Below are 133,442 nucleotides of genomic sequence, written 5' to 3' on the forward strand. Positions count from 1 at the left end.
TTGTCACAAATGGCAAAACTTCATTCTTTTCTACGGCTGAATAATAGTCCATGACATATATGTCACATTTTCTTTATCCAGTTATTTGTCAGCGAGCACTTCCATTGTTTTCACATCCTGGCCATTGTAGAGAATGCGGCGGCAAACACGGGGTGCACAGATCTGTTTGAGTTAGTGTTTTTTGTTTTCTTCGGCAGAGTTGAGTAGTTGTTTCAGAAACTGTGTGGCCTGCAAGCTCAAAATGTTTACTAGCTGGCCCTTTAAGGAAAAGTTTGCCAACCACTGCTTTGTATGGTTGGTTGCTTCTCAATGATTAAGAGAAGAAAAAAAAAGTGAGTACTTTATATTGAAATACATATTACTGTTTCCAGAGCTTTTTATTTTTTCCTAAAGATCTGAATTTTCATCTGATATCTTTTCCTTTAATCTATAGAACTCCCTTTAGAATTTCTCATAGTTTAGGCCTGCTAGTAAGAATTCTCTCTTTTACTGATCTGAAAATCGCTTTTCCCCCCACATTTTCATTTTTGAAGAGTGTTTTTACTGGATATGGAATTCATGTAAATCCATTGTCTTTTGGCTTCTGTTGTTTCTCAGGAGAAGTCCATCATAATTTGAATTGCTACCTCCTTACATGTAATGCATATTTATTTTCTGGTTGCTTTGAGATTTTTCTTTTTATCTATGGTTTTCAACAGTCGGATAGGGGTGTGTGCGGTTCTCTTTTCTTTACCGTGTATCCCTGAGTTTCCTGGGTCTGAACATAAATGTTTAACATCAAATTTGAGGGATTGGGGCCATGATTTCTTTGACAGTTTTTATGCCATTTTCTTTATCTTTTCCCACTGACATCCTAATTACCTTTATTTTAAACTGCTTGACATTGCCCTGCAGATCACCAAGTCTCTTTATTCTTCCAATTTGATCATTTTTATTGGTTTGGTTTCAGATTTTCACTAACCCTTTCTTCTGCAGTCTCTTTTAAGTAGTGGAAGTTTCATTTTCTATATTGTACCTTTCGGTCCTAAGATTTCCATTTGGTTCTTTTTTTATATAGTCCCATTTCTCTGCTAAGATTCCTTTATTTTATTTTATTTTATTTTTTAAAATGAATTTATTGGGGTGACGTTAATAAAATTATAGCGGTTTCGTGTGTACAATTCTATATGAGATTCCTTTTATGTTTACTGATTATGTTTTAAATCTTTTGATATTTTTATATTAGCTGCTCAAAATTCTTGTCTGAAATATCAAAGGTCAACATCTAATGTCAATATCTGCATCAGTTAGGAGTCTGTTTTTATTGATTTTTTAAAAATCATGAGTCATGGTTTTCTGTTTCTTTGCGATGTCTATACATACTTTATTGTGTGATGGTGGTTGAAAATAATTATGTTGTAGGCACACGTCCCCAACTACAGCCCTGCCCGTGGGCTGCATGCGGCCCCCTGAGGCATTTATCGGCCCCCCCCCCCGCACTTCCGGAAGGGGCACCTCTTTCACTGGTGGTCAGTGAGAGGAGCACTGTATGTGGCGGTCCTCCAACAATCTGAGGGACAGTGAACTGGCCCCCTGTGTAAAAAGTTTGGGGACCCCTGCAGTGTAGAGTTTAGATGATGTCATCTTCCTTTATAAGATACTGGGTTTTGTTCTGCCAGGCATTTCAATTACCATTGTACGTTTTTAATCAGGATAAGCTAGTATTACTTTTTGTTAGGGAGTGATCTGTTTGGATTTTGAACTGAGCCCTGAGGTATGATCCTTACTCTTACTTCTTACATAGTCCTTACTTCCTGGGCTTAGCCTTGCCAGGTCTCACCCGAATGGCCAAGATGTTTGCAGAGGTTGCTCTATTCAGTCCAGATCAGAACTCCAACACTTCCTGTCCTGTACAACTCCTAGATGACCGTTGTCTCAGCTCCACACAGCTGTCTCCCTAGACCTTGTGGAGTCTTGTCTTGGACAAGCACAACCTAGTCCTCAGTTAAGGACTCACAGTTAATCCCCACACAAATTTCTGTCTCAGGATCCTGCACGGGCCCCCTTGTCTTGTTCCCTCTTCTGTAAACTTCGGCTGCTTCAGCAACCCAGAACCCCGTCTCTGCCGCCTCATCTCAGTGTGGTCACTGCTCAGCTTGAGTTCTCCCGCCCTCCGCAGCAGCAGGCAGAAAGCTGGGGTCACTGTGATTCATCCTGCAAGTTTCCCATATCTCGGGGTCACGGTCCTGCACTGCCTGTCTCCAATGCCTCGAAATCGTTGACTCACATATGCTGTCCACTTTTCTAGTTTTCAGCAGAAGGACAAGTCTAATGCCAGTTTCTGTATAATGGCCACAAGTAGACGTCAAGCAGATGCAAAGGCGATTATGGTTTTAAACAGTGGTCCTCAACCAGGCTGCACACTGGAGTGCCCTGAGGATTTTATTTTCAGCAGTGGTGCCCCAGAGGATATTTTACAAGCTCCCCAGGTAATCTGGAGCTATAACCAAGGATGAGAAACACATCATAGCGGTTCTACCCTGGCTTCTCGCTTTCCTAAATTATAGGCTTCTTGTTCTTATTTGAGGCAAAGTAGTACCCTTAATCTCCCTGGCCTCCTTGAATCGGCCTCGGAAGAGGTTCGGATAGCTTTGTTTATGGCATAAGGACAGCGAGGGTACTCTCCTCTGTGATAAGACTTGCTGGGTCAGCGGCTTCTGGAACCTGTGTTTCCCAGTCCTCGCTGGCTCGTTTAATAATTTACAGTCAGCATGAGGGTTACTATGTTGAAAGGTCATTTTGTTAAACTAGACCATAATCACGTGCCCTAACACAGCGTCAGCATGTAGCCACCGAGTGCTTTGGGGATTCTGTAGACCTGGGGCTGCTCCAGTAGGACCGAGACAGCCACTGAAGGTGCGTATCAGAAAGCCTGTCACTATGTTTAGAACAAAACTGTGCTCAATCAATAAGCCAGGCCCCTTTCCACAGCCCGAGTCACTGACTGTGGGACGAGGGTAGGACCATGGGATTCGGAAACACCCCTGGAGGAGAGGTTACCCCTTTTTTACCTTGATCCCTTTTAGTGGGTTTCTAAAATAATATTCTGTTTTTATTTGTTTTTTGTTTTGTTTTTTGTGTTTTTTTTTGTTTTTTTTTCATTTTTCTGAAGCTGGAAACAGGGAGAGACAGTCAGACAGACTCCCGCATGCGCCCGACCGGGATCCACCCGGCACGCCCACCAGGGGGCGACGCTCTGCCCCTCTGGGGCGTCACCATGTTGCGACCAGAGCCACTCTAGCGCCTGAGGCAGAGGCCACAGAGCCATCCCCAGCGCCCGGGCCATCTTTGCTCCAATGGAGCCCTAGCTGCGGGAGGGGAAGAGAGAGACAGAGAGGAAAGCGCGGCGGAGGGGTGGAGAAGCAGACGGGCGCTTCTCCTGTGTGCCCTGGCCGGGAATCGAACCCGGGTCCTCCGTGTTTTTATTTGTTAATGCTACCAAAGATATTCTGTCCTCATTAAGAATTATAAATTAGTCTGGCCAGATAGCTCAGTTGGTTAGACCAATGTCCTGATGTACAGAGGTTGCTGATTCGATCCCCTATGGTGGCACATACAGGAATAGATTGATGTTCCTGTCTTTCTCTCTCTCTCTATTCCTCTTTCTCTAAATTCAATAAATAAAATTAAAAATTAAGAAACATTATTAGAATTAATATTATCCATATATATTAAAATATATAACACTAATATTTAGAGAAAGCTATATGATTTAAAATGAATAATTTAAAAAAATACTGGTTGGCCCTGGCTGGTTGGCCCAGTGGTAGAGTGTCGACCTGGCGTGTGGAAGTCCCAGGTTCGATTCCTGGCCAGGGCACACAAGAGAAACGCCCATCTGCTTCTACACCCCTCCCCCTCTCCTTTCTCTTTGTCTCTCTCTTCCCCTCCTGCAGCCAAGGCTCCATTGGAGAAAAGGTGGCCCAGGCACTGAGGACGGCTCCAAGGCCTCCACCTCAGGTGCTAGAATGGCTCCGGTTGCAACAGAGCATCGGCCCAGATGGGCAGAGCATCGCCCCCTAGTGAGCAGGCTGGGTGGATCCCAGTTGGGCGCATGCAGGAGTCTCTCTTTGCCTTCTTGCTTCCTAACTTCAGAAATATACATAAAATAAAATAAAAAATACTGGTTTATTACTTTATGATATAACAAGTTGAAAGTCTGGTGTTAAATTCCTTTTATTTCATTACTGGTTTTGATGGATGCCTTTAGCTTAAAAAGCTAGCTCGGCCCTGGCCGGTTGGCTCAGTGGTAGAGCGTCGGCCTGGCGTGCGGGAGTCCCGGGTTCGATTCCCGGCCAGGGCACACAGAAGCGCCCATCTGCTTCTCCACCCCCCCTCCTTCCTCTCTGTCTCTCTCTTCCCCTCCCGCAGCTGAGGCTCCATTGGAGCAAAAAGATGGCCCGGGCGCTGGGGATGGCTCCTTGGCCTCTGCCCCAGGCGCTAGAGTGGCTCTGGTCGCGACAGAGCGATGCCCCAGATGGGCAGAATATCGCCCCCTGGTGGGCGTGCCGGGTGGAGCCCAGTCGGGTGCATGTGGGAGTCTGTCTGACTGCCTCCCCGTTTCCAGCTTCAGAAAAATTAAAAAAAAAAAAAAAAAAAAAAAAAAAGCTAGCTCTGTGGATACTAACATCTGAGGATGCTCAAGTCCCTTGTATAAAATGACATCATTTTGTTCTATAACCTACATTTGCTTCTAGGCTGCAGCTAGGTATGCTTACACATCACTTTATTCTAATGGATTCAGCATAGTGCTGGGTGTTGGCAAATTCAAGTTTTGCTTTTTGGAACTTTTTAAGATTCTTACTTATTTTTCCCTAAATTTTTTTTCCTTAAGTTAGAAGCAGGGAGGCAGAGAGACAGACTCCTACATGCACCCTGACCAGGATCCACCTGGCAAGCCCCCTATGGGGCAATGATCTGCCCATCTGAGGCCATTGCTTTGTTCCTCAGCAACAGAGCTATTTTAGCACCTGAGGCAGAGACCATGGAGCCATCCTCAGCGCCCAGGGCCAACTTGCTCCAACTAAGCCATGGCTGCAGGAGGGGAAGAAAGAGATAGAGGGAGAATGGAGGAGGGGGTGGAGAAGCAGATAGTCACTTCTTCTGTGTGCCCTGATCAGGAATCAAACCCAAGACATCCACGCACTGGGCTGAGCCAACCAGCCAAGGCCCCTAAATATTTTTGATCCTGCAGATACAGCTATCTGACTGTATACTGTATGCTCTTTTTCTTTTCTTTTCTTTTCTTTTTTTTTTTTTTTTTTTCTTTTTTTTTTTGTCTGGCTTCTTTTACTCAGCGTAATTATTTTGGGATACATCATGTTGTTGCATTACAATAGTTAATTCTTTATTGTTGAGGATTGTTCCCCTACATGGCTGCTCCTCAGTTTGTGTCTCTGTTCTCCAGGGGACAGACCATGGCCTCACGGTCCAGTCCTTCCCTGAGACCTGCTCTTCTTATTCCTGGTAAACGAGTCAGTCGGGATAGGAAGGATAGCTCATTTCCTCTAAGGTGTGGGGGAATGTCCGCACGTGCAATGGGAGACCCGACACTCCCACAGACTCTCTACTTCAGCAAGAACAGGACCAAGCAGCCTGGAGGTTCCTGCATGGAGAAGAACATTTCCTGAGAGGAGAGGAACCATTATAGTGTTTATTACCGATCCCCAAGCTCAGCTGTGAAGCTAAGCTGTTATTTCTTCTAAAACATCTTTATACTCTGAAGGGGGGGGAGGAGTGTGTGTATATGTATGTGTGTGATTGTCTCACAAAAATGCAAGACCTTAATGAGATTCTTATAAAATGACCAGCAAAGTTCACATGAAGATACTCTTACCCAATTTTGTGTGACCTAGCACACGACCACTGGACCCACACAATGAGCCTGGGACCAATTCATAATTCAGATGGGTAATTTGATGCAGCTGGGTAATGGTCTCCCACAATAAAAGCGTCATCCTACCAGCTCTAAAGCTGCTCTGGCACTGATCCTTCCCCTTGCCAGCCTGGTTGCACGCCTACCATTCTCCCGCATGAAAGCCATGGGGTGGGGTGGAGGACAGTCAGAGGGAAGGCACAGCCCACCCACTCCACGCATTGATTTGAACAATGACAGCAACGTCTTCCGCTTTTGTGCAAAGATCGCATCTAGGAAACATCGAAGGAGAGGTTCTCCATCTGAGACCCTCCTCAGGTTTCTGTGAAACAACCAGGAGGTGGGTGGGACGGCCTCGCAAATCTTCCATCCCGACGTTCTGTGCTCGGGGAAGAACTAGGAGAAACCGGAAACAATTCTGCAAGGACGTTCTCTCCAAAGGTGTTTCTCAACAGTTGTTCAATTTCTATCTTTAAATCCAAATAGAGAACATGTCATCTCACGTTCTTCACGGCTTCATAAACGCACTGTCACCATCAGAAGGGCCCGCGGGAGGCTTGCCGGGGGCCGGGGGCTGTCTTGTTCACCTGTGTCTCTAGAACCCGGTGCGGCACCTGGCAGCAAGTAGGCGCTCAAAGGTTATCAAATGAGCAATTGAAGTTCACTGGCTGGGTGGAAGGGTGGATGGGTGGGTGGACGGACAGACGGACGGGCAGTGTCTGCTACCAGGACCAGGAGATAGAGTAGCTCTGGAAGAGAGCCTGGCCAAATGAAAAAGAGAGCTTGGCAGAGGGACTGAAGTGCAACCTCTCCATGGTGTTACGCAGGGGTCTGCCCGGGGTAGGGCACCCTCTAGCACCCTCTAGCGCCCTTGGTTTCTCTAGCAGCTGCTCGTCTCCATGAGTTCCTCTGTGCTTCTACCCTTCAGTTCCCAGGTCAATAGTCCCGCAGGAGGGAAGCTCCGGGAGAGTGGGAGTCCTTGTCCTGAGTAGCTACAATGGGTTGTCTGTCTGTTATGAATACCAACTTAGTTCAAGTGTCTAGAACAGTGTCTGGCACGTAATTGATACTGTATATTTTTAATTCCGAATGAGAAGGTTTACTCTGAGTCTGAGGTGAGAGCCACGACTTTCTGACCAACCCCGTATTTTTGTTTGTAACACATGGACTGGTGTCCTACCTCTTCAAGAATGTTCAGCATCTTCTAACAGAAAAATTCGGGCAGTAGAAAAAGATTGAGATGTATTTATATATCTTATATAACACTTATAGACGGCTATGTGAAAAGACATTCCCCCAAGCATAAAGCCTGGGACTCTCTCTATGCAACCTCTTTATTTTAATACATTTTAATAGACCCATATAAGATTATATAAGTTGATATTTATTGAAAAGGAAAAGTGTTCACTACTTGATAAATCTTTAAGAGTAGTGAAGATGTGTGTATTGTATACCATTTTTTAAAAGTGAATAAAAGAATAAATTTCTCTAAATACAGAGGTAGGCAAAAGTAGGTTTACAGTTGTAATACAAATAATAATAATACAAAATTAAACTGTGTTTCACGTGCTCACAAGAATAGACTGTTTCACAAAAGTAAACCTACTTTTGCCCCACCCTGCATATACATAGAGGCAGAGAGACCTCAGGGAGAATTATACAAATATGAATTCCATAGGTAATACCTTATTATTTTAGTGGTTCATTGACTCCATGAATTCTTACAATTTTTTGCAATAAATATGTAACCCTTTTAAAGAAAAAAAATTGTTACATGCACACACACACACACACACACACACACACACACCTGCCAAAGAGAGAAAGTCCAACCTAAGGAACCTGTTTCCAGTAGAGAAATTTTAAAACAGAGCCTCTTTATTTGGGGGAGCACTGCCTTCTCCCAGTCCCCCCCCTTTGTGTTATACTTCTCTCCCATGCCCACTCCCACTCCCACGGTCAGGTCAGAGCCCCAAGTGGCATCTTGGTGAGACTCCGCCCTGCCGTGTCCCAGCCTCGAGTCCTAGGGCCTCCCCGCGGTCCGTGCCAGGGAGCTGGGACCATCACCTCTGCCTGCAGCAGCCAGACTGACAACTGGGCTGCTGAGAGGTGACACCCTATAAAAATAAACACGAAGGAGAAAGAAGCGATTCGCTTGGACAAGGCTCGGTACAGACGTGAGAAGAGGACAGGCTGTTCCCAGAAGGCACGTGAGGGTGCCTGGAAACGCAGCCTCCCCCTCCCCCAGACCCGCCCCCACTCCCACCCCGTGTACCAGGCCGACCGGGACCCGCAGCATCATTAAAGGAAGGGGCCCCGAGGACACGGGCTAGCTTTAATTAATAGCTAACTGTTCCATGTTGAGATGGATTTTTCTCTCTTAGTGGAACTTTCCATTAGACTCGCTGACAATATTTTATGTCATGTAAGTAACACTTGAGCTGTAAAGTCAAGACAGCACAAGGCGCCCAGAAAAGAAGAGCAAATGGCAATGCGGAGGGCGCGGTGTGCTCTATACTATCACGGCCCCAGCACAGTCCATTCTGAAAACGCAGCAGCAAACCTAAGGACGCTAAGGCAAACCTTGACACTCAGAATTCCAGAAAAGCAGGGCGTCCCTGACCCTTGTTTAATCGCTACACCTGAGAGGAAACCCAGGTGCGGAGAGGCCCCGCCCTGCACGCTCCCTTTCAATGAGTCTTTCCAGGCCCCTAAATGCAAACAGCTGTAAGGATCCTTTAAGAACCATCCAGGCAGCCTTGGAAATGAGAGGTCTGCCTCCTGACGAGAAAAGGTAAGCATTTCGTTTCGCAGACAGGACACAGTGTTCTGGGCCTTGTTTAGTCTCCGTACAAACAGCCTTCTTGGAGAATCATTTATTAGCATTTACTAGAGACACGGGTGACCATCGTGAAAGGTTCCGAGAGTGCAGAGGCGCTTAAGAAGAACGAAAACCTTAGAGCAAAACAACACTCAGCTTCCATGGTCCTGAGTTTCAAGTAATGAAAAGGGCAGTGTGAAAACATCACTAGATTCCTTTCTAAACATCCGAATCCCATAAGGAGAGACTCCGGGCAAGGGAAGAGGAAGTATTAAAATAAACGACAGAGCAATAAAAACGTAGTGGCTCAGATATAGAGGGTAAGTCAGGTCGCAACACATTTGTTCAAGGAAATGAGGCCTCTGCACAGTTTCCTAAATTTTGCCTCAAGTGGAGAAAGTGACACGAAACTCAAACCCCTAGAATTTATAACTGGGCAGCTGGAGGGCAGGAGGGAAATTTTGCCTAGTAAACCCCTGACTTTTGCACATCCGCATCTTTAGAACTGTCTGGCAGATCCCAACCAGGAGATATTTTTAAGCACAGAGAGTGACATACAAGTACCCAGAATATATTTCATCTCTTTTTTTGAGAGAGACAGACAGACAGACAGACAGGAGGAGAGAGATATGCTCTGTTGCAGCACCTTAGTTGTTCATTGATTGCTTTCTTATATGTGCCTTGATCGGGAACTGCAGTAGAGCAAGTGATCCCTTGCTCAATCTGGCAACCTTGGAGTCAAGCCAGCGACCTTGGGCTTCAAGATGGTGACCTTTGGGCTCAAGTCAGCAACTATGGTGTCATGTCTATGATCCCACAGTCAAGGTGGTGAGCCCACCCTCAAGCCCGTGACTTTGGGGTTTCAAACCTGGGTCCATAGCGTCCCCCCCTGATGCTCTCTCCACTGCGCCATCACCTGGTCAGGCTATTTGCATCTCTTTATTTTTTAAATCACTTCAATGTGGCGTGGCCCTCACAGAAGATCCAGCCTGAGCTGTGCGCTGTAGGATTCCCCCTCTAAGCACCCCGGGCTCAGGCGGGAGCTCGGGGCCTAAGCAGCCAGGGAGCCAGAGGGAGGGCCTGGGGTCTTGCCCCAGGTGGTCCTGAAGGTGGGTGTGCCTCTTTCTCCCTGCTGAGTCTCAGCATGAGGATTCGAGCCGGGTTTTCTGGACTGGCTCCTCTGTGAAGGCGTGCAACTCGATGCCCCACCCAAAATACTGCAGGTACACACACAGGGCACGGTCCTGGCCCCCAGCCGCCGCCACCCAGCAGTGGAGACCCCCAAAGTCCTAAACTCAACCCAACCATTCCGCTGTTGCTGTCTCAGCAGCAGCCCCCTTCCTCCCCACGGTGGGGGAGGGCGCGTGGGGGTGACGACAGCCTCATTCACTGCCCTCCCCTAACTAGAACGTAACAAGACTGTAGCCCAGATATTACAAACCGGATGCCTGAAAGCAACATTCTAAGTCATTTGGACCCTATTCCATTTGTTTGCTTTTTAATACTAGCCAACGCTTTTTTTAAAAATCCAGAATTGGCCTGACCTGTGGTGGCGCAGTGGATAAAGCGTTGACCTGGAAATGCTGAGGTCGCCAGTTCGAAACCCTGGGCTTGCCTGGTCAAGGCACATATGGGAGTTGATGCTTCTTGCTCCTCCCCCCTTCTCTCTCTCTGTCTCTCTCTCCTCTCCCTCTTTCTCTCCTTTCTAAAAAAAATGAATAAATTAAAAAAAAAATCCAAAAGTAAAAATCCAGAATTTTCACATAAAAACCACACATTTTTGTCTTCTATTTAAAGAGCAGGTGCTCTGACTATACCAGGCCCACAGTCCCATGTGCCCCGACTGCTTGGAGCTGACTACAGAGGGACACCTGGTGTCTGCTTTGCCACCATCTCCACTGTTACCTGTCAGGCTGGGGCCACCTCACAAATTCACACTCCCCGCTTGAGAACTGAATTGTGCAATCCTTGATCGAGGCTTTAGGGCATCCAGGTTTGGCTGCCTTTCTGGGAATAGGAGCAAGAACAATTACCTTTTCATTCTTTCAGATTCCCCAGAGAACAAGACAAAACACAATGTGTCAATGGCGCTTCCTGTCACTGACCTACAGCTGTAACTGCTCTGACGGCGGGCGCCGGAGACACTGCCCACCAGCAGCGGCAGACTTCCTAACACACCTGGCTGGCAGGCGGCAACCAAGCCATCCCCAAGGTGAGGCAGAGTTGTTCTGAAACCTGTACAGACAGCAGGGCCGACTTCATGCAGGGCTGCTGCGACAGGTGCCCAGACCAGGGTGCTGGGGTTTTGCAGCTGGGAAAAGAGATTGAATTCACTCCCAAAACAACAAAGAAAAGTGGGACTTTATAGCCAAGTTGCAGAGTGAGGGTCAGTGGGCAGGAAATTACTAAGAGGAAATATCAGGGTCCAGGATTCTGGCTGAAGTGACCTAACAGAATAGCTGCTGAAGGCAGGTCAGTATCAGTCACCGGGGGGAGGGTTGGTAGGGGGGAGGAGGAATCTGGTCAGATAGGAGGTAACCGGATATTGAGGGGGTAGGATTCTGGGCTAAGCTGACTTAAGGTCCCGCACAGGGACGGGGCCTCGTTGGAAAAGTTTCAGAGGACCCAGACGAGTCCATGGAGAGAACCCTGTCCCACATCTCCCTCCTCACAGACACCCTCTCCCTGAAAGACCAGAAGCATGTCACTGGTGGGCGACGTCTACCAGACACCTGCCTTTGCTTCCACAATTCACAGAGCCGTGACTGAAGGGAAGGAGAATGCAGGGCCCGTCCCAAGAACAGCAAGAGTGGCATTTGTAAAGGGTGGCACTAGAAGTGACCGAGGACATTAACAATCTATCCCATCTGGGGTCAGGAGATCAGCACCACCACTGTCCACCAAGGGTCACCACCTGCACAGGAGTTATATCACAACACAACAATTGAAGGTAGGGTCATATCGCACATTACAGAAAAATATTAGAATGCATAAGATTTAAAGTTTTGGGGGAAACCACCTAATGTCCATCACTCTCCCTTAACCAGATCAGTGCAGCCCTAGCCGGCACCCCGATGTAGCTGAGTCTCGGGAAAGGTCGCCTTTCCCAGGCACCTGTGCACACCCAGCGAGAGAGCTCACCCCAGTGCCTTTGCACAGTGAGCAGTGTGTGAGTAGAACCAGTGTTGTTCCTTTGATTGAACAGTGTGCACTCTCTCTTGCTGGCCACTCACTTGCTCTGGTACATTCGTGGTGCTGAGGCTGGGTCAGGAGGAAGGGTGGAGCTGGCGGTCAACCTTCAGGGCCAGAAGCAGGTGAAGGCTTTGATTGTAGTGGATGAGGAGCAGATGGGGGAAAACATCACTAGCGCATGTGAGGGATTTACTACATAAATGACTGTGCAAGGCACTGATAAATATGGACTTAGTGAACCTTCTTGCAAATGTGGTGGTGCGGGATTATCCCGCATCACAGGAAGGCACCCGCGGTGTCAGCGGGTTCTATGACTTGTCACAGGCTCCAGTGACAGTGATGGGGCGCAGGGAGGGGAGCCATGTCACGTGACTCCAAAGCCAGGGGTCTGGGAATGCCAACCCAGGAGAAAGCAACAAAGACACAGAGAAAATGGAAGCGAGAGAGAGAGAGAGAGAGAGAGAGAGAGAGAGAGATCAAAGGAAAGCTCAGAGGCGTCGAGTTGAAAGAAGGGAATGAGCCAAGGGCATCCACAGAGCGGCTGAGGGCTCGGGTTGGAGGGGCCTTGGACCAGCCCCCGGGGACCAGCGGAGGGAGACACTTCGGTGGAGCGGCGGGCAGACTGGCTGGTGTAGACCCGGAGCAAACGCCTCCTCCAAGGCGCCAGCAGGATGTGGAATAAAGCAGCTCTTCCACGTGTGATGTCATCGTTATGCCAAAGTAGAAGAGGGTCAAAGCCTCTGGGCGTCCGGTCCAAAGGTCACCTTTCCACCACGCACAGCAAGGCTTCCTGTGGCTGGGACCCCCATCCCACATCGTCCCTGGGCCGCACCTGGGGCCAGAACAAGCCCCTGCCTGCTCACACGTTTGAGGTCCCTTTCCTGCCTGCAGGTGCCGGAGGTCCCGTGGAGAACAATGTCCTGTGACCACCACTCAGGTGCGCAGAGCCGCCCTGCCTGCGGTAACCGACCTGGATTGCTAAGGGTAGGGACAGGCTCACGTTTTTTCCTGAGGAGTTCAAGATACAAGAAACTCAAAAATCATAAATCATGATCCTGACAAATGATAGGAGAAGAGATTCTTTCTTCAAGTCTCATAGCCCTCTCCTCCTCCTCCTTCTCCTCCTCCTCCTCCTCCTTCTCCTCCTCCTCCTCCTCCAGGAAGTCCACTGAGCTAGAAAGGTAGGAGACAAAAGAGGTCCAGGAAAATCTGGGCAACAATAACAACAATAAAGCAGAGAAACCTCGCGGCTGTGCTCCTGAACGCTAAACTGAGCCCGGGTAGTTCGACGCTTTGAACGTGAATCCCAAAGTCAACCCTTCCTTTTCATCAAAAAGAAAAATGTTGACAGTCTAACATTGTGTAGAACAAATGTGAAATAGAATTGAAAATGGAGATTCAAATATATTTTACTTAATTGAAGTATTCAAAAATTCAGAGAAGTGACAGTAACTAAAATAGGCTTCCCTCATTCTTTAAAAAAGTAAAAATAAAAATAATTTGCTGGCTCTGGCAGGGTTGGCTCCGTGGTAGATAGAGCATTAGCCTGGCGTGTGGAAGTCCTGATTTCGGTTCCTGGCCAGGGCACACAGGAGAGACGCCCATCTGCTTCTCCACCCTTCCCCCTCTCCTTCCTCTCTGTCTCTCTCTCTTACCCTCCTGCAGCCAAGGCTTCATTGGAGCAAAGTTGGCCCGGGCATTGAGGATGGCTCCATGGCCTCTGCCTCAGGCACTAGAATGGCTCTGGTTGCAATGGAGCAACAGCCCAGATGGGCAGAGCATCGCCCCCTACTGGGCATGCCGGGTGGATCCCTGTCAGGCGCATGCGGGTGTCTGTCTGACTGCTGCCCCCCACTTCTCACTTTGGAAAAATACAAAAAAAAATTGCTGGTGACTGCTTTGAACTGAGCCAGAGAAAAGATTCGACACAAAGGAGAAGGCAGGAGGGTGGCCCTCGGAACGGCCTGTGAGAAGCAGGAGGGGGGTATAGGGGATGATCAGCACCCCCCTTTCCCATCTGGGGACCTCCATGTCCCAGCAGCACTGCAAAGCCCCTTGCCACATCCCAGTGCTCCCGGGAAGGTCAGTTATGGCAGGTGGGGAATCTTCCCCCAGCGCCCCTGGGTTCAACTGCTGCTAAATCCTTTTAGATGTTAATTTTATGATTCACCCAAAAGCTTTCAAAAGAAAGAGGCTTTTAAGTAAAGAAAGAATGAAATGAAATGGGTTTTAAAGCCCTGGCAAGCCGATTCGGATCAGTCTCTGGAAAGGTACAAAAGCACGCTGCAGAACCGGTTTGGCCTGGAACTGAAACCACAGGGAGGAGAAAATGTTTGCCATCCAGAGGGAGGCGTCTCTTCCAGAGGGAACTCTGCGGAGGGCCCGTTTCCCAGTGAGGAGTTCTTCCCTGTCCACGGATGGGTCGGTATCACAGGCGACTGGAGAGAATCACCACATGAAAACCCCTACATTTAAATATTTGAGATTCACATCAAAGCCATAAGTTTCCTATGACTGAGTTGAGAAGATTAAGTTTCAACACAGGACTATTTTTAACCAGCTTGTCCAAGACTCAGAGTTTTTTGGACGAGTCTTCCACTTGACTGTGGAATTTTCTTTCCATTGGCAAGATTTTAAGTGTTTAACAAGTATTTGCTGGTGAAAGACGAAAACAAAAGCACAGATGTGTCCCACAAGAATCACTAAACTAAACTGCTGAGATGGAGGGAATGTGCAGAGAAGAGGGGGGAGTAAAGGTTAGGACGCCACTCGATCAGGCAACAATGTCACCCGTCCCCACCCACCCCCGGCACCAGCTGCTGCCCCCCCCCCCCCCAGCCACCGCTGAAGCCCAGCCACCCACCCTATAAAGCCTGAGAGGGTGTTGGGCAGATAAAATGTATTATGCTCACTTTGTTAAAGATGCCGTCGCCCAGGTGATATTAATGTGTGTTGGGGGCAGGCAGGATCATTGTAGCCTGGGGCTTGGTTTTGGGATTAAGCCTCTCCCACCCGTTTTGATGTGGGGTGGTACAATCCAATCATGCCTCAGAGAAGTGACTTTGTATTAGAGACCTCCCTATTTTGTATATTGGATTAAGGGTTTGGATTTCTACACTATAAAATAGGGATGGAGCGGGAGCTTGCGCTCTTGGTTCCTGGGATGACTAGCATGAGAGAGGAGAGCCAGCAGCGGAAGGAGGCCACGTGGAGTAGGCCAGGAAAAGCAGCCAAGATGGCAGAGTGCTGAGTGAGATGCCAGTTTGTGTAGAGTTTGTATCTGGGATAAGGAAGGAGATGGGGAACTGAGGAGAATAAGGCTGGTGAGCTAGAAACCTTTGATTCTAGGAAACTCGGATAAGTCAGTGGCTTTGTGAGCACTGAAGGTGAGTGGCTTTTGGAGCCCAGTGTGTATTTTTACTTGCCCGCCGGGTGCAAGCTAGAATTAAAGAAGATGGCCTATCAGTTTTTGGCTCCATTGTTTCTTTACCGACTGTCCGAATCCAATGCGAACTTGCATGGGACGGGCTGCTGTGATAGTGGCCCTGGCTGTGGCCACTGGCTTTACAGAAGGACTCAAGTGGCTTTTTTTTCCTCTCTTTTTTATTTTAATGAAATATTTCAAACATATACAAGGCATAAAAAATAACACAATCAACACCTTTCTTTCCCTACCTCCCAGTTGAAGAAATAAAACATTACAAAACTTATTTCCGGTGTGACCCTCACCCTGTGTTACCTCCTCCTCCCCGTGAAGAAGCCACCCCTATGTGTTGAGCTGAGAGTCCTCATTTCCATAGACGAACTACTTCACTGTGTATATACCAGGTATATACTATTTTGGTGGTGTTTTGTATACTTTAAAGCAGGGGTCTCAAACTCGCGGCCCAAACATGGATTAGTCTGCGGGCCGCACAAAATTGGTGGGCAGGCCGCGAGTTTGAGACCCCTGCTTTAAAGCTTCCTGAGAATGTTGTTAAAAACCAAAATTTAACTGAGTAAATTTGAAGATCTCATTGAGTTTACAAAGCACTCATGAACTGGCATTATCCCATTCAGCAGCTAGAGGGGCCCTCGGAGGGGCTATGCAAAATGGAGGGATTTTATGGGAAGAAGGGTGGAGCAAGGGATCCATTTGCAAAAGAAACAAAAGAAAAGATTATCTGTGGGCCAGGACATCTATTTTGAGGGGAAAGAGAAGGGATGAGTTTTAATCACGGGGATTGCCTCATCTTTCCACGGGTGATGAAGAGGGCCTGTGTGACAGAAAATTCCAGACTGGTTGATCATGTTTCTGGGAGAGGTTGACATTGTAATCAGATCAGGTATTAAATCTAGATTTGTTTTCATAAGCTGTTAGCATGAGTGACGCCATTTTGGGCCTGTGGTTATTTTCTTTTAACAATCCTGCCTTTTGATCATATTCTCGGTTTAACTGTGATGTGATATAATAATAATAGTAATAAGGCATTTGTGTCACTCTTAGCTAATGCTCGGCAGCTCTGTTGACCCTTGCCATGGTATGACAGTTTTGCTTAATTTATGTTATTTACACGTGTAGATGAAAAGGGGCCACATATTAAACCTGACAAACTCAGGGGAGGACTACATGGCAGCCATACAAACTCAGAGAGGGAAAGTGACCACACAGGAGGTCTGAAATGAAAACTGTCTAACTAAAAGCAGGCCGTGGTGGGTAGTCATGTCCTGGGGCGGTATTTTTCCCTAACAAAGGTCAATCTTCACTTTAACTGAGCCTGTCCATCTTTTTGCATCTAAGATAATAACCTGATAACATATCTTTGGAATGTAAAAGGAATTTCTTTCCCCCTCCCCAATCCCTCAGACACAACCAGAGCAGAGACCACAGCTCCCTCCTTGTGATTATCCTGTTCGTTGTAAACTGTCAACGACCCCCGCCCACCTAAGTAAAGAAGTGTGAGTCTATTCCTTTTCCTCTCTGTCCAATCCTGGAGCTCTCCCTGCTCTGCTTTCTCCCACCTCCTTCATCTGTCTCCAGTGGATTCCGTGCAACCCCCTATGTCTTCCCCTTTGATTCTGATGGATCAAATAAGTGGTGAACCTGCCCTTTTCCGGAGCATTTTTTCAATCCCTTGAGATTTTGCTTCCTACCAATTATCAAAAGTTTGGCTCAAATAAACTCATGAAAAAATTCTTACCAGTTTGACTGTTTCTTACGTCGACACAGGTCACAGTTCCAGGTTCACTTCGATCTTTAAGTTGGTCATTCTCTTCATCCCTCTTGGGCATCCCAGTCGTAGGGGATGACTTACTGGGTAGTTAGCAGCTGGGAACAGGCATTTGAAGTTCCTGAGAGAATACAACACCAGGGACATTATTATGATAACTATTAGCAAGATAATGCTCAACACCTGTCAACAGTAAGAAATGTGCCCTGAAGGGTCTAGGAAATAAAGGAAATTACCGGGACATTCCAAAGGTGTGTTATTCTAGATGAGAAAGACAATGGACAGGAACAATAGACAGGCTCCGTCCGTTAAGGTGAAGGTTGATCCTGTGGGGAAGATTCAGGCCCAGGACACGACCACCTGCCATGACCTGCTTTCAGTTAGAAAGTTCAGACCACCCTCTGTGGTTACTTTTGGTCTTGGGGTTTGCAAGGCCCTATGCAGGCCTCCCCTGAGTTTGTCAGGCTTAGTACGTGGCCCCTTTTCATCCACACTTCAGAGCCATAGACCCCAAGAGTCAAACCAAACAAAGAAGGGGTCATCCTTTTAAGCCAAATGGCTTGTCCAGCGGTCTCATGTCACTGAGATTCAGTCTCCCCAGAGCCTTGCTCCAGACGATGCAGGGGTCTGGCCACACCGCACAGGCTCCTCCTTGCTCCAGACGACGCAGGGGTCTGGCCACACCGCACAGGCTCCTCCTTGCTCCGCTAACGCTAACTGAGGGCTATGTTATTATCAAGAACTTTGGTCAGAGAGTCTAAGGGTCTTCCACGGGCAGCTGATGCCTTAGCCACGGAACCTGCAACATCTCCAGAACTTAAGGAAGGGTTTCTGACCACATTCCCATTTGTATCTATTCTTCGCTGCCAGGGTTAGCATGGAACTGAATCCTGGAAAGCCTGGTCGGTCCTTCCTAGAACTGTTAGGGGCACAATTAAATCACCTAAGAGGCACTGTCCCTCTGTGCACCAGCTACCTACGCGTTAATCAAGGAAAATGACAAGCCACTATGGACAAGGGTAATTCCTACAGGGCCCATTCAAGCCAGGAGTTAGCTAGGTTTTCTCCAAGTAGAAACAAAAACTGTTCGAAAGTGCAGAGGTCACCCCCATAGCCATGGCCTGGCAGATGTGGACGATGCATTATCTGGCAGATGTGGACAATGCATTATCTTTCCGGAGTAACACCAGAGTGAGGGAAAGGAAGAAAAGAAGACAGGGCTTCGTGTTTCGCTGAGGGAGGAAGTGTTGATCCCGCGTCTTAGGCAGCGGCGGTCTACATGGTCGCCAGCCACTTGTCATCCTAGTCGGTTTGACCTGGAGCCCTCCAGCTGGGGTGAAGAATCTGAAGGTGTGCACCCAAGGTTTGATGCCATTCAGTTTTGCAGCGTGTCAGCGGTCACGAGTACTTGGTAAAGTTCCCTTCAGCGGGCTCGCCGGCTGTCATCCTCCGATGAAGCTTCCAGAATACCCAGTCACCAGCCTCCAGACTATAACGAACAGAGTCACTTGAATTGGGATCTGGGAAATCCTCCTTACCTTGTATGCAGTAGGCTTGAGCATAAGACAGTACAGAGTGACAGCAGCTGGTCAAACTGCCCTGCGACAACAAGGGATGAACAAACGGTTAGGTACCAGCGGATACTCGTCTACCCATGACTGTCTTGTGAACTCGCATGGAGTGAAAACACATTTTCTAACGGTGTCTTTGGCTCTGTGAGGGAAACAGCCTGATGGTGGGGGAAGGCTGTAACCTACCTGGAAAGCATACCTGCTACAACAAGGACATATGGACAGTCCATACCAAGTGCCAGTTGAATGCAGCCCAGATGAAATGCACTATGGGGGACAAAGGATTCAAAAATCAAACAATGGAATCTGCCAGGGAGCCTTAATGAACCAGCCATCTTGGTTTTCCTATAGTCCCAACTGTTCATTCAAACCACAGCCATCGTTCACCTGTCTTGGTTTCTCTGAGTTAAGAACAGACTGCTGCCATGATCCAAGTACATAATAAAGTATGGCAACAAGGGCCCGTTTTCTGCAGAATGGACTTCACCCACACATGCTACAATCTAATCCCCAGCTTCAGTCCTTCTAGTGTGGGCCTCGATTTTGATGATCGACATCTTATGCCAGGACATCTCAGACTGGAACACTTATAACATATACAAATACAACATAAGAAGGCTCAATGTTACTTCTCAATTGACAATGCTTCTCATGTAATTTACCATCTCAAGCAACCTAATTAGTTCAACATCTCCCTTTTTTTATAAAGAGAGAGACAATTAGTTGATATTTTTCAGGCCTCTCCTTGGAATTCTCAAGGAGAATGCAGAGAGAATGGCTACTGGCTGGGAAGGAACTTAAAGGAAGCTTCTAGAATGCCAGGCATGTTGTCTATCTTGAGATGAATGTAGTCACACAGGTGCCCACAAATGGAAAACTTCATTGGGTTGTGCACTTAAGATGAGTTCCCTTATGCACATTATTATATGTTAAGCCTCAATAAAAAAGTAAAAGCTTTCTGCCAATGTGTCCCCTTCCTGGCCTCCAAATGCCACTGCCATCAGAGTGGAGCAGCCAGTCGCATGTCAGTTGTCTGGAGATGGTGGGAGGAAGCAGCAGACTGAGTGGCAGAAGAGGTGACACGCAGGGGTCTCCGGTCTCGGCCAGTCCACACTCCTCCCTGGGCTGAGCCCAGGGTTGCACCAGCTGCCCTGCCATTGGACTCCAGGGAAGACTTCCCTTAGGCTACCAGCAATGTCCAGCTTCACAGTGAGGCTTGGCTTGGTCTCTGTCCCTGCCTAGGTGGCTGACCCTGTCTTAAATCATCCTGACCTGGGGCATGGAAAAGGCAGAGGAGAAGGAAGAGTCCTAGGAGAGGAGCAGGATGGAAGTGAGAGGTAGGAAGCATGGGTACCGGAAGGACCCAGTTCAAGGGCTTCCTAAGCAGAAACAGTGTGTGGTTAAACACTGCCCATTGCAAAGGTGGTAGGGCGGGGCCGAGGGCATGGGGGGTAAGACACTTACAAGATGTACATACACTGAAACATGGTGGGGCTATGGGTGATTGACACTTACAAGATGTACATACACTGAAACATGGTGGGGCTATGGGTGATTGACACTTACAAGATGTACATACACTGAAACATGGTGGGGCTATGGGTGATTGACACTTACAAGATGTACATACACTGAAACATGGTGGGGCTATGGGTGATTGACACTTACAAGATGTACATACACTGAAACATGGTGGGGCTATGGGTGATTGACACAAGATGTACATACACTGAAACATGGTGGGGTTATGGGTGATTTTTAGTTTTTGCTTGTCTGGATTTTCTAAGGTTTTTCTTTTCTTTCCTTCTTTTTCAACAAGTGTGTATTTTTCCAATAAGAAAGAGGGTGTTTGTTTGTGCTTTAGTACTTCAGCTGTGAGCCATGGTAGGAAGTGCACGGTGTCAGCAGTCCCAACAGAGCCTGTTCAATTTTGATCGTAAGCCAATCTGCCCATGCCTTAGATGATCTTGGGTCAGCTTGCCCTGGTCTACCATCTTGGGTCATTTAGCACCTTTAGAACTGAGCAAGAAACATGATTTTGTTGAGAGTTTCTTTTCTTGATAACAAGTTACTAAAGCCCTGGCACACACATGAGCAGAGGGTGCTGGGTCCTCTCCTGCCCTCCACACAGGGGGTCCTGGGCACAGAGTTGTGAAGGAGGGACGGGGTTACCTCAGGCCACCAGGACCTCGGCTCTCCCGGCTTCTCCCGGCTTCTCCTGCCTTTCGACACTTGTTCCCAGAAAGGGCTCCATAGGACTTTTTCATATTGAGTTTAAAGCACTTAGAGAGAGATCAGAGCCTGAGAAGAAGTTCTCTGGTTGTAGATTTCTGCAAAAAGAATCACCTGCTGCCCAGGTGTTTTCACGGCAGGATGGGAGCCTGTGTAATGCTTTCCACATCAGTCTGCACGAGCTGCCAAGACTGCCACTCGAAGGCCCTGGCCCACCCTGTTTCCCACACCAGTCACTGCCCTTGCTTCCCTGTCCTTGCTTGGGATGGCTCGTGTTATCGTCACACTTTAAAATCATGTCAACATTGACCCAACCCCACTCTACACTTAGTTTGGTGACTAGGTCCTACTGCAGAGAAAGCCGGAGGTGGCCCGGTATACTTCAGGTGCCCCTCCAGGGGAGGTGGGCTTACCAAGTCCTGGAGAGACGCAAGTTGTTGGGATAAGCAGGGAGATACTTTGCAAGGGCCCAGAGGCAATGATGAAACCCATCTGGCTGGAGCAGATAATGTAGCTGACGTTCCTCTCCCCAGAGGCTTGATAAAAGCTCATGAAACATTACTGATAGGAGGGTATGGCACAGCAAGCTCATTAGTTTGCATTTTAACTTGTACGTGATAGGGAGACAAATAAATGCTCTGAGCAGCCCAGTGATGAGCGGAAAGTGTCCTTTAGAAAGACAGGTTTGTGTAGGATGGCCCAGGGAGGAAGAACTGGTTGATGAGGAAACTGGACTGTAGGCTCCTCCCCAGGAGAGCAACAGCTCCGCGATGCAGCCACACAGACAGACATTGTGAAATAAGAACCATTGGATGTTAGTGCCTAACTGGATGTGAAGGTTCAAATGAGGAAAGAATTCAAGTTGGTGCTGACTTATAAACCTGAGTAAATTTGGTTCACTCTGCTGCCTCCTTCCCATTCATTCATTCATTCATTCACTGAACATCAGTTGAGCACATACTATGTGCAAAAAAGATAGAGATGAACAAAATGAATAAAAGAGCAGTGCAGCCCCAGAAGCCCATCACCCAGTGCAAGAGCGGATAGAATCAAGTTATAAAAATGGTGCGGCGTTGCAGGGTCGGCAGCTGGCCCAAGTTATTGCAGAGCACGGGGGAGGGTCTTTAATCCCTTCTGACAGGCACTGCCCTCAACATTAACTTCTTTTCCCGATACTGGTCCACTCTATCATGGTTTTAGATGGAGATAAAAAATAAAAAGTCTCAAGGGGATCTCTGGAGCCTGGGGGAAGGACAGCACTGTGGATGGAGACCCCAAGAAAGCTGTCTCCCTTCCCTGAGCACTGGGTGTGGGGGCGGGGGCTCAACAGTACCAGGTAATCACGCACATTTGCTTAGATACTCACTTAGTTTCTTACCTCCCCTCCTCCCACTATTCTTCAGAACATACTGAGAATCTTGGATGTTGGGTAAGAAGGGAAAATGTAGTGTTTACAACCTTATTTTGTAGATGAAAAACTCTCCTGGCTATATTCCTTGTTCTTCATTCTTCTCTACTTGCTCTCACTAACAGAACTATTATCATTAACTATGATGGGTCGTTAGACAGCTAAGTGATAAACACACAATAATGTGTTAATAAAGTCACAGAATGGTATTAAGAGCTGGTAAAGACTTAATGTGCTTTTAAGGTCATATATATATGGTCTACCGGAAAGCTCTGTCCGTTTCTATCACAACAAGTTTTGACACATAAGCACGTTTATTTGGCGCATGTGTTCCTCTCTATTTTTATCACTTAATGTATACAGATTGACGTGGCAAATTAACTAAAACAAAGTTGATTCACATTAGTCTTATGTGTGAAGCGATAGTGTACCCAGAGCTACTGATAAAGTTCATTTACACCACTGTAATTTGTACGAATTTCAACAAGGAAGAAATGCTACAGAAGCATGTCTGTCGCATCCACCATATTTCCCGGACTTAGCGCCCTCCAACTATCACTTTTTTTTGTCCTTAAAAAATTTTTTGAAGGGCAAAAAATTCAAAAATGAAGAAGATATCAAACAAGCACTGGTTCAATTTTTTGCATCAAAAGATAAAACATTTTTCAAAAATGGGATATATAAATTGCCCTCACGCTGGCAAGAAATCATTAATAATAATGGCAATTATATTATTTAATAAAATTTATTGATGGTAAGAAAAATTTGTATTTTGTTTTATTCCAAAAACGGACAGAACTTTCTGGTAGACCTTATATATATTTATATATATATATATATATATATATATATATATATAAATATATATATATATTTGTGTGTGTGTGTGTGTGTGTGTGTGTGTGACAGAGACAAGACAGAGACAGAGAGAGGGACAGATAGGGACAGACAGACAGGAAGGGAGAAAAATGAGAAGCATCAATTCTTCATTGTGGCACCTTAGTTGTTCATCGATTGCTTTCTCATATATGCCTTGACTGAGGGGCTACAGCAGAGCAAGTGACCCCTTGCTCAAGCCAGCATGACCTTGGGCTCAAGCTGGTGAGCTTTGCTCAAACCAGATGAGCCCACATTCAAGCCGGCAACCTCAAGGTTTCGAACCTGAGTCCTCTGCATCAGAGTCCGATGCTCTATCCACTGCGCCACTGCCTGGTCAGACAGGCCATTCATATTTTATAACAGAAAATTCTTAAATACCCTTAACAGAAAACAGTTTAGAAATGTGTGCCCCCAAGTGGACTGTATCAGATACTAATGAGCTATCTTCACACTCCAAACCCCGGTTGTGCCTCCTTGGCCTTCTATGAATGCTGCTGACCCTATACCAGGGGTTGGCAACCATTTTGGCTGAGAGAGCCATGAACGCCACATATTTTAAAATGTAATTCCATGAGAGCCATACAACGACCCGTGTACGTTACCCATTATCCAATAAAAATTTGGTGTTGTCCCTGAGGACAGCTGTGATTGGCTCCAGCCACCCACAACCATAAACATGAGTGGAATGTTTATATGTGTGTGTGTGTGTGTGTATTTTTTTTTTGTATTTTTCTGAAGTTGGAAACGGGGAGGCAGTCAGATAGACTCCCGCATGCGCCCGACCGGGATCCACCCAGCATGCCCACCAAGGGGTGATGCTCTGCCCATCTGGGGCGTTGCTCTGTTGCAACCACAGCCATTCTAGCGCCTGAGGCAGAGGCCATAGAGCCATCCTCAGCACCTGGGCCAACTTTGCTCCAATGGAGCCTTGGCTGTGGGAGGGGAAGAGAGAGACAGAGAGGAAGGAGAGGGGGAGGGGTGGAGAAGCAGATGGGCGCTTCTCCTGTGCGCCCTGGCTGGGAATCGAACCCAGGACTCCTGCACGCCAGGCCGACGCTCTACCACTGAGCCAACCGGCCAGGGCCAATGTTTTATATTTTTAACGTTATTATTTTTTTTATTGAAGATTTGTCTGTGAGCCAGATGCAGCCATCAAGAGAGCCACATCTGGCTCGCAAGCCATAGGTTCCCGACCCCTGCCCTATACATTCAAATTCTTCATGTATGGGCCAAGATGATGTATGTATGATCTAATTAGATGAAGGGACAGGTGGGAGATCAGTGCACATCACAGAGACCCACCCAAGACAGAGAAGCTGAAATCCAGCTCACACTCAGTTCACCAAGCCCTGCGTCATGGCCGAATCTTTACCAGTCCAGAGAAAAGAGCACTTTTGAAGTAGTCTTACCAAAGAAGCGTCTGTTTCTAATTTTAACACAGCCATGTATAGTATAGGGGCATCTACCTACCTCTTGCCTTTCTGGAGGCTACAAAGGACTCAACTTGATGCCTTTGGAAATAAGTAAGAAACCCTCAGTCCCTCTAAGGGTCCAGGTCACACCATGCCAAACAAAACACAGTTCTGAATTGAAAAGAACAGAGTGAAGAGGAATCTCCCTTATCCTTCCAAGTCTCTTAAAGAGTGTCCACATCATCTCCTCTACTCAATATTGTACTGCCCGTCTTAAATAATGCAATAAAGCAAGAAAAAGAAATGAAGAGTATAAAGATTGCACAAAAAGAAGTAAAACTATATTTGTAGATGATATAATTATAAACATAAAAAAGAACAAATTAATAGAATTAGTAAATAAAGTCATCAAAATCATTGCCTTTAAGGTCAATATACAAAAATCAATCATATTTCCATATATTGACAACAAAAATTTGAAAATACAACATTTTAATACATTTACAATAGCATCAAAAATATATCATAACTACCCTAAGACTAAATCTAACAAAAAAGTATCCCACCTTTATGCTCATAACTGCAAAACATTTCTATTTCTGAGAGAAATCAAAGAAGACCTAAATAAAAATGCCTGGCCTGTGGTGGTGTAGTGGACAGAGCACTGACCTAGAATGATGAGGTCTCCAGTCTCAAAACCCTGGGCTTGCCCTGTCAAGGCACATACAACAAACAAGCAATGAACAACTAAAGTAAGACCAAACTATATGCGGTTTGCTCCAGCCTCCGGGAAGATTTAAAAAAGGGGGGTGGGGGCAAAATACTTGAATGAATCTTATCAGTGAGAATAAATGTATGCCAGATAAGTCCACAGAATGATGCTCAACAAGTTAGCCTTTAGGGAATGCACAGTAAAACTGTGATATCGCTATCACCTATTAGAACCCTAAAATAAAAACAGTGATAAGAACACGTGCTAGTGAGGGCACAGAACAACTAGAACTCTCACACGTTGCTGACAGGAACACAAGTGGTCCTCTCCGGGAAACAGTTTGGCATATCTGCATAAAGTTCAATGTACACAAATGACCCGGCAACCCTCTCCTGGGTACTCAATGTGGAGAAATGAAAACGTTTGTTTACACAAAAGCCTGTACACAGATGTTTATAGCCGTACAAGCTATGGTTGTCAAAAAGTGTCAACAACCCAAATTGTTTTCAACAACTGAATAAACAGTGGTACATGCGTGCGACAGACTACTGATAGACGGGACTGGCTGTGGACACACGCGGCAACACGGATGACTCTCACGGGTATAATGCTGAGTGAAAGAAGCCACACCTAAAAGATACCCACTGTATTAGTCCATTTGTGTAACATACTGGGAAAGGCAACACTATAGCAACAAAAAAGATGACTGATTCTCAGAGGTTACAGAGACGGAAGGATGTGACTGTAAGGGGCAGCACAGGGAGTTTTGGGAAGTGAGAGACTAGTTCTGGGTTCTGGTTGTGGTGGTGGTTACACTATACATGTGTAAAATCTCACAGAACTATAATTTTTTAAAATCTCAATGTTATTGTATGTTGAGTTTTAAAACAAAATGAAATAAAGGCATCATAAGAAACTGAACAGGCAAGGCACAGACACAGAGGATATATTCATGATAATAACAAAAGACTCATATCCAAAAGATATGAAGCATTCCTAGAAATCATAAAGAAAAGACAGATGCACCCATTAAAACACCAGAAGACTAGAGCCCTAATCGGACAGCTCGGTAGGTTAGAGCATTGTCACAATACTCTAAGTTTGTGGGTTCAATCCCTGGTCAGGGCACATACAAGAATCAATTAATGAATGCATAAATAAGTGGAACAACAAATTGACGTTTCTCTTTCTCTAAAAAAATGTATATGATAAAAAGCCAGGAGACTTGAACAATCATTTAAAAAATTAACCAAATGGCTAATTAGTTAGCAAAGGAGTTTGTTGGGCAGGTAAAATATATTATGCTCACTTTGTTAAAGACAGCGCTGCCCACAAGGAGGCCGTTGCCCAGGTGATATTAATGTGTGTTGAGAATCCTTGTAGCCTGGGGCTTGGTTTTGGGATTAAGCCTTTCCCACCCATTTTTGATGTGGGTTGGTACAATCCTATCATGTCTCAGAGGGTGACTTTGTATTAGAGACTTCCCTATTTTGTATATTGGATTAAGGGTTTGGATTTCTACACTATAAAATGGGGATGGAGCCGGAGCTTGCGCTCTTGATTCCTGGGATGATTAGCATGAGAGAGCAGAGGGAGCAGAGCAGAGAGCAGAAAGAGGCCATGTGGCTAGGAGAAGCAGCCAAGATGGCGGAGTGCTGAGTGAAAGGCCAGTTTGTGCAGTTTGACACTGGTGAAGGAAGGAGATGGGGAACTGAGGAGAATAAGGCTGGTGAGCTAGAAACCTTTGATTCTAGGAAACTCGAATAAGTCAGTGGCTTTGTGAGCACTGAATGTGGGTGGGTTTTGGAGCCCAGTGTGTGTTTTTACTTGCCTGCCGGGTGCAAGCTAGAATTAAAGAAAATGGCCTATCAGTTTTTGGCTCCATTGTTTCTTTACCGACTGTCCGAATCCAATGCGAACCTGCATGGGCCGGGCGGCTGCTGTGATGGTGGCCCTGGCCCTGCCTTCTGGCTTTACAGAGTTCAATATTATTATTCCTTAGGGCAGTGGTTCTCAAAGCATGCGCCAGGGCACACTGGTGTGCCCTAGAAGATTCCCAGGTGTGCCCTATGGTATTCCAGAGAAATATGTGCCAGTTGGGGACCAAAAAACCAACAGGGTTTTGGAATTTAGATTTTTGGGGGACCGAGGTGTGGGGAATTGGCTGTAAACTTACAGTCTGCCCAACCGCCCCCCCCCCTCACTTGCCTGATTAGTTTGCAAAAGGCTGTTAAGCTGTGGTGCTGGATTGTTTACACTACCCCCCATGTTCCCCCGGAAGACTGGAGGCAAGTTTCTTCTACCCTTTGTTTGGTATAAAGTTAAGATGATATGTATGGTGGGGGTTTTCTGCACTCAACACAATTAAGAGTAAAAAGAGAGGAATTCTTCAATGTGTTGACGAGGAAATGAGAGTTTGCCTTTCAAATATATGCTCAAACATTGAAGAAATCGCTAGGACACACCAGGCCCATGTTTCTCATAAACACAAGAATGAAAAACTTAACACATTCGCGCCGGGACCCGCTGTATTTACTAAATCTTACTAAGAATGTACAGGTATCTATATATATAAAATAACTTTTTTAAAATTTTTTAACCCCTCTTTTGTATGAATTCTAAAAAGCATAACTCAAAAAATGTAACATAAAAATGTTTTTTAATGTCAGAATAAATTTAATTTTGTCATGTTTTGTTTAATTACTATAAATGCACTCTTGAACTTTATATATTTTTTAATATTTGACTTAATTATTATAACATATTTCTCAGAAATTTGTATATAGTGAGCCTACAATTATTTGTAGGATTTTAAATGCGCCCCGACTTCAAAAAGTTTGAGAACCACTGCCTTAGGAGACTAGAAATGAAAATACACAGAAATACTGCTACATACTTACCAAGAAGTAAAAACTATTTATGCCAACTATTGGCAAGAATGTGAAAAAACTAACTTTAACTTTCTTAAGTTGATTCAGTCTTTTCAGGGAACTGCTAGACAGTGTCTGTTAAAACAGAACATAGCCCTGGACGGTTGGCTCAGCGGTAGAGCGTCGGCCTAGCGTGCGGAGGACCCGGGTTCGATTCCTGGCCAGGACACACAGGAGAAGCGCCCATTTGCTTCTCCACCCCTCCGCCGCGCCTTCCTCTCTGTCTCTCTCTTCCCCTCCTGCAGCTAAGGCTCCATTGGAGCAAAGATGGCCCGGGCACTGGGGATGGCTCCTTGGCCTCTGCCCCAGGCGCTAGAGTGGCTCTGGTCGCAACATGGCGACGCCCAGGATGGGCAGAGCATCACCCCCTGGTGGGCAGAGCGTCGCCCCTGGTGGGCGTGCCGGGTGGATCCCGGTCGGGCGCATGCGGGAGTCTGTCTGACTGTCTCTCCCCATTTCCAGCTTCAGAAAAATGAGAAAAAAAAAAAAAAAAAACAACCCAGAACATATACCTGTCCTTTGACACAAAAATAATTCTCATGGGTATGTACCCAACAGAATTAAGTACATTTATTCACCAAAAGACCATATGAATGTTCACAGCAGCTTCATTCATAATAGCCCAAAACTAAAAACAATAAAAATGCCCATCCATTGATAAATTAGTTGTAGTATAGTCATACAATAGAATACTACCCAGCAGTAAACAAACTACTGATATATGCAATGCCATGGATGAAGCTTACAGACATTATGTTGGGTGAAAGAAACCACAGAAAAAAAGCTTGATTGCAAACAGGCAAAATTGATACGTAGTAATAAAAGTCGTAACAGTGGTTACTTCTGGAGTGATAAGCATTGACTGGTAAGGAGCAGGTGGAAACGGGGCTTACAGAAATGTCTTATGTCTTGATCTTGTGCATACATACCTAAAACTTCGCCCAGCCATCCTCTTAAAATCTGTGCGGTTTAATTATGTGTAAGTTATATTAGAAAAAAGAAAGATGAAGGAATAAAGGAGAAAAGAAAATGAGAGAGAGAACGTGAAGAGAGGAGTTAAGAAAGGAGAGAGGTAACTAAAAAAGAAATGAACATAATTATGGCGGGGGACGCCTCAGAAATTTGTTATTGGGCATGGACTGCTATCTGCATCTTAAAAGATGAGAACTCTCCAAGGTTTGCTGATCTGTTCAGTGTCACAGCGCGGGTTTGCGACCCCGGCCGAGGCTAGAGCCCATATGGGTACGATGCCAAAGCCTTTGTTTTCCTATCTACTAGCTCCAAAGTCACGTCCTCCTGGAAAGGTGGCCGAGGAACGCGTCCCAACCTGCGCTGATTCTCCCTCCTGGGATGCCTATCTCATCACCATGGCCTCAGCTGGGCCTGGACCCACAGACGTGAGACGCGCCCCTGCATTTTGGACTTTCCTCCAGGCTTCAGGGCCCGCGGCACTAACATCTGCCCCAGCGGTTGCAGTCTGCTCTCTGCACTCTCTGAAGGTGCCCTTTGATGACACAAGCGCAAGGCCGCGGGCGCCGCTGCTTTCCCAGTTGGAAACCAGGTAGGCTTGGGGCGATGACTTCTGTTGAACCAGCGCCAACCGCGTCAGTGATAGTCACACAGAAATGCGTGGTTCTGCGAGTGTTTCGGAGAAGCCGCTGGCGACGTGCCCTGCCTGCATCAGGCATCAGGCGGAAAACAGGTGTGCTGGCCCCGCCCACTCACCTGCGCGCGCAACCCCACCCCAGTGCACAGCTCTGAGCTGGCAACACAGCCCCGCACGTATTTATAAGGTGCTATTTTGGTCACGCGCTCTGATTGGCCGGTCGCGAGTGACGACCTGCCCGCGCACGCAGCGAGGCGGGGCGACATCCGGAGGAGGGGCGCTTCCGTCAGCCCCTGCGGGTGAGTGCGACTGCCGCCCCTGGCGTTTGCGCTGCGGGTCTCAGGGCTCAGCTGGGTCTGGGGATGCTGTCGGCGTTCCATGTCCATTCCTCGATCTGTCGGTCGGCTTATATTTTAATGAAAGAGCCTGTGTGGCCGAAAAGGGTTGTTAAGCACCAAGCACTCGTGATTCTGGGAGGGAGTTGGCTGGTTGGGGTTACACTTCTTCCAAGCCACATGGCGGAAACACACCGCGCTTAACCAGAGGCCGGCCCGAGCTGCACTTTCCAGCTCCCTCTGCGGACCTGCCTTCTGCCATTCTTAGCCCTTCCCGAGCCAGGCGAGACCTCTGGCCTTCGTATTGCTCGTCCAGACTGTCGCCAGGCCTCCCTTCCTCTTCCTGCAGTGACTGCTCTTAGGCACCGTGCTCTGAAGCCAGAGGAACAAAACCCTCTTTAGACATCTCGGAAGGATCTCGTTTCCACCACATTCCCGAATGGTGATCAGAGCCAGGTCTGGCTCTCCCTGAATTCTGGCTGTCCATCAGTCAGGCGGCATTACTTCTGAGTCTCAGGGTTCTTCGATTTCTTTTGGTGGGTGACAAACTGGTTTTGAGCTGCTTTGGTAAAAGTGACTGAGTAAATACCAAGTGTGATTCTGAAATATCAAAAATCCTGATCATACTTAAACAGATAAGCAAAAAGAACCATTCAAAGCCATCACTCCCTATTGGATGGGAATTGAGCTTGAAAGGAGTTCTGTTCATAAATTCTGTTTTCTCCTTAGAATCACAAATACCACCTCTGGTTGCAAAGCCCAAGAAACCCTAGATTCTCTGAGCTCACAGCCTGGAAGCTCATTTGCAGTTGGATGTAGAGAGAGTATAACTTAGTAACTGTTGAACACAGACAATTAAAATTGTCATTAAGTATTTTCAATGTGCCAACCGTTGTAGCTGCTTAAGAGAAGTTTCATTTAATACTTAAGACATCTCCATGATTTAGATACCATTAGTATACCAATTTTAGAGAAAAGGAAACTAAGGCCCAGGGAAATGAAATGACTTGCTTATACAGAGTGGGGCAAAAGGAGGTGTCCAGTTATTTCTATTGAAAATAATACAGTGATTAATAAATATTAGTAGAAGAATAAACTCCGTTTCACATACAACTGGACACCTGCTTTTGCTCCACCCTATATGTTAGTGTAATAGTCATGCCAGGATTTATAATCCAAGATTGTCTGACGCTGACATTGGTGCCCTTAAACTACTAAGCTTTGTATAGTTTCTTCTGTTTTATCTAACTGCAAATTCAGCCTTAGACTGGCACAAAAGGAGTTGTGATAAGTCAGTAAGTATGATGCGAGACGCGCTCCTGATAAACACTCAGAAAGATATTTGTCCTGATACGGGATTAAAAAATAAAGGGTTGCCAATAAGGGAAACTAGTTGTGCCAGGGGTCTTCACAACCCCTTCTTCCCCTGAACTGCAGACCATATTAAACCTCTAATACAAAGTTTTTGGAGAGATTTTTGATACTGCTGTGTTCATTGACACGGAGACTGGGCTGTTTACAAAGTAGCCCCAGGTCCATCCACTCTGTTGGTTAGGAGCCAGGAAGCAAACTGGTCATAAGAACGACTTACGAACATTTTTCTCCCCTTTCCCCCACAGAGCTATCAGCTATCTGCTGATAGTTCCAAGTACGTGTACAACAGACACTGTGGTGGGGACTGCCGTGGAGCCAGGCAGGCCTGGGTGCAATCTGCCGCCTGCCTACCTCTCTACCTCTCTTGAATGCTGTGTGAGTTGCCAAACTTCTCTGAACCTCATTTTCTTTACATGCAACCCACTTTACTGCAAGAATTAAGGAGATATATGAAGTTCCTGGATTAGTTTGTGGTGTATATAAATATTCAAAAGTGTTCTCTTTTTTGCCCTTTCCTTTAAATATTTAAGAAAAGCATATAACTGTGATGACTGCACCTTTATTGTTCCTTTTAGAGCACTACACTGACTCTGAATTTCAGTCAGTAATCATTTACATTAAGACCATTTTTCACCATTCATAATTTTAAATGTCCTTATTGAAACTTCAGCAACATTTCCAAATATCAACTTCAGCTTTAGTTGTGGCATTCATTTAACAGATAGTTACTGAAAATCTATTAGGTATAGACAGGTTATTCTTTAATAGAGCTTTCTGAAAACATTTCAATAAAATAGCCTGAACAAATAGGCATTAGGGAAATAGACTGCACTTTTAAGGTAATAATAATCTGTTCTTTCTCACTGGCCCCAAGCTCCAACTCTGGCCCTAATTCTTAATGAAAATGGCTTAGTCTGGCAGGACAGACACACACACACAAGGAAAAAAACACAAAACACTAAGAATGGAAGTGGGCATTAACAAAAGTGAAATACGTTTCTTTTAAAATACAATTTAGGGGATATTCCCTTTAAAAGTCACTCATTTTGTTAATTCATCTTGCATGATCAATTAACAGAATGTTTCATAATTGCTAGTCAATCAAAAAGAGACTTGAAAATCCTCTTTTCCAGTATAAAGTTATAAAATGTGCTGTGTATGTGTGTTACACAGTATGGTAGCAGTGAATATTCCTACAAAAATGAAAACTTTGCAAATCATTACACATCCAAATATAGTTTAAGTGAAATGAATTTCCAGAAACTTGCAAAGCATTGAGTTTAACTAAATGGTTTGAATTTAAGTGGAGCTATTTTTTCCTAATTCAAAAGTGTGAGCCTGACCTGGTGGTGGTGCAGTAGATAGAGCATTGGCCTGGGACACAGAGGACCCAGGTTTGAAACTCTGAGGTCTCCGGCTTGAGCATGGGCTCACCGGCTTGAGTGTGGAGTCGCTTGCTTGAGTGTGGGATCATAGGCATGACCCCATGGTCGCTGGCTTGAGCCCAAGGTTGCTGGCTTGAGCAAGGAGTCACTTGCTCTGCTATAGCCCCCCAGTCAAGGCACATATGAGAAAGCAATCAATGAACAACTAAGAAGCTGCAACGAAGAATTGATGCATCTTATCTCTCTCTTCCTGCCTGTCTGTCTGTCTGTCTCTCTCTCTCTGTCTTTCTTGCTAAAAAAAAAAGGAAAAGAAAAAAATATTTAATGAGGAATGAGATATTTGCATAGTCTCAAATAAGTCCTTATTTAAAACAAAGAGCAGATAAGTAAGTTTGTAGTAGAAAAACCTGACAGATACATAGGAATGAAGTGTCAAATTTCACATCACCAGTGGGCTACAGTGCTGCCATGTGAAGTCCCAGGACTGAACTGTGCACAACCAGTCCCAAAAATGTCACAAAAATGGCATCAAGCATCTAATGAAGATCTGAATCTCTTAATGACATGGACCCCAAATTTAGGAAAAACCTCGGCTTTGTCAAGAAGCAGAAGAAGGGCCTGAAGTCAACGCCAACAATGCCAAGGCTGTGAGTGTGCAGGCTGAGGCTATCACTGTCCTTGTACATCCTGAGGGGGTCAAGCCCAAGATCCCCATGGGCATCAGCTGCAAGTTTCAACGACTAGCCGGCACTGCCCACCCCACGCTAAGGAGGCGAGCTCGTGCCTGCAGCGCCACGGCCCTCAGGCTCTGCTGCCCAGGAGCCACGGCTCCAACCAGGCTGTGTTGCTGGCTCCAGCTTCAGTCTGGCTCTAGTGCAGGCTCCATAGGTGGCTTGGCTCCCCCAAAGCCTGGAGTAGAGACCTCCATGCACCAGTGTGAGAACAGAAGGACCAGTGTCTCCTTGCGTTGCTGTCAGCATGAGGCCAGTGTCCTCCTGTGCTGTTTGTACAAACAAACCGAAGGCAGCGGCCGCCAAAAATTAATGTCATTGATAATGGGACAAATAAAATTATGTGCTACCTGATAGGCTGCCATAAGAAGATGAATCATTTCTGTAAAATTCCTACCAGAAATGCCTAACCTGACTCTTAACTGTGAGAAAACAGACACACACCCAGATTGAGGAACATTTTACAGATTAATTGATTCTGTAACCTTTAAAATGTCAGTGTTTTGAAACACCTGGAAAGATTGAAGGATATTTGAGAAACATAACAACTAAAGGAAGTGCCTAATCCTGGATTCGGCCATTTGTCTGTAAGTAGTGTTGTTCGGACACCTTTTGAACGCTGAGTGGGAATGGTGGTAATTGTAACGTGCCAACGTTGACTGCCGGGTTGAACGGTGAAATTGCAGTTGCGGCAGTTGTGTAGAAGACTGTCTTTGTTTGAAGACCATGCAGACCAACGTTTTAGGGGACCGGGAATCATGCCTGTAACTTACTCTCAAATTGTTCAAGAACATAATGTTCTTTGGATTATTCTTGCAATATTTTTGTATTTTTTGAAATTATTTTTTAAAAATATAAAAACCCAAAGACTTCAAGCATACTGCAACTAATAAATTTTTAACCATGATTGCTATGAATGTTCATTAAACATGTAGCGAGCACCCACTGGGTGCAGTGTGGTGTGTACAGTCACCCTTACTGAGCTAGGCACTAGCCCCCAGAAAAAATGGATTCTTAAAAGTTTGGCCCTGCAGAAAAAAATCTACTTTTAAAATCAAGTGTGTATTGAAGTCAGAATTCGCAGCACGATGAACAGAAACCATTCATTCTTTCCTTTGAAGCGTCTTTACTACTAGACGCCATGTTGAATCATAAAATGCTTAAATAGTGACTTAGCCCTCCTTCCTTACTGCTCAAGATTAAGGCCATTTTCAAATTGGAAATATACCCAGGGGAAGATTTAGATTTTATTTATGCCCCCCAAGATAAATCATATAAAATTTATCCATTTAAAAATTGGCCCAAGACCTTGGAAGGGAGCCATGGAACGGATGCGCCCTGAAACTCCAGCCCCAACACCTTCTCGGTAAACCCACAGCTGGGCCTCCAGGTCAAGCGCCCGCGTGGCCACATTACGCTGAGAGCTCTTCCTGGTTCAGAGCAGGCGCCTCCTCACTGTCCTCACATGGTGGTGGTGGTGGGGGGGCGATGAGGCATCGTCATCTTTGGGGGTTTATTTCAGCATAAGAGTTTGGGGAGACACATTCAGACCATAGCCAGCCCGGTGTCACCCCCTCTATGAGGTTTCCTCGTCTCTCAGAGGTAGAGTCGGCCATTCCTCATGTGCTTCCGGGGCACGGAGCACACTGTCCCCACTCTGCCTTCTCCACCTTCAGTCTAATGGCACTTCCTTGTCCATCGTTCTCAGTGGCCTGGAAACAGCCAGAGGCGGGGGCCACGTCTTGCTCCTCTCTGTAGACCCAACACCCTTGCCTTGTACCTTGCATATGGTTGATACTCAATTGTTTCGATAAGTTTCAGTTATTAAGAGTGATATCAACAAGTATTCTATTTACTGACTGCTCCGCCTCTGCCAGGTTATTTGCTAAATGAGCCAGTGACAACAGCTGCTAAAATGCATATATGACCCAAGGAGAGGGTGGGGGCCCCGGGAAGATCTCCTCCCTCCAGTAAACGAGAGTGAGATGACTTAACTGTCATCTTGGACTATGAGTTGGGTGAGGAAGTCCAGGCTGCTAGACTTTGGTCAGCCAGAGGTCACTGGGAGGCTCGGGGTGAGGGGTGGGGTAGAGGGCAGACAGGGCTCAGGAGGGTGGGGTCAGGAGAGCCTGCCCTGGGTGTGGGTCTCTCCAGGTGTGGGAGGGAGGAGAGGGGACACACAGCTTAGTGAGGACGGGTGGCCTGTGTCTCTTCATCTCTAAAGCTAGGAAGTATCTTTGCATGCTGGCCGCACCCTTGAAAGAGCAGACAGGGACCTGGGGTAGCATCTGTGCACTAGCGGCCGGGCAGAACCCTCATCCTCTCACATACAAACCCAGGTGAGGAGAGCAGAGAGCCAGCCAGTTGGCCTTCACACTGTTTACCCTGCCCTGTTAAGAGAAAGGGAGGAGAGGAAACAGGATTAAAAATGCCAGAGACTTTGGGAAATAAATCATTGCTGTTTAGATCCTGCACAAATCCTCCACGTACACAGTGGCTCTCGCAGAAGCTTGGCCTCGCTGGAGCTTGGCATCGCCTGGTACCTTCCGCCTGGCACCTTCCGTCTAACCCTCGGTTTATCGTGCACGGGAAATGTGCGGGGCGAGGGAGCTGCAGCCCTGCGCCGAGAGCGCCTCAGTGACTGCGCTCAGCGCGCTCTGGGCCGTCTGGGGGTGCTCGGCGGGCACATGGCTCGGGGGGCCTGTCTGGTGCCCAGGATCCGAGAACCTGACACCAGCAATCCCATCCTGACTGGGCTGCACCTCGGATCAGAACGTGTCCTGGCGCACTGTTGCTGAGATAGATTCTGCCGGACAGTGACATAGTGTAACGACGGGCCGTTAGAATATGTTTGAATAACTTTTCTGCCCCTAAATTAGTCTTGAGTACCCTGAATACTTTCCCCCCTTTGTACTCAGGAGCAGGGACAGTCTGTCCATCCCAGGCCCTGAGAATGAGACCTTCTGCCCTCTGGTCAAGGTCATCCAATTCTCCTGTCCATCCCAGCTTTGCGAGGGCCACAGAGGGGGAGAAGGGAGCTTCTCCCTCAACTGGGAGCCACCTGGTTTGAGATGTGTTGGTGCAGGACTCAGAAGTAAACAGACACAACATTCCTTTGCTTCAGCTATTTATACTTATAATAATAAAATGGACAAGTGTTCTATTCCACTGCTTATACTGTGTCAGGCCCTCTACTGAGCCCTTTCTATATCATCTCATTTATTCTCACCCCAGTCTACGGGGTTGGCATTACTGTCATTTTTCAGAGCTACTGAGTCTCCCAGCTGCTTAACGGCACAGTCCAGTTTCCAGGTTTCTAACTTCTTCACCCCTTCATCGCCTCGAAGGGTGCCTGGTCGGTGAATCCTGGTCCTTGAGCAGGGACGGCTGCCAATACACCGTAGGGGTTCATCCCATCACCAACGACCATACAAGTTGGATCTGGGGTATCTGTACTCTTCCCCCATTCAATCTCACTGCCAGAACCCACCTCAACCCCCCATGCCCCAGGAAGCGCCCTGATTCTACCAGCGCCCTCCCGAGTGCTCTGTGGTACCCTCAGTACTAGATACTAAAATGTGGTCCCTGGACCAGCAGCTGTGGCTACAGAGATTGCAAAATCTCCCGCTGCCTGGGGAGATGTGAAATCTCAGACCCGACCCCAGGCCCAGTCTTCACCAGACCTTAGGTGATTCCGATGCACCTAGCCCAGTGGTTCTCAAACTTTCTGAAGTTGGGGTGCATTTAAAATCCTACAAATAATTGTAGGCACACTATATACAAATTTCTGAGAAATACGTTATAATAATTAAGTCAAATATTAAAGAAAAAAAATAAAGTCCAAGCTGCTTTTATGGTAATTAAACAAAATAAATACAACAAAATTAAAGTTATTCCGACATTAGAAAACATTTTTATGTTACATTTTTTGAGTTTTGCTTTTTAGAATTCATACAAAAGAGGGGTTAAAAAATTTAAAAATGACAAAAAAGTTATCTTTTATATATATATATAGATACATTCTTGGTAAGATTTAGTAAATTCATCAGGTCCCAGCACAAATGTGTTAAGTTTTTTATTCTTGTGTTTATGAGAAACAAGAACCTGATGTGTCCTAGCAATTTCTTCAATGTTTGTGCATATATTTGAAAGGCAAACTCTCATTTCCTCGTCTTAACTTTACATCAAACAAAGGATAGAAGAAACTTGCCTCCAGTCTTTCTGGGGAACATGGGGGGTAGTGTAAACAATCAAGCACCACAGCTTAACAGCCTTTTGCAACCTAATCAGGCAAGTGGGGGTGGGGTGGGCAGACTGTCAGCTTACAGCCAATTCCCCACACCTCAGTCCCCCAAAATCTAAATTCCAAAACTCTGTTGGTTTTTTGGCCCCCAACAGGCACATATTTCTCTGGAATACCATCAGGCACACCTGGGAATCTTCTAGGGCGCACCAGTGTGCCCTGGCACACACTTTGAGAACCACTGCCCTACCCTTTCTGTCATCTGCCTCTTCATCACTCACCCATGCTTCATGTGGTTCCAGAGCTGTGTGTTAGGTGACCCTTTGTCTTTCTGGAGAGACTGTCCATGGACTGTAGGTTTGCCCCAGTCACTGGAGACAGCTACAAGTGCATACTGGGACCGGACCTGGTCAACTGCGGTCCTTGCCCCAGAGCGATCACATGGCCTCTTGTTGAAGGGCAGCCTGACTGGCAGTATTGTCCCAAGGACTCAGGCCCCATTGCTCCTGGCCTTCCTCTGGGTCCTGGAGGACGTTTGGGCCTTGCAGGGAGGTGTCTGAGAAATGACACTGATTTTTTTAATGGAAAAATAATCCAGCCCCGTGCTGGCATTATCTCCCAGGGCAGCCCCTCTACCTCCACCACTCAGGTGTCCCCAGGCTTGTGTTCTTGGGGTCCAAGAGGAGCCACCTCCCAGGGCTCTGCAGTTCAGAGCCCGGTCTGAGACAGACATGGCGGGCACCGCTTTGTCAGGCTGCCACCTCTCCGACACGCCTGCCCAGAGCCGCCGCTGCTCTCGCTTGTGTTAATCACCTTTCACATGTGCACCAGCCCCGAGAGGGGAGCTGTGTACCTGCCGTTTCACTTCCTGTGGGCAGGGCGGGCCGCATGCTACTGTGCACGCCGGCTGTGACTCACCCTAAGACTGAGGGCCTCAGCAGGGTGGGCTGGTTTGTGTGGTCCTGGAATGCAGGTGTGGGCCGCTGGGCCGCAGTGTTTGCTGATGGAGTGGAGCTGTGGGCAGTCACCTGTCACAGAAAGCACACAGTGTGTGAGTGTGTGTGTGCTGTGCGTGTGTGTGGTGTGTCTGTGTGTGTGCGTGCTGTGTGTGTCATGTGTGATGTGTGTATATGGTGTGTGTGGTATGTGTGTGTATGTGGTGTGTATGTGTGATGTGTGTGTATGTTTGTGCTGTGTATGTGTGTGTATATAGTGTGTATATGTGTGATGTGTGTATATGTGTGGTGTCTGTGTGTGTGATATGTGTGTATGTGGTGTGTGCAATGTGCATGTGTGTATGGTATGTATGTGTGTGGTATCTGTGTTGTATGTGTGTAGGGGGTGTGTATAATGTGCATATGTGTATGGTGTGTCTGTGGGGTTTGTGTGTATGTGTGGTTTGTGTATGTGTGGTGTTTGTGTGATGTGTGTATGTGTGTGGTGTGTTTGTGTGTGGTGTTTGTGTGTGTGTGATGTGTGTATGTGTGTTAGTGTGTGGTGTGTATGTGTGTGGTGTCTGTGTGTGTATGTGGTATGTATGGTGTGTGTAGGTATGTGGTATGTGTAGATGTGTGGTGTTTGTGTGTGTGATGTGTCTGGTGTGTGTGATGTGTGTGGTGTGTGTATATGTACCTAATGGCTGCCCCCACCCCGCCCCTGGAGGAGAGGGCAGTCTGGTTGGCAGCCTTTGACAGGACTGCAGTGCCAAATGCCCTTGGGTGCAGCCCCAGGCTTGCCCTTGAGGGGAATACACCTCCTCTGGGCAGTACAGTTGGCGTTAGCGTGCCTTGCCTGGCCCCCCACAAAGGCCAGTCCCAGGCTTTTATAGAGCAGGTCCGGAGGGGTGACCCTCAAGTCAAGGCCAGGGAGGCTGGATTGTTGAGCTGGGGGCGATGGGGCTCAGCCAGCACTTGTATTCACTCATGTGTGCAAGACTTTGAGCCTTAATGCAAGTGAGCCATCAACCCCAGACCTGGCCAGACCAAGGCCTAGGAGCTGCACGTATGGCTGGCGGCAGCTGGGCGGAGAGTCCACACCTGGTGGGTGACAGTTCATGTGTTAGGACTTCCTTCCCCTCCCCCCCCGTCTGTTTCAGAGGGGTGTCAGAGAAGGAGTGGAGAGTGGAGTCTGAAACTGGCCTGTCTGGCTTCCCGCTCAGTTCTGCCACATCTGAGATGCCGAGTCCTGAGGCGAGTTACTTCACCTCTCTGTGCCTCAGCGTCTCCGTCTGTAAAATGGACAACAGTAACAACTCCTAGGATTGTCATGAGGATGAAAGAGGTTAATCCAAGTAGAGCCTAGACTAGTGACCAGCATCTAGTAAGCACTCGATAATAACAAGAATCAGTGTCCTAAGGGGTGTCAGGGATGGGGTAGGGGAAGCAGCTTACTTCTGAAACCCAAGAGGCAAAGTTCGTGCAAGGATTCTTCTACACTATCAGAAAGAAAAGAAAGCCCGGCACACATCACTTCCTGTTGTCGGAGAGGCAGCTCTAGATTGAGTTGTGGTCACGAAGCCCTAGCATGGTGTCAGGACAACTCATCATAGGGAAAAATACTAAACCCGTGGGCTGGTGCTCAAGCCTGATACTGTTTCATTTTTAGAATTAACTTTGTGGTCCCTTAAAATGAAAAGAATATCAGCGTTCTGAAACTATACCCAAGAGTTTTTGATGGATATTTTTATTTAAAACATGATTTTATGCAGGAAGGACAGGTCTCTAAACTAGGCGTATTTAGATGTCCCTCTTTTTACAATCGCTGTAATACCGAACACTGCTTCGCTCTTTTCAGAGCCTGACTTGAATCCACTTAGAATTCACGGAATCAGAAGAGGCAACAGCACATTAATCTTTGTGCATCCGTTCACTCATCTAATCAACATACATTTGCTAAGCATCTACTACATGCCAACTTCTACGTAAGGTCCTCTGGAGGCTGTAAGTGTGTAAGCAATCAGGACCCTGTTTGGGGAGACTGTAACCAGCGCACACACATACATATACTATCCTAGGATAGAATCAATGAGAGAAGAACAAATATGGAAGATACCATGACATCAGGTATCTGCACATCAGGATTAGCTAACTAGTTTGAAATTATGAAATCAAATCCTATAACATTTCTGAATGGAGACATGTTGTTCTCTGTTGAAAAGCTCAGAATTCACTACTCATGGGGGGCAGGAATTTAGGGGCTTGGAGAGGTCCCCAGTCACACAAACCACATCCTGACAAGCCAAGCAGCGGTCATGGGCTGAGAAAAGGGAAGAACGCTGTCTCCTTAGGAAAAGCTGTCTCAGGTAGCAGCGAGAGGCATACACACAAGAATTCAAAAACAATAGCATTCCCTTTTGTAAACACTGTTTACTATTATATCATGAATTAGTGTACACTTCATGTGTTCTTCTTGTAAGAAAATGCACTGCTTTCACAAAACAAAAAGAGCTTCTAGTCCTTTAGAGAAAAGAGATTGTTGTCACAAGCAACCTGTTGCCTAGCAACGAAACAGCAACGCCTCACACCTTTCTCCCGGTCATGGAAACACACAACCTCACCCTGGCCTGCTCATTCCTCCTGACTTGCAAATAAATGCAGGGTTCTTTTAATAGGGTCTGTGGTTGGAATAACTGCGTCGAAACGTTTCTAGTTTAAAACAACAATCGTTCTGAAGTCCTGTGAATCGCCAGGAATTGAATCATGTGGTCAGAGACTGAAAAACGCCACGACTCAATAAAACAAGAGGATCTCTGGGCTGGTTCTCTAACAAAAAACCGTACTGGAGGTTTTCAGGGGTGTTGCTTTCTTGCCCCTTCGCCAGGGGCAGCAGGGTTGCCCCCTCGGGCTTTCACGCCTACTGTGAACATGGAATCATACAACACAGCACTTCTCAGATTCTGAGCCCTCCGGTGGAAACCCCAGTCCGTTTCAATGCCACATTCATGCCCTTACCTAATGCTACGTCAAAATGAGCAACTCTGACTTTCAAATGTTGTAACAGAGCCATAGGACACACTGTTTGGAAGCAAGTTGCTAACCAACATTCTATAGAACAAAGTGTATTCAGTGATATGACTCACAGATAAATTACTTCACCATTGTGGACCTCAAACCGGGTGTGCCGTTTGCTGTAGGTTGACTCAGTGCTTAACCCTTCCAGGTATGGGAAAACTCCTCTCTCTTTTGTCCACCAAGTGTCAAACATTTCTGAGCAGTGGCTAGGGTGTCGGGGGAGGGGAAGCAGGGAACTGCTGGGTAGGGAGGATGGGGGGTGTGCGCGGGTTACCTAATCTCAGAGCTGGATGAGCGCTTTCTCAATATATGTTTCAGCCATCAACAGGGGCACTGATTATGGGGGAAATGCAAATTTCAGCAATTTGGCAATTAGATGTAAAAACAGGAATAACACAGTCCTAGCAATGCAGACAGGTTTACATTTAAGAAAAAGTTGAGTATTCCACAAGATTCAATATGTCATTGCGTCCCATTTATTAGCCCTTTGAAACAGGCATTCAAGTGTGCTTTTCTTGTCAGCATTCCAAGGTCTTAAACCCCTCATGCTACCCGGAGGCCTGGACGGTAGGCAGAGAGAGTTCTGGATACCCTGCTCTGGGGACGGCCATGCAGAGGTCATAAGTGGTCCCTGCACACAGGGACGGGGACACCACTCGGGCACCAGCACGGACACATTCAGTTTCAGGCACTGAGGACAAAGTCCCCATTTCTTTGTGATTTGATGATTGGTCATTTTTCCCAGTCTTCTTTTCTCTGCTTGCGATCAGTTTTGATAGCCGTCCAATGACTGGTAGCAGCAAAGGCAAAAAGAGTTCATTCAGGCTCTGAAATGTGGGTGTAATTTTAATACTGTTAATGGAGGGCTGATGATCTCTAAAGAATTAAGAAGAAACTTAAGAGTCACAAGCTGACCCAAGATAGAAACAAAGTAGTTTGTTTTATTTTTAAAGACGTTATTTTTAGGATATTTTTAGATTTGCAGAAAAGTTGAAGTGAAAGTACAGAGATTTCCTACACAACTTTGTCCCCACACATGTGCACTCTCCCCTACCAACATGCCCGCCGCCGTGGTCCTCTTGTTACAATTGACAAACCTACAGTGACACCATCATGACCCAAAGCCCGTAGTTTACATTAGGGTTCACCTGTCAGTTGCACACTCCGTGGCTTTGGACACATGTAGAATGACACGTATCCATCACTACAGAACCGTGCGGAGCAGTCTCACTGCCCTAAACTCCGCTGTGTTCCGCCAGTTCACCCCCACCCCACCCCCAGAACGTCACTGATCCCATTTCTGTCTCCCTAGTTGTTGTGCCTTTTCCAGAATGTCACATAGTTGGAATCACACAGTATGCAGCCGTCTCAGATGGGCTCCTTCCACTCAGCAATATGCCTCTAAGTGTCCTCTGAGTCGTTTCATGGCTTCCTAGCTCGTTTCTTGTCCGTGGTGGATGAGAGTCCATTGTCTGGTTACACCACTGCCATTTATTCATTCCTCTATGAAGGACGTCCCGTTGCTTCCAAACTTTGGCAATTATGAATAAAGCCGCTATAAAAAGCTGTGTGCAGGATCTTGTGTAGACAGAACTTTTCAGTTCCTTTAGGTGAATACTGAGGGTCACAGTCACTGGGTGGTGCGGCGAGAACATTTAGTTTTGTAAGAAATCACCAAGCCATTTCCAAAATGGTTGTACCATGTTGCATTCCCACCAGCCTTGAGTGAGAGTGCCTGTTCCACATCCTCCCCAGCATTTGGTGCTCTGGATTTTGGCCGTTCTGGTAAGTGTTCACTTTAATTTGCCTTTCCCTGATGCTGTGATGTGGAGCATCTTTCCGTATGCTCAGTTGCCACCGGCGTCTCTTCTTTGACGAGTTGTCTTCATGCTTGGCTCTTCTTTTAATCAGCTTGTGTGTTTCCATATTGTTGAGGGGAAATCGGGGGAACAGGTCCTTGTTGTAAGGGGTAAGTTAATCCTTCATCACCTGAACCCTGGACGTGTCAGCTGTGCCCAAGGCCCCAGGATGCATTGAAGCCCCGCCTCCCAGCGTGGTCCTCAGGCCCTCACAGTGCTCAGAGGCTGAGCACACAGCCTTGGGGACCCACTGGACGGCTTCAGGCAAGTTACAGGCAGTCCGTCCCCACGTTAAGAACGAGAGAGGTTCTGTAGGCTTGAAAATGTTTAAGTATTTATATGCACAGAAAGGTAAAATCAAATACAATACTATAAAATTAACCATTTTTACGTGTTCAGTTCAATGGGGCTCTTAAAGTAAATTCATAGAGTTGGGCGATCATCACTACTTAATTTTAGACCATTTCCCTTCACCCCAAAAGGGAACCTCATGCCCATTTGCAGTCAGTCTCCCTTCCCACCACGAGCCATGGGCAACCACCAATCTACCTTCTATCTTTACAGGGTTTGCCTTTTTCATAGAAGTGGAATCATACAGTGTGCAGTCTTTTGTGTCTCACTTCTTCCAGTCCACATTATGTTTTAGGTTTTTTTTTAATATATATTTTTTAATTTTATTTATTCATTTTTAGAGAGGAGAGAGAGAGAGAGAGACAGAGAGGGAGAGAGAGGAGAGAGAGACAGAGAGAGAGAAGGGGGAGGAGCTGGAAGCATCAACTCCCATATGTGCCTTGACCAGGCAAGCCCAGGGTTTCGAACCGGCGACCTCAGCATTTCCAGGTCGACGCTTTATTCACTGCGCCACCACAGGTCAGGCCCACATTATGTTTTTGAGGCTCAACCCTGTCATAGTGTGTACCAATACTTCATTACTTTTTATTGCTTTATAGTATTCCATTGCAAGGATATACCACCTTCTGTTTCAAGAGCTGGGTGGATTCCCATTTATGGCTAGTGTAAATAATGCTGCTAGGAACAGCATCCTTATAGAGGTGATCAAGGTTAAACTGAGGTCCTAAGGTGGGCTCAAATCCCATATGACTATTGTCATAAAAGGGAGGAGATTTGGACCCAGAGACACACACGAAGGAAGGTGGTACCCCGACTCATCCACAAGCAAGAGAGAGCCCTGGACCAGGTCTTCCCCTCAGCTGCAGAAGGACCCAACCCTGCTGACACCTTGATCTGGGACTCCTGTCCTGCAGAGCTGTGAGACAGGAAATGTCTGTCGTGTAAGCCCCCCAGACGGTGGTACTCGGTCATGGCGGCCCTAACGGAGAATACACCATGCTCCCTTCATTTACTTGACGATCATTTAATCATTTCTATGGTGTGCTGAAGCTGCAATGATGAATAATATATTTTTCCTATCTTTAAGAAGCTTTTAGGCTCTGTGTCTGCGTGTGTGTGTGGGGGGTGGGGGGTGGTGGAGGGACAATTACTTTACAAAATCATTTGGGTGCAGTGTGGCTGGTGTTCCATTTTCTTGTTTTTCTGGAAATACATTTTCAGCTTTTATTTTAATTTGGTGGTGAAATCCTGACTCTTGCTAAGAAGGAGGCTTCTCTGCAGGACGGGGACGGTTAGGCCTCCCTCACATCTGCTGCCCGCTGCCCTGGTGGCCTAAGTCCCAGCCAGTCTGGCCGCCCTGGTCCTTCCTCCGGAGTCTTCGGAAAGGCAGATCAGGTCTGGCCGCAGCTCAGTGCACCCCGCCCCTGTCTGGCTGGAAGCATGTCTGAGACTTCCCACTTTCCACAGCTACATCCAGCTCCCTAACACGGCACACCCGCTGCACGGTCTCCGGCTCCAGTCAGGAGAGCCTCCCTCCCCGACGCGGACCTCGGCTTGATGCTCCTTCTGCCTGAATCTCTCCCCATCCTGGCAACCTGGTCCGTCTGCCTCCCTGCAGACCTTGTTTAGTCACCACTTCTGCTGGAGAACTTCTCTTGAACACTCAAATTAGGGAAATTTCCCTAAACCTATAACACTAACACCATGTCTAGCTATCTTCTTATGAGAGTTGAAATCTTTCACTCATTTGTGCCCTTGTTTGATAATGCTAAGCTCTCTGAAGGCGTTGTCTATATTCATTCTCTATAATATCCTCAGAGCTCGGGCACATGCTTGGGGCTCAATAGCTGTCATTGGAATGTATCCATGAATAACCAAGTGAGTGGGTCAATACTGACTATTAGAATTTACAGTTTGGGAGGCAAGCTATAATATTTGAAAAATAGTAAAGTATTAGTGAGTGGGCAAAGTCAGTACAAATCTGAGTATTATTGTGGAAACAGACTTTGCAAAGTTGTTAATTGTCCAGAAACCCTTCTCACCTGTGAAAATTAGTATCTTCCTCTCGCACTTTGAATCTGTTTCCTGAATATTGACTCAATAGTCTATTCACTACAAAAGGCTTCATACACACTTAGAGAATTTTTAAGTAAGTCTTGTCTTATTTATTTATTTATTTATTTATTTATTTTCATTTTTCTGAAGCTGGAAAGAGGGAGAGACAGTCAGACAGACTCCCGCATGCGCCCGACCGGGATCCACCCGGCACGCCCACCAGGGGCTACGCTCTGCCCACCAGGGGGCGATGCTCTGCCCATCCTGGGCGTCGCTATGTTGTGACCAGAGCCACTCTAGCGCCTGGGGCAGAGGCCACAGAGCCATCCCCAGCGCCCGGGCCATCTTTGCTCCAATGGAGCCTTGGCTGCGGGAGGGGAAGAGAGAGACAGAGAGGAAAGCGCGGCAGAGGGGTGGAGAAGCAAATGGGCGCTTCTCCTGTGTGCCCTGGCCGGGAATCGAACCCGGGTCCTCCGCATGCTAGGCCGATGCTCTACCGCTGAGCCAACTGGCCAGGGCCGTCTTTTTTAAATAGATACCTGTTGACAGTGACAAGCTACTAGATTTTATTGCTAGGCTCAGGATTTTCTAGGCCTTTTGAATTTAATTAGAATTAATTGAGTGAGTTTGAAGGACTGTAGGGCAAAGGTGTGTCTACTCCATAATTGATGTGCCACATGTTTATTGGCTTGTGCTGGTTTAAAGGGGGTGATAAGTGGAGAGACCCAGCCCTGGAGGATGTGTGACCTCCCACAGGACACAAGAGTGTAAACAAATATTACAGGGCTACCCGAGGAGTGTGCAAGGTGCTGTCAACTCCACACAGCGGATGGAAAACTCAAGACCTACATGAGACTCCAGCCCCGCCCCCCCCATTGCCATAAGTATTCCGACCGACCAATCTGAGAAGAAAATGTACTGAATAGGACAAGACAGCCCATTAGCAAAACAAATAATTTGGTATTCATCCTTCCTGACCTTTCAGAAAAGTAAGATAACATGTTTCCATATTTTGTCAGCTTCCAGGAGAGAATCACAGTCACCTGCTCTCTCCTTGTCATTCCTTGGAACACCTTCCCCTCCTCCACGTGCCTCCCGGAGTGGAATTACTGTTTCACTTTGTGCTTGGTCTTTTGACACTGAGCTCCTGGGAGGGAGACGGATTAATATTCCCCAAGTCACCTGACTATTCTGCAGTCCTCTTGATTCCTGGCTTTCTTAGTGAGATGCTAATGGATCCACCACGCCACAGGGGTGTATTCTTCCGGGTTTGAAGATGGACTTGGTTAGTAGTAGAATGTACAGGAGGAAAACTGAAAAGATGTAGCCCCTGACTCAAACTAATTTGCTGTTTAGATAAGTAGGAATTTGGAGTGAATAGGAAAGTCAGAATCCTAAAGTACAGATTCAGTCTTTCAATTAGGTTTGGGAAATATATCCCGCATCCATGTAAGCAACATAGAAATTGGGACAGGAAATGAAAACGTTAACCCATTCAACGCAAGTGTTCTTAGAGCTTCAAACATAGTATTTTACTGGGGACTTCTATTCTGATCCCGTTGGGTAAAGTTGTTCAGGTGAGTCAAAGTAGTTTTTAGATCTGAGAATATTACCAAGTAAAGCTATTATAAAGTATCTACAGTCATAATGTATAGAAAGTAGAGTTTCTTGTTACGTGATTATCTAACATATGACACCCTTCCTGAGCGTAGAGGGGGCTGTGCAGGTGCCTTGCTCACCAGGTCACTGTCTCCTTGGACCCTGGCGATGACTCCTCAGCCAATCTCAGACAAAGGAGTTGCATTATGAGCCAAATGGTTGCTCATGCAATCATTCACTCAGCTAATATTTATCTACTGCCCTCTGTATGCCAGGCACTGTTCTAGGCCCTGGGGAGACACCAGAGGACACAGCAGGCAAAGTGCCTGCCTTCCTGGAATTTACATCCTAGTGAGCAAAACAGACCCTAAACATAGAAACAAGCAATCGTGTGCTCAAATGTCGGGGGCATCAAGTGTAGTAAAGAAATTAAAGCAGAGGGAGGGGTTTAGAGCTGGGGAGATGTGACGTTTTAAGTAGGGTGAACAAGGAGGGCTTCGAGGCAGAGACATTGAATCCAGACTCAAAGGAAGTGCGAGTCCTTAAACATTGGGAAGAGCGTCCCATGCAGAGGACAGAGCAAGTTCAAAGGCATGGAGACAGGACTGTGCCCAAGATCTGACGTGTGGAAACTTTTTCTTTCCTTTTTTAGGAAAAGCCAGAAGCAACACATTCTAAGTTTCAAATGACCTCAAACATTTCTTAGCTTGGGAGTTGCTCAGTGATTCATCACAGTTAGAGAGGGGCTCAGTATGGATTTGTCAACCTGGAAAGATTTAAAATATTTATTTTCTACTAATTTATACCTTCCAGCAGCTGGTGTGTATTTTAGGAGCAGGGTAGGGAATTGGGAGAAATTCAGGCCCACAAGAGGAAACAGAATTTTCTGGGTGGAACTTTTGGGGAAACTCTTTACAAAGGGATTAGATTCACCTTTTGCCCTTCCCCCTTCCCTGCTTCCTGTCCTGAACACGGACATGGTTCTAGAGGCTGAGCATTTATCTTGCAATCACCTGGCAACCAGCATGGGGACAAAAGCCACATGCAAAGGATCGCTAAACAGAAGGCTAGACGCAGCCCAGGATCCTGAGGGCCCCTGGGGCAGTCCTCACCACCTGCCGCCAGTCCCGGGCTCCTTGTGTGGGGCAAGGGGACTGAGAGCAACCCTGGCATGCTGGGCCGGTCTGGCTGGTGTTCCCTTCCGCTCAGCCCAGTGAGATGCTAATGGCCCTGCCACGCCACAGGGGTGTATTCTCCCAGGTTTGAAGATGGACTTGGTTAGTAGTAGAATGTACAGGAGGAAAACTGAAAAGATGTAGCCCCTGACTCAAAACCCACCTGTTGCACTTGACCAGGAAGGAGAACTGGTTGGAAGAGAATCTGGTTCTTGCTCTTTGGTTTCCACAATGTCCAGGGACCAGTCATCTATTAGGGGCAGGGAACCTTGGGGCCCAGCAGCTCTGGCAAGGACTCCAGACTTTAGTTTTATGGTTGAGAGGAAAATGACTCAGGCCCAACATTCCCGCCATTTTTCACGTATCTTTTTTTTTTTTTTTTTTTTTTTTAAGATTTTGCTTGTTGATTTTACAGAGAGAAGTGGGGTTTGGAGAGGAGAGGAATGAGAAGTTTCAAGTCATAGTTGCTGCACTTTAGTTGGTCATTGATTGCTTATCATTTGTGCCTTGACCGGGCAAGCCCAGGGCTTCCAAACCGATGACCTCAGTGCTCCAGGTTGAGGCTCTATCCACTGTACCACTACAGGCCAGGCCAAAAAATAATTTTTTTATTATTAAATTTTGGAGAGAGAGAGAGAGAGAGAGACAGACAGACAGACATCGATTTGTTGTTCCACTTATTTATGCATTCACTAGTTGACTCTTGTGTGTGCCCTGACTGGGGATCAAATCTGCAAACTTGGCTTGTTGGGTCTATGCTCTACTGAACTACCCAGCCAGGGCCTGTTTTCCATGTGTCTAATGTGATTCATGTGAATGTACCTCTGCAGCTGCTTACAGCACTTTTGTTAGGTTTAATTCTGCATCTTGCCTTTGCACAACTTCCCACGTGTGAAAGGGTTAGGGACTAAAGATTGTTCTCACCAGTGTGTGAGTCCAGAGACTTGCTGTAAGTGCCAGCATAGCCCTTTGAAAAATTTCTGGGTACTATTTTAGAAATTCTTTGAAATTCTAGATATTATCTAATCAATACACAATGAGTTGTATACCCTTAAAAATTTTTTTTTTCTTGCCTGATAGCTCAGTTGGCTGGAATGTCAACCTGATATATCAAGATTGTGGGTTCAATCCCTGGTCAGGGCACATCCAGGACTCAATCATTGTGTGTGTAAATGGGTGGGGCAGCAACTCAATGTTTCTCTCTCTTTCTATCTTCTAAAATCAGTGAATTAAAAAAATCAATGAATTATGCTCAATCATTGTCTGCTCTGAGAATTCAGAGTAATTGAAATCTGTGCCCAGTTGTAAATTAGGATGCTTGTTTGCTAATAATAATAATAATAATAATAATAATAATGAAGTCCAAAGTATATCACAGGGCTTTGAACTATGTACACATTTAAATAATATATGTGAAGTACATAAAACAGTTCATGGTGCCATGCAAATTTAGGTTCATCTTTATTGAGAGTGTGGCAAATTCAAGGTCTAGAATAGTTTTTAAAGGATTAGCTTATGTGATCCTTCAAATACCCTAGCAGTGAAAGGAGTGTTGGCCAACAGGATTCTTTTAAAATGAATAATTTGTCTGAGTATTCTTCCTTCAATAAAAGCACTGACATGCCTTCTAAATGTTCTTTCATAGAACCTATAGGATATGTTACTTACATATCACAGTTTGGGATTTAAAAAGAAGGTCACATCTTGACCTGTGGTGGCACAGTGGATAAAGCATCGACCTGGAACGCTGAGGTCTCTGGTTCAAAACCCTGCACTTGTCTGGTCAAGGCACATTTGAGAGTTGATGCTTCCTGCTCCTCCCCCCCCCTCTCTAAAATGAATAAATAAAATAAAGTTTAAAAAATAACTCTTGCTTGACCTGTGGTGGTGCAGTGGATAAAGCGTCGACCTGGAAATGCTGAGGTCGCCGGTTCAAAACCCTGGGCTTGCCTGGTCAAGGCACATATGGGAGTTGATACTTCCAGCTCCTTCCTCCCTCCTTCTCTCTCTCTGTTTCTCTCTCTCCCTCTCTCTCTTCTCTCTAAAAAAAAAAATGAATAAAAAATAACTCTTTAAAAGAAGGTCACAAAAATGTGTGGCATGTCCTGATGTTTCAGTGGTTGCATGCTAATGCAAATTTACATCCAGGTTAAAATCGGCTACAATAATCTACAGTTGGCTGTATTTCAAAGGCATTATCCTACTTTGGATTCTTAGTTGTGAGTGACAGGAAACCCAACTTAAGCAGGCGCAGGAAAGAAAAGGGAAGTTTTTAGTACACCTGAGAGATTCTGCGGGGGGAGGGGTAGCCAAGCCGGACTCAGGAGCTCAAACAGTGTCATCAGGACCTCAGCCTCTCTTTTCTCACTTGGTTGTACTTTCTTCCATTTTTACATAATTTCCAGGTGGGCTGAGCTGATATCCTAAAACTTGGAAGTCCATTTCTAAGCCCCCACCAAAGGTAAATAAAATATAAAATAAAATAATCCGGAATCAAGCCCCACTGGAGGAATGAGAATTCCTGTTGAAAGCGACCGCTGTGGGTGAGAGGTCATACCTCCTCAGTGGCCATGTCTGGGTCACAGGCCTGAAATGAGAGCCAGGGGTCAAGTTTGCTCACCAAGCCACACGGACCAGTGATGGGGATTGAGCAGATCTCCAAGGCAAGTCTTGGTGCTGTTACTGGAAGAAGGGTAATTCAAATTAAGATATGACTGTTACAGGCTCAAATAGCATTCTGTGGCTCCAAAACCTTTCATGGTACTGTTTTGTAATTTTTCTCTGTTCCCTATTAAGTTGTCAATGCCTTGTAAATAGGCTAACTTATGTTTTTAATTTTTTGAGGAACATGAGTATTTGTTATGGACACTGCTTCTCTCCTGATTTCCTGCTCTGAACAATGCCTAGAATTTAGCTGGCACCCATCACATGATTTTTTTTGAATGAATGAATAGTAGCTGATAGTAGCGAGAACTGTTCAAGTTCTTACTGCAAGTAATAATGAGAAGTGTCACTATAAGGCTTGCTACTCTCAATTCATACTACTTCCTGGTTCTCTTCAAGGCAGACTGAGTATGGGAAGTGTGATCTGAAATTAGCCAACACTTAAGAAGTTCCAGGATTCCTTTAGAGCAGCGGTTCTCAACCTGTGGGTTGCGACCCCGGCGGGGGTCGAACAACCAAAACACAGGGGTCGCCTAAAGCCATCGGAAAATATATATTTATTATACAATACATTTTTAACCACTGCTTTAGAGGTTTGTGGACAGTTAACATTCCCCAAACATGTGTCAGAATTAAATACACACATAATTTGCACTTAATGGCAAAACAAAAATAGACAAGAACAAGAAATACAACCATTAATATTAGGGAATAACTTTATAAGGTATTTTATTTTTTGAGGTTTTAAAAATTGTGGTTAAAAAATAATGTAAAATTTACCATCTTAACCATTTTAGGAGTAGAATACAGTGGTACTAATGTATGCGCATTACTGTGCAACCGTTCTCTAGAACTTTTCATCTTGCAAAACTGAAACTGTACTCATTGAACAGCAGCTCCTCTTTCCTCCCCTCCCCCACCCCCAGCCTAGGCAAACCGCCATTCTACTTTCCGTTTTTAAGAGTGTGGCTTCAGGTACCTCATGTAAGAGAAATACTTGTATGTAGTTGTCCTTTTGTGACTGGCTTATTTCACTTTGGGTTTATTTGATGTCGTCAAGCTTCATCCATGCTATAGCATATGACAGGATTTCTTTCTCTTTTATTAAGGCTGAATAACATTCCATTGTGTGTATATACCACACTTTCTTTATCCCTTGATGGGCATTTATGTCGCTTCTACTTCTTGGCTATTGTGAATAATGCTGCAGTAAACGGCAGTGTGGAAATAGCTCTTCAAGATCCTGTTTTCAGTACTTTTAGATGTATGCACTGAAGTGGGATTGCTACATTATGTTTTAAATTTTTTTTGAGGAACCACTATACTGTTTTCCATAATGCTGCACCATTTTACATTCCCACCAACAGTGCATAAGGCTTCCAATTTTTCTACATTCTCACCAAGTCTTTTTACTGCCTGTTGTGTTGTTTTGTTTTGTTCTTTGGTAGAGGCCAACCTAAGGGTATGAGGCAACGTCTCATTGTGGGTTTGATTTTCTGAACGTGTATTGAAATGGTTTTCTAAAAGGAGTTGCCATGTCCCCTTAAAGTCACACTGTCGTGTTATGAATCCAGTAGGTGTGGGGACCTGCCAACAGTACTATCCATTTCCTGGCTGCCATCCAAGCTGCAGATGAAGTTTTAGGGACTTTTTACTGCAAATTAAATGCTCTCCAATAGTCTCTGTATCTACCGTATGGTTTATGGTAAAATTATTGGGCAGCTCTTGCTGATAATTATCTAGGCTCCTGAACTTAGAATTCAGCACTTTTACAGAGTTCTGTTAAGACTGCACAATTCACTAGACAAGATAATTGCATGTTCTGGATGGCGGAGTTACACTTATCTAGGTAAATGCAAGCTCGATAGATAAATATAGAACCAGAACGGAAGCCATGTAGCCATCCATATAGAATTGAGATCCTGGCCACGCTAGTTAGAGCTGGTTTCCCTGCCTCGGATCGCTGGCCTTTTACAGTTTGTTCATCCTTCTCTTTATCCAGCCCCGGTCTCTCCTACACGAGAGAAAGGACACCAGGAACTCTTTTTCCTGCCCCCGAAGGGTGTGAGCTCTTTATTCTTTGACCTCATTACATCATCCACCCCTTGCAGCAGACAGCCCCTCCACGCGCATGCGTACTGCTGTCTGGTTATCTGCGCATCTTGTCCTCGCCTGCCCTGGTTACGCTGGAAGACACACATCTGATGATAAAACTTCTCGTGGTGCGCAGTGTGTCTCAGTGTTGATCGCCACACGTGTTGCCTGATGCCATGATGTCTGACCCTTCACGTGTGGATTCTGGGTGAAATGCCATCAGAATCTTCTTTCCTAAAAATCGGCATACACTTTTATCTCCTTGAAACAGTTTCCCTACAGACTTGAAGGAGTTGGTGGAAGTGTTTGCCTGTTCAAGGTTGAAGGAGGCCGTCTGCCAGGTCCGAGTTTGTTCTTAAGAAAAGACGCCCTTTGGAAGTGGAAGCATGTAATTTGGGGCATTAATGAAATACAAAGAGGGTAAGTGACCCCAAATCTGACTGTGACAGAGGAACACTGGGCCTTAGACACATTCTCCTCTTTCTAATAGTAATTTTTTGCTGCTGTTGTAAAAATGAAAATCACCCCCAAGTCTAGCTGTGATAGTGCTCTGTAAACCCTGACGTCCTTGGGAAATGCATCTTCGAGGTTAGCAACAATGGCACATAAATATTAACAGCTGGCATTTGAATCATGTTCTTATTTGATAAGGCAGATTTTATCAGCTCTACTTGAGAGAAGAGAAAAACGTCAGTCGCTGAGGTTACCCCAGCTCCTCCCAAATAGAGTTCCATTTTGGACTCAGGTCTCTGGTCCCAGGTCCTGCGCTTTGCCCATTACCCACCTTCTTTCTGGGGGAGACTCTGGACTTCAAAGGAATCCGGAGGGTCCCCAGAACTGTAAGTCCTGCTCTGGTTGCTGCCTTTCTTTCCAGCCTGAATATACCCTTCAGAAAGATGCTTGCCTCCTCTGGTCCTGTCTCCCAGGCCTTCCGCCAGTGCATTTGTACACACACACACACACACACACACACACACACGTGCTTGTGCTTACACATGTAGCCTGGAGAACAAAGAACAGGGTGTGGAGTCCTTGTCTCCTCCACCTTCACATTCCCCCAGGGCCAGCCAGGGTTCCGAGCTGGGAGCTGGGAGCCGGAATCGCTCTGCTGTCCGAGCAGAGGTGGGGGGCCTCCACACTGTCACCTCGGGACTCCCACAATGCCAGGGGGCGGATGGCGTCTCCAGGGCTTGTGGCCACCGCATCGTCCTCCCTCTGGGAACACTCATCAGTGCAGGTGTTCTGAGGCCTGCCAATTAGTAAATATTTATTAGAGGAAGTGGTGACGACATTTATTTACAGAGTAGCTGCTCTGTTCAACACACAGTATTAATAATCATAATTACAATTTCCTAGGTACTCACTTTGTGTGTGAACAGACTAATAAATATCACAGTAACTCTAGGTGTTGCGGTTATTTCGAAGATGAGAAAAGGAAGATGGCTTAGGGTTTATACAAGAGGGTAGTGACACACCTGGGCGATTTCCCCACAAAGCCACCCAACCGTGGTCCAGGAGCTTGGGCCTCGTGCGAGACTCTGGCCTGTGTCCAGATAACTCTCATACTAGGTGTGAGGGGTTGAATGGTGTCCCTCCCCAAAAGATATGTTGAAGTCCTGGTCCTGAGTACCTCAGAATAGGAGCCTATTTAGAAATGGGGTCATCGCAGATGTCATTAGTTAAGGTTAAATTAGGTCAGACTGAAGCAAGGTGAACCCTTCATCCGGTCTGACCAGTGTTCTTATAAGGAGGAAGGAGACAGAGAGAAGCAGCCATGTGATGACTAGGAGAGACTGGGGTGGTGTGGCCACAAGCCAAGGGACGCCCGGGGCCACCAGAGGTTGGAAGAGACAGGGAAGGATCCGACCCTGCCGGTTTCCCGGGAAGCACAGCCCAGCTGACACTTTGGTTTCAGCCTTCTGGCCTCCAGAACTGAGATAATACATTTCTGTTGTTTTTAAGCCACTACGTTTATGACACTTTATTATTGCAGCCCCAGGAAACTAATACACCAAGCAGAATGAAGAGTTTTCAAAGAGGTACAGCGCGTGCATCATAGGACTTTGTACATAGGAAGGCGGACTGGGAGAACCTGGAAAAGGAAAGAGGAAAGCCCACAGCCTTTGCATTGGGTCCTAGAGGATAAGCTGGCTGCCGGGCGTGAGGAGGCAGGGGTGGCGTGAGGAGGCAGGGGTGGCGCGGAGGGCTGGAGCGCAACCGGCCGGTGGGCAAGTACAAGCCCCGCGCAGGCGCAGGAGTGTCTGCCTGGGCCGTGTGAGTGACGCACGGGGAGGAGGTACACTGGTGGGGTGACACCGGGGGCTGGTAGCCCGTGGGGGAGCTGTTGTCAGGCTGGGGGCCCCGCGCCCCTTCCTCAACCAGTCCGGCTCATGGTGGCCCAAGATGTCTTCTGGGCCTGGGAGCCATCTATCCTTGAAGCAGGCGTTTCTCTGCTGGACATGACAGCGGGCTAGTCACACCCCCTCTTTTCTGCCTGTTTTTATAACGTCACAGCCCTGCCCCCCAGCCTGTCGTGCTGCTGGGTTGCACAGTGGGGTCTTCTGAGGCAAACCCTCCGTTCATTTGCCAGGACCCTCACAGGGATTCAAGTCCTTTCTCCGACCTGGAGTCTGGGCCTGAACCTTCCCGGAGTCTGGTCGGCTCCTGCCTGGACCTGTGTCCTGCCGTCTGTGGTCACCCCTGCTGACCTGAGCCTGCCTCACGCCAGCCCCCCAGTTGCGCCCTCTGTCCTGCTGGCCTGGCCTCTCTAGCCCGGTGGATGGCCTGGTTCCAGATTCCAGCTCATCCGGCCAGGCTCTGCCCTGAGCTAGACACTGAAGGTTTGCAGGCAGGAGCGAGACATGACCCCGGCTGCAGCTCTGGCTGCTGGGCCCACGCCAGACGGAAAATAGGTGGTGTGGAAGCTGCGTCTGCCAGGACGGGTGCTTAGGGATGACTGCTGGTCAAATGAACAGATAAGGAGGCAACAATGTGAGATCACTGTGATTGTCCAGGACAGAGGTCCTGGGCACGTCAGCATGGTTTTGTCCTTCCAGGTACAGACGGCAGCAGGACAGGGACATGAGGTGGGGACGGGGACCCTGGGCTTTATGGTGGAAAGAGAGGGCTTTACCATGCAACAGTCTGGCCTTGTGCTTTGGGTAAATGACTTCACCCCTGGGCCTCAGCTTCCTCCCCAGGGCGTGGAGAATAACCTCCACCTCTCAGAGGAACTGGGAAAGGCGAAGGTGGGGTGGGTAGAGTCACCCGCTCGAAGTTTGACTTTCGGTTTGTGGTGATCTCCATCCATGGGTGGTCTTTGCCTCAGAATTTAATGCCTTGGAGGAGGAATCAAAAAAGAATAAGGCATCACTCACGTTGTTCATGCAGGCTCAGGAAATGAAGCCAGGCTCCAGTGGCCGGGGTCAGCGCAGTGCCCCCCCGTGAGATCAGTACAGTCGGCTGAGAAAACAGAGCAGTCACATCAATGGCCAGATCTGGGTTGCAACATGCAAACAAGACGTGGGAGCCTGAAGCCAGCTGGACTGCCCTGACCCGTCGTGGTGCCAGACCCTGCGGCGTTGCTTACACGCTGGCTCTGGGGCTGGCTGAGGTCTGGGGGGGACTGAGTGGCTTTAACTGGGGCAGAGAAGGGCTGGAAAAGAAGAGATGGACATGCGTGGAGTGGTCAGGGATTAGACCAAAGGTCATGGGTGGGAAGAAAGAACAGAGCTGAGCACAAGTCACACGTGTGTCCAGTCTGAGTGCCGAGCAGCACTGAGTGCCTTCGGGGTGACCGGATCTGTGGCCTGCGTGGCGGGGGCCTTCATGGAAGCAGGGATTCTTGGACGACTCCCGTGTGACTGGGTGTGGAAAAGACGAGGCTGCGCTCCCGACTGTCTCCACACCGAGCGAGCCCGGCACGGCCCTGGCCCTGCACGCCCAAGCCCCTTAGCAGCAGATGACACAGCACGCTGCAGTCCCTTTGCAGAGGTTCATGCTAAAACCATTCACCGCAGGCCTGACCTATGGTGGCGCAGTGGATAGAGCGTCGACCTGGAAATGCTGAGGTCGCCGGTTCGAAACCCTGGGCTTGCCTGGTCAAGGTACATATGGGAGTTGATGCTTCCAACTCCTCCTCCCCTTCTCTCTCTCTGTCTCTCCTCTCTCTCTCTCTCTCTGTCTCTCCCTCTCCTCTCTAAAATGAATAAATAAAAAATAAAATTAAAATTTTTAAAAAAATTAAAAAATAAAACAATTCACCACAAGAGTAACAGCACAGAAATGGAATGCCACTCTGAAGTCTGTCGTAAAAATTTTCTTGGCAAAGGACCCTTCCAGTTGAACGATCAAACAGTGAGCGTGACAGCCAGAGACAAGGGTTAGGACAGAGTATGAGAGTGAGCAGCTCGGCCTGTGCTGGACGGGTCCCTGAGGGATCTTTATGAGAGCCACTGTTTATTGGGAGGGTTCATGCGGGTCCCTGTTGAGAACAGGAGAGTAATGAAGAGAAACCAGCCCTCGTGGATAGGAAGACGTGTCACAGCAAAGGCACAGTGCAGCAAGGTGCAGACCAAGCGACCAGAACAGAAACTGCCTCTCTGTACAGAGAAACACAAAACAGCCTCCCTCCCACCGTCTACACAGCGCGGGCCGGGGTTACAGCCCGCCGCGAGCCAGGTAGAACTGAGACATCAATAGAAGGAAAAGAAGTCAATGGGAGAAAATGAAGGGGAGTGTTTTTCTGAAATAGGGAATGAAAATACTTCTAAAATTGGATGTTAATCACAGAAAACTATGAGCCCCCCCCCAAAAAAAAAAACAACAACCTTGAGGACTTTGAGTAGAAACATCAAATTCAACAAATGGACAAAATTAATTTAGCTGAGGGAGAACATATTTGCAATGTCTAAAACTGACAGGATTAATAGCTAGGAAACCTAGGAAACTCTTGGAAACAACAAGAAATCCCCAACAAAAAATAGGCACAATAAAGGAATGATTTCCAAGAAAGGAAATCCAGAAGGCCTGCCAGCAGAGCAGACACTCAGATGCATTGGTGGTCAGTGGAACCCTGGAGTTATTGTCACGGCACCAACGAAGCAGGGGGTGTGCAGATGGGGACCCCATGCCCGCCTGGGCGAGTGTGGCGCGGTGCGTGAGCCATGCTGAGACTTCTCAGTCCGCGTATGCGTATTCCAACTCTCCACCTAGGGCGACCGTACATCTCGGCAAGCCTGGGGCATCTTGGTGTATGCCTCTTGTCCTGGAGTAATTATTAATAGTATCCCCTTTCGTTCTCTGAATTGTCTTTACTTGGATGATAAGTTATATGGCAACCCTTCCAGGACCCAACAGTTTCGCTCACGGTTCTTTGTCCCAGGGAAATTCTCAGGTCCACGCAATATCTGCGGCATCTGTGGAGGCCACCTGAATGTCCAGCGTCCAAGGGAGGGCAAGGGAAACATGGTGGGTACGGACAGGAAGAACTATGCAGGTGCGTGAGGCATGTATTAGATGAACCCGTAGCGACACAGGTGGATAATAAAAGCAGTGCTGGGGGTGGGGGAGGAAGGCATCAGAAAGCAATACACAACCTTCCCTCCCATATATAAATTAACAGTGTGTGTGCGCGTGCTTAAAGCAATGTACATTTTGCAGAAAAGATGTAAACAAAGAGGAACACTTTAAACACAGGATGACGAGAAGACAGAACATGAAGAGGAAAAGGAGTAACTACAGCAAGAAGAGCTGGATTCATTTGGGGGAGAGGGTGAGGAAGGAGAGAGAGGGAGTGGGGGGAGGGGAGGGGCACAAAGAAAACCAGATAGAAGGTGACGGAAGACAATTTGACTTTGGGTGAGGGGTACGCAGCATAATCAAATGTCAAAATAATCTGGAGATGTTTTCTCGGAACATATGTACCCTGATTTATCAATGTCACTGCATTAAAATTAATAAAAATAAGATAAAAAAAAGAGTTGGATTCATTTTAATGGGGAAACCTGTGAAAGGTCTGTGAGGGTGAACGTTCAGTGACTCGTCTGGGATGTCACCATTTGCTGAGACCGCTGGTGCTGTGGGAGGCACGGAGGAAGGTGTCCGACTCATTTGAGCACGCTGACAGGAGAACAGAGCTGACCTGTGTCAGACACTGAAGTCAACCAGGGAAGGAAGGACACGTGTCTTCAAGGAGCCATTGCCAAGGTCCTGTCTTAAATCAAAACACTTTTACTAAATAAAAAAAAGTTCTTTTGGATGTAACTAATCGTAAACAGAAATGTCTGGACCAAGTAAGTTTAGCCTTAAATGTATTGAGAGTTGGTACAGTGTTTGGGAGAAAGGAGTCCGTTGGTTATTTAGGGAGCTCGTTTCCTGGGTAGTGTTTGAAAGAGGGGAAAGATATCGTTGCTGGAGATGGGTATTCCTGAGGGAGAAAGTGCGAGCTGCCCGGGGGTGGACGAGGGTGCAGCGAGGGCCGAGGGACCGGCGGGAGCGGAGAGGCGCGCTTGCGTAGAGCAGACGGCACGTTCTCACTCAGAGTTTGCAGGCATCGTAGATGATAAGAAGCCTTACTGGTTGAAAGCGTCCCAAAGTCTGTAATAAAAAGAAATCTTCAGGTGGAGGACCCGGGTTCGATTCCCAGCCAGAACACACAGGAGAAGCGCCCATTTGCTTCTCCACCCCTCCGCCGCACTTTCCTCTCTGTCTCTCTCTTCCCCTCCCGCAGCCAAGGCTCCATTGGAGCAAAGATGGCCCGGGCACTGGGGATGGCTCCTTGGCCTCTGCCTCAGGCGCTAGAGTGGCTCTGGTCGCAACATGGCGACGCCCAGGATGGGCAGAGCATCGCCCCCTGGTGGGCAGAGCATCGCCCCCTGGTGGGCGTGCCGGGTGGATCCCGGTCGGGCACATGCGGGAGTCTGTCTGACTGTCTCTCCCTGTTTCCAGCTTCAGAAAAATGAAAAAAAAAAAAAAAAAAAGAAGAAAAAAGAAATCTTCAGCCTGACCAGGCAGTGGCACAGTGCATAGAGCATCGGCTGAGGATGCTGAGGACTCAGGTCAAACCCTGAGGTTACCGGTTTAAGAGTGGGTTCATCTGGCTGGAGCATGGGATTATAGACATGATTCTGTGGTCGCTGGCTTGAAGCTGGAGGTTGCTGGCTTGAGCAAGGGGTCACTGGCTCGGCTAGAGCCGCATGGTCAAGGCACATATGAGAAAGCAGTCAGAGAACAACTGACGTGTCGCAACTACGAGTTGATGCTTCTCATCTCTCTCCCTTCCTGTGTCCGTCTCTCACACTCTCTTTCTCTGTGTCTCTCTCTCGCAAAAAATAAAGAAATAAAAATATATACATTTTATTATAAATATATAATATTTATAATTATATATTCCGCACGGAGAGGTCCTGCCAGGGAAGGTGAGCCGTGGCCTGTCGTTCAGAGTAGGGTGTCCACCACAAACATGGGACCCCTTCCTCGAACATCCTTTAAGTGTAAGGCCTTGAGTTATCAAGAGTGACGGTTCTCAACATAGAAAGCATGACCCCAAGAACTGACTTCATGTATGTGCAGAGTGGAAACAGTGTGGCCTGTGGCCTGTGTGCTTCCTACCACATCCAGACACACAGAGAGCAGTGCACCCCACCCCCGCCCCAAGCAGTGTCACCCTCTGTGCAGGAGCATGCCTGCTCTGACAGTGCTTTGGAGCCAGCGGGGTGTCACATGGCACCGGGCTGAACCCCTGTGTGGGACAGATAATAAGGCAGGTCTATGGAGCACAAGGCAGGCAATGCACAGACCCAGCCTGCAGACACGTTTTGCCTAGCTTGCAGAGTGTTTTGAAAAACATTTTTAAACCATTGCCAACATTTAAGAATTGGGGAATTTCATGTTAAAATTAGGTTTTCAAGCTTTTCTTGCAAATGTATGTGTGGAAGGCCTGGGCCCACGTTCCAGCCTGGCAATAGCCACTGCAGAAGCCGAGGGCTGGCCGGATTCCCCTGCCTCTCCAGGGCCCGCCTTCCTCAGTCCTGCCACGTCCTTGCCACAGCCCAGTGCTGCACCGCCCACGTGGTCTCGGGCCCTGCACCCACTCCGGTGAGGGGCGGAGTCGGGACCCGCTCCAGGTCCTGCGGGGTCCCTGGGCTCCACCGCCTGGCCTCTCCGCATTCCTGAACCAAGTTGTTGAGGATCACTGGAGGACCCAGGCTGAGGGCGTGCAATTGCAGATTGGCCAAGCAACAGGCCGATTTTATGGAAATTCATGAGAAATTTGGTAAACGCCAAAGTGCCAGAGGCCAAACTTCAATTAAATATACACTTCAGGGGTTTCGTCCGTCTTGATCCCAGCATAGCTCATTGCCTGACAAGGGGTAGAAGCTCAATAAATATTTGTCAAATGAAGTATGTGGTTCACGATTCAGCCTAAGGCATTGCCTTAGACCAGCGGTTCTCAACCTGTGGTCGCGACCCCGGCGGGGGTCCAACGACCAAAAATACATTTTTAAATAAAATATGTATTTCCGATGGCTTTAGGTGACCCCTGTGTTTTGGTCGTTCGACCCCGCCGGGGTCACGACCCACAGGTTGAGAACCGCTGCCTTAGACAATCATCAAGATGAGTGCGTTCTGGATTGACTCCTTTTCTATTCGGTCAGATCCAAGCCAGTCAGATAGTATTCATCTCCTGCTACAGAAATGTGTTCGCCCTGTTGTCAAGGCACCTCAAAAAATATTCTTTCAATTGCCAATTTTCCAGTTTACTCGTCAGTTCTCTAAGATCCAGACAACAAACACTCAGTGAGATGTTGTCACTACAGAGAACACGCAGGATTATGTGGTCGTTCCTTCAGTTCGATAAACACTGAGGTCCTCTAATGCGAAGGTTCTGTTCTCGGTTCTGGAAACACTAAGACAGCAGACACTGGCACTGGCCTTGCCTTCACGGAGCTCACAGTGTGAACAGAGGGTGATCCAAACAGAGGCTAACACTGTCTGGGCCATGCTGGGAGCTCTAAGCCCAGTACCTGCTTTTTTGAGTTAGCTTTTGACATTCCAAAAAAGAGAAAGAAAGAGAGAGAAGGAAGAAAGGGAAAGAAAGGTGATGTTTTTAAATGTTCATTGTTTCTATTCTGCAACCAAACAGCTAATTAATAAATCTCATGTGTTTGGGAGATATAGCTAGGGCTCGACTTACGACCACGATTGGTTCCGACAGACTGGTCATAACACAATTTGGTTGTAAGCTGAGTAGGCTATATGTACAGTACTGTGAAATGATGTTATAAAAATCTTTAAGTCATATTTTATCATAATTTTCTTTCATTGTTATATATCATAATTTTCTTTGTTCATTTTATGCCATTTGTATCATCTCTACACCATTTTGTTTCTTATTTTTACATTCGTCAGGTTTACGTAAAACACTGCATTACCAGTACAACTGGTTTAATATTTGCAAAGACAATTTCCTCTTGGTAGACATCTTGGGAGGGGTTTGATGAAAAATATCCAAGACACACACACACACAAAAAGAAAAAGAAAAGAAAAATATCCAAGACACAAAACACAAATTGCTGTACCGAGTCTAGGATAACAGTTGAAATGGTGCACACGGAGACGGTAGTGCTGCTGGAAGCTGGTCCGCATTGTCCAACTCCCAGCTGGGCAACGCTTGCGCTGCCAGATGCCAGACGCAGAGCAGTCGTGGCTAGTGATTGTGGTAGTAAAGTCGAATGGTTGTAAATTGCATAGGTCGTAAGTCAATCAATATTTGTAGTTTGTTTCACATAAGTGGGGGGTTTTCCATATAAAACATGAAACCCTGCCTGACCAGGCGGTGGCGCAGTGGATAGAGTGTCAGACACGGGCTCATCTGGTTTGAACAAAGCTCGCCAGCTTGGACCCAAGGTCGCTGGCTTGAACAAGGGGTTACTCCGTCTGCTGTAGCCCCCAGGTCAAGGCACAGATGAGAAAGCAATCAATGAACAACTAAGGTGTAGCAACGAAAAACTAATGATTGATGCTTCTCATCTCTCTCTGTTCCTGTCTGTCTGTCCCTATCTATCCCTCTCTCTGTCTCTGTAAAAAAACCAAAAAACAAAACAAACAAAAACATGAAACCCTGCCGAGAGGAGACACAGCGACATTAGGAGGAGAGCCAGGCTGGCTGCGGGGCTTTGTTCCTTTTTCTTATTTAAAAAAAACACAACTAGCCTGACCAGGCAGTGGCGCAGTGGATAGAGCATCGGACTGGGATGCAGAGGATCCAGGTTCGAGACCCCAAGGTCGCCAGTTTGAGCGCAGGCTCATCTGGTTTGAGCAAAAGCCCACCAGCCTGAACCCAAGGTCGCTGGCTCCAGCAAGAGGTTACTCGGCCTGCTGAAGGCCCACGGTCAAGGCACATATGAGAAAGCAATCAATGAACAACTAAGGTGTTGCAACGTGCAATGGAAACTAATGATTGATGCTTCTCATTTCTCTCTGTTCCTGTCTGTCTGTCCCTGTCTATCCCTCTCTCTGACTCACTCCCTGTCTCTGTAAAAAATAAATAGCCTGACCTGTGGTGGCGCAGTGGATAAAGCTTCGACCTGGAAATGCTGAGGTCGCCTGTTCGAAACCCTGAGCTTGCCTGGTCAAGGCACATATGGGAGTTGATGCTTCCTGCTCCTCCCCCCTTCTCTCTCTCTGTCTCTCCTCTCTCTCCCTCTCTGTCTCTCTCTCCTCTCTAAAAATAAATAAATAAAAAATAAATAAATAAATAAAATTAAAAAAAAAAAAAACACGACTAAAGATAATATGATAAAAGATCACCAGTTGGTGATATCTGGATAGTGAGTACATAGTTGTCTATTGAGTTATTTTCTGAAGATTTAAAACATTTTATAATTTAAAAAAAACACAAGAGCATGCTCTCTGAAAGTAGAGGGCAGACTTAAATAGCTCATTTTCTGAGAAAACACCACATGAGCACGTGTCCACCCCCTCCCCGGGCTCGCCTCCATCCAGGCTCCTGGGGAATGCACACCTGAGTCTCTGGGCTACGTGACCCAGCCAGCCTGGCTCGGAGCTTTGATCTGTTCCGAGTAATCTCTCTGCTCTCAAGCATCGCTCTGGCTACGGCCGGGGTGTGTGCCGGTACCTCACACCGTCCCTCCTAATGTCCTGTGCCTGAAAAGAGCTGATCAGACCTGTTAGAACCCCACCTAAAGATGGCATTAATAAACCTCAAGAGAGACCTGGAAAGATTCTAAATAGATGAGCTCCTTTTATTTAAATATCTTTTTTTTGTTTTTTGTACCATCTCTAGTTTTCAATGGTGGCTTGCACAGCCAGGAGGTAGGGAGGTGAAGGGTTTCCCTGGTTAGCATTCCAGCAGGCAGCAGGTGGCCTAGTGGAAAGAAAGCTAGCCTGGTAGCTGGCTTGGTGCTAACCAGCAGTGCTCGATCATTCGTTCACTCAACACACGGTTACTGAACATCTACTAGGCACCAGGCACTGCTTCTGCTGCCAAGAACACAGTGGTGAACGAGATGGACAGGAGCCGCAATGCCTGTGTGTGGGGGGTGGGGTGGGGCAGAAGATAAAGACACAAACCAGCAGGACCATAGCAGACAGTGCTAAGTGCCCTCCACACCGTGAATCAGTCAAGTAGCGGGGAGTGACCTGGGAGGTGGCACTTCCCAGGGAGAGGTGAGAGGTGCTCTCTGACTGAGATTGTATTTGGGCAAAGACCTGAAAGAGTAGGAAAGGCCAGGCTTAGAGATGGGGAAGTGCATTCCAGGCAGAGGGAACATTAAGGACGAGATCCCCGAGGCACAGGACAGAAACTCAGGCAGCTGGAACAGAGGCAGTGAGCAGTGGGGGCAGGTAGGTGGGAGCCGGACCACACAGGCCAAGGGAGGGGCTTGAGTATTACTCTAAAGGCACTGGCGGGGGTGGGGAACACCATCTGATATATTCTGAGTGGGCTCTTAGGTCTGTTGAAGTGGATGTACAAGGTCAAGGCAAAGAGAGGTATGCAGGCTGACTCCTAAGTTTGGGCCAAGCAACAGGGCAAATAGTGGTGCTGTTTGTTAACTGAGAGGCTGGGAGGGCAGCAGCTTTTGAAAAAATCAAGAAAACTGGAGAAACCAAGTCCATAATTGTTACTTTAGAGAGAGATCCGGGCTGGAGATGTTATTTAACCCTGAGATTGGATCAGATGACCTGGGAAGAGAGTGTACAAAGATAAGGGCTCTGCAGTGTGTGTGTGTGTGTGTGTGTGTGTGTGTGTGTGTCGGGGGGTGGGGGACCACACAGGGGAGAACCCTTCAAGGAGGAACCAGGACAGGGGAGAAGAGGAGAAAAGAGAAACCCTCAGAGCGGAGCGTTCCCAGGGAGTGTTGTATGTGCCCAAGGCAGCTCAGGAGAACTGTGAGACGAGGCAGAGAAGTTTGGCCTCTGGATGTAGCAAGATGGAGGTTACTAGCGATCTGGATGAGAGAGGTGCCGGAAGGTGGACGATCAGTTTCATCTCTGTGGGTTCTTTCCTCGCTACACTGAGGGTATCAAAATAGACGTGGGTAAGCTCCCTTCCACCATCTCCTCATACCCCATGCTTTGAAGCTGGAACACTTTTTTCTTTTTAAAAATTTTTTGTTTTATATTTTATTTATTCATGTTGAGAGAGAGAGAGAAAGGGGAGGAGCAGGAAGCATCAACTCCTATATGTGCCTTAACCAGGCAAGGCCAGGGTTTCAAACCGGCGACCTCAGTGTTCCAGGTCAACGCTTTATCCACCGCACCACCACAGGCCAGGCAAAAAAATAACAAAAAAACCAACTCATAAAATGATCAGGAATAAAAGAAAATAGAAGAAGCTGTGCTATTTGGGAATTTATTAGTTAAATAAGTTTTGCCATCACCAGTACCCTTTTACCTAAAAACTATTATGGCTATTTACGCAAATTATTTAAAAGCCAAGGAGATCATTCAAAATAGAATACCTAGTGGCCAGAATTTTGCTTAGCAGACCCAAATTATATAAGATGTAGCCTCAAAATAGTACCTAGAGTCTCCTTCGAACTTGTCTTCCTATGGAGACCTGTAAAGTTAATTCTGGACACCAGGCAGGGTGGCCACCGGGCAGGCTATGCGAGTCCTTATTCATTTGCGTGCTCTCAGCCACACGGCAAGGACGGTCAGCCCTCCAAGGTCGGAAAGGAATGTTAAACCATGTCAGGGATTTGCATATTGAGTTCATGCAGCTTTATAAGATTACATGATTGCTTAGTTCCCACTAACAATCATCTCGCCAATGAAAAGCTTACTTGAGGTTACATCTGAAATATTTATTATAAAATATTTTAGGCCACAAACTGTGGACCACCACTCAGCTTACTAAAACATCACTACTGTAGCTGAGGCCTCTGCATAGCTCCCCTAATAGTGTCATTCTCCCAGTCCTCTAGTCACTGTGCTGAGTTTCTACCCCAGGTTAATGAGCCCAGAGGAATGCCCTGACCCTTGCTTTTACCGAGGGTACTCTGTACAGCTAGCTCCCTATTGCCTGTTGTCTGTCCTTTCGGAGGGCCTGAGTCTAGGGATTGTCCTACTATTTGTGAACTTTTCTTTGTGGGTTGAGATTAACCTGGCACCAGCGTGGAGACAGGCTCCGAGGAGATCTGATAGGAAGGAAGCCTGCCGTCAGGGGAGGTGATGTTCTGGGTAACAGTTCTTGTCCTTGCTACTGCGTCTAAAAGTACCTTGAGGGGTGCCCTACCACACGTCAGTATCCCCTGTCTAAAGAACTCCCAGAACTTCGCCCCCAGGCTCATGTGTCAACATGATTTCCTTCCTCTAGCTGAAAAACTCAAACACTGAAACAAGCAGTGAGTCGTTGAAGGTCACTGGTCTACACGAGATCAGGGAAGGGTGTCCGAGGCGCCTGGCTCCAGGTTTCCTCACTTCCTTCCTTATCACCTATTCTCAAACATGAGCAAAACCATGATTTACAAACAGAGCGGAATAACTTCATAGAAGAAGGGTGAAGGGAGAGGCCAGGATCCAGGCACACCCTAAATCAGGGGTTCTCAAGTTTTGGTGTACGTCAGATTCACCCGGAGACTTGTTGAAGATGTAGGTCCCAGGGTTTACCTGAGACTTATTGACCCCCAATTCGTAAAGGGGGACCCCATGAGTGATTCTAATGCACACCAAAGCCTCAGAACCACTGTCCTAAGCGATGCTCAGATTCCTTAGAGTGGTCTTCTCTGTGTTGGGGGATGAGGGTAGGAGATAGGGGTGCCGGGCTGTGAGGGGAGGGTGTTGGGCAGATAAAATGTATTATGCTCACTTTGTTAAAGATAACACGAGAAGGCCGTCGCCCAGGTGATATTAATGTGTGTTGGGGTGGGCTAAAGGCAGGCGGAATCCTTGTAGCCTGGGGCTTGGTTTTGGGATTAAGCCTTTCCTATCCTTTTTGATGTGGGGTGGTGCAATCCAATCATGCCTCAGAAGGTGACTTTGGGTTGGAGACTTCCCTACTTTGTATATTGGATTAAAGGTTGTGAAGCTACACTATAAAATGGGGGCAAAACGGGACTTGGCTCTTGGTTCCTGAGGTTAGCATGAGAGAGCAGAGAGAGTAGAGCCAGCAGCTAAAGGAGGCCACGTGGAGGAGGCCAGGAGAAGCAGCCAAGATGGCGGAGTGCTGAGTGAGATGCCAGTTTGTACAGAGTTTGTATCTGGGATAAGGAAGAAGATGGGGAACTGAGGGAAATAAGGCTGGTGAGCTAGAAACCTTTGATTCTAGGAAACTCGGATAAATCAGTAGCTTTGTGAGCACTGAATGTGACTGGGTTTTGGAGCCCAGTGTGTATTTTTACTTGCCCGCCGGGTGCAAGCTAGATTAAAGACTATGGCCCACCAGTTTTTGGCTCCATGGTTTCTTTACCGACTGTCCGAATCCAATGCGAACCTGCATGGGCCGGGCTGCTCTGATGGTGGCCCTGGCCGTGCCTTCTGGCTTTACAGAGGGGTTTTAGGTTCTAAAGTCAGGTGAAGATAAATTACCTCTGGAAAATCACCTGAAACTACTCATAATATATAGTAAAAATGTTCCCCTCCCCCTTGGGAGGGGCTGTATAGTAGCAAGTAAATATAATGTATGCTATATGGGGCCTGCATATGCAAATCAGGACTCTATACTATTTTAACTTAAGCAAGAGAAATGTAAGTCAAATTTGAGTAAGTTAAATGCTCCCACTCTGTGACTCAGCGAAACAAGGACAAGGTCATCTCCCTTCTAGAGACGAAGAGGTGGTGGCTTCGTCAGGTTGAGAGACTTGCCCGAGTGACCAGCTTGTACGTAAGTCCTGGGACTAGAAGTCAGACATGTCTCTTTCATTCTGAAACCTGTGATTTTTTTTTTTTTTTTTTTTTTTGGCATTTCCCTGAAGGGTAAAGTTCAGAAATAAAGGTCACGGGCCAATGCTATTCCAAACATCTGGTTGAGAAGACAACGTTCTGAGATAAAAGATTGGAGTCATATACTATCAGCAGAGTTGGGACAAAAATGAGTAACACAGCTCCAAGCAGTGATAAGAAATAAAAGAAGATAATGTCCTAGGAGTAGCATGTCCAACCTGAAACATTACTACTATGGGTTACTTAAATATCGTTCACAGATTCCTTACCACAGCAAGTTACCTTCTTTGTTTTAATAAAAAATAAAGTCAATCTTTCAGAGGAACAGACTCGCTCAAACAGAGGACAAAATCTCAGGCGACTCTGAAATGCCCTGGACCCGCAATGGAAGGTCACAGATGCCCACCGACAAGGGGTACCCAGAAGCGGTCTGCTCCTGTGACAGGTTAGGCATTACCAGGAGGCCCTCACTGTGCTTAAGCACTTTGCACACCCGATCTCACGTAATCCCTACAAACCTATGTAGGAGGTGCTACTAGTGTCTCCATCCCACAAGTTGAGAGAGTTTGGTGCTTCACCCAAAGTCACTGGTTCCTCTGTACAGGGATAGACTTGAGTGCTTACTGAGTGCCAGGCACTTTTCTGGGCATCTTACAGGCATTCACTCCTATAAACCTCATAAACAGCCCCATGAAATAGGTGTCTTAATTCTGCCATTTTAATAACTCGCCCAGTTCACACAGGGAGGTAGTGGTGAGCTGGGGAAGGAATTTAGGAGAAACTCTGGTTTCAGCCCTTAGTCTACATCGCATAGTCACCTGAAGACCTTGAAGACACAGACTTCTCGGCCCCCAGCTGGAGAGTCTGTTCAGGTTTGGGGGAACACTTGTGAATTTCCCTTTCTGCAGACGCCCTAGGGATGCTGATGTTCTGAGTCCAGGCAGCAGGCTTTGAGAAGCCCTGCTCCAGACCAGCCGTCTTAATCACTGCACTGGAAATCCCACTGGCCACCAAAGGACGTTCTTGTACAACTTCCTGAGAAGTGTTTGCGAAAATATTAAAGAGAATTCCTAGAATTTCTCTCTTTGTAGATTTTTGCTACAGCTTTGAGCTAGTCAAGTCAAACGAGACCACAGTTCGTCCTTTAACAAGATTGTTCGGCGAAAGAGCGTCCTCACCCTTGTGTATGTGGTCTGGGGCCGAATCTGAACACCTAGGTTGGCCGGCCGCGTGCGCTGAGACACACGGGCCAGATCCAGGCCACCCCAGGCACGGGTTCGGTCCGGACGCAAGGACAACAAAATGACATGACTACGTGGGGTGGGGAGTTAGCGCCACCCCAGAACGGCCCAGCACACCACCGGTCCTCCAGGTTTATTTACATTCTCTTGATTTCCTTCCGCCCGCAGTGGGGCAGGCCATCCATACACCTTACAGCTGAAATTAGCTGAACCAAATTTGGCCAAGTTTTCCAAGGGCAAAGGGACAGACGGTGCAGAGGGAAAGGTCTTCACATTGCAGCGAAGCTGCGGGGCAGGTGGGAGACGGAATGCGCCCCCACCGGGGTCTCCGCGGCCTCGGGGGCGCCGGGCGGGGGACGGAGGGCGCCCCCACCGGGGTCTCCGCGGCCTCGGGGGCGCCCGGCGGGGGACGGAGGGCGCCCCCACCGGGGTCTCCGCGGCCTCGGGGGCCGCAGCGCGGGGGACGGAGGGCGCCCCCACCGGGGTCTCCGTGGCCTCGGGGGCCGCAGCGCGGTGGACGGAGGGCGCCCTCACCCGGGTTTCCGCGGCCTCGGGGGCGCGGGGCGGGGCGGGGAGGAGAGCGCCTCGGGGCGCGGGCGGCGGTCGCAGCCATCTTGCGCGCGGGCGCACCTCGCAGGTCAGGCAGGCGGGGCGGTAAGGGGCGCGGCCCCGGGACCCCGCCCCTCCGGGGGACACTCGTCAGCGCAGGCCGCGGGCACAGAGCGCCGACGCACCGACAGCGGGAGAGCAGCGGTCCTCTGCAGCGCCGCGGGTGAGCCGGGCGGGAGGCCGGGCTTGGCGGGCGCGGCGGTCGGGCCACGCCGGAGAGTTCGCGGCGCGCCCTCCGCGGAGGGGGCCGTAGCTGGGGCTCGACGACAGGTGTGGCCGGGCTGGCCCGGCGGAGGGCTGGACCGCGCTCGAGCCCCGGGCCAGTGGTTCCCAAAGGGAGCTGGGCTCGCCCCGCGGCCGGCCGGGCTCGGGTCCCGGGCTGTGCGGCCGACGGGGTCCCCGCGCGGCTCTCAGCGCACGGTTTTGTGGTTTGGTCCAAACGTAGGGCAGGTGAAGCTGACCCTGCTGCCCTGCGACCTTCCTCTTTCCTCTGCTCCTCCGAGTCCCCTTTCCGAGGGCCCGCGGAGCCCGGGCTGCGCGGACGCGCCTCGCTAGGCCGGGCGGGGACAGCTTTTAAAAAGTGTTTCTCAAAGGCTTGACGGTTGCGGTTTCAGCCGTGGGGCAAACGGTTGCTTCACAAAGTGAAACTTGCTGTCTGCTGGGCTCCCCTCCCCGCTGGCTTCCTGGAGGCTCCGAAGAGTACGGGGTGGACCCCCTCCCGGCCGCCGCCGCGTCCCCGGGCCGGCCCGCCCCGCCCCCGCGCCCCGAACTCCGACCCTCCCTGCCGGGGCCCCGCCCCCGCCCGGTCTCCGCACCCCGGGGGCGCGCCGCCCGCGTCCCGGCCCCGCACCCGCACCCGTGGCCCGCCCGCCCGGCCGGCCCGCCGTAATCGCGGGTTGGGCGGTGACTCATCTCGGGACCGCCCGCCCGCCTGCCGGGCGGCTTTTTAAGCAGCAGCGCGCGGGGCGGGCGGCGGCGGCGGCGGGAAGAGGAGGGCGCTGCGCTCTAAGCGTTTCTCTGTCTCCAGGTCCCGAGAGCCGTCTCAGCTGCCGCTGGCGACTGTATTTCCAGACGATTGAGGAAAACCCATCCGGAACCGAAAATGCCGAAACCAGTAAGTGAGCCCAGGTTCCGGGCCGGCTCGCTCGCGCCTTCAGGCCCTATTCCCAGCGGAGTCACCTGGGCGCGGCGTTGGGCGGCTCTTGGTGGAACTCGGCTCTTTTTAAGCGGACGGGAGGGCAGAAGTCGGCCGGGAGCTGCCTCCGCTTTGTTGCTTGCTGGTCATTTTGTTACTCTGGGTCGTTTTGTGTGTCTGTTTAAAAAGTGTATTCTAATGCAGCTTGGTTCTTAAAAGTTGTCTAATCGGCGGGAGAGCCAGGTGGCTTCCGATGACCCACACAAACTCCAGTGCCTGCAAGGGTGCGGGACAAATGTACCCCGAGCCTTCCTGGCGCTTCGCGGGGCATCTGACCGAGGAGACACCCTTTGTGCCGGGCAGCCCGTGTTACCCCACGCCCCCGAGGCTGTTCTCTGTTACCCCGGAATTTGCTAGTGCGGCAGGATTCCTATCTCTAAGAGACGTTTAGTAATGGACTTGAATTGCAAATGAGCGAAGGCAACCCTGGATTTCGATAAGGAGGCTCCATGGACTCTCTGGCCGAGCGCTCCTGCTACACCCCGTAAACAGCAGCTGATTAGAGAGCTGCTGTGCCCGCACCTCTGTCCCCTGCATCGAGTGTGTCGCCATCTCGATTAGGTTGCTGGCCAGGCCTGGGCTTGTTTCGGCTTTCTTTTTAAGTCGTGGGAACAAGGCAGGTTCTTTGTTCCCGGACATTTTTTAGAAAGTTGTATGTGTTTCACCTGCTTTTAACCCAGGTAAACTGGTGACCAGACCTTGGGGAGCGGAGTTTGTCAATTTTTCAGTTGAGTTCTGAATCGTGGTGGAGAAAATAATTGGATTTATTAAAAATTGCAATAAAAGGTACATACGGAGTTTATAGTTTTACAATCAAGGTCTGCAGTCAGTGCTTATGTGCTTTTCCTGCTGTGAAATGTTAGATTTTTTTCTAAAGGGAATTTTTAATAGTTTTTATTTTAATCTTAGGTTAACTAAGTTACTGTGTTACCATGCTAATAGATTCAGAAGCCAGTATAGTTTTTGCCTAACTTACATCAAGATGATTCATTTATGGTGCAGAAAATTCTTTTCCTACACAAAATTCTTCATTTTAAACTCGCAAGGGGCGTGTGACATCCAGGCCCTTCGAAGCCTGTGATATAAAACTGACCTACATTCAGTCCTTTACTCAGGGCACAGCCCTGTGCAGCCAAGCGTTACATAGAGCAGTCGTTAAGAGCTTACCTACCACAGGTGTGGCTTTCTTTATTTTGCTAAAAGTTGCAGAGTTCAGCTTTTAAGGTATCTCTCAGAAAAAAAAAGTCATTAAACCGGTTTCCAGTCATGACTTTTCTTTCTCATTTTTCACAATGCACTGTAATTTATTTTACATTTCCTGTTTTTATTTGTAATAAAATAATATGCCATCTTCCCAAACGGAAACACTATACCAGTTAAACACTAACTCCCCGTTCCTCTCTGCTCCCAGCCCTGGCAGCCACCCTCCTACCGTCTCGGTGAATTTATCTCCTCCAGGGACCTCATCTAAGTAGAGTCACAGTATTTGTTCTTTTGTCTGGTTCATTTCACTCACCATGATGTGCTCAGGGTTCATCCACGCTGTGGCGTGTGTCAGAAGGTCCTCTTTCAAGGCTTTTCTTAGGGCAGGTACATTTTAATTTCATTTTGCTTTCAAAGTCTTTTATGATGGATCAGAAACTTAGACAATGTTCTTCTGACAGAGTGGGGGTAGTTGTTAAATTGTTAAAGAACGACAGTAGCCATCACCTTGTGTGTTAGGATCCTGATAACCAGAATCACGTTTTAAAAAGACTTATTTTATATACTGTCTGCAGTTGTAATTTTAAAACAGTGTTGGGAGGTCTCCTTTTATGTGAACCACTTGGGAAATTCCTACCTGTGCCCTTTTTGGTGGTGGTGGTGGTATTAGGGGTGGTTTCTTGGATGGTTAGCCTCATAAACTACACACACAGGCCTTTCTTCACATGAACTGAATTCGGGCCCCCCCGCAGATGGCCGAGGAGAGCTTGGGGCCTGCACACATTGGGATAGGGCACTTCTAAGGCTGCTATAGAGTATCTAGTTTTTGTTACTGTCTTTTGCTGTCTCAATAGGTGTGAAAGGGGAAGCATAACCCAAGAAACTCTGTAGGTGTGACCTTCAAACCAGGATTATTGACTTTTATTATTCAGGCCCAAGCTAAGGATTTTATTAGGTGGCTTCATGTGATGTGATGTGTAACCGCAGGATTGAGGAGCAAACACTTCCCTATTAAGATGGATATATCTGAGTAGTTGGGGTTTGGGGCTTCCACCTGACCCCTTAAAGTTTTGATGAAGTATTTTTGATTGGTTTGTCTAAACTGAGTCAGTGCGTGACTTTGACTTTATTCTTAAAACAGTATGGAGGAACTAATATTTATTTGCCGCTTTCTCTCTTAACACCACCTTTCCGTTCACCACTTGTTAAAAAGATGGGATATATGCTCACTCCTTCAACAAGGTGCAAGGAGCCCACACAGACAGGTGAGTCAGATCTTGTCCTCAGGGATCTTACAGTCTGGGACCACCAGAGCCCCGACGCCATGAACCCAGAAACAGGACCTGGAACACTCTGACAACCACACGTGAGGGAGGGAGAGCCGCTTAGGTCCTGTGCGGCCCCAGTGACGGCAAGCCCCGTGCGGGGAAATGGGTGGTGCGATGGAGAAGTAAGTCCTCAGCGGAGTCCTGTCTGCGCCGGTTGGTAGGAGAGGACAGGCCTGGGCACTCCCAGGAAGGACTGCTCCAGTCGGTCCGCTGTCTGGTTTTGCTCTTCCCACATCTGCAGGGAGGAGGGGTGGGGGTCCCGCAGGGTGCCCCCCCCTCCGGCTCCGGCTCCGCGGCCCTCCCTCTCACCTGGGGAGCAGAGTGGGGGTTGGTTCCCAGGTTCCTGGCTCAGGAAGTAGTCTTTGTGCCCCTTGTCAGTCATCACATGTCTTCATTGTGATGGGAAGGAGCCAGCCAGGGTATTAGGAAGGAGTCCTGCGGTCCAGCCCAGGAGTGAAGAGGGCGTGGCTGTCGGGCCAGCCTCTCTGAGGAGCTCCAGGCTGACCTGCCTGGAAGTGTCACCAGCACTGCGGGTGGTCCCAGCGGGTGCCTTAGCCTTTCTTTCTAAAGTGCTGATGTGGAAGTTTCTGATATAAACGTAATTTTCCCTTCAGTGACCAACTCTGGAGTGTGTTCAAAATTCTGCCCCGTGCCAACATTTTAAGATAATTTCTGAGATTACCTTGGCCCCTGGGAACACATAGCCCTTTTCACAGGGTCCATTTTCCATCCCTCCTGGCCCTTGATGAGGCCCCGTGGGCTCTAGTAGTTTCTGGGGAGCCCTGCCCCTCCCCTTGGGCAGATGGTCAGCGAGGCAGCTCCAAGCTCCTGCGGGGCGGTGAGAAGCGCTGGCTGGGATTAGTCATCGCCATCATCACCCTGGAAGGCACAATGACTGTCTGTACATTCAGCCTTAGTGGGTGTCGGTGCGTCACTGTGCTAGACGCGGGGGCTGCCAAGATGGGCAGCCCCAGAAAGCCCCCGTCACCGTGGGTTTACAGCCTGCTGAGAGGGCGAGGCCGTGATCACAGATAGCTGGAGTGTCTAATGATGTGTGCTGGTTGCGACGGGGGTGCGTGCTGATCAGGGAGGTGAGGACGGTGCTGAGGAGGCCGTGACCTCGCTGAGCAGTGCGGAGAATGAAGGGGCCTTCACACGGTGAAGGAGGAGGCAAGGATGGTGCCAGGCTGGGGACAGCTTATGCAGGGGCCCCGGTGGGCGAGGGAGTAGGGTGAGTTCAGAGTTCCTGGTGAAGGGCCAGTATGGCGAGAGAGGGAGACGGAGGCCAGCTATGCAGAGTCTTCCCTTGTGGGACACACTCAGGCAATGTTTACAAGGGCCACCCTTGGGCAGTATTTGGGGCTTCGTCCCAGGAGAGGCCGTGGAGGGTTTTGACTGGAAGAAGTGAGCCAATCGGATTGGCTTTTTGTAAGGTCGCTGCAGCTGCAGTATGGGAGTCAGCAGAGGGCAGGGGTGGCAGGAGGGGAGGTGGTTGGGCATTGGAGTGGCCCAGCGAGGCCGGTGCAGGGAAAGGGGAGTGGGCCCGTTGGGGAGGCAGACTGGCTGCGCTGGGTGGTGGATTGGCTCTGCAGGGGCAGAGGGCGGAGTCGGGACTGACTTCTGGTGTCTGGCTTGCATAACTGTGGGGATGGTGGTACCATTCTCTGAGATAAGGAACCTGGGAAGGACCAGGTGTGGGAAGGAGGTGGAGGCTTTGGTGTGTACAGGCTGTTAATACTTGTGTGACCGTGATTGATGACAGAAGTCCTCGCCTGCTTTCATAGTTATAACCACTGCCTCCCGAAAGATACACAAGCACCAGACTTCTGCAACTACAGTACAAGTTTAATCCGCATACACTAAAAGTAATCCAGCAGCTTCTTATGTTTCTCCTGAGTGTATGTACACACCAGACACACATGCAGGCGTTTAGGGTCAGGCTAAAGTTAGTGCGGTGTTCTTCAGCTTGGGCGTGCATGGTCACGTGGAGACTTAGAGATTCCTGGGTCCCCCACAGCCGTCTCTACGGCCAGGCAGGACTGTGCTTTAAAGAAGCTTCCCCGATGGTTTTGATGCACCCCAGTTTGGGAACTGCTGATTTCATCGGGAAAGGGGGCAGGCTTGATGTAGTCCGTCCTCTTGGACTCAGTGCAGTGAAGCCCCCTAGACAGGTTGATCCTGGGGGCTGTGTGTGAGCGGAGACCAGAGCCCACGGTGTGTCCATTCAGGCAGATGCTGTCACGGGCTTGGGCATGGGTGCACGGCTGCTTTCTCAGGGGTCCCGCGCCAGCGCCATGGGTGGCTGTCACTGGCATTGGGACGTGGCTGGGATGGGAAAGAGGAGACAGCTGGATGGGTATCAAACTCCAGAGAGACAAGGCCAGCTAAGACGGTCGATAGCATCTCTCTGATTTGAGCTTCTCTCCGCAGGGAGTCCAGTTGCAGAGCTTAATTTGGCAGTGACCAGTGGGCGCTCAACTGTTGGCTCTCTTTGTTTTTAAGGGGAACTGGGGCAGACCTGTCCTGTTGGAGTGGCAGGGAAGGAAGACATCCCGTTACTCTTCACCTTAGTCCTTCACGGTCCTCCCTTACTACACTCCTCAATAATAGCAGTGTGATGTCTAGCAAAATCTTGAATAATTGTATTAAAACTTGTAGTTTGGGAAAGCAAACAGTATCACTATTCTTAGAGAATTACTATAATTTTTCTTAACTTTTTTTTTTTTTACTTAAACTTTTGTGTTTCTTTGACAATTTGGAGACTCTTGGGATGATTCAGTATGTCCACTTTCTTAGTGTTTGGACGTTTTAATTCTAATTGAAGCAATAAAATTCGAAGCCTGTTTTCGAAATCAGTGAATGTATTTTGAATTATCCCTTATGGGTTCCCCAAGTAGTCCAATTAGTGTTTCATTTAAGCACCCTAAGTGTGTTTGCTGCTACTAATTAAATATGGAATTATTTATTGAAGAGACCAGTGGAATTATTTTCTTTCTAACATACTTACCATACATGCCTGTGGACATAAAGAGTAAAGATCTTATTCTAGATTTCTATAACTAGTTTTTTTAAAGAAAAAGAACCATTGTGCTATAACGTGACTTAAAGACTTTTGATGAAAATAAAATGCTTAACACAGAATTCATGTATGCATTTTTCCAAATAGAACTGTAAAGAGCTGGTCAAAGCTGCTGCGTAATTAGCTACTCACCTGGACTTGGCAAGCCATTTCGCTTCTGTGAACCAATTTTGTCACCTGTAAAATGGAAGTAAAGTTTTTAAAAGAATGTCACATAAAATAAACTGAGACAAAGTGTGTATCTATGAAATTTAAACAACTTACCTTCAGGTACTGTAAGCATTACATATTTCTTGTGTACCTTTATTCCTGGAAATTTGTCTTAATGAACTTTTTGGTGTAACCTGTAGCGAAAACTAACGGTTTTCGTTCCCAAGTGGCTATAAACCAAGTAAAGTTTTGGCACTCGGCCTTTTAAGGAAAACAGCTGTGTGACACGGTTGGGTTCTTGACCGAAAGGGGACGGGCTAACATTATCTGCTTTTCATCCTCTCTTTCTTCTCCTTGTCAGAATCCCCTTGTAGGTCACATGGGTTTCTTCCGTATTACGAAGCCCTGTTACATGTCACCGTGTGCCTGGTGATGGGACTAGAAAAATAAGGATGATAGGGATTGTCGCTCTAACAGGGAGTCAGACAGGTAAACAGAGGTTGCCAGTGCAGGGTGCGTGTGGACATACAGGTACACACAGCAGATTAAGTTTGGCCTGGGGAGCCAGGAGCCCCCCAGCAGGTGAGATGCTTACAGATTGTTAAGGGAGGGAGGCCTGGGAGCTCGCCAGTACGCAGGCGCAGAAGGACATTAAGAGAGTAGCAGCGGTCAGTTCTGTTTTTCTTTATGATTCACATTCTGTTCTCTTAAGCCTTTTTTTTTAACATCTTAAGGATAAATGGTAATGGTGTTTCAAAGGTAATGAAAACTGTGTTAACACAATTATCTTTTTAATCTAATGTGTTTGAGAAAACAAACCTTAAAAGCAGATTGAAAATTCTAATCTTGACTTAACTTTTATCAATAAAACAGAGGAACAAATACCACCTAAGCATCAAACTGCAGTAGCCAAATAGGTTAGATTTTGCTTTTACCTTCTGTTAAGTTTGAAGTCACTTTCCACATCCTAATTTTCTGTTCTGGTTTTGCCTGAGAGATCAGCTTAACCCCCCCCCCCCCCATATATATAATTGACGTAATAGATATCAGAAAAAATTGTTTTTTACTTTAGAATGGGGTAGGCAAGGGCCACATCTGGCTGTGGCGTGTTTTTGTATGGGCTCCCAGCTAGAAATGGTTTTTACATTTTTAAAAAGGTTGTTTAAAAGAACAAGAACAATAATATGCAGCAGACACTGAGTAAGGCCTGCAAAGCCCAAAATATTTATCTGGCCCTTTTCAGAAAAAAATTTGCCAATTCCTCCTTTAGGACAAAAATAATTATTGTCCAGCATTTGTTAGGCCGTGTATATATGTTATGACTAAGCTAATAATATTTGGAAGCAGATCTACTCGCTGTTTCCAATTAAAAAAAAAATCCCAGGCTCTGAGCTGGGACACGTTTGGTGTAAGCTCTCCAAGAAGCGGGCAAGTGGCTGCCGAGGTCAGGCTTGAAACAAGGCTGGGTTCCACGGGCCCTCGTTTCTGTAGGAAAATGTCACATGTGCAGAGCCATTGTCCAGGGACCAGTTTTGGGCACCTGCTAAAAGAAAGCCGTTTGTACCTGATGTTTAAGTTGGAAGGTGAATGTTACATAAGTGAGTTAGTGAGTTGCTTTTTTTTTTTTTTACCACCAACAATTTAAAATTAACTTTTTTTTTTTTTTTTTTTTTGTATTTTTCTGAAGCTGGAAACGGGGAGAGACAGTCAGACAGACTCCCGCATGCGCCCGACCGGGATCCACCCGGTACGCCCACCAGGGGGCCATGCTCTGCCCACCAGGGGCGATGCTCTGCCCCTCCGGGGCGTCGCTCTGCCGCGACCAGAGCCACTCTAGCGCCCGGGGCAGAGGCCAAAGAGCCATCCCCAGCGCCCGGGCCATCTTTGCTCCAATGGAGCCTTGGCTGCAGGAGGGGAAGAGAGAGACAGAGAGGAAGGAGGGGGGGTGGTGGAGAAGCAAATGGGCGCTTCTCCTATGTGCCCTGGCCGGGAATCGAACCCGGGTCCCCCGCACGCCAGGCCGACGCTCTACCGCTGAGAGCCAACCGGCCAGGGCCTAAAATTAACTTTTTGATCGACCATAGTGTGTGGATGAATTTCTGACTGTAGGCGGTGTTCTGTTGAACCCTAGTTTAGACCCCTCTGTCTAGAATAGAGCCCCTTCTCTGTCCACCCTTCACCTCACTTTATCGTATTTCGTAGGACTTGTTTCTACCTGTAACAAGGTGGGCACTTGCCTCTCTGCCTTCCGTCTTTCCTGGTTGTAACAGCGAGTGACAGTGGTTTGGGGGGAAGCACCGTTACCTGCTTCTGGAGCCGTCTCTAACCTCTTGGTTATTGGCAGACGCATAGAGGGAAGGAGAGCAGAGGATGACCAAGGGGGTCAGCATGCCGCCTCTCGGTGGGTGCTCCTGGGTGAGTGGCTTAGCCTCCCTGCGCCCTGCTTCCTCTGGGACACAGGGTAGCCACCTTCGTCGGACGTTCTGATGAGGCCAGCGGGACAGGGACAGCACGGGGAAGCGCCTGGCCCTCTGTCTTCTCCGGCACCACGGAGGACAGTAAATGTAGAAGAAGAACTCTGCTTGTAGCTACTCAATCCTCATCCGATGACATCCATTCCTTGGATGGGCACGCTTTGTTTCTGACTTAGCTTGCTGCCAGTCCCTAGATTTTTACCCTGCTTTTTGCCCTTGTGTTCCTACAGTGACCACCACCCACACCCTCCATAAAACTCATTCATTCAGCAACTAGAGTACCCACAGTGTGCCAGGGTTTTAGGTCCTGAAGATCCCTGTGGGCAGCGCAGACAGTGTCAGGGAGCGAGGGGCTTGCTGCTGGCGTTGTAGTGCAAGCCTGGCTAAGAGGTGGGGGCGCTTTTATTCTTTCAGTCTTTGTGGGGCGAAGAGTTAAAACCATTAGGCAGAGTGACTCCTGAATGGGCAGAGCCTGAAGTGCTTTTGTCTGTTTTCTGTGTCTGGTCAATCACTCTTAGCTGAAGAGTGGGCTGAGATGGTGCATCTCCAGGAACTTGTTTTCAGACAGGCTTGGTGGTAAGCACGTCATCCTTTGCCAGGCCCACTTAGATTCCGCCATCGTTTTCCAGGCATCGGGGTTCAGGGAGATTAGTTCTTTTTCAGATGATACTTTACCTGTACGCCATGACCGCATCTATAGATTTCTTGTAAAATGTTTCTTAGAAGGATGTCCAACCTTGTTTCTTACGAGCATATTGAACCATAGATCACTTGGTGAAAGCTTAGAGCATAAATATTTGATGAGAACCACCTCCATGAAAATGTTATGTATATTAGTATAGCAATAAGGTGTTTTATTGCTTTGGTTAAATAATTACGGATGTTGCTTCTTGTTGAAGTATCTGCTTACGTAACACATTGCTATTTGGGTGAGACTCTTAAGTGGGACCCAGATGGGGAGATAGGGTGGGGATGGCTTGATGTTTATTATTAAGGAACTGGCCAAACAGGGAAGTTTGGAAATATAATGTGAGGGCAAGGCTACAAAGTGCACGACGTGATTTGAACAAATCCACTGTGAAAAGGTGTTTTTGAGGCATTGGGGGGGGGGGGGGGTTGAATACTGATTGAATTTTAAATATTAAGAGATGGTTTTGAGTTATGTTGTAAATAATAATGGCATGCTGTATGTATGTCCATTAGGACTACATACTGATGTTTCTTTTTACAAGTGACATGATACACATATATGATGGCCGTCAAATATGCCAGCAAAACATTTTTTAAAGTAGATGAGTCAGGAATGCTAGAAATGGTGTCAGAGCATTACACCGTTTTCTCTACTTTTGTGAATGTTTCAAATTTTCTAAAATCAAAAGGTTGTTTTTTAAAAGCACATTGTAGGGGTGAAAGTCTCTGTCATGTTTGCAAATCACCAAATGCGGAAGTCTGGTGAGAGGGAAAGTGGGAAGGGCCCGGTCTGGGGTCCTGGACAGGAGGGCTGAGAACTGGCTCAGTGGCCGCCCTGTCGCCCACAGGTCCCAGTGAGCCATTCTCCGTGGGTCCCTGGAGTAGAACCTCGGTTTCCTGGGAGACCTTCTATGTTCTGATCAGTGAGGGCCTGACTTCATCCCACATGGGCCATCTCTTTCCACGCACGCACGCGCGCACACGCACGTTTTATTAAAGGAGATCTCTAGGGCAGAATTGCAGCCGACTTGGAACACACAGAACTGTTTTGTTTGTTCCCGGCCGGGTCCACCCTTGCTCTGTATTCCCACGATTCTCCTGGTGGGGGAGGAGGAGAGTGCTGTGACCCAACTGCAAACGGGTCATTGTCTCAATAGCAGCATTCTCCGCGCTGAGGATTGGAAGTGAGCAACGTAAACGTGGGGCCTTCCCAAGTGGGGTTTCCTGCGGCCGTTGTAGGAGATGGTTGTGCAGTCTGCGTGCTGGGGCGGCGGCCGGGGTGTGGGTTCGCACTCCGGCCAGGGCGGCAGGGCGGGTGGGTGTGAGGTCTGCAGTGGCCATGCTCGGTCTCCTTGGTCCCATCCAGTAATTAAGGACACGGTTGTAATCCCATTCCGGATGTAACATACTTGATTGTGACAAAGCATCAATTTAAAGAGTTTTTTTTCTTTTTCTTTAAACTTAGTATAATTTCAGGAATACAGGTTAGTTTAAAAGTATAAGTTTTATTGAAGTTTGCTTATTCAAGCGGATTTTGTAAGCTTACTGATTTAGTTTGGGTTTAAAACATCTACTTGGGTCTTCCCTCCATTTTTGATAGATGGCAAAACGTAAAAGCTTCTTGGTCAAGTTCAGATGCACCTTGTCGAAGCTTCTAGTGGGAGACATGCAAAGGATGTCTACACATGTGCTCTTAACTAGGGGCAAAGATCTGTATCTGAAATGGCACAATATTTCAGTGTGGTTTATTTTATACACCCTTTCCTAAAACAACAGGTTAGCAAAGCAGTTATGCTGTTTTGACACTTTCATTCTCTCATAGCCTCCCCCTCTGCTAGATTAGAAAGGAAAGAATCTTGACAGACTTCTAAATTTACCAAAAAATTAAAATAAATAGTGTATTCCAGGTGGGTAGTGAAGTTTTGTCTATGACTTTAATTTCCTGTGTTATGAGCCTAGAATTAAAAACCTTTGAAGCGTGTGGTAGCCATCTTGGCCCTGTCCCTTGTTTTGTCTTTTATGGGATCCTCAGTTTATGGATATAATTAACCTCACTTTTCAGTGGACTAAATTGGTGCTGAAGTATGCATGACACAGCTAGTGGAACCGAAATCCACACATGTTACAGAAGCAAGACTTCAAGCTTATTAGATAAAGAGAAAGTGACCTTGGAGGAGAATTTATTTTGCCTGCCTTGGGGTGGGGAGAGGGGAAGAAGGCAGAGATTTGCCTTTCTGAAAAGGCATAGTTTCTTTTGCAGAATGTGACATTCTTTGAGTCTTTCTTTTCCCTTTGCTTTGTAAAGAGGTGTCTAAGCATTCTACTTTAGTTCACATATTAAAATTACACGGTGTATGTCATTGCCAGTGCAGAAGTCAGTTTCTACTTGCGGGCACACACAAAAAAAGATCTTAAATGGGTGTCAGCTAACGGGTATCAGAAGTATTATTTTTTCATGGTATTGGCAGGTAGGCAAATGCCCACCAGTGTTACCTCCGCAGCACAGACTTGGAACTTGGGGACGGGTGATGACCGTTTCATCTGTCAGAATCCTGGAGAGTCGTTTCTTACTGCCTCAGTTTCCTCCCTATGTCAGCAGTACCTTAAGCCCGTGATCAGCACACACTGTTCTCTTTGAGGTTTTATAGAAGAGGGAACTGGCCCTCTTTTTAATGAGACTGCTCAGAAAGTTCCCTGCTAGCTCTGAGGTCCAGATTTTCTCTGGTTATAATGAGTACAAACGGGACTGGTCTGTCCGCTTTCTGTATTGTTCGAGGCCTTGGCTGACAGGAAGTGGGTCTGGGGGCAGGAAGTGGCTTACTTTCAGAGGCAAAAGGAACTATTTAGAAAGATTTTGGATTTCATTACATGTTCTTGAAATTATGGGATGAATTTTCATTGATGGGGGGTACTTTCTTCTTATGCATAATTTTACATAACTTTTCACCCTGGAATTTAAAAATACAAACTTTTTAAAAAGTTTAAAACCACTGACTGTGTTAAAAGATACAACTTCAGGAATAATGTTTAAGAGCTCTACAAATATAAATATTTTTAAGAGCTGATGACCAGTTGAGAGAGTTGCTTAAACTTTTCTGGGCCTCAGTTTCCCCAGTCTTTAGAGAAGGTAGTCAGGCTAGGATAACTTCGCACCTCTCACCAAGCAGTCCCTTTTAGGTCACCCTACAAAATTACTATACCTGGTCACTATTTTAATTGTTCTACCTACAACATACACATTTATAAAACTGATACAAAATGTAACAGCATGATGCTACATTTTTATTTTGGCTTCTTAAAGTGCAACAAACCTACTGAAACAAAGTTTGTTTGGAAATTCCAAGACCCAGCTTAAAGGTGGGAGAGCACCTTAGAAAATGAGGCGAGGGCTCTGTGTAGTGTTAATTTTCAAGATTGAGTTACCTTCAGAATTCCTTTAAGCGATCTGGAATTGTGTGTTAAATGAAGTCAGTGCCCACACCACCGTGTCATGACAGGACGCTGTCTCTGGAAGAGGCACAGGGCTGAACAGGGAGGGAGGGCTGGTGCACCCACCCCCGTTCCTCCAAATTAAAGTGTATACTTCCGCTTCCTTAGCTAAATAAATAAGGACCGTGCTTGAACTGAAGCGAGAAACTCGACTAAACAACTACTTGGTTTATATAAATACGAGCTAAGTTGGCTCATTTGAAGTTGAAGTCCATAGCTCTGACCTTGCTTTTCATTAGTCATTAGCATCTTGGGCAAACAGCTAACTGATAGCTACTTCTTTATACCTCCATCCGGAAGGGACAGGAGGGGAGGCCAGGACGGTTTCAGCTCGGGAGGATGATGACGTAGCTGGAGGCACAGGGTTGGGGTAGGCTTCTCTCATCCCTGGTGAATACTGTCTAAGGGAGAGTCATTCCAGGGACTGTCCCACCAGTCCACCCGTGTCCTAGCTTGGATCTTCCTGATGGGGAAGTAAAGGGACAAGGCTGCCCAGAGCTCTGTGTTGGGCACCAGGAGACTGGAGAACAGCTAACACCAGTGTCACTGCATCCTTCTCGGTGACTCTCGGGACCTCACAGTCCCAGAAGCAACGTGACCGCCCATCCACGGTTCCTGGGCGGGCTAGAGGAACTAACTGAGAACTGTGGGCCCGCACTTTGACCTTTTAGGAGTTGTCACAAGTGAACTCTTGTCAGCTCTAACATTTGATGGCTTTACTACTCCCATTACGAGGCAATAAAAGAATGTTATCCTGGTTATGATTATGTGACAACTTTACCAGAATAGAGTTCTGTGTCTGTCCTACCCATCTGTCCTTGTTATGCTGTGGACAAAGTGATGCACAGGACTTGTACCAACTTGCCTGACAATATTTGTTACATTTAATTCCACAGACTTTTTACATGAGTTGTGGAGCTAGATGACCAGTTTCCTTTGGCACATGGAAAGTTTCTTCAGCTGGACCAGCCAGCCTCTTCACCTGCACTCTCCGCTTCTTTTCTTTTTTAGAGAGAGGAAGTGGGGGGAGGGGCAGAAAGCATCAACTCATAGTAGTTGCTTCTCCTATGTGCCTTGGCCGGGCAAGCCCGGGGTTTTGAACCAGTGACCTCAGCATTCCAGGTTGATGCTTGATCCACTGCACCACCACAGATCAGGCATCAATTTCTTTTTAACCTTGAAAAAAAAAGACGGTATCAGTGATGTGATTTGGAATAATTTAAACTCAAGAGACTTCACTCCATTTAATGAAAAATCGTGTTTTAAGGACCACATTTCTATTTTACTTGTCCTCTCTCTGTACAATAGTGTTTTGATGTCTTGATAAATACTTCCCATTAGCGACATACTTGTTTTTATTGTGGCCTCTCTATCCTTGAAAGAACTGTGTATGACAGGGTGGTCTGTGGACTGCCTTTCTTGAGTAAAAGCTGGATGCTCCTGTCTGTTTACCTGAAACTAGAACAATGTAAAATATGGTCATTGGGTTTTCATTGGCAACTACATTTATTATAATCTTGTTGTTTATGTAAACAGTGTCACTGGGAGCAGCATTGCATATTTAACTAGGGCAAAGATCCATTCTATATACTAGATAGAAACAAAGTTATCTTTTAACTAGTTACCATTACTGTGACACCCTAAAAAGGGTTGGTGATATGGAGAAGAGCTAAAAAAAAAGCCCCCCAAATCCACTTGCTTTAGGGGCTTTCTAGTGTTGCCTTCCTTGGCTGAAGTCACGTAGCTCCGTTTCTGCACTAAGCCAGTGAAGTTTGGTTATTTGTTAGGTGGCATTTGTGAAAAGTTGTCTTAGCTAATGCTATGATTCATTAAGCTGGAGTATTGTTCATAGAGCTGAGTTTTTATCTTTCTCAGAGGTAAGATCAGGATCCAAAGAGAGTACTGAAGTGGGGACCCATCTGTCTGTTTGGGATACAGTTTCATTAAGAAACACCTGCCTCTGTGAGTTGAGTTCTGTCCTCCGTTACTATGAATGACACTTGAGTGAGATACCTTCCCATGGCGGAGCGTGAATAGTAGCAGTGAGTGCCTGAATCCGGCAGGAGTTGGGCCGTCGGCACGTTCAGGATGCTGTGAGTCCCTGAGAGCAGTGGTGTCTGGGTGCGGCCACACCTGTGAGCCGAGAGAGCTGTAGGTTTATGGGCCCCATTCCAACATCCTGAGTCAGAATCTCGGCCTGGGCCCAGGGAGCTGTTTCGACAGGCTCTCCAGGTGATATTTCTGCAAGTTCAAGTCAGCGAGGCACTGCCTTAGAGGTGTGGCTGGCCGTATTCCCTAAGCCATTACTGAGGGACGGCAGGCTTCACGAGGCATGTCGGGGACTGCACGCTGCCTTGTGCGGCAGTGAACAGGGCGCTGGAGGGCTTTATGTTAATCCAAGAGAGTGGGAGATGTATACAGGTGGTGATCAGAGAAATATTGAGGGGGTTTGGGCACTTCAACTGAGCGTCAGAGCACGCTTTGACACCAGTGCAGTTAAGTGTGTAACAGAAGGCTCGGTCAGTCGGTAAAATGTAAGGAAAGAACACGCTTAGCTTGGGAGAACCCTTTGCGAGAGCCTGGGTGCGCACCCTCTGCTCCTCCCCCCGTTCCCCTCGAGGGAGGAGGTCGCTAAAACACTCTGGCCTCAGAAGAGAGCGTGCAGGGGAGAGTGGGAGGCCACGTTTTCTACGTGGTCCTGAGAGTTTGATTGGCAGCCGGTGTCTTCTTCCCAAGAACACAGACTTGTTTCATTTACAACTTAAAAACAGTAAACTTAAATGGAATTTTAGTTTTAAAAAATTTATTTTTTTCCATTCTTGTTACCCTCTAAGGTTTTTTTTTTTTTTTGTCCTTACCAACTTTACCATAAGATAGTCCAGTTCACAGCAGATAGATAAAAGGGATCTGTCTACGTAGTAGAATAATAATACTTGGCCATAAAAAGGAACGGACCATTGACATGGGCGACAACATGGCTGCATCTGGACAACATCGTGTTCCATGGCAGAAGCCGGTCACAGAGACCACATTCTGTGCATATGAAAGCCCCCGGGTGGGGAACCCATGGAGATGGAAGCAGGTTTGCGGGGGCGGGGGCTGGGTGGAGGGCATCCTGGGAGTCACTGTGCACGGGCATGGGGCTTCTTCTGGGGGTGACGACGTGTTCTAAAATGAGATAGTGGTATTGGTGGCATAACTCTAAGAATATGCTAAAAAAAACCCCACTGAATTGCACATTTTAAATGGGCAAATTTTATGGTTGTAAATGATATTTCAGTAAAGCTGTTATTTAAAAATGCGTAATCAGGCCCTGGCCGGTTGGCTCAGGGGTAGAGCGTCGGCCTGGCGTGCGGGGGACCCGGGTTCGATTCCCGGCCAGGGCACATAGGAGAAGCGCCCATTTGCTTCTCCACCCCCCCCCTTCCTCTCTGTCTCTCTCTTCCCCTCCCGCAGCCAAGGCTCCATTGGAGCAAAGATGGCCCGGGCGCTGGGGATGGCTCCTTGGCCGCTGCCCCAGGCGCTAGAGTGGCTCTAGTTGCGGCAGAGCGACACCCCTGGAGGCGCAGAGCATCGCCCCCTGGTGGGCAGAGCATCGCCCCTGGTGGGTGTGCCGGGTGGATCCCGGTCGGGCACATGCGGGAGTCTGTCTGACTGTCTCTCCCCGTTTCCAGCTTCAGAAAAAAATACAAAAAAATAAAATAAATAAAATAAAAATGCGTAATCACGCCACGTGAAAATCAAAATACAACATTGTCTCTAATTTTTCAGTTAAGTGAACCAAACTGGCATCTGGAAATGCTCTTCTCTAATTCATTTCTTATCTGTTGTGGGACTGTTTCCTGGCCAATCCTCCCTGCTTTTCTAACCCCTTCTGTGGGAGAAAGTTGGGTGTGTCTGTTTCCTATCAGTGCCTTTCTAAGTATTTGAAAGGTCTTATCCAAATATTTGAAAGCTGTTCGAAGTTGCTGAAGTGGCAGCTTCGGAAGAGGGCTGGAATGTTGGAAAACAGCGTTGACATTTTAAAAGATTAGGAAAGGTCACGCTCTCAATGTAATCTTGGTGGTGCCCAGATAGCTCAGCTCAGACTGATTTTGCGCAAATGCTGCAGGTGTGATAGTATAGGGATTAATCTGTTATCACTGAATTCAAACATTCCTATTTACCACGTGAATTTCCCTTTCTATTTTTAATGGTTTTCCTGATTCTTGAGTGAGCACGTAGAAAAATGACCGCACGCTTCTCCCCTGCAGTGTTCTGGCTGCGGAGGACACGGCGCTCTGCCCAAGAGGACCTGAAGGGTTACTTGTCTGAAGTTTATGGCGGAATGGGCCTGGAACTCGCCCTCCTGCCTTGGTCTTTAGTATGGTTTAAATTTACTCCGTGAAAAGCATGATTGGAGAAGTAATCTTAAACCAAGTTTAAAGTGTTTCAAGAGGAAGTAGACACTTCCCAAGGGAATTATTGCCAGATATTTATTTACCAAATTGAGGAAAATAATAAAGGGAGATAATTCAACATCCAAAACTTCAGCAATCTACATGAGTTAGAAGTAAAATATGGTATGTCATTGTTACCTTAACGTCTTGTGTGTGTGTGTGTGTGCGCGCGCGCGCGCGCGCGTGTGCACGCACACGGTTTTAGAAGGCATTTTAGAAACATCATTTTGAAAAGTTAACCTGGGAAGACTCAAAAATCATGTTGTTCAGAGTGTATTCTGAAAAATACAGGTCCTCTGGGGTATTCCATGGAAAAGAAACTGTGGGCAGAACAGTCTGGGAAACTTAAGACTGAGGCCCCGTCCTGGGATTTCACAATTTGCATTAACACTGCAAAGACACTCAAAAGCCTTTCAGTTAAAGAAAGAGAAAAGAAACGGAGAACCTTGGCGGCTGTGACCTCGGAATACCGCCGTTCTGCTCCCCAGTGTTTCGCCTCCCTGTCACTCTTTACGTTGGGGTAATTGTGCTGAGAACGACACAGCCACTGACCGGGATCAGAAAGTACTCAGATGATTCTTGAGTTATAGAATGTTAAAGTTGGAAGATCCCTTACAGATAAAAATCGTTTCCAGTTATGAACTTCATTTTACAAAGGAGTGAGGGAGTGGCCTTCCAACGGCGCGGGGGTGGGGGTGGGGGTGGCGGGTCGTCCAGGACGCCCAGGCCAGCGAGGGGATCCTGTCCACCATCCTGCTCTCAGGCCTGTCTCATGATCGCTCATGATCGCTCAGCTGCTGAGCAGAGGGGACAATGGGTTTATTTTGCTTTATGAATGAAGGTGGAGGGGTTTTTTTGTTTGTTTTTTGGATTTTAAAGAAGATTGGGGTTTCAACACATTTAGTTCTCTCTTTTGGTTGGAAAACGATGTCAGTTGCATTGGAACAATAAAACCTGGACTACTGTGTCTCCTGCGGGGGCCTGTCCCCCTCTAGGAAGTGCGAATACAGGTGTGAGCTTTCCTTTTGTCCATGGAAGCAGTCTCCTGGCCTCCTGGTGGTGTTTTCCTAGCTGGTTATTTTGTCCTGGTCCCTGGTGGGCCATCGATCTGCATGCCTCCCCCAAGGAGGAGGCCGGCTCCCCGCTCTGGTCATCTCACCTGGCTCCTCTGGACTTCAGACCTCACCTTTCAGGGTGAGGCAGGACCTCAGGGCATCTGGCCTGGTCTAGACCTTCCGTTTGCAGATCAGGGGCTGAGGCCCCCGCGGGGAGGTCGCCTGCTTGGGGCCCTCAGTGGTTACAGAACCAGATCTTGGCACTCGGGCATCCCGGCAGCCGTGCTCTGCACTCTGTTCAGTGGAGCTGGCCGGTCCTCAGAATCACTTCAGTGGCTTATAAAAAAAATACAGGTTCTTGGGCTGAGGCCCAGAAACTCAAGTGTGGGTAATGCTGCTCCGGGGATTCTAATGGTGAGTCTCGTTCCGGTTTGAGACAGCTACTTGCGGTCCGTCTCTACGTGTGAAGTCATAAGTGGCTCAAGAGCAGGGGAAGTCTGACTCCTCTCTGTGTCCCCAGTGACCCCGGTGGTTCAGTGCCCTCAACAGACATTTGACTGGTGTTTGTAGAGTGCGTGAGGCTCAGGATGCAAGGTGTCCGCTGGCTGGGCTGGGCTGGGCTGGAAACAGGAAGATGAAACTGGTTCATCGGCGTGCAGTGTGGTAGCTTTGAGCTGAGCTAAGCCTTCATAAGAGCAGGAGATACAACTTTTTAAAGAGTAGATTATTAAGCAGAGGAGGACAGAGAGTGTGAATTAGGTTTCATTATCTTCACTAACTAAGGCAACGGAATCTGAATATGTTTGAATCCTGATAGTAAATAGTACGTGCATTCTATAGTCAAGTCACCGGAGGAAGACACCTGTGAAACTCGAATCATTATTCATGGGGGGAAAATATGTGCAGCGTTTTGCTTAAATTTAAAAATTTTACTGGCAGGTTTTGTACTTGTTTTAGAAATAAAACTAAATTCATTCCTATTTCTGAGTTCAGGCATTTGTCTCTTGCGTGTACTGATATTTCTAGTCATAGATCAGAAACTTACCTCTTCTACTGAAGTGAAAATACAGCTCATCTCCTAAGCTAGCCTACTATGGGGGGGGAGGTAAAGAAAGAATGAAATTTTCGGCCCTGGCCGGTTGGCTCAGCAGTAGAGCGTCGGCCTGGCGTGCAGGGGACCCCGGTTCGATTCCCGACCAGGGCACACAGGAGAAGCGCCCATCTGCTTCTCCACCCCTCCCCCTCTCCTTCCTCTCTGTCTCTCTCTTCCCCTCCTGCAGCCAAGGCTCCATTGGAGCAAAGATGGCCCAGGCGCTGGGGATGGCTCCTTGGCCTCTGCCCCAGGCGCTAGAGTGGCTCTGGTCGCGGCAGAGCGATGCCCCGGAGGGGCAGAGCATTGCCCCCTGGTGGGCAGAGCGTTGCCCCTGGTGGGCGTGCCGGGTGGATCCCGGTCGGGCGCATGCGGGAGTCTGTCTGACTGTCTCTTCCCGTTTCCAGCTTCAGAAAAATACAAAAAAAAAAAAAGAATGAAGTTTTCTGCTGAACATGGTCAGGGTGAAACATTCATATACTCACTGGATCCTCATGTTCCTTGTGGGGTTCAGGCATCTTCAGCACTAAGTTTTCCTGACTTGTCTAAGATAAGTCATTTTATTTTAAAATTCTGACATAGTACCTAGCTGTAGAAAGAGCTCATTATTTTTAATCAGTAGAGTGCTAACTTAACTCCCTTCTCAAAATGTGTTTGTGAATTCCCATTATAAATAGTGGCATATGATTGTGTCTGGTTCCTTATATGTGCTGACATTTTAGAACTCACCATATGACTTTGTGTCTTAGCTTTGAACAGAGTAGCATTTGGAGAGGAGACATGAATTATTAAATTATGATCCACGCCAACAACCACATGGTTCTTCATGTGTGTATGTGGAGCAGGGGGGTACATAAGCAAAGCTGAACTTTAATTACCACTGCCACCCCCTCCAAACAAAGGGGAATAAATGTTGAAAGGTGTTTCGCGTTTTGGCAGCCCTGAGATAAACGCCGCCTTTTCCTGGGGAGGTTTTCAGTGACTAACTGCTACTCTGCACACACTTGCACCGCACACATGACATGGTTTTACCTCTTCTGGTGACTGTTGCCCCTGAGTAAAGTGTGATCTGGGGGGTCATACCGAGGCGATGAGAATTACGAGGCATGGTCTAAAATCTGCCCCAGTCTGCACATGGTTGGATGGGTGGTGGTATGTGGAAGCCTGTGGGCCTCTGCCTTGTTGTGGGCCACCTCCCGCTTATCGTGCATAACCACACAGTCCCGCCCCGTCGCCGCGGTGCCGTTGCTAAGGCGAGCATCAGCTTCATACAAGCATGTCGAGATCACCACAAACAGTCGCTAACCATGGGAACCTATTGCAGAGGCTGTGAGAAGGAGAGTTGGGATTTAGGTATGTTTCCTTAATTTCCAAAGCTTGATTTCTTTTAAAGCCCCTGAATGAGTGGACCAAAATATGTATATAAATGGTCCTGTCATGAGTCGATGGTTTATTTTAAAAAATATTTTTTATGAGAGAGGAAGATAGAGAGTGGGGAGGAAGGGAGAGAGAGAAAGAGAGGGAGGGAGAAACATCACTCATTGTTCCACTTAGGTGTGCATTACTGATTGCTTCTCATACATGCCCTGATCGGGGCTTGAACTGGCGACCTTGGAGTCAAGCCTGCGACCTCGGTGCTCAGGGACCACTCTCTATCTTCTGCACGACCAGCCAGGGTTTATGCCAATTTTGGCACATTATTAAAGAGCCATAAAATTGAAAATAATTGTAATAGTCTTTATATATATGGAACTGTTCAGCATGCTCTTTTTTTAATGTAATGCTTTTCTTTATTTTTATTAGTTTGAGAGAGGAGAAAGAGATGAGAAGCATCAACTCGTAGTTGTGTCACTTTTCTCGTTCATTGCTTCTCATACGTGCCTTGATGGCAGGGAGCGGGGGCTGGGGAGCTCAAGCCAAACCAGTGACCTTGGGGGTCAAGCCAGTGACCTTGGGATCATGTCGAGGATCCTGTGCTCAAGCTGGTGAGCCCATGCTCAACTCAGGGTTTTGAGCCGGTACCTTAGTGTCTTGGGTTGACACTCTGTCCACTGCGCCACCGCTGGTCAGGCTAACATGCTCTTGATTAAGGCAGTACCGTGCTGTGGTCCTTAGATAGAGCCTCCCCTTTCTCCTAGAGAGCATTTGGAGGTGTGTGTGTGGGGGTTGTACTTTAGCTGTTCCAGTGACTAGGAACACCTGTGTTCAGTTAGGTGCTGAACAGTCTGCAGTACTTAAAGTCACCTTGCATAATAAATGCTTGTGCTGCCCAGAATGCCAGTAGGGTCATGCCCAGTCAAGTGACATAGACACACCCATCAAGGTCCAGCAGCTTGGCCATTAGTCATTACCTACCATAGTGTTCATGTTGTGTAGATTTCATGAGTTCTCGGTCTCAGCCTTTGTCAAGATTGTACAGGACGGTCTTGGCTGGATAGCTCGGTTGGTTGGAGCCAATCGATGATCCTCTCTTTCTCTTTCCTCCCACCTTTCTCATTGAAATCAATAAATAAAAGTTAAAATGAAAAAATAAAAAAGCTTGCCTGACCAGGCAGTGGTGCAGTGGATAGAGCATTGGGCTGGGATGTGGAGGACCCTGGTTCGAAACCCTGAGCTCACCAGCTTGAGCCCAAGGTCGCTGGCTTAAGCAAGGGATCACTCGTTCTGCTGTAACCACCCCCCCCCCCCAGTCAAGGCATATATGAGAAAGCAATCAATGAACAACTAAGGAGCCGCAGTGAAGAACTGATGCTTCTCATCTCTCTCCCTTCCTGTCTGTCTGTCCCTATCTATCCCTTTCTCTGTCTCTCTCTTTCTCTGTCACACACACAGAGACACACAAAAAGATTTGTACAGCTCGCACTGTATCTGACATACCACATATAATGGATTAAAATTAACTTGGAAATAAAGCAACAAGAAAGTACTAAGGTAAGGATATTTAAAAGTTGAAAGTATAAGTTTTCTGGGATCAAGCCTGATACCAAACGGTTCCTCCACAACAAGGCACATCCTTCGTGTTTGAGCAGAACGCTGCCTTGAGCTTCTTGAGCTAGAAAGCCACTAAGATTAACCCCAAATGGGCAGACTTAAATACTAATGTATGTAGCTGTAGAGAAGTTACAGCCAGTGTGGAAAAGGAGACGTGAAAACGAGCGATTTCCCCTGCGATGACATGACTTTATATCCAGTAAACAGATGTCCTGTAGGAATATAGTGTGTTTGACAAGTCAGTGTCAGAAAAGTGGTTGTATGCAAATATATGCATATATTGATGAAAATTAACTTGATTTTATAGTGCTAGGAGGGTTTTGGAAAATAACATTCTGGTGCATCCCCCCCATATCAGAACTTAGGAATTACTCCTTTGGGCGGGGCCTGTGACTGAGCGGGGGAGGGACACCTGTTTGTTCCCTGCGGTTTGCCCCCTCGTATTTGCCAGGGCAGTGCCAGAAGGGCTTCGCCCACCTTGGGTTTGCCTGCTGACTGGGTTAGACGCCAGGCCTCAGGACTGCCCTTGGGTTAGGAGCGCAGGGAGAGGAGGCGGGAAAGGCCAGACCAACCTAAACTTGGCGGAAGGGCTTGGGCCGGAGCTGCTGGTGGTCAGACCAAGTCCTCGTGCTGGGCGGTGGGGTTCATGCAGGCTATGCAGACCTCACTGCACTCCATTTCAGACATTCACTTTCTGCATTGTGGCTTATGTCCAGCCTCAGTGACAGTTTTCATTTTACTGGGGTTTTTTTTGCTTTTTCAAAGAGCTGTGTAAACTTTGAGTCAAGTCAGATATCCATCTGGTTCAGAACCTTAAAATGGTTTTCTTTTCCCTGAACTGCGTTAAGCATTTTGCAAAATGGTTAAAAGTCGGAGTGATGGTCACCTTTTTAATGTTAATGATTAGCAGTGACTAAGGTTTAGAATTTATGGTCTAAAATCTGCTCGTGAACTCTGGGCTGTTCTATTTGTCTCAACCAGGCTAGTTGCATCTGGCGCAGATGACTTGGTGGTTCGGGGTCGGAACGGGTACCCAGCGGCGACGGGAACGCAGGTCTCGCTAAGGCTCTGCCTCCCTCAGTCCCCCTCCGCCTCCCCCTTTGGTGTGTTGAGTGTGATGGTCACTGGGATTATCTATTAGCGTGTCATTGGGACCTGCGTTTGTTACTGGAGTTGTCGACTACGGGGCTGCTCTTGGCACCTCTAAGATGTGCCCTTGGCACCGTAACCGAGGGAGACACTCGCCTGCTTCCTAACAGCCATTTTGTGGTTCATTTAAAAAAATAAATTATTGCCAGCAGGAAGAGAAAGAAACTTTAGTTTTTATATTTTAATATAATTGAATAACTTCAACTATGCCTAATCTTGCTTCTCGGCACACTTCAGTTCTTTAAATTTGTGGATTTGAGATTGGAGGGGAACTTTTCTTTTTGAAACTCTGGAAAATTATGCCTGACTTTTCTGCGCTGGTAATAGTCATGGCGGAACCTTGAAGACATCCTGGACGTGTTTCAAAGCATCTCTCAGTTACTGCCGTCTTGAGGGTTAGAGAGAGACACGATTCGTGAAGACTGATCTTGTTCCCGAAGTCAGAAGGAACGTGGGGCGTCCTGAGTGCGTGTGTCCCGCCCTGGCCGATGCATAGCCCCCGGGCAGCCCGTATCAGCGCGGGCAGCCTGTGTCCCCATTACGTCAGCGTCTGCTGGGAAGAATTCGGGATGTGGCTTTCCAGCTGTCTTCCCTGTTTCACTTGAAAAATGGGGAGAAGCAAGCATGTCTTTTCTTTTTATACAGCTCCTGTGTGGCCATGGTATTTTTCCTTTGGGACAATGACATAAAGTATATTTGTGTGTTTTTCATATGTTAGTAAACCTGGGTTTTCTCAAGTGGTACATTTAAAAACTGCCTTGAAATAAAACTTTTTTTTAAAGCAAACAACCGTATGGCAACATTAGGGCAATTTTTAAGGCCCTCCGGTCACCACCCCTCTGTTCTGTGTGACCTGACCATCCTAACGTCCTAACAGGACTTGTTGCTTTCACCTTCTGTCTCGATGGAGCGAACACGCTCCAGTTGACAGGGCCGCACCAGTCCGCTTGTCAGACTTTTCGTTTCTGAAGCAATTGTCCGTGTTTCCATTTCACATCGCTGGATAGTATTCTGTCCCCTCTGATGGGGTTTCTCTCTTCGCTGCTCAGATGGTTGCTGACATTGCCGTCAGTGTTCTGGTGTGTATGGGGTGGTTAACGTAGAGTGACCGTGGTGAGTACGTGCGACTCAGTTTATTCTTGTGTTGCTCTTTATTATTGTGTTCTCCGTACGAGCAACTTATAAGCCTGCTTTGCCCCACTGCCCGCTCGGCTGTCCTGAGGGTCACGGAGGGTCAGGAGGAGATGGAGTGTGTGAAACACGCTAACCGTGAAGACAGGGGTGTACATTTGAATCCAGACTGTGCCCGAGTCGAGACTCATGTTATCTTCCATCGGGGGTGCGTGTGTACATGTGTGCGGTGACTAGCATGAGAATGGCCGTTGGGGAGGAACGGACTCTTGCCAGGTTGCCAAGCAGCTTTGAGTTTGTGTGGAGGGCTCAGGAGAGGATTAGGGAGAAGATCACTCGGTTAAGTGTAACCTATTTCCTCTGTTTTCTAGATCAATGTCCGAGTCACCACCATGGACGCGGAGCTGGAGTTCGCCATCCAGCCCAATACGACGGGGAAGCAGCTCTTCGATCAGGTCAGTCCCTGTGAACTTAAGAGAGAGAAGTTCCCATTTGGAAAAGAATTTCGCAGCATCTGAATACCTTTGTCTCTGCTTTGCTATCTGCTTCTCCTGGTAGGGCAGATCATCCCCCCTCCACCGGGGGACCACACTGTGACCCATCCAGGGGTGGCTCCATTCACAGCCCTGCGGCGGAGTTTAGGGGACCTGGGAAGGGAAGGCTTTATCAGCGCAGTCCCGCACACCCCCCTGCCCGCCCCCTCCCCCTGGGGCCTTGGTGTCCACCCCCCTGCCCGCCCCCTCCCCCTGGGGCCTTGGTGTCCACCCCCCTGCCCGCCCTCTCCCCCTGGGGCCTTGGTGTCTACCCCCCTGCCCGCCCCCTCCCCCTGGGGCCTTGGTGTCCACCCCCCCTCCCCCTGGGGCCTTGGTGTCCACCCCCTGCCCGCCCTCTCCCCCTGGGGCCTTGGTGTCCACCCCCCCTTCCCCTGGGGCCTTGGTGTCCACCCCCTGCCCACCCCCTCCCCCTGGGGCCTTGGTGTCCACCCCCGCCCGCCCCCTCCCCCTGGGGCCTTGGTGTCCACCCCCTGCCCGCCCCCTCCCCCTGGGGCCTTGGTGTCCACCCTGGCTGTCTCTTGCCGTATGGTCTGAGGGATGGGGTGCGTGAGTTAAACTGAGCAGGCCACAGATTTTGGGGTCACCACCCTCTCCCCGGCTCTTTCTCTGACTTGAGGTTGCTCAGACATTCATCCCTGATCTGGGCAACACAGAGCATGTCCACCTTCCTGCGGATTTCTTCCTGTGGCCCAAAGGTGAATGCAGAGTGTTTTAATGAGACCACTGAGCCCCCATCAAGGCCACGATAGCTCCTCCAGGGGACAGTTCTTTAGAGAGAGTGAGGTCTGCTTTCTCAGCTGAGTAAGTGCTTCTCTGGAGCCGAGGGCCCACTAGGACAGCAGGACCACATGTGAGTTTGCAGGTCCCCTGAGCTGTGCCTGCCTTCCCGGGGCCCCAGTGGGAGGAGAGCACTGGTCTGTGTTCCAGGACTAACCCGGAAAGTGGAGTGGGCACTGGCTGGGAAGCCTGGGAGGTAGAGTGTTAGCAGATCTGGAGTCTGGTGCTGGATGGGACCTCCTCTCGTTTCTGATCCCCCCGCACTGGGGCCAGCTCTGCAGCGGCCCCACGGGTGACAGGGCGTGACAGTGCCTGCAGGGGTGTGTGCACGCCTGCTCTGCCTCACCCAATAAGGACAGACATTTACTGCCCTGGGTAGGGCTGGACTTCGGGTGAAATTCTAAAGGTTTCTCCTGAAAGATAATCTTGAAGTACGTTCAGTGAAGCCTGCTGAACTCCGGGCGGTGCAGGGCTCAGGGCACAGATGGGGAGGAGGCCCGGTGCCAGGGTCCACTGTGCCTGCGGCCACCGAGAGCCCTCATCGGTAATGAGTGGCCGCTGCCCTCAGGCGGCTTGCTGTTGAGGCAGTGCTGGGAGCTGTGCGTGAGGACAGCTGTGGCTGGTGCTGTAGTCCTGTAGCTCCTGTGCCTCCGCCGGCCACGCATCCTCCCAGTGCTGCCTTTCAGAGATTGTGCGAAGAGGCTGTGAGAGTTTGCGGTGCCTGTCTCTGCTCTTCGGGGCCCTCTGGGAGGGGAGGGGCGAAGGGAGTGAGGCTTCCCTGGCCCCCTCCTCTCGGGTGCCCACCGCCTCGAGCTCGTCTCCCTGTGGGCTCTGAGCCGGGCAGTGATGGGCACCCCTCCCAAGGTGACCTCAGCGTCCTGACCCAGGAGTAATACCTGAGCCAGGTATTGTTCTAATGTTAGGATACTTGCTCTCCAGACCCTGGATCAACAGCTGTGCACAGGTAGACCCCGAACTCAGTCAGGAGATAGGGGTATTTAAAAAGTCTAAACTCATCAATCCAACCAACATGCCAAGTTTAGATAGGCTCTGCATCCAAGTTATTCTGAAACTCATCAACCACCCCTTCCAGCACCGTGTTCCTCTTCCCCACGAACAAAGCCCCCTGAATCCGTGTGCTAGAGAAGGGTGAGACCCAGGCCCACTGTCCCCACCACTCCCGGGTGGCTGTCCTGTCTGACCTCAGCCGGCCTCCAGCACAGGTGCCAGGTTCCGCTGGGTGAGAGGGAAGAGGCCCCGAGGCCCCGCCTCCCTCCCTCATCCAGTTCCTGTGGACCGTTTTGTGCTTTTTTTTTCTTTCCTTTTTTAAATTTTTTATTCTTTTTTCAGTTTTGTACATTCCTAATGAAAAAAATACCATGACCTGAGAGCATGAGGCCGGAGCAGACCCAGAACACGACTGGGTCTGCATGTTGTAACTGAGGGAGGGAGGCTCAGAGCGTGCGCTGCCCAAGGTCACACCCCTCGCCAGGGCCACCCAGGTGCTCCGCTGCCCTGTCACCCTCCGTACTCGGGTATTTCTGGTGATCCGTTTGTCTGCCCAGATGAGCAGGACTGTCCCTCAGACACCCTGGACTGCTTCCTGGGGCTCCTTGCCACCCCTCAGCCACGGGGGCTGTGTCCTGACTGTCTGTCAGGGTCTGTGGGCTGCACAGGACTGTGCCCTCTCTCTGTGGCTGCGTCTGATGCCCTGTTAGGTCTGGGAAGCTCATTTATGGGCCAAACTGCCATCACTAACGCATGGTCCTTAATGGACTAGGTGGTCAGTTAGTCTAGCCCCTTCTCTCCTGCCCGTCTGCCACCAGAGTCTCTCCCGCAGTAACCGGTCCACAGCCTGGGCCAGGGCTCTGGCGTGGCGGAGCGTGTCACAGAGGCCAACGGCCACATGGAGGCGGGTTTCCCGACCAGCCGAGTGGACTTTCCCACTGCCGACAGCCCTGAGGGGCAGGAAGGAGGTGGGCGTGGGACGGTGGGTGTCGTTTCTCCATCACCAAAACCCGTTTTCCAGCTCTTGTTGAGATCGAATGAAATAGACACATCCCTGCCTTTTCCTTTGCAAAACCTGCCACTCAACACACGGCCGAGGCCGCGGTGGAGCAGTAGCTAACACACCTGTTCAGGGTCTGCTCTCCCGGGGAGGATCCGCTTCAGGTTAGGCCGAGGCCCTGGGAGGGAGTGGTGAGGTGTGTATTTCTAGGAGTGTCGGGCTTCCCATGTAGGGAGGACACAGGTTGGTTGATAGAATGGACCGCGGAAAGGACAGCTGATTCTGTTTTGTCATTTTGGGGAAGCCAGCAGGATAGAAGTAGGGCTTTGAGGCGCACTGAGGACAGTTTTTCCAGGAATCCATGGAAGATTTGTGTCATGAATACAGGCCGCCAATTAGAGCACCAGGGACCGTCTTTCGCCAGGAGCGAGGGCCGGAGTTTCATCCACGCCGTGGTTCCAGGCTGTGACCTGCACCGTTGCAGGGCTGGCCGCGTCGTAGCAGATGGGAAGGAGGAATCCGCGCTGTGGCCCTGAAGACCAGCAGGGGTCTGGCAGGGATTCGGAGGGGACGCCAAGTGGAAAGAGCCTACTTCAGACGGGTCAAGGCTCACGCGGAGGCTGCAGTTGGGTGGATGAAGTAGAAAGGCTGGGTTGGACAGAGGAATAGCTTGGGGGGGGTTTCTTGTACAACTTGGAGCAGCCCAAAGAGTGAGGCAAGGCGGGTCTTATGGCCAAATGATGAGACGGAGATTTGCGGGACCAAGAACTTAGCAGAATTGGGTGTAGAACATCTGGTCTTTGAACTGTGTGTCTCTGCACTTGGCTATCCGGAGAGCAAGACATCGGGTTTCATAAAAGACTCAGGAGGAGGCCCTGGCCGGTTGGCTCAGTGGTAGAGTGTCAGCCAGGCATGCAGAAGTCCCGGGTTCGATTCCCGGCCAGGGCACACAGGAGAAACGCCCATCTGCTTCTCCACCCCTCCCCCTCTCCTTCCTCTCTGTCTCTCTCTTCCCCTCCCGCAGCCGAGGCTCCATTGGAGCAAAGATGGCCCAGACGCTGGGGATGGCTCCTTGGCCTCTGCCCCAGGCGCTAGAGTGGCTCTGGTCGCAACAGAGCGACGCCCGGAGGGGCAGAGCATCGCCCCCTGGTGGGTGTGCCGGGTGGATCCCGGTCGGGTGCATGCGGGAGTCTGTCTGACTGTCTCTCCCATTTCTAGCTTCATAAAAATACAAAAAAAAAAAAAAAAAAGACTCAAGAGGAGAGCACTGTGCAAGGGCCAACATTTCTTTTGGGTCGTCCCGTGAGGAGGAGTCCTGGTTATGGTGCCTCCTCCCATTTTTTGGGTGAGTAGAGGGAGCAGGGAGCAGGTTGGTCCTTGGTGTGTAACCCACGGACCCCAGGCGCTCCAGCGGGCATCTCCCCAGCGGGCATCTTCCCAGCAGCTGAGGAATAGGCTCAGAGCGGGAGTTTATTAGAAATTTCAGATTTTATTTTCAGCAAGTGCTCCAGGTGCCTGATTGGTCATTTCTAGTGTATTCAGTCTTTTTTCCCCTTTAAATGTGATAGAAGCCATATGCTTATTTGAAGAGTGGCCTAACATTGTGTGTCATGGAGTTTAATTAAAACTGTACAGGCCCTGGCTGGTTGGCTCAGTGGTAGAGCGTCGGCCTGGCGTGTGGGAGTCCCGGGTTTGATTCCCGGCCAGGGCACACAGGAGAGGCACCCATCTGCTTCTCCACCCCTCCCCCTCTCCTTCCTCTCTGTCTCTCTCTTCCTCTCCTGCAGCCGAGGCTCCATTGGAGCAAAAGATGGCCTGGGCGCTGGGGATGGCTCCTTGGCCTCTGCCCCAGGCGCTAGAGTGGCTCTGGTCGTGGCAGAGCGACGCCCTGGAGGGGCAGAGCATCGCCCCCTGGTGGGCAGAGCGTCGCCCCCTGGTGGGCATGCCGGCTGTATCCCAGTCGGGTGCATGTGGGAGTCTGTCTGACTGCCTCCCCGTTTCCAGCTTCAGAAAAATACAAAAAACAAACAAACCAAAAAACTGTACAGCAAGGCTCTTGGACTTGGTGCCGACGGTGTTTAACAGGTGTCCACATCAAGTTACATTTCTGTGTCCAACACACATGGATAACCAGCCTGGGGCTCTGTGATGGACCACAGGGGACACTTTTCTACTTCTGTGGAGAATTTCCCAATACAAAATCCTCGCCATGACCTCAACGTGAATTCTACCTTTCTGTATCAGAATTTGAAATTTCTGGAGGTTGAAAGAATGCTTGTCACCCTGAGCCTGTGTGAAGCTGAGCACTCCCCGCCCCCTCTTCTGGAAATGTGCCACCACCTCTCTCTCTCTGGGACTGCTGGCTGCCTGTCCCTCATGGAGCGGGTCCCGGGCCAGCTGGCGGGGAGGCGGAGACGGCGGCCAGGGGAGGCCCGAGAGTTCCTTTGCTTCATGGTGGTAACTCTCAACCCCCTTTTCACACGGGCACGCCCGACAGGTGGCATTCATACCTGTGACGTGCGCTGTCACTGGTGTGCCCCGGGGATGCCCGGTTCTCGGTGCACTAGCTGTCACTCACCTCGTTGTCTGCGCTCAGGGAAGCGAAACGGAGTCCAGAGGAGTAAGGGGGGGATTTCATAAGATCTTACGAGTTTGTAAGATTTGAGGTTAACCCTGAACCTGCTCAAACTGATATTAAAAATAAGTCGTTCGAGGCTTTGGGGCAGTGGCCTGTGTCAGTAGCAGGGTGCTGGGGGCAGGGCCGGGCTCCCCTAGTGCCCCGCCGCCCCCCGAGACTGAGCCGCCCCTGCGGTGTGTCTCAAGACCACTGTGCCCCCCGCCCTGTCTCCCTCTCAGGTGGTGAAGACGATCGGCCTTCGGGAAGTGTGGTACTTTGGCCTCCAGTACGTAGATAATAAAGGCTTCCCTACCTGGTTGAAACTTGATAAAAAGGTAAATCAAAGTTAACTATTTGCAGTCTGTTAAGGGGGTGTCGGGGCTCTCCACTGACTCATTGAAACTGGAGTGCCTTCCTCTGTCTTTGTTTTTGTTCCTTTTTATTTGTGTAAAAGTTTTTACAGACAAAAAGGGTTGCTGGTTTCCAGTAAAGGGGAATATTGGCTGGAAATGAGACCCTGGCATTTTCTCCTTAGTGCTTACTCATCGGAGCAGACGATGGCTGATTCTTAGTTTTTAGTTGACCTTAGTGGGGATTTTTTTTCATTGACATTGTTAATCTTATAAACCATGAATCATCTCCTGTTTTGTAAGAACCTGTTACTGCTTTGTTAGAGCCTGTGAGAGATGATCTCCCAACTCTAAAGACCGAATAATTAAAGAAAAGCAATGAGCTAAATGTGTTTTCTCCAAACAGTTTGAAAACGGTCCCTTTCCCAAGCCCCGGCCCTCCTCCCGAATGACACAGAAGTCGGGGCGGGGGCAGTTGGGGCTGTGAAGGGGGGAAAGGCGTGAGGAGTTGCTAAAAGGAAGGTCCATGGTCCAGGGCTAGACTGGCCGCGTGGACAGATTCCACATTCGCGGTCATCGGAGCAGGTGCTTCCAAACATAGACTTCTCTCTGGGAATGATCACATTGTCCCTCGAGAGTCAGGGTTGGGCTCGTGGCCGTGTGGGTCAGCAAATGGCTAGCTGCTGCTAGACTCCCCGCTACGTGTGGGGGGAGGGTGAGAAGACTTTTTAAACCGGCCCTTCTTCGTCTTTCATACTAACAAAAAGGGGACTTGCAGAATAAACGTTACCTTTTGAAAAGCGGCCTGAGGGGGCCGGGCCCTCTGGAGCCGGTGGTTGGAAGCCCACATCCAGGAAGGCAGGCCTGTGTGTCCGAACCTCCCGTGAGGGTCTGGCTTCTGTCGCCCAGGTGTCAGCCCAGGAGGTCAGGAAGGAGAACCCTCTCCAGTTCAAGTTCAGGGCCAAGTTCTACCCCGAGGACGTGTCCGAGGAGCTCATCCAGGACATCACGCAGAAGCTCTTCTTCCTGCAAGTGAAGGAGGGCATCCTGAGCGACGAGATCTACTGCCCCCCCGAGACCGCCGTGCTCCTCGGCTCCTACGCCGTGCAGGCCAAGTTCGGAGACTACAGCAAGGAGAACCACAAGTCTGGGTACCTCAGCTCCGAGCGGCTGATCCCCCAGAGGTGAGCAGGCACTGGCCTGGGGGAGGCGGGCAGTCTGGAGCAGCAGCAGGAAGCGCGCGGCTCTGTCAGGGGCACCTGCCCCGGGAGGCTGGGTGCTGGTCACTGGCCGGCGTGTCTGCGGTCCCCTACGTGCCCTGGCCCTCAGCAGGCACTGACCGGCACAGCGCCCCCGGAGGCACCGGGAGCCACCTGAACAGGGCCTGACAAAGAAGCAGCAGGGAGGGCCCTTCCTCATTGGAGCTGAGGAGCGGGGCTGTTGTCTGAGGCTGTTAGGAAGCAATCAGATTTCCCAGGGCCTCACTGCCTTGCTCTTTGGGGGGTATAATAATTGAGCCCCATGTTAAGTCGGTATTGATTTACTAATGGTCACGTAAATGACCCCTTTTGGCAGAAGAACCTCTTAAAATAAATACCCCTTTAAATTTCTTTTCTAGTAAGTCGGAGTTTGTCTTGTTCAAGATTCTAGATCACCCAGGTTTCTGGTTGTCATAGACACAACTGCCGCACGTTAGGAAGTAGAAGCGAGTGCACGGGGTGGGGATTCCATTTGGAAGAAAGGTCGAGGTTTGCGTGAGGGTAGGCAGAGCCGCCAGTCACCCGTCACGGTCCTGCAGGTAACGCTGCTCTGCCCTCTTCCTCAATCCAGAGTCATGGACCAGCACAAGCTCACCAGGGACCAGTGGGAGGACCGCATCCAGGTGTGGCATGCCGAGCACCGCGGGATGCTCAAGTGAGTGCCGTCTGGGGCTCTGGCTTTCCAGCCCGTCCGCTTTGCGTGGGGCCCTAGGTCCCAGTGCCAGACAGACCAGGGGAGGAGCTTTCTCCTTGAACAAAGCCAGGTGCGCTTGCCTGGGCTGGGAAGCACTTTAATTTTAGCCTTCCGGCCCTAACCCCTCCCCCTCTTGTGTCTAAAACTTCCTTTCCGTCAAGGGGACAGCAGCTTGGTTCACAAGCTCTCAGAGTTTTTTCCCTTCTGTCACAGAGGTGCTAGTTTCTTCACTGTCCATAGACAGTCGCCTTCAAGTGTGTGCAAATGGGGAAAAACAGGTCCCAGGTGAAGACACCTGCTGTGAAGACTGAGGAGTGGCCGAGTCTCAGCTGCCCCAGAGGCCGAGCCTCGGGCCTGGGCATTGTCCCAGCCTCAGGAGATCGTTTGCAGTTTGGGCTCCAGAGACGTGGCTTCAGAGTTTCCCGTCCGAGCCAAGCTGCTTTTGCGGAGGGAAATCGTTCAAAGCCTCCCCTAAGCCAGGGCTGCTAGCGAGGCAGACAGAGGGAGCCCCTGCAGCCCATGTAGGCAAGAGAAGAGAAAGATCATGCCTGGAATGAAAATGAAAAAGGGAAATTTATGTCCAGAGAAACCAGCGTGAGTCAGTTCAGTTCTTTCAGACTGTGTGAAGGACGTCAGTGGTCAGCGTCGGGGACAGCCCAGGGCACAGGCAAGGGTGGCCCGCGGAGGGACAGCCCCCGGGGACGCACGGCTGTCGGCTGTCCCACGGGACCCGCCTTGCATTTCAGAGGCTGGTCGTAACATCGCTAACAGTGACGCCCATGTGTGCTCTCCCCGACTAGGGATGGTGCCATGCTGGAGTATCTGAAGATTGCCCAAGACCTGGAAATGTACGGGATCAACTATTTTGAGATAAAGAATAAGAAAGGAACGGACCTTTGGCTTGGCGTGGATGCCCTTGGGCTAAATATTTATGAGAAAGATGATAAGTGAGTTGAACTTTATCTCCGGTTGGTGGGGTCTGGGGCCTGGAAATGGGAGAAATGGCAGTTAAGCATGTGGGTTACTTTTGAAGTATTTATCTGGCAAGTTGCTGGCCTGGGGTGTGAATCTTAAAGGGCTTTTCGACTGTGATGGGGCCACATCGGGGGTGGCTCAGAGCTGTGCACTCTTTCCTGTCACTGTGGCCTCTTGAGTGGCACATGTAGCACGAGCTCCAGGGTCCAGCAGGGAGACCGTGAAGGTCTGTGACCTCGCCCCACCCCCCACCGGGGGGCCGGCACACCCAGAGCTGCCTCCCAGGCCGCCGGGCCGTGCCAGGCTGCTGGAGGTTTGTGCTAATCCAACCAAGACTATTTATAGTACTGTCAGAGACCGTACGATTCTGGAAACAATAGCCTTTGTGTACAGACAATTGCGTTCAATCCTCTGAAACTGTGGGAAGTGTCTAGAGGCATTCAGGTTAGTTACGTCTGTTGTGTATAAAGCAAGCCAGGTGAGGGGGTCGCCAAGGAGGCCTCCCACGCCTGTCTTCGCCCACCCCTGTGGTTACAAACACTGCACGTGCGCCCCTTTTCTGCCAAGAAGCTGGCTGCACAGAAAACGTCCCTCTACGTCAGTGAGGTCAGGTTCGCGGAGGGCGTGCCCTGCGCTCCGAGGACCAGCCTGAACCCTAGATTCTTCCCGTCAGAAGCTACCTGAGTTTAAGCGGCAGAGGAAGAAATGGTCTCTTCTGGGACGAGAAGGGAGAGGCTCCTTACTGTCCCCGGAATGTTGCTCTGAAAGGCTCCCCTAAACAAGCCCTGGTGGTAGCCGCCGGGCTCAGGGTCCGAGCAGAATGTGGCAGCACACCTGGCTGAGGGAGCCAAACCTCTGGCCCGGGCTCCTGCTTCCGTGGCTGCGGGGAAGAGGGACCCAGGGTTAGGGGGTGTTCCTGGGCCCCTGCTGCTGGCACGGAACCCAGGCTAGACCACTGTCCCCACCCTCCTGGCCATCCTCCACGTCATGGCTCTCCCCCGTTTCCTACTCATGCCCCCCACCTTCTCTCAGATGTCCGTGTCCCCTGCCCCCACACTCCAGACCTCCCCAGGCCCCTCTCTGTCACAAGGGGATTAGCACTGATTTTGACACATGATCCACAGAGAGAAAATGTCTGTGACCCCGGCCACCTGGCATCAGGGCAGGGACCTGGGTCAGGTGTTCCTAAACCCTGCACTGAGCTCCTCCGTCAGATGGAGGCGTGCCTAGGAGACTCGCTCCTGGAGGATCTGGTTCCTCCCTATGACACGATAGGCTTATCAGAGAATCGCAGGGACTCTTCCCGAGCCCGGAGTGAGTTACTGAGGACTGCTGATTGCAGCCGGTCAGCCCGCCCTGCCTAGGAGCCGCCGTGCTCGGGGTCAGAGCACACAGGGGCCTCGCGGACTGTGTGTGGGAAACTGCCTCTTCTTTGAACTCCCTTCTTGAAGGACTAGGTTTTGTAAGGTAGCCTCAGCCAGGGCGGTCCAAACAGGTTTTTCCAGCTGTTGGAAACAGCCAATGGCGGGAACTTGCTGATGTCAGCCTGTAACCACCCCAACCCTCCGCAAGTGCATGTTTTCCCTCCACGTAGCATTGGAGCTGTGCGGCTCTTTCAGCGCTGCTCCCGCTCCCCTGCCCACAGCTCAGCAGGGACACTGGCAGTCTTCTCAAAGGGGTCTCCCCCAAGAAGAGGCCGGGCGTGGGTTGCCTCTCTAAGATCACTCTGGCCATGTCCCTCCTCCTTAGGGACAACCTCTCCCCCCAGCGACCTCCTTTCTGTTCTCACCTCCTTCCCTTTCCCTCTCCCTTTGGAAGGCAGTTCAGCTAACACTCATTAGCACATGTTAATGAGTATCCATTCATTTCTCAGTCACTCAGTGGAGAGGAGAGAAAGGAAGGAAGAAGAAGCTGCTGCTCTGGGGGGGGGGGGGGGTAATGGGTGCACAAGGCCAGGACAGGCCCTTGGAAGGCGGCGTCCGTTTTCAGTGGTGAAAGACACGCAGGCAGGTAGTCACTCCATCAGCAGACCCAGCTTTTCCTTTTAAACAAATATTGACAAGTCGGTTACCAGGATAATCAGGGGACTGTGACACGAGTCTGAGGAACGCGATGACAACTCTTAGAATGTGTTGATTTGGTCCCCTGAGCAGGACTAACAGTGGCACTTGGAATCACCTAGAGTATTATTCAGATGAGAAATTGGAGATATTGAGTATGTTAGTTGGGTAATAAGAGACTTAGTACATTCTGCAAATAAACAGATACATCTTTATGTTACCTAAAATGTTTACTCCTTTTATTTTTTATTTATTAATTTTTTTCTGAAGTGAAAAGCAGGGGGGCAGTCAGACTTCCACATGTGCCCAACCCAGACCTACCCGGCATGCCCTCCAGGGGGTGATGCTCTGTCTATCTGGGCTGTTGCTCCATTGCAACCAGAGCCATTCTAGTGCCTGAGGCGGAGGCTGTGGAGCCATCCCCAGCGCCCGGGCCAACTTTGCTCCAATGGAACCTTGGCTGTGGGAGAGGAAGAGAGAGATAGAGAGAAAGAAGAGGGGGAGGGGTAGAGAAGCAGATGGGCGCTTCTCCTGTATGCCCTGGCCGGGAATCGAACCCGGGACTAACACACGCCGGGCTGATGCTTACCGCTGAGCCAGCCCCAGGGCCTGTTTACCCCTTTTAGTATTAAATATGCTGATTGGGAAGTGTCTCTTGGGGTCCCTTTCTTGTGGTGTATATAATTGTTTGGCGGGAGCAGGCAGGATGAAAGCGTTTGTCTTTCCTCTCTCTGCCAGTCCTTAGGTCAGAGCGGCAGACATGCAGACCCCGCCCCCGTCCCTGAAAAGCAGTATCGGATTGGGAACAGGGAAAGTTCCAATTAGCTGTGTTACAGTTCTACTTGGTATCCTGAGACCAAAAACAAAACAATAAAAGCCAGACAGACCAGAGGAACCTGATCCGGCCCCAAAATTCTTTAGTCCTTTGGAAGCCCTTTTCCCTCCCCTCGGGGCTGAGTCCATTCTGCAGTCCTGCGGCAGGAAGGAGGTTCTGACCCGGGGCTCCGGGCTGCGCAGGCCGCCCCATAAACCCTCTCAGGGAGCAGACTCGGGACCAGAGCCGACACGCTGGGGACGGTCACAAGAGCCCAGTCACCTCTTTTATTCGGTTTCTGGGCAGGGCTGTCAATCAGGTAGTCTGGTTGCCGTTTCCACTTTTATTCTCTTTAGAAATGATGTTTCAGACATAGTATAATAAACAGCTATTTTAAAGAAATTATTTCCGCTTTTTAAAGTCATATTCATCAGGCAGAGTGTGTTCACTTTGTCTTTTGGTGGCGGTGGCGGTGGCGGTGGCGGTGGGGTCCGCAGCTCCCCTGGGAGGGAGACGCCTGGAAGCAGCTGTGCAGACCCTGTGAGCTTGTTCCCGGGACAGCCGGGACCACAGGTGTCGGGCTGTTCCTTTCCTTCTGGTCTGTGGAACCCCGCCTTGCCCCTGGAACAGAGTTTTCCAGATCACTGAGTCTTACAGAAGCTGGCCATGGCAACTTCCGCAGGACTCCATTCAGACCGTGTCCTGTAAGAAGGGGAAAGCTCACCTCAGACTGACAGAGTTTGGGGACCGTGAGACGCGTGCAGGGCACCCTTTACGCCTGGCCCTGCCACAGGCTGTAGCGAGGGGAGGTGGGCGGTTCCAGTGCACCCTTCCACGGCCTGTGACCTCAGGATATCTTACCGCTGGTGGGGGTGGGGCTTGCCAGCCTCCTCCGAGTTATTAGCCTTCCCTTCCTAACCGATGCTGTTAATTCCAGCATCCCTTGACGAGTCTTGCATGAAACAGTTATTACTCTGGTATTTGAGAAATGATGATTTAAAAGAAATCATTCATTTTACATCTGTTAATTGGGATTCTAATGTAAGGAGACCAAGTCTCTTGTCCATTTCTTTGTTTAGTTACTTCTGTTAACACGCACTCGTGGGTGTCTGTTTTATTCTGGGGGCTGTAACCTAATACTGTTGCTGCTCAGATTGTTTGAGGTTTACGAGCCCTTTGGGGCTGACCCCTGCGCCCTTTCAATATGACCCCTTGTTTTTTGAGCAGTTTTTTTCTTTTTACTTCAGAATGTTCTGGATTGTCTTGAAATTCCCTGCTTCAGACCTGGAATCAGCTCTTTCTCGAAAGAGCTCTAGCCCCTATTATTCAAGAATCTCACTTTTTTTTAAAAGTGTGTGGCCCAAGCAAAGACAGACTCATACTATAAATCCTTTGGGAATCTTCTCTGTTCATGTCCTGTGTGTGAACTCGTTTAAAAAAGGAAAAAAGAAAGCAGTCCTTGTAGACTTTTAATTTTCTAACTATGGTCAAGAATTCAAGGAGGTTCTTTAACTCAGATGTGAGCCCTAACTTTCGTGTTTAGTCCTCACCTTGAGACACTGCGGTCGAGCTGAGGAACGGCTCTGCAGTGTTACATTTATAACAATAACGGCATCTTAAGGACGGGCTTTCAGGCACACCAGAAAGCAGGAGCTGGAGGCCGTGGGGACAGGATGCCTTTCTGGCCTGAAGGTCCACGTTTTCTAGGAGCAGAAATTGTTGTGAGAGACCCGTATTGAGCTGGGAGGCAGAGGAAGGAGTCTCGCCTCTGGAGGTTTGGGGGTTGGAAATCTGACCCTCCTTGCTGGCGACGTGGCTGAGAATTGCGAGCAGTCCCTTAGCCCCTCTGCTGTCACAGCGTCCTGCTCTTGGAGGGAGGGACTCGGGAACCGCAGTGCCTGCCTGGCATCGTTCTTACAGCCTGTGCGTGCGGGGACATGGGAGGAAGTCCGTGGCAGGGCCAGGTGATATCCAGGGCTCAGGGGCCTGTAAACAAAACTCTTTAAAAATTCTTTATCCCTCACATGAAGTTAAAATAACAGAACGAACTCCCTACGTCCTTGTTTGAGAAGCATGTTGGCCGAAAGGTTTCAGTGGGCGTTGGTGCTCCTTTAGGACAGGGCCCTGGAAAGGACATACACGAAAAAGACTTGACATTAAATCCACAGCTGGCCAGTGCCTGACTTCATCCCTCCACGTGTGCATGACCGCTGGGTTCCAAAGGAGACATCTGTTGGGCTTAGATGCCCTTGCTTGGCATTCAGAGGATCCCCCCCCACACACACACACACTGCCTTGACCTGGCTATGTTGTCATAGCAAGACCTACATCGCCCATCAGTTTTTATTTAAACGTGTTGGTGGGCAATGGAGTCCAGCCCCACCCTTGCTATTTTTCTAAACTGGAAGTTTTTATGGCATCTGAGAAAGGACTGTTTTTGATGGCAGTGCCTCTGAGTGGTGGTTTGAGGATCTGTGTTACTTCTGTAATGGTATCCATGGTGACATATGCTGAAAGCGGAGGGTGAGAATCAGGAGGTAAGGAGAGCAGTGTGGTCTTGAAGTCAGTGCCAATTAAAAAGCCAGAGTCCCAGCCCGTACAGGGCTATTGGTCACTAAGTCGGACAGCACTGGGGCTTCCGTTAGGAGAGTGGAGTCCAGTCTTGTCTTAGAAGTTGGAGGGTGACACGGGAAGGAAAAGACACATCACTTAGAACCAGAAGAGCAGAATCCATACCAAGCCCTCAGTTCATCAGGAAGGTCCAACAGTTGTGAATATATCCACACCAAGTCCCAGAGCACCTCCTTACATTAAGCAAATCCTAACAGATCTGAAGGAAAAACAGACAATCAACAATAGTAGAGGTCTTCAGCACTCCACTTTCAGCCATGGATAGATCATCCAGACAAAATCAGCAAGGAAGTGAGGGACTTGAACCGTCACCAAGCCCTTTCCCGTTCTCGTTAGCGATCAGTCACTCTTAGTGCATAACACGTGATCTTTGCCACGAGAAAGCTTTTACCTGTCTGGTTTTCAGAGAGCTAAATAATGACACACTGATTTCAATAATGAGGAAAGAATAGTCCGTGTAGCAGTGGGAGACTGCAGGCTGAGGGGAAGGACTTAAAGGAGATGCAGGTCCCGGCTGGGCAGAGATGCAGGAGGGAGGCCCTCCAGGCTCTGTGGAGAAACCCTGTGTGAAAGGATGGGTTGAACCAGGAAGCTCATTCAGATGAGATGACTCTTGGATGCTAAGTTAAGGACTCTGGATTTCATCTGGTAGAAACGGGGGTCGTGGTGGTAACATTTTTGGAGAGGGGAACGGATTGACTAAAAGGAACATGAATTGGACAGGCCAGCTGACCACAGGATCCCGCCACGGAGCTTGGTTAGGCTGCCGCCACATGAGGCGGGATTAGGGTGGAGACGCAAGAATGGATTGTAAAGATGGCCATGATACAGGGATGTGCGTGGCTAGACTCCAAGCTGACCTCGAGATGACCAGCAAGGTTGACTGGACGCAGGGAGAGCCGGCAACTGAGAATGACTGTTGTGAGTGGGAGCATGTTGAGTCCCCCAGAACTTGCACCTTACAGCACCCGGCTCACCTAGGACAGGCAGGAACTATTTGGCAATGAGGTATATTATATATTGTGTTTTCCTGGGCTGGCTTTATGCTTTCAGAAATTGAACTACAGAAACTTAAGAATTTGTAAATCTCTCTTAGCCAATCCAAGCACATCTAACCATCTGGCTTTTTTAACCTCAGGTTGACCCCGAAGATTGGCTTCCCCTGGAGTGAAATCAGGAACATCTCGTTCAATGACAAGAAGTTTGTCATTAAGCCCATCGACAAGAAGGCACCTGTAAGTCCATGTGGCGTCTGCGCAGGGGGTACCAAATGCTTTTCACTCCTGCAGCCAAAGCGTTTTCAGGAGAAATCGAATTTCTCTGCCTAGGTGACAAGGAGCCCGTGATACCCAGAAGTGTGTGTGTGTGTGTGTGTGTGTGTGTGTGTGTATTGAGGGAATTGCCAGTTGGTTACATTGAGGATCAAGTTCCTCTCAAGACATGTAACTGGCTTTGCAGTAGGAGATTATTACAGAGGCCAGATGTTTGTCAAAAGCTAGCTGACTTTGTCACCTAAGTTTTCAGTTGTCTTTGTTCCTTATGAAAAAGAGGCCTCCAGGCCAGCATACCTGGGGTGTGGGGGCTCACGCTAGCTTCTCTCCTTACCCGCCTGGAGCACGGACAGTGATGGCTGGATGGCCGAGACCCTCAAGGGCCAGAGGTGGACTTTCAGAGCTATCCTTGCGAGTTGCCCACGTGAGGAAAAGGCAGAAGCGCTCCCAGAGCCCCGCCGGTCCCCACAGTCCCGCTGCCCCTCCCCGGCCTCCCGTGCAGACTGCCCCTCCAGCAATCCTTACACACACATCTTCACATGGCGATGGTGTCACAAAGATGAGACGGATGGACAGTCATCCTTTAGCTGGAAATGATTCTCCCTGTCCCGGAATTTGAAGACTATTGACCGTTAGCTCATAGCTGCACTGTAGAAACTCATTTTGGTTTTATTATTTATTCTCCTAACGTTTAGCATTTCAGCCTTTATTTGCCCAGAAAATTTAAGATGTACATACATCAGGGGTCCCCAAACTACGGCCCGCGGGCCACATGCGGCCCCCTGAGGCCATTTATCCGGCCCCCGCCGCACTTCCGGAAGGGGCACCTCTTTCATTGGTGGTCAGTGAGAGGAGCATAGTTCCCACTGAAATACTGGTCAGTTTGTTGATTTAAATTTACTTGTTCTTTATTTTAAATATTGTATTTGTTCCCGTTTTGTTTTTTTTACTTTAAAATAAGATATGTGCAGTGTGCATAGGGATTTGTTCATAGTTTTTTTTATAGTCCGGCCCTCCAACGGTCTGAGGGACAGTGAACTGGCCCCCTGTGTAAAAAGTTTGGGGACCCCTGACATACATACTGTAGTGTGGTGGAAAGGTGAAGAGTTTGTTTTCTAATCAGAAATCTGATTCTTAAAAAAAAAAAAAAAGCCACTTGAGGAAAGTCTGTTTTTTCAAAAGACCTCCTTTGGAGTCTGTTCTGAGCTTTACCAAAATTATAGCTTGGAAGGGACTTTGTGTCTCGTGTCATTTGTGCTCCTTGGTTACAGTGTTAGGCTCAGAGAGGCCAACACAGGCTGTGCCCCAGCTGGACGTCTGGGAGCTCTCCCGGGCTTGGGCACTGCTTGTCAGTGGTGAACCCACGTGGGCACTGCTGTTACTGCCCGACTGCTCCTCCCTGCACGGGAGTAGTCAGTCCCGCGTGTGTGAAAACCAGACGTCTCAACACTGTGAAAGTAATTTCTTTTTTATTGAAAATGCCTCCTGCTATTAGCAAACTCTTGACTTGTACTCTGTGGGCAGCTGCACAGTTTAATCTAAAATTTAAGTATTTAATATGGACTCACGAGCTCCATGATAGCAGGTCACGTTGTGCAGCACCACACACCAAGGGTCATTGTGTTCCCATGTTAGTGGGCACAAGACGGGCACCCTGAGGGGCTGCTGTCTACTCGGTGATGTGGCTAATTTCTCAGAGCCCCCTTTTTATTTTTAATTTGACTGACAGAAGCAGAAATTCTGGACTAGACTGTTTCAGAATTGTTATTTTTCTTTAATTTGGCCTAAGTTTAGCTCTTGAAATTCTGCAGAATATTTGCTAGTCATTAAATCCCAAGCAAAGACAATTCTCACGCACCTGGTTGAGTCAGCCGAGTGTCCTTCCTGTGTGGCAGTTCTCTGGGAAGCCAGGGTGTGTGCCTGGGTGGACAGGCCGGAGTCCCCGCCCTCGCGACGTCTCCATGCTGCAGCAGCAGTGGGCGAGGACAAGTGGAGCGAGCCCTGTGCTTTCTGGCCGTGGGTTAACTAACAGTGTGGCTCTGATGAGACAGCAGACGAGGACACGTGCTGTCTGGAGGGGACCTGGGACAGGGACAGTGTGATCGCTGCAGGTCGGTGGTTGCAAGGGCCTCATGGAGGAGGCAGCTTCTGCTCAGGCTGCCTGTCGTCGTGGGGGCTGTGACGTGAGGCTCTGGCGAGGGACCGAGTCCGAGACCTGGACCCTGCCCCTCCCGGGCAGACAGAAGAGGGAAACCCCAGAGGTGGAGCTGACTGGCTGCAGAGGCAGGGGGTTCCTTCTTGCATCCACACCCTGAGCAGTTTCCGCGGCAACTCACAGGCCTGTGTGCAGGCTGCCCCCGATGACCAGACACCTCCTTGTCAGAGCAGGTCCCCTCCCTGCCAGCTTGCGTACTGCCCTGTGGGGCCAGGTTTCGACTCTTGTGAAGGGACCTTAAATATCGTACGTGTTCAGAGCCTGCCCAGCTGGCCCTGTGAGCTCATAGAAACGGCAGAAGGCTCTCAGGCCGCTAGTTAACTGCTTATAAAATGTCTTAAGAAACGAACACTTACATTTGACTGGGACTAGCTCTACACTCAGCTTCTTTCACTGTGACCTTGACCCGCAGCCCTGCTCCCTGGGCCAGGGAGCCCCTGGGCGGGGCCCAGTGGGGGAGCAGCCTAGGTGTGCCCCTTCTTCCCTCCTTGACCCTCTTACAGGCTGTTTTGGATTTGTGTCCTGGAACTTTCCTCATGCCTAGAGCCTCCGTGTTTAGGATGTCCATTCTCTGGCCCATCCTGGGTCATATCAGTGTTACAGTTTCGCATTAGGACATTGGCTAGAGAGTTGGACTGAGACACTTTTAATAATTAACATTAGTTTTTAGTTTTTAACCTGAAGTCAGAAACAGTCTTCCTTCAAAGGTAGTTTGAAGGATTCCGTCCCCACAAAGTGGGGACTCCCTGGGTGCTCACTGCTCCCAGTTGTCTGCCAGGCTTGTCCCCGGGAGGCTGGGTGCGACTCGGGGATGTTACCTGCATTCCTCCTATCTTTGGATTTTTTAAACTGACTTATTTTTTCAAGGGGAGTTGGTGCTGATCAGAGTTTCTTTGCCCTACTTAGGAGACAGTCAAGACCTATCTGGGTAGTGTGCCTGTCTGCGCGGCCCAAACATGAGATTGTTTCCTCTTGTGTGACACGGGATAGGCGGGTAATAAAATGTTTCTACCAGCTCCGCAGACGCCTCCCCAGGAACCCCGGTGGCTTAATGAGTGTGTGACACCCCACGGAGGGCCCCGCCAGGGCGTGCACGGTCCCCCGGGCTGGCCAGGCAGTCTCTGGCGTTTCTGGCGCAGACAGCGGGACCGAGCAACCCCCTGGGCCTCCTTGGGCGTGACGATGAGCCTGCCCGCACGCGCCTGCCAGTCGCAGAGGCGGCCGTGGAACACCGAACGCCGGTTCTTTGTGTCGGTCACGCCTCCCCTGTCCCAGTGGTCAGAATCCCGGCCTTACGCAGAGAAAGGGAAGAGGAAGCAGACAGGCGTTTCAAAACGATCTTTAGCTCGAGTGTCTGAACCATATTCCCCTTTCTGTCGCCGGCCAATCAGGGCGGTGGCACACAGCTAGGAAGTGTCTGCAGTCACTAGGCATGGAGCTCCTGGGAGCTGCATCTCTCTGTCCTGCGAAGGCGTCTGCGCAGCCAGCAGTCCGAGTGGGCGTTTCCGTGCCAGCCCGCTTTCACCGTGCTAGACTGCGTTCTGAGCCCTCTGTGAACACGGTCTGACTCTGCCATCACAACAGCCCCCTTAGGTGGCTGTCACCCTCATGGTATAGTCACAGATGCTAGGGCTCAGTGACAGGGACTTGCTCAGGTCATGGGGCTTGGCTGTGGTGGGGCTGCCTAGCTGGTGTTTCTGAGCACCAGTGACTCCGGGTGTGGGTGTGGGCCTGGAGACAAGAGATGAGCTAGTATGGCCCCCCGCAAGGGAGCTCATTGTCTTAGTGGGACAGAGACAGATGAGTCAGCGGAGCAGGGTGCCAGCAACACCATGGCAGACACCAGAGTCAAGTGCAGGGGGCACAGGAAACACTGGTTAACCACGGGTGGAGGGGCGGTTATGAAAACACGTGGGATGGTACCGTGACATCATTCCCCAGAGGTGGTGCTCGGGTAGGTGGCACTGGATGTGACATTTCGAACCGGAGGGACTGTCTGGGGAAGTGCTGACAGGTTTGAAAGGGCACAGTTCAGGTGAACGAGGGTAGGTTGAGGCCAGAGCGGGATGGCCTTCACGTGGGCCGGGCCGCGGTGTGTGAAGCTGGTCCTGCAGCTGACGAGGTGGCCCTGGACCACCCCCGTGGTAGTCCAGGGACCTGCCCCGTGTGGTAGTGACAGTGGGAAGTGGCGGGGTGAGGCAGAGACCGGACGCTCGGTAGGAGGACTTGCGGAAGTCCAGGCAAGAATCCGGGCTATGCTGTAGCCGGAGAGGACCAAGGGTGTTGACTTAAAGGTCAGGCAGCGCTGGGACTTGGGGACACTGGGCATCCATAGGCTGTGCAGACCTCGCCTTGGGGAAGCTTTGCAGTCCAGGTGTGTGTGCACGTGACCTCCACACACGTGCGGACCACACACACAGACACACACTCCCGCTTGTCCCAGCGCACACGTGTCCCACGGCACCCGGAACTTGCATTTCTGGCATCTCCTTGTCCCTTGGGGTCAGTGATTTTTATGTGGATGCCTCTTTCCAGCCCCCTACTCTGCTCTGCGAGTCCTTTTAACCTGGGTGTGTAGCACGTTGGGCCACCAGTTCGGCAGGGGGCGCGCCTGAGTCACTCTGTGCTGCACTGCAGGACTTCGTGTTCTACGCCCCGCGCCTGCGCATCAACAAGCGGATCCTGCAGCTCTGCATGGGGAACCATGAGCTGTACATGCGCCGCAGGAAGCCCGACACCATCGAGGTGCAGCAGATGAAGGCCCAGGCCCGGGAGGAGAAGCACCAGAAGCAGCTGGAGCGGTGAGTGGGCCGCAGGCAGTCCGGGGGCCTCGGGGCTGGCGCTGTCCCCATCGGGACCGCCGGCGGGACATCACTTAGTGTCCACGTGGGGTCAGAGCTGCCTGGCCCCGTGGAGCTGCCCACTGGGGGCTGAGGGGTGGCAGAGCCCGGGGTGGGAACGTGGAGCTGGGGACGGCAGGTGACCAAGAAGCAGCTGCTCCCTCCAGTTGCCGGGCCTGGTGGCGTAGGCTTGGGGCCGGCAGCCGCCCTGCTTCTCCTCGGGATGACTGACTTGTGACGGGTCCCAGCACTTGAGTCTAAGCGTCTCCGTGCCCTCCCCTGCACAGGCAGCAGCTGGAGAACGAGAAGAAGAGGAGGGAGACTGTGGAGAGGGAGAAGGAGCAGATGATGAGGGAGAAGGAGGAGTTGATGCTCAGGCTGCAGGACTACGAGCAGAAGACTAAGAAGGCCGAGAAAGGTGGGCCACTCCCCGGGTAGGCGCGTGCCACGTCCAGACAGACAGCACCCACACCTACCGGCGTAGCCACCTCAGCCTGGCACCCAGAGAGAGCCCTGTAGAGAGACGGGATAAGATGGGTGTTGGGAATGGAAAACAGTTCTGCACTTGGTTTCCATCTGTGCTGAGTGCTTTTTAAGTTTTCCTGAGGAGGGTGTTAAGCTCTAGCAGATTGGTCGGGTTGCCCAAGGTCACGGGCTGGTGTGAGGGCCGGGCTGCGGGACAGGCCTTCTCAGTGCTCTGCCGCGAGCAACACACCCCGCAGACACAGTGGGAAGGGCACGAGGGGCCCCCTCGCCGCGAGACTCAGGAGACTCGGCCCACCGCCCCGGCTGGGAGTCAGGGCTGGGCGGCAGCGGGTGGCGGTGCCGTGAGCAGCTCTGGCGCCATGTCCCCTGCAGAGCTCTCGGACCAGATTCAGAGGGCCCTGCAGCTGGAGGAGGAGCGGAGACGTGCAGAGGAGGAGGCTGAGCGCCTGGAGGCCGAGCGCCTGGCCGCACTGCTGGCCAAGGAGGAGCTGGAGAAGCAGACGGTGGATCAGATAAAGAGCCAGGAGCAGCTGGTAGGAGTCCCCGGGTTTCACCATGCTGAATTATGGAGAGGACTCTGGGGACTGAAAAAGTGACACCTGCCTGACAATGATTTCTGTCTGGGCTGTAAAATGATCTACAGGACGGTGTCAAGTGTCCAGAGGGGAGGGGCCAACTGGGCAGGCCAGGCGCGGTCTAGACATGCCACGCGGGCTGCAGTGGACGCTGCTGGCTGGGGGCGGAGGGAGGGAGGGACGCGGCCGCGTTACCAGGGAGACAGTTCATTCACAGATGGACTCTATTGAAAGCGTTGCAGGAATAATCGCAGCTTTGCTCCTTGCAGGCCGCAGAGCTCGCGGAGTACACCGCCAAGATCGCCCTCCTGGAAGAGGCGCGCAGGCGCAAGGAGGATGAGGTGGAGGAGTGGCAGCACCGGGTGAGTGCGCGGCGAGCCCTGGGCCCTGTGGCGGGCGGGCGGGGCCGGGCCATCCTGGCAGGTCACATCGAAAGCCTTGGGGACGTTTCGCAATACCACTTGTCCTTAGACAGAAATCCCCATAGGAATGGGCTGCCCTGGGCCCCAGCGAGTGCTCAGGAGAACAAAGAGCAACTGTTCACCTCCACCCACTTTGCAGTAGCCACCCTGAGCTGTTTGGCCCCACCAGGAACTGGCTTTAAGTAGGATTAGGCTGGTGCCCCCAGCAACGAGCCACAGAGCCCAAAACACTACCCCCCCCCCCCAAGCTGCCGCTCCTGCAGCCTGGCACCATGGAGTGACCAGGACCTGGGAGGTCTCCGGAATGGGGTGGGAGTCCAGGTTCTGCCCCGTGTTTGCTGTGTGACTAGGACCTCACCTCTCTGAGTCTGGTTTTCTTGTTGAGGATGGGGATTGGTACCCAATTTCTGAGCTTGCTCTAAGGGCTTGCAGAGAGCTTTAATAAACTGTAGCCCAGAGAGCCTCTCTCCACTTGTGAAATTTCACGCCCACCAGGCACGCATGGGCCCTGGGGAGCTTTGGGTACAGTGCAGAGTATAGGCCTCAGCCAAGCGGTGGGGGGCTCCTCTCCCCTCCCACCCCTTCTGCCTGCCCTTTTCTATGCTTGCCCATCTGTGGCAGCTCTTCTGGGGACGCCTGGTGCCTCCCCCTAACTAGTCTTCACCCTGCCCGCCAGCAGCTGAAATTGCTTGCAGAAGACTTCAGTCCTCAGGTTTTTAGAGTGTGATTATCATAGAGTATTAAGTGGGACAAGCTGGTAACAAAACAGGTACAAACCAAGCTCATCTGTGGGGTCACGGTGGTGAAGAAGTGGGTTCAGTGTACGTGCCCCTGAGACGTGACTGGAAGGATGAGGGGTGATGGGTGGAAGACTTCCTGAGCGGGGTACCAGCCAGCGGTGGGCGTGTTAACCAGCCACGCACAAGGAGGAGTAAAGCCGCACAGCAAACCACTAGCGCAGCTCTGCCCAGTAGTGGGGGGAATCTTTTTTTTAATTATGATTATAGACAAAAAACGTTAGGGTACTCGGGGAAACGGCATCAGTATCTCTCTGCACTATGGGCACGATTGGTAACTGCTAGGAGGACCCGGAACCCCAGGCCCAGCAGCAGCTGGTCAGGCTTGCGGGGGCCTGTGTAATCAGCCTGCCAGGAGAAAGGCAGGGGCAAGAGGGGCGGAATCCTTACTAGCAGGGAGAATCGGCCTCCTTCATCAAGAAGAGGTGATCTGAGGAAGGGGGCGCAGACAGGAGGCTCCGGGTGAGACTCCTCACCTGCCGCTGATTTGCTTCCGAAGGCCAAGGAGGCCCAGGATGACCTGGTGAAGACCAAGGAGGAGCTGCACCTGGTGATGACGGCGCCGCCGCCCCCGCCGCCCCCCGTGTACGAGCCGGTGGGCTACCACGTGCAGGAGAACCCGCAAGAGGAGGGCACGGAGTACACGGGCTACAGCGCCGAGCTGTCCAGCGAGGGCATCCTGGACGACCGCAACGAGGAGAAGCGGATCACCGAGGCCGAGAAGAATGAGCGCGTGCAGCGGCAGCTCATGGTGAGGGCAGCTCGTGGTGAGGGCATCCCAGGCCTCCAGCCTGCAGGCAGGAAGGGGGAGGGGTTCCGGGGGCGGGGCCGCCAGGGGGAGGGGCTCTGGGCGGGGCGGGGGCGGGGCCTGAGCCCTGCTTCTTGCCGTTGCAGACTCTGTCCAACGAGCTGTCCCAGGCCAGGGACGAGAACAAGAGGACCCACAACGACATCATCCACAACGAGAACATGAGGCAAGGCCGGGACAAGTACAAGACGCTGCGGCAGATCCGGCAGGGCAACACCAAGCAGCGCATCGACGAGTTCGAGGCCATGTGAAGGCCGCCTGGACTGGGCGGGTGGGGCCGGAGCCCGGGCTCCCGAGGGTGCCTCGCAGACTCCAACTTGCATCTGTAGTTCTCTAAATCTAGAACCCCTCCCTCATACTCCAGTTCCTTTCAAGAGAGAGTAGCTATGTCAGTGGGAACATTCTGGGGCTGGGACCAGTGGGAGCGTCCCTGGTTCACTTTTCCCATTTGTATTATAGTGCCAAAAGGGCCTGGTTTTTATTATTGAATCACTTCCTGTTTTGTGCTCGGAGCAGGGCTGACTGAATCAAGGAGCGAGATGCCTGTCAAGTCCGACGACAACCGCCATGCTGGCATGTGTGATACGAGATCCCGCATAATTAAAACCGCAGTGTGCCTCTGTTCTGTGCCATACTTTTTTTTTCCTGTATTTGAAATTAGCTCAGATTGATTGATTTGTACTTGATTTCTATGAAGGATGCCTCTTGTATATTTATGTTTTTTGAGGGGTGAACATGGAGTCTTAAAGCACTCACCCACATGCACACACAGTGATTCCTCCCTCAGCTGACACAATCCTGTGGTCACTCAGGATAAACAACGCGGGATACTCCGCTCTTAGATAAACTTCTCTTGTTTTTTGTTTTTTAACAGAGGGCTACATTGTTGGATTTATCCACCTAATTAATGATCAGCAATAGAGTATAGTATTTATATATACGCGATAACATGGGTTTGTAACATTAGTTTAAAAAAGGGAAAGTTCTGTTCTGTATATTTTGTTACCTTTTACAGAATAATAAAGGAATTACCTATTGAAAACCACAGAACCATGGCACGTGCTCTGATGTGGTGTGAGGGCAGCATGAGCCTCTAATCACATCTGTAAAAATGACCTCTCTCCACTGTCCTTGTCCTCTGTGCACGTCATCGACCATATACACACATTTCAGTTTTCTATCGCAACTTCTCGTTTGAAACACACACTATTAATTCAGACCCCAGTCACGCAGGCCCTCCTGATCCAATCAGCGACTCTGTCCACCGGAAGAACCCGTTCTGACCTTTTTCTGTTCTCTGCCACATCCTGGGAAAGCTGTGGACGTGTCAGCTCTCCTGCCGCCCACTCTGCTCACGCACGAACCCTGTTCCTCCCTCCCTCCTCCACTCTGTCCTTTTCCTCTTCGGTTCCAACATCATGGCGTGCAGGTGAACCCCCATGCGGCCATGAACGGCGAGGCTCAGCGTAAATGTGTGTGGGGTCTGCAGTCCTGCCGTGCTGCCTCGTGGGGCTGGGTGTCCCCCACGTGGACTGTAGGCTGACCCACCCAAAATGGGAGTCTCCCTGTCCCCCACCCCAGCTCTCCATGGGGTTGGCGGACCTGCCTCCAGAAACAGTTCTCTGCAGTAGAATGGGAGGGATCCGATACCCACCAGGCTTTTTGCTTTTTTTTTTTTTTGAAACACACACAAGGCCATGATTTCCACTATCTGATCAACTCCAGGAGATGGAGGTAATATTTATTGAAATCTGGCCATCTTCCACATCTCTTGGAACCTGGATAGCCAACCCAAGACTTCTATGACAGCGATCACTGCTCTAACTTAAATGTAGGCAGAAGGACATGGAAGAACGTTCTAGCTGCATCACAGCTGTAGGTGGAGAGGGGTCGCCCTTTCACCCGCTGTGTGGCCACAGTTCCACCTGCAGGCACGTGCACTTGAACCGGCCGCACGGCGGCACCTCCGCCTCAGTGCAGGATGAGTGTCAGGTCTGTCCATGTGTTAGGGCTGGAAAGGACTTTCTGCCACTGAAGCGTTGACTGTGAGCCTGAGTCGGCGCCACCGGCTGGGTCGTCCTCTGGGATGGGAGAGAAACGGCAGGTGAGTGACGAGGGGCCCGCAGACCACTCGGCCACCCCTTCCCTCAGCTTTTTCAAAGGGAAGAACAGCGGAAAGCAATTTCCACCTCGGCATAAAACAGCATTAACCAACCAACCATGGGTAAGCAGGGGAGAGACTCCCACCCCCAACAAAATGTGTTCAGAACAGGACAGGCCCAGGCATCCTCCCCAGGGACCCCCCGGGGCCCTGAGGACTCCAAGCCCGAAACTGTTTCCTGTAGAGGGAGGTGTGGCAGGTTGGTTCTCTGAAGAGGGTTGACTAGTCCTAACAATATAGTGTCTGTGGGGAGGTGTGGGTGTCCCGGACCTGGGGGCCAGGTTTGCTCGTGGAAAGGACTTCCTTAGGGGAAGGAGGTCTGCTTTGGACAATAGTTCATTTAAAACAAGTTGTAATTTAATAGCTGTTTCTCTTCAGTGGTTCTTGGTTGGCCTTGGAGAAATGTGCAGGTGTCTTGGTTGGCACAGTGTTTGGGGGGCACTGTTGGCAACCAGTGGGAGGGCTGGGGCACTCAGCCCTCGCCAGGGCTGCCCCCCACAGAATGCCAGAGCACCCCTGCTGGGCAACACAAAAGCATCACCCTTTGGTTCCACTCCTAATGACATCCTTTCTGAGTCGCCAGTTGTATGGGTTAAGAAGGTATTTTCCTTTAAGAAAATAATCCCTTCGTGATGGCCGCCAGGGACAGAAGCCGATGCCGTCCCGGCCCGTTGGGAGGCCTGTAATTTTTGTTTCTTTGGCAGATCTTAAATCTGATTTAAATTGTTGAAATACTTTGCTGCATTATCGCTGCACTGCACAGGGAGCACTAGACTCAGTGCTCCCAGGACAGCGGGGGAGGCGGCCTCGAGCCAGCAAAAGCACCTGCCCTGGCGGAAACAGGACTTCTTTTCACGGGATCCACGCAGGACGGGCTCCTGGGATCGCCGTGCGCCAGGGCCTCCTCACTGGCTCCCGCAGACTTACTGGGGCCCAGCCAGGCCTCTCCCAGCAGGCGGTCCTTCACACCGAACACGGCCTGGTCCCAGACGGACAGCGCCAGGCTGGACTGCCTCAGCTGAGAAGGGCTCACGCCGTTGAAAACAAAGGAGTGTTTCCACTGGGGACACACTTGCTTCTTCAGGACTGGGGACTTCAGCCTCAGCGTCTGTCTGTCAGGCAGAGTGAGACAGCTGCAGAAGGAAGACAGACATACACCCTGTGAGACCCGCCCTCCGCACAGCCTGGAACGTGCTTATCAGCCAGACTGTTAGAGCTCAGAAAAGGGCTAGATCGACCACAAAACACAAACTCTAACAAAAGAGAACAGGGATCTCAGGACTGGCCAGGTGACCTCTGGCTCAGACGTCCTGAGTTCAAAGCTGAGCTCTGCACCAGGCACTCAGGGTGGTTTGGGATCCTGAGGCCATGTGGTCCTTGTCTTAGTCCCCCTCACTGGTGACCTACCACCGGATCTGCCACCAGGGACCAGACACTGCACACACGTCATCTCACGTGAACCCTGTTGTCCTCAGGAGGATAAATTCAGAGGGCCGAGTAACGTGCCCAAGGCTGCTCAGACAAACACCAGGGTTAGGACAACCCATTCTGTCTTGACTAGCAGCTCATTTTCCAGAGCAGCACTGACCTGGGCTTTAGCAACTCTACATAATCACGGGGTCTGCTTTACCTCTGAAAAATAGTGAATACAAATAGAACAAAATCTGCCGAGTCAGCCATCTTGACTGGGAATACAGGGCCCACCTGAAGCTGAGGAAACATCAGTAAACACAACTTTCCCCACGCTCCACCTCAGTCAGTAAATGCTGACTCAGTTACAAGGGCTACTGAGATCCGGGCTCTCAGGTGAAAATGGGTGGTGTTTATTCCAACGCTAGCGTCAGCATGAATTCTTGGAGATCCAAGTCTTTAACACGACTTCTGGTAGATTTTTGTAGGAGAGCTACAAAAATCTTGTAGGAGAGCTCACGCTTTTTGGTGTTTCCTATAGTGCCTAGGACCATGCTGAATGTATAGCAGATCACCAGGAAATAATATTTGATGAAATCTAATACCTACCCCTTAACGAATGAGTTTAGAGTACCACCTGGCCGCACAGGTAAATTCTTGGCTCCCAGCACCACCAAGCAGAGTTGACCATCACTTGATGGCCGTTCTGTCCCTGGAAGAAAAGCACCGCAGGAAGATGTGTGACGGCCCACAGACCCTGGGAGCACAGCGAGGAAGAGGACTCGGCGGCACAGAAGGCTCTGCTGGCCCCGCACCCACACGGGTCCCACCAAACAGCCTGTGCGGTGCGGCCTGGAGGGGTTGCTGAAACCCTATGGCACAGAGTCAAGACTGACCGAGGAGAGGAAGGATGCTAAGGTTTCAGTCTAGTGGGGCCAGTGGTTTGGGGGCAGGTGGTGGCCCTAAGACCTCTGTTCTAGGGGATTGGAGATGACCACAGGGTGCTTGCTGCTGGTCCAGCGAGATCTTCCAGGAGCCAGTCATACAGGAAGTCACTAAAATACATCCTGGAAGTGCAGGTTCTCCCTGACTCCACTTGCCCCCTCGTCTTCCCACACACCCCATGTTTAAGTCAGTTTCATCTGCAAGTGCCTCGAGGGCCTGCCCTTGACCCGATCTCTTGCTGGGCAGGAGATGCTCACGTGACCGGCAGCCTAGACTGTCCATGTGGAGCCTTGCACGCCCCGGTGTGTTCCAAAGAGCCAAACTCCCACCAATAACGCAGGAAGTCATTCTTCAAGAGAGGCCACAGCAGGACCATTCTCACCAGGTGACTATCTGAGCCAGCCTCTTGTGAGGAAGCGCAGGGCTGGTGACCTCAGAGCCTTGGAAGGCAGGGATGGATCACAGGCCTCTCCTCCTTTGGGCCGTTTGGTTCCCTTCCAAGCCTTGGGTCCCAGAGAACGGGTTCCCCAGGCTGGCTCCACGCTGGGCGACAGTCACCGGGGGCATGCTGCGTCCGCGGCTGGGGACAGGAAGAGCCAGGGAACACTGGTCCGCCTCTCAGCCTGCCTGCAGCTCCGGGCTTTGAGGACAGTGACACAGTGACAGGAACATTCATGGGGCTGGAGGCCACCTACCTTCCTGTGCCTCCTGGAGTTTTCCGGGCCCGGCAGAGAGCACCAGTTTGGCCCGGACCGCGAGTTCTCCCTGATTCTGAGGAATGCTGTCTTCAAGCTTCTCCGCCTGAGGGCAAGAGGCGGAGCTCAGAGGCTGGAACCCAGGCCCCGACCTTCAGGGCTCTTCTGGGTGCCTCCTCTCTGTCCATAACCCCTCTCCCTCCACCATCCCTGCAAAGCCTCTGCAGGCCTCGGACAGCCCTGGGGTAGAGTGGGCATGTCTAGGCAGAACTGCTCTTCCTTCCATCGTGGTGACCTGCTCCCACCCTTACCACCCTCAGTGTGGGGGACACGGCTCAGCCTCCCTTCCCCCCCACCCTTACCACCCTCAGTGTGGGGGACACGGCTCAGCCTCCCTCCCCCCCACCCTTACCACCCTCAGTGTGGGGGACACGGCTCAGCCTCCCTTCCCCCCACCCTTACCACCCTCAGTGTGGGGGACACGGCTCAGCCTCCCTTCCCCCCCACCCTTACCACCCTCAGTGTGGGGGACACACCTCAGCCTCCCTCCCCCCCACCGCCCCCAGGCAGATGGCCCAAGAGCAGAGGGGCTCAAAAGAGAGTGCTAAGGAAACTGGATGCAACCTAGTTTGAAAATGTAAATAAAACCAAGACTCCCACAGACTCCATTCAGGTCCGTAAAGACTGGCTACCGTCCTGTGCCAGGGCCACTGAAGGCACCAGAGACCAACAGCGTTCCAAGCTCGGTGTCCAGGGCACAGGGGCGGCCCTTAAGTCTGGGTGAGTTGGCCCCTCCTGTCCTCAACTCCCCGCAGAGGACACCTCCCTCTTCTCAGGTCGCTGTCTGGTCAAGAGTGATTCTGCCAGAAAGTGAGTGAGGAAAGGCCGGAGAGAGGAGACTGCAGAGCACTGACCCCCTGGCCTGTGGGGGAGGGAAGGGCCCCTTCATTCACAACCATCAGCGGCTGGGAACTCAGTGAGGGTGCCTGGGGCAATGGAGGAGGCCTCCCCTGTGTGGCTCTCCTGGTTGTAGCTGCCCCCAGGGCAGGAGGAGGCCCTCAGCTGCAAAGGAGATAAGGCCTCCTCCACCCTCTGCTTCCAGAAAGCCGGGCCAACCCAGCGACACCCACACGGCCCCGCCTGTCAGGGCCAAGGGGCAGGGCAGTGAGCAGACCCCAGATCCAGCGCCAGGGCCAGGACCGCCGGCATCAGGGAGGACGCCTGTAGCCTGGCACTTCCTGTTCCTAACTTGCTGGCCAATGGATGACCAGTCTTGGTGGCAGCCTCTCTTATCCGGAGTGGAGGAGAAGACAGGCAGGATGCCCCAAGGACAGGGTCCTACGCGGAGACCCTGTCTGGCAGGAAAAATCGGGAAGCCTTTACGGAAGAGATGGGACTTAAGCGAAGTCTTGGGCAGACCTTGGACAGGAGAACCACTCCAAGCGGAGATTCTGCGTGTGGCCCCAGGCTCTGAGATGAGAAGGCGCTGGGTACCAGGGGCTGCACAGACCACAGAGAGAGACGAGTGCAGGAAGGGGTCAGGGGATGGCTCCCAGGCGGAGCGCCCTCAGCTGGACCCGGAATGGCCGCAAACCAACGCCATGTCTAAGCAGAGGCATCCGGACTGATCACCTCCCCGGCTGAAGCGGAGATGGCGGGACCTGGGCCAGGCCTGTGAGCCTTCCCCTGGCAGGGCCGCCCCTCCTGCTGTCCTTTCTCAGGAGATAACAGAGCCCACCCACATTTTCTCTCCCTTTTCTATCTCATTCACACTCTCTCCCAACCTTGGATCTTGGCACAGAAATAGGCAACGTAGCCGCCCAAGAAACGTGGACCTGACCCCGGCCTCTCTCCCTCCCTGCACCGCCAGCTCCGCCTGGCCTGCCCAACCTCACCCTGAGCAGGACACGAGGTCCCCACCGTCAGGGCAGCCTGCCGCCTGACAGCATTGGGTCTAATCATTCTCACCTACTGTCTGGGCGTGCCTGGGGCGGGGCAGTTAAAACAATACACTATAGTGCAAATGACTGCGGCATGGCCCCACCCAGGGGGCAGGCTGGACTGGCCACAGGTCGCGGAGTTTGGCCGGAGAGCTGTGAGAAGGTCGAGGCCACTGAGTGACCCTGATTTGGGAGAAAGGCGCAGACCAGCAAGGGCATCACAGGAGCACTGGCCCCTGGCCTGATCCAGACTGGTGCAGGGCTGCACTAAGACAGGGCTACACGGCAGGAGAACAAAGCTGAGCAGGCCCAAGTCCCTCAGCTGGGACACGGAGCCCAAAGTTTCTCTTTAAAAGCCTGTGTGTGTGCACAACTGCCCTGGGTCCCAAGGGTTCCAGGTAGGTTTGCTCTTCTTGGATCCCTTTGCAAAGTTCTCACGGTGGGCACGGGGTCACCCAGTCCCGAACCAGACGTCACCTTGGCCCGCAGCGGATGCCAGCAGAAGGACTGTGTTGCGCTGTCTTCGAAGTCCCATGTGGCCAGAGGAATGATCACTTCTCCAAGAAACACCCTCCGGGCGAGCGAGCCCATGTGCCACACGGACACCTGCAGCCGCCGCGTCACCAGCTGGGCAGGCTCCACCTGGTACTGCAGAGGCAGAACAGAGACATCAGTGGTGGTCCCCAGAGCCACACGCCCAGGCCACGGGCCTCCGTCCAGCGGGCCGAGTGAAAGTACAGGAAGATGTCCCAAGGGTCAAGCGCCCGGCTTAGGAGATGCTAACGTTTCATTTCTAGAGCCTCCACTGTCACGTGCACTTTCCTCAAAGCTGTCGGAAGACGGTTTCCACACCCCACCCTTCCTCTGGTGCCTGCCCCAGGCTGTGCGAATCCCTAGGGTGCTAAACAAATGGTCATTCAAATGCTGATTTCTGCAAAACTCTTAACGTTGCTCTGCTTCCCTACCGTCCCTACCGTCCATCTTCTCTGTCTTAAAAGCATTTCTGTCCAGACGGTCAAGTGAGAATTGAGAATACATTAGGGTCAGTGATGTTTTTAAATGCCTCTGGGAAGTCTTCCAGGCAACGAAAATACAGTATACTGCATAAAACCAATAGATAAAAATTTCAGGTGCTTTGAGATTCTGTACTCATTTTAAATAAGCTAAACTTTAAAACAATCAAATTACGTAATTAAATATTTATCTAAAATGTCGCCCATCCCGAATTTTATCTCATTTTATAGACTGTAAGATATGTATCTACCTCTGTTTCGTACAAAACACCTTAATTAAAACATATGAGCCATTTTAGATATCAAACTGTGTGGGGGCGCACACAGCTTTTCAAAATTTTTAGCAGGTCCTTGAAAACCATCTGAGGACGGGCCCCCCTGACTTGCTACTAAGAATGGTCCCACACCAGCCGCGCCTCAGGCCTGCCCACACCTTGGGGATTCCCATGCACAGAAATTTTGAGGACTCCTAGTCCATTGTGGGTTTGATTAGCCTCAGTTTTCCTGTTGATAAATGAGGATTCTAATCCCTCAATCATGGGTTTATTAGGCCCTTGGCCACAGCAGGGGCACAAAAGCAGTAACTATTATTATTTACCAAAAGGGATTCTTGCACCAGCTGCCCAGATGGCCCCTTGCCGGGGGTCCATAAAGGGCCCTTCTCAGCAAGGAAGGCAAACAAGGCCCCCTCCTCTCCAGTCCTGACATGGGGGGGCCCTGGGTTTCTCAGCCTTGACTGGATACATGCATCATCCCGAGTCGGGACTGCGTTCCAGCTGGGGGCCTGCCATGTGGAACCCGCAAGCCCCCGCGCGGCCCGCAGCCCCTCCCTCCGCCACCCACGTGGGGCGGTCTCCCCTCCCCCGCCCTAAGCCACAGATCCTACTCGTTTGCACCAAGAAAAGTGAAGACCCAAACCTCTAGATGATTTTTTTCATAAAATGACTATGTGTTTCTTAACATGACAAGAAACTCGTACAGCTCTCAGCTGTTACAGTCAAGGGACACTTTTATGAAGATGGCCATCTAGCTTCATCTACAGGGGACTCTGCTTGAGAAAACCTGACACTAGCTTCATCTACAGGGGACTCTGCTTGAGAAAACCTGACAACTATGAAAATTCAACAAACTGATTTTAAAAGTTAAAAGGCAGCCAGATTCTTTTTTTTCCTTTTTACCATTTCCTTGGAAATCATTAATCGCGAGTCCAGCCGACTCGGCACTATTCCTGGACAAAGGCGGAAGTTGATCTTTCACCACCTTGCTACTGATTGACAGGCCCCGCAGAAATGTCTAAGTGTCGGCACTTATGTTTAACTGACTCAAGGCTTTGGAAGAACCGTCCGCTGGACTCCGGCCCCCGCGTGCCCGGCCCATGACAGGGAGACTCAGCACACGAATATTTGCCCAGCGGGTACCTTCAGGGTCTCCTGAAAGGTCGGGTCCACCGTGTTCCTTTGGACTGCAGTCTTGCGCTTGCCCTGGGAGGAGGAGTCAGGCAGCAGATAGGTCTTTACGTACCTAGGGACCAAACGCAGACAGGACCAGATGAAGGGGGCGGGCGGAGGACGAGGAGGGAGGAGAACCATGCGTCAGCGGCTCCTCCGCCCTGCCTGCCGCCGGATTGGGCAGAGACGGGAGGGCTCGGGGCCACCACTGACAGTGAGCGATAGGCTGGTACACGACTCCTGTTTACTCCGTCTTTGGCCATCATCCTCCGGAACGTTCTGGGAAGGTGGGCAGAGGGTGGAGTTGCCTGCTGTCCTCATGCCCCACCCCTGGACTCTGCACTGTCCACCACCTGCCATTTGGTGGCGACCATGGAAGCAGAGGCTTTAGGGGTCCCATGGTGGCAGGTTCCTGGACCTACCTGGATGTAGAGGCCATGTGCCAGCTTGTCCTCCCTCCATCTGTCACCTCTAACCAACACCCCTCCCCCCAAAAAAACATGGAAACGTAAAGTGTATGCCTTACACTCTGCTCTCCCCCCGCGGGCCCCCCAGCCTGTCTGCCTCAGCCCTCTCTGCAGCCCCCAGGGCCAGAGCTTAGCCAGGAGAGGCAATGAGACAGGCTATGGCTCCACCAGCACTCTGCCCATGCCCTGAAATTCTGTTCTAGGCCGATCCCCCCACTCAGTCCCGACACTGCCCTTCCTGGCTCCTCCGGCAGCTTTACTGATGGCAGTGACCCTGCTGGTCCAGGCCCTGTCACACAGGTTAGCAGCAGGCTCAACATTCCCAAAGCAAACAAAACCACAGCAACCCCGCCGTGATCCGGTCCCTCCTGGAGCTCCAGGCTCAGGCGTCTTCTTCCCTGACAGCCCAAGTCCTCGAGAAAGTACTCCAGGGTCACGGTCCACTATTCCTCACTGTTCCTTTGCTCTTGTTGATCATGATCAGATCTCACACATGTAAAACAGGGCGTATAAAATATACCTGTATGGCTTAAAGGATTAAAATGAAACACACACCCAGGTGTCAACTGGTTTGTGTTAGGTCTTCTTGTTTCCTCACTTACCTTCTGAGAGGTTGTTCCATCTATTGCTGAGCATGAAGAATTGAAATCTCCAAATATTATTGTAGAACTATTTTTCCCTTCAGTTGTCAGTTTTTTGCTTCCTATGTCTTAATGGGCTGTTATTAGATGCATAGATATTTATAATTCTTATATCTCCTTGTATTAAACCTTTTATTAATATAGAATGTCCTTTAACTTTTGTAACCTTGCTGATTTAATTTTGTCTGATACTAGTATAGCCACCCCTGCTCTCTTTTGATTGCTATCTGCATAGAATATCTTCTATTTGTGTTTTTGGATCCACAGTGAGTCCCTTGTAGATGACACAGAGTTGGAGCCTATGTTTTTATCCATTCTGCCAATTTCTGTCTTTTGATTGGAGAGTCTGACTCATTTACATGTAATTACTAATAAGGAGGTACTGCTGTCATTGGTTATTCTTTTCTATGCCTATATGTGTTCCTCATTTCCCCCAATTATATTCTTGCGTTTAGGTGACTTCTCTATTTTTAAAAAAAAGACTTTTATTCATTTTAGAGAAGAGAGAGAGAGAGAAGGGTGGAGGAGCAGGAAGCATCAACTCCCGTATGTGCCTTGACCAGGCAAGTCCAAAGTCTCGAACCAAGAGATATCAGCATTCCAGGTCAATGCTTTATCCACTGCACCACCACAGGCCAGGCTGTTTAGTTGACTTTTTACAGTGAAATGTTTAAATTCCTTTCTAATTTCCTTTTGTTTATATTCTACAACTATTCTTTTTATGCTTACCAAGGGCATTACCTTTAACATCCTAAAGTTATAACACTCTAATTTGAATGCATACCATTTTAACTTCAATAACATACACAAACTCTTTTTTAAAATTTCTCCATTGATCTGAGAGAGTGAGAGAGAGACAAGGGAGATAGAGGAAAAGAGGCAGGGAGAAAGAAATAGAGTAGCATCAACTCACTGTTCCACTTAGTTGTGCACTTGTTGATTGCTTCTCTTAATGTGCCCTGACTGGGGATCGAACCTGCAACCTCAGTGCCCCACGTCAATACTTGATCCACCGAGCTGCCTTGCCAGGGCCAAACTCTGCTTCTTTATAGTTCCATCCTCACTTTTTTTTTTTTTTTTTTCTGAAGTGAGAAGTGGGGAAGCAGAGAGACTCCCACATGCGCCCCACCAGGATCCACCTGGCCTGCCCATCAGGGGGCAATGCTCTGCCCATCTGGGGCATTGCTCTGCTGTAACTGGAGCCATACTAGTAGTGCCTGAGGTGGAGGCCATGGTGCCATCCTCAGTGCCTGGGTCAACTTTGCTCCAGTGGAGCCTTGGCTGCGTGAGGGGAAGAGAGAAAGAGAAAGGAGAGGGGGAAGGGTGGAGAAGCAGATAGGTGCTTCTCCTGTGTGCCCTGGCTGGGAATTGAACCCAGGACTTCCACACGCCGGACCAACGCTCTACTGCTGAGCCAGCCAGCCAGGGCCTTTTCTTTCTTTCTTTCTTTCTTTTTTTGATGTCACACAATTACATCTTTATACATTATGTGACTAAAAACACTAATTCTTCTAAATGCATTAGTCTCTTAAAAATGTCAAAAACCAAATGTGAAGTCACAATAAAAGATTAATAATTGTATAATGTATTAGTCTCTGTAGTTATGAAAAAAGCAAAAAGTGGAATTACATACTATTTTATACACTTGCTCACAAAAATGAGATATTTTATCACTTCATATTCATTTTGAAATATCCTCTAATTTTTGAGTGCAGTATATTATTTCCCTTTCAGTGGGCCATACTATGTCTTGTTGTTTTTGTGGGGTGCTGGACATTTGTATCTAATAATGTGTTCACTCTGGAAATCAGATTCTTCCCCTTCCCTAAGGTTTGCTGTTTTGTTGTTTGTTTGTTATTGTTTTGTATGTTGATCCCGTGCCGAGAACCAGCCTGAGATGTAAACTTACAGTCTCCTTAGGTGCTTTCTCAGCCTGTACCTTTCCCCGGGGATGCATGTTTATTTTCTAATTTTCCTTACATGTGCAGTTACTCATGAATGCCCTCAACTGTAGTATCTGGTTCCTAGAAGAGGAAAATGAGCAAAATGAAAAAGGGAGACAAATAAGGGGACTGGCCCTTGAAG

General features: G+C 49.4%; 2 protein-coding genes across 2 annotated transcripts in view; one reads left to right on the forward strand and one right to left on the reverse strand.

Moving 5' to 3' along the window:
• The first annotated feature begins 71,033 nt into the window (after positions 1 to 71,033).
• On the forward strand, positions 71,034 to 121,687 carry EZR (ezrin). The gene is made up of 14 exons (XM_066372918.1): positions 71,034 to 71,184; positions 72,049 to 72,135; positions 96,856 to 96,939; positions 102,680 to 102,775; positions 103,700 to 103,974; positions 104,621 to 104,704; positions 105,544 to 105,690; positions 112,362 to 112,458; positions 117,347 to 117,510; positions 117,837 to 117,967; positions 118,408 to 118,568; positions 118,880 to 118,972; positions 120,329 to 120,580; positions 120,724 to 121,687. Exons 2-14 carry the CDS (start codon positions 72,124 to 72,126, stop codon positions 120,886 to 120,888), a joined length of 1,761 nt encoding a protein of 586 aa, XP_066229015.1. The 5' UTR covers positions 71,034 to 71,184; positions 72,049 to 72,123; the 3' UTR covers positions 120,889 to 121,687.
• Positions 121,688 to 122,355: 668 nt separating this feature from the next.
• SYTL3 (synaptotagmin like 3) overlaps positions 122,356 to 133,442 on the reverse strand; it is a 79,673-nt gene continuing 68,586 nt past the window's right edge. The window contains exons 11-17 of the mRNA XM_066372531.1: positions 130,463 to 130,528; positions 130,220 to 130,322; positions 128,266 to 128,436; positions 125,849 to 125,954; positions 124,818 to 124,920; positions 123,726 to 123,931; positions 122,356 to 122,718 (exon numbers count right to left, since the gene is read on the reverse strand). Of these exons, the coding sequence (XP_066228628.1) occupies positions 122,609 to 122,718; positions 123,726 to 123,931; positions 124,818 to 124,920; positions 125,849 to 125,954; positions 128,266 to 128,436; positions 130,220 to 130,322; positions 130,463 to 130,528 (865 nt within the window). The 3' untranslated portion in view covers positions 122,356 to 122,608. The remainder of the gene's footprint in view (positions 122,719 to 123,725; positions 123,932 to 124,817; positions 124,921 to 125,848; positions 125,955 to 128,265; positions 128,437 to 130,219; positions 130,323 to 130,462; positions 130,529 to 133,442) is intronic.

The sequence above is a fragment of the Saccopteryx leptura genome, chromosome 3 (genome assembly GCF_036850995.1).
Source record: "Saccopteryx leptura isolate mSacLep1 chromosome 3, mSacLep1_pri_phased_curated, whole genome shotgun sequence".
In the NCBI taxonomy this organism is placed as follows: domain Eukaryota; kingdom Metazoa; phylum Chordata; class Mammalia; order Chiroptera; family Emballonuridae; genus Saccopteryx; species Saccopteryx leptura.

Bases quoted from the DNA above. Each gene is read 5' to 3' on its own strand.
- EZR (XM_066372918.1), top strand. The intron at 103,975-104,620 runs GTGAGCAGGCAC...TCCTCAATCCAG, and splicing joins GAGCGGCTGATCCCCCAGAG to AGTCATGGACCAGCACAAGC. The intron at 117,968-118,407 runs GTGGGCCACTCC...TGTCCCCTGCAG, and splicing joins GACTAAGAAGGCCGAGAAAG to AGCTCTCGGACCAGATTCAG.